General features: G+C 47.8%; 2 protein-coding genes and 1 long non-coding RNA gene across 6 annotated transcripts; 1 reads left to right on the forward strand and 2 right to left on the reverse strand.

Moving 5' to 3' along the window:
* Positions 1–3951: 3951 nt before the first annotated feature.
* On the reverse strand, positions 3952–16740 carry LOC119698331 (solute carrier family 22 member 13-like). Its single transcript, XM_038130097.1, has 9 exons — positions 16351–16740; positions 14920–15023; positions 14329–14483; positions 14057–14225; positions 13503–13623; positions 12856–12950; positions 12166–12380; positions 4325–4433; positions 3952–4219 (listed from the first exon to the last, which is right to left on the reverse strand). Exons 1-9 carry the CDS (start codon positions 16720–16722, stop codon positions 3952–3954), a joined length of 1608 nt encoding a protein of 535 aa, XP_037986025.1. The 5' UTR covers positions 16723–16740.
* Positions 16741–29616: 12876 nt separating this feature from the next.
* On the reverse strand, positions 29617–64395 carry XIRP1 (xin actin binding repeat containing 1). 4 transcript variants are annotated; one of them, XM_038127469.1, is made up of 8 exons: positions 64258–64395; positions 62661–62800; positions 61359–61413; positions 59637–60050; positions 58800–58881; positions 41623–41777; positions 39884–39937; positions 29617–38299 (listed from the first exon to the last, which is right to left on the reverse strand). In XM_038127469.1, exons 2-8 carry the CDS (start codon positions 62786–62788, stop codon positions 30614–30616), a joined length of 8574 nt encoding a protein of 2857 aa, XP_037983397.1. In that variant the 5' UTR covers positions 62789–62800; positions 64258–64395; the 3' UTR covers positions 29617–30613. The 4 variants fall into 4 exon arrangements, with proteins under 4 accessions (XP_037983397.1, XP_037983398.1, XP_037983399.1 ...); XM_038127470.1 differs by lacking the exons at positions 58800–58881; positions 59637–60050; positions 61359–61413; positions 62661–62800; positions 64258–64395 and adding an exon at positions 52257–58764; XM_038127471.1 differs by lacking the exons at positions 58800–58881; positions 59637–60050; positions 61359–61413; positions 62661–62800; positions 64258–64395 and adding an exon at positions 46432–52248.
* A 6227-nt stretch (positions 64396–70622) lies between these two features.
* Positions 70623–95490, forward strand: LOC119697167. The gene is made up of 3 exons (XR_005255781.1): positions 70623–70892; positions 92620–92748; positions 95366–95490. It is a non-coding gene; the product is annotated as an uncharacterized LOC119697167 (long non-coding RNA).
* The last annotated feature ends 46623 nt before the right edge of the window (positions 95491–142113 follow it).

Consider the following 142113-nt stretch of genomic DNA (forward strand, 5'->3'; position numbering starts at 1 on the left):
TGGAGATCTGTCAGGGAGAAAGGCTGGGGCAGCCCTGCAAGCTGCTGTTTGCTGCAGCCCCTCTTGTAGGGCTCCTGGGCTTATTCCTGTCTGTCCAGCAGCTCTGCCCAGGTGGGTCAGTAAGGCCTGCAAAGGCTCCTGAAAATGGAGAAGCCTCTATCAGGGGGCATCAGAACCCAGAAGGTGTCAGGGAAGGCCTGGGTTGGGCAGCTGGAAACCTGTACATGCATGTCAAGGACAAGGCAGGGGGAGCATCCTGGAGAGAAGTTCAGGAGGGGAAAGCAGTGCCTGGGAATTTGGCCTAGTGCAGGAAATAGAGCATTGGTGCATGAATTCATGGACCTGGCTTTTCTCTGTTCAACAGGAGTGGCCGTGGCTGGAGACGCCTTTGGGCACCTCAGGGCTGGGCTGAATTGTGGGGAAATGGATTCATCCCCACCAACTGTGGTGCTCCTGCCTTTCCCTTCCTCCTCCTCTCAGAGCTGGCAGGGAGAGATCAGGTTTATGGGTGTCATCTGGTAGTGACAACTCATCTGGGTCATCATTCTGAGCTCCCTCTGCACAGGTGACAGGGCCACCTTCTTCGCACTGCTCCAGCGAGAGGTGTCAGATCTCCGTGAGCCTCCTCTCCACCTCCAAGCACAGCCTGGCCCGGTTTCAGGCACAGCTCTGAGCCAGCAGCTCCTTCACCCTGAGCCCCTTGACCCACCTCAAGGTGAGAATGACTTCAGCATTTGATGACTCTTATAAGTTTCAAGGATATCCCTTTTTTCCCTGATTTCTGTTGATAGAGCAGTTTCCCTGCACAGAGCACTGCTACTGCTTTGCAGTAGCTGCAGTCATTAGACAGCTTTATTCCTCCAGCAGGTCTGACAGAGTCAGGGTTATTGTCAGGGCACTGGTGAGGCAGGGAGATTGTCGGGGTATTTTATTTTATTTTATTTTATTTTATTTTATTTTATTTTATTTTATTTTATTTTATTTTATTTTATTTTATTTCATTTCATTTCATTTCATTCCATTTTGTTCTATTTCAAAAATCGATCATTTTAACACCTTTATCTTGTTTTTTACAGACAGCTGATTAAAACATGTGAATTGATATGCTCTATGCCCCTTTTCAGAGTTCACGTGTTCATGCTTTGACCCTCTGGGGTTTCTCTTGAGCTTGTTTATCATGGGTATAATTGTTAACTCCTATAGCATTTATGTTATGTAATATTTATGCAAAGGGCACTCAGGGAGGAGCAGAGTGCAGGGGCACAGGGAGAGCAGATTTAGCAATGTCCCCACACACCCCAAGACTTCAAGACAGCAGGGTTAATTTCCCTCCTCTCTCCTTCTGACCTTGGCAACCTCATTTCCCTTTTCTTTGCTTATCATTGTACAGCTGATTTCAAGAATCCCTTTTGGTCCTGTATCAGGAAATTTGTGCTGATTTTAAAAGGTTAAAGAAACCACATAGCCCTCCCTGTTTTCTTTTTTTTTTTTTGTTTTGTTTTCATTTTTGTTGTTGTTGTTGTTGTTTTTGTTTTGGTTTTTGGTTTTTTGGGAGGAGTTTTTTTTTGGTTTTTTTTTTTACCTATATAAAGAACTCCTTCTCTGAAAGGTCATAATTTAACATCTCCACGTCCTCAGAAGACAGACTGTCATCATCTTCTTTGTCTCCTGACGTTCTTCCGCTCCCGTTCATTTTTTCAGAAGCATCCTGGTCTGTTTTGGTTGAATCAACATGAAAATGATCAAGGACACCCTGATTAGGGGTTTCAGAAGCACAGCTGCTGAACATGTATGTTAAGGGACAATTGTTATCCTGTGCAGGGAGATGCTTTTTTGTGGAGCCTTCAGCAGTGAGACCCATTCCAAACATTTCTTCTGCTGCCTTTGGAGCCTGGCGTTGTGGATCCACCTGCAGCAGGAGTTCACAGCTCTGAATCCCTTCCAGGTCTCTCATATTAATCTCATCCTGCGCATCAAGAAGTGAGAGGCTGGAGGAGTCCCAGAGCTCTAGTGAGGTGTTTGTTTCTAGTGAGGTTTGTTTATTTTGTAGTGTTTCTGGTGTGCTCAGTGACCCACAGGTCTTGTTTTGTGTCACTGGGACCTCTGTGGCAGCGAGAGTGCAGCCCCCTGTGCCCCCCAGCTCCATCCTGGGGATGGGTTTAGTGCTTTGGTCTGTGGGGTGGGGAGCAAGTGAGGCACGAGGCCGGGGTTTCACAGGCTCCAGGACGGGAGGGAGGGAGGCACAGGCAGGTCCTGTGTTCTGCTGGGCTTGGCCCTGCTGGATTTTTGCCACTCTCTGGGACACCTTCCCACCCCACTTCCCTTCAGGCACATGCCCATCCCCAGCCTCCTCAGGGCTTCTCTGCTTTCTGTTCTTGGGCCAGGAACACGCCTGCTCTCTTTCCTTGGTGTAGGTGATTCCAGGTAGGAATCTTCCCTTCTCCGCTGCTCCCTCCTGAGCCCTGAGCACCATCCTGCCTGCACCCTTGTGGGTTTGCAGGCTCAGTGCAGGCTTTTTCCAGGAACTGTCTTGTCCTGGTTTAGGGCAAATTTGTGAGAAAGCCTCCAAATGGGGCCTGTCCAGGAAGCAAACCCGTACAGCCCCTCTCCACAACCAGTTCCAGAAGGATTCCTCAGAGAGAAGTGGAAAGAACCTGTTTGTTTCACTGCACTTCCCAGCACACAAAATGAACAGTACCGGATGACAAAACTCTTTCACTGCTCTGAAAAAGATGACAAATTCATAAAGTCTCTCCTGGGAGTGGTCGCTCCATTGTTGGTCCCTCCAGCGCTGGGAATGGCTCCTGCAGCCACAAGGTGCAAACTCTCTGTGTTTCCCAGGTCCCAGTCCGGAGAAGGCTTGAGTGGTTCCAAAAACGGGAAAGGAAAAACAGTTCATGGAAAAAATTTGGATTGCTTAGCAAACTAACTAATGAGCAGAAGCAAAAGCAAGAGCAAGCAGGAGCAAAGCAGAAGCAAGAGCAAAGCAAAAAGCCAAGCAAAAAGCAAAAGCTGCACTATGTACTGCTCGTTTCTGTGTCTCGCCGGCCGTGGGGGAGCAGGCTGATAACAAAACCAAAACAAAACTCCGCTTTCAGAGCCAGTCTTGAAGGCACAGAACATAATATCCAGCATAAACAGAACACACGACTGGGGATACAAGCATCACAACGTCACCCTAGGACAACACTCCAGAGCCAAGAGCAGTTACAAAGGCCAACTGTGAAACAGTAGGAAAAAAAAGAGTCAACACCATTTATTATTCACATATTGCATTACAAGTGTCTCTTATCAAACTCAGAGCATAATTTATATTATTCATGTAGAAACTCAACTTCAACACCACATGGAAAGAAAAGCTAAATACATGTGTGTGTGTGACAGGGGTGCAGTAACATCCTGATCAAACGTCGAGGCTTGGGCTGACGCGCAGCCCGACGACCCAAGGGATTGAGTGCAGGAGGGACAAACCCAGCGCCCGCTTTTGCCCAGTACAGCCACTCTACTGGTGATTCTTTATTGCTGTAAAACACGACAGGGATGGTTCCACGGGTACCAGCTTGCAAAGGACTGGGGAACACAGTTGGGAGGCCAGCCAGGCATGACCAAACTGGGTTTCAGGGACACTTGGAAGTGCATCTGTTCCAAGGGTAGAGTGACATAGATCTCCTCTCCCTGTGACCATGGATATTGTGTTCATCATCTGAAAGACCAGTTTCCAGGCAGCAATGCCTCCCTGGTCTGCTTCAAGAATGATGGACTCAGACTGTTAGTAGATGCCTGTGCAATCATTGCTTCCTCTCTGAGCATCTGCAGACATCCTTCTCCAAGTCTCTGTCATCATCTCTGGTGTCTCAGAGAGACACTTCAGTTTTCTGCTCCTGAAGGTAAGAAGGAAAGAAGAGGAGATGAGACTGTATTCATCCCTGATTCTGGCTTTTAGTCTTTGCCTTAAATGTGCAGTTTTGGATATTTTTTCCTCTTAAATTCAGAGTTCCCTGTACCCACCCCAGCTGGAAGTTGTTCATTCTCTGTGTCATCTGCCAGGTCAATGCCACGGGTCTCAGGCAGCAGGATGCAGAAGAGGGCCACCAGCACAGGGATGCTCCCAAAGATGGCTTTGGGGATGGCCCGGTGGTACTGGTCCAGGGGAATGATCAGCGGGGCCAGGATCCCGGCCACCCTCGCCATGGTCGAGCACAGCCCCACACCTGTCTGCCTGTGGGAGAGAGGGGCAGGGGGTCAACACTCCTGCACTGAATGTGGCCCCATGGCCACCTCCAGCCATGGCAGAAGGGAGCTCTGATGTGGGGGCACATCTCACCTGAGGATGGTGGGGAAGAGCTCAGCGGCATAGACGTAGGAGGTGGAGAAAGCGGCCGTGGCTGTGAACTTGCCAATGATGGCCAGGACGGTGATTACCACGGGCTGGTCTGAGGGGAGGAGCAGAGACAACCACTGTAACCTCCAGGGGAATGGTTCACTTGGGACCAGAACTCTCTGCAGAGGGATTTCTTGGGAGAGCCCTTTCTAACAGACTTGCTAAGCAAACATACCACCTGACCCATTGGAAATGATCCCCAGCATCCCCTTACCTGGCAAATATCTTCAGGCAAAGAGAACCCAGATTTCTCCTGAGGCCTTGGGCATATTCTAGATGTGCAACTGAAGTGAGCTGCTGAGCCAGCACAGGTGTTTGGGGAGTGCTTGGTTGCAAATTCCACATCCTTGACTTGGAAAGTGTAAGGAAACCATGTGGAGGTTGGTGGGCTAATAGGGAAAAAGTCCACAACACTCCCTTGGAGGGAAAACCCTTCAAGCTATAACCGCCCTTGTTAGAGTGAGGAAAAAGGCTTCTCCCAGCATGCCTTGCTGTGACATGCTGATTCAGTATCCCATTCACCCTTGCCCCTCGCTCCACCCCTCCTCATCCCATTAGGCCAGGTGTTCTGCCCCACCCCTCAAAATCCATATGTAAATCCCTACTTTCGCTGCCTGAGAGGCTCTTCATCCCTGGATTCTTTCAAGGAAGAAGCTCAATAATGACTCTCTTTGGAACCTCACACAATGACCCTGTCCCTCCTTCTGCATTTCCTGGATCACAAAAGATCTGAAATCACTCAGCATGAGCACAGATGTGCCTGTGCCCCCGAGGTGTCTTTTTCAAGACACTTTTTGGGGAAGGTTGTGGCACTCTGAAGGACGCCTGCTGCGAGAGGTGGCACCCAATGTGGGGCCTTTGCAAAGAGGCCCCTGAAGATACATCTCCTGCAGCCTCCCACTGCAGGACAAAAGTCGCTGTTGGTGCAGCCACTTCCCTAAGGAGAAACCCTTGCATTTTTTTTTTTGTCCAGGGCCATGAGACGGGTGATTGGGACCCGCTGAAGACCTGAAAGAAGATGCTGGAGGCCGGTTGATGGGCTCACCACCCATCCAGCTCCTTTTTGTTGGCTCAGCAGTCATTGCTAGCCCAAAGAAAAAGTTGTGAGTTTATGTTGGGGTCTTTTGCCTTTTTTTCTCTCTTTTGCAGCTGGGTGTGGGATAGAAGTTTGAGGATGGTCAGAAATCTTAGTTGCCCTAAGCTGAGCCCTCCTGAAAGAGACGTCTGTTTCTAAGTTGTGAGTGCCCTTGTAGCAGGGAAAATTAAGTTTTCTATGGGAAATCTTAAGAGATTTATAACCTTAACCGTGACTTTGTTCTTTCAAATTAGTTTTGGGAAGTTTTACCCTTTGTTTTGCTATATTGTTAAGTCAATGAAGAAAATGGAGAATGATTCGGGAAAAGTTTTGGGTCCCCAGTTCAAAACCACTTTGCCTTCATCTTCTCCCCAAGCCCCTAAACCCTCTTCCCCGCCTGAGGGGCAATTGGCAGGTGGATGCTGCTATTCAGCAGAGGGTTGCTGCCATCTCCCTGATGCCTCCCCATCTCCTCTCTCCCCTTGCAAGGACGGCAAGGCCATGCTGCTCTGGACTTTCCTCTCAACTTTCTTCCTATACCCGCATACCCTGTTTTGTCTCCTCCAGCTGTCATTACCCTGCAAAATATTGCCGGCAATGTGGCCAGCCGTGCCATTTTATCCTCTCCTTGTCCAAGTTTTCCCGCCCTCACACCCCAAAACGGCCACCTTCTCGCCTCTCCCCCGCCTTTTCCTGTGCCCTCCAACATGCTTGGCTCTTCCCTTCCCCCTGCGTCAATGGGGGTAACAGCGCTGAGACCCTCCCCTTCTCTTGGGAATTCCCTCCCCATCCCAGACCCCATCCTTTCCTGTACCCCTTCCATTCTTGGCTCCTCCCCCTATGGTCACTCCCCTTCCAGTTCCCACAACACTGGAGCCAGAAGTGGCAATGATGGTGACCAGAAGGAGTCCATATTGGCCTCCACTGCCGCTCACCAACTGGAACATTCTGGTTGCCCAAGAAGGCCCTGCGCAGTCATAAAGCGCCCTCTATCCTCCTTAGGATGAGTAGCGATTCCTCAGACTCTGATTCCAGTCCTGGGTCTGAGGATTGCTGGGCCAAAACACAGAGAGAAGCCACATAGGAGGGGTGTTCAGAACTGGCCAAAAAATCTTGGTCTTCCTAGTTGTGTATAAACAGGGGAGAAGGACAACATCACCCAACTCCTGGGAGGCATTTTCCTATGGGGAACTTAAAGAGCTTTGCAAGACGGCCAAAGAATATGGCCAGGGATAATGTTTTTTTAAGAACCTACTTGAAGCTACTTTTTTTAGTACCCCTTGATATTAAAAACATCATAAACTACCCCCTCTCCCCAGCTGAGTACTTGCTGTGAGAAAGGTAGTGAAAAAAAGATCTAAAATCATTGGCAGATACATATTCCAAAGATGCAAACAAACCAAATTTAACAACTGAGCAAATGGCAGGAGCAGGTAACTTCCAAAAACCCATGGACCAAGCAAAAGACTTACCAGAAGCTGCACTTAATGAATTGCCACAGCTGCCAAATCATCATTGCTCCTCACTCCCGACAGCACCATTCCAACACAGAGCTTCAGGAACATTAAACAAGGGGTGAATGAGGTTTTCATAAAGTTTGTTGATAGACTTAAGGTTGCACTCGAAAGACAAATAGAAAGTCCAGAAGCCTGAAAGGAGGTTTTGAATAAAATGGTCATGGCCAATGCAAATACAGAGTGCAAAGCAATCTTAAGAGCCTTTCCCCTTGACATTGAACCATCCATTGAGCAAATGGTGGAAGCCTGCACCAAACACACTTCTATGGAAAACACTGTTGCCCAAGCCGCTGCAAAGGGCATTGCAGAAGGCGTATCAGGAGCCTTTGCAGTAATAGCTTCAAAAGAAAATGGTAGATGTTTCAACTGCAGCAATTTCAGACAACTGCAGCAATTTCAGACATTTTCTAAAGGACTGTCTTAAGTGACTACTCATCAAGGACAACCAGAAAAACCATCAGTGGCTCCAGAATCAGCCGTGTTACCAACAGAGTCTGGGAAACTCTAAGCAGAGTGCGGGATGGCCCCGCGCTATGACATCAAATCAGAGGCTGTCCCATCCTGCTCTCTCTACCACTTGCGAAGAACAAGAGAAGCATGCACCTGAGTGCATACTCATGAGTGCATACTCAGAACATCTCTGAGTGTTGCACCCTGGATGCAGGAGATTCAATGCAAAGAAAGATACAGGTGGGCACCCGGCACCAGTTGGTAACCGCGCTGTCAAGCGACTTTACCAATGAAGGTATTTATAAGATCCCTACAGGAAAAACTGGGCCACCAGATGGTCCTTGGGACATCTAATCATAGGAGATACTTTGAATGGACCAGATGAAATTCATGTCATACCAGAAGTACAGACAATAGAATCAGGAGATGAAATGTTTGTCTCGATCTGTTGCACCAAACCACCTTTCCCCCTTTCCGCTGGAATGCCAATTGCACAGGCTTTTCTATTACCCAGAGACTGCCTGGAACAGGTTCCCCTCAACCCCACCATCATGTGGGTGCAGGGTGTGGGCTCAAACAAACCCATCATTGAGTGTGGCCACTTCTGCAAGGGGGAGAAGATCTGCCGGCTGGGCATGCCGGACACCAGGGCTGATGTCACCATCATCACGTGCTCTGATGAGCAGCAAATTGGGAACTGCAGCCCGTGGTGGGGATGACCTTGGGGATTGGAGGCTCTGCTGTTTCCTTGAGAAATAAAAAACATATTGTTGAAGAAGGTCCCGTGGGCAAGACGGAGACCATCAGGTCATTTGTAGTGAGGGCACCAATCAACCTTTGGGGCAGGGACCTCATGTCCCAATGGGCAGCCTCTCTAAAAATCCAGTAGAGATTTTTAGTTGGGCCACTTACAAGCACACCAGTCCTACCATCCCTCAACTCACCTGGAAACAAAATCACCCAGTGTGGCCCATCTCTAATGAAAAGTTGCGCACACTAGAAGCCCTCGTGGAGGAGCAGCTTGCCAAGGGCCACATCACTGAGACCAACAGCCCTTGGAACTCCCTTATCTTCTATCTTTGTTTTGAAAAAACCTGGCAAATATAGGTGGAGGCTCCTCTATGAACTCAGGAAAATAAATGACGTCATCGAAGACATGGGTCCCCTGCAGCCCGGTTTGCCCTCACCTTCCATGCTGCCCTAGGACTAGAAACTTGCCATCACTGATATTAAAGACTGTTTCTTCAATATCCCCCTCTGTCCTTGAGATGCCCCCACATTTGCAGTTTTGGTCCCATCCCCAAAGAGGAAGGCCCCTCTAAAATTTTACCACTGGCTGGCCCTTCCTCGTGGAATGAAAAACTCCCTGACCATGTGCCAGTGGTACGTAGCCCACATTTTGTTGCCTGTGAGGGGCCTGTTCCCCGATGCAGTTATCTGTCACTACATGGATGACATCCTCGTCTGCGCACCTGAAGAAAATTACCTTAAAGTAATGTTAAAAAGAACTGTCAGAGCCATTGAGGAGGCTGGGTTTGAGATCTGTGAAGACAAAATCCAGCACGCCTGCCTCTGGAATAACCTGGGACTCTGAATCCATGAGTGGACCTTCTTGCCCCAGCAACTGGCCATCCGGCCACCTGAAGACCCTGTGCGACCTACACCAACTCTGCGGGTCTATCAACTGGATACATCCCCTGGTGGGGATAATGATGGAGGTCTTGCACCGCACTTCAACCTGCTCCGCAGCAGTGAGGACCTGGATTTGCCATGCACCCTCATGCTGGAGGCCTGGGAATCCATCATCAAGGTCCAGGAGGCTCTGTCTTTGCATCAAGCCCACCGTAACGAGCCCAGCCTGCCTTTCCAACTAATTCTCTTAGGTAAGGCCCCGATGTTCCATGCCCTAATTTTTCAATGGGATGCAAGTTTGAAGGACCCCCTTTTAATTACTGAGTAGGTCTCTCCCCATAATTAACCTACTACGACCAGTACCACTCCTCAAGAAATTATGGCAAACCTAATCAAAGAGGCTCTGCACTCTTGCAGGGTGTGAGTTCACATGCACTTACCTCCCATTGATGATTGGGGATCTGGAGCATTTTCTCCAGACCAATGAGAGCCTCCAGTTCACCCTAGATAGCTACAAGGGCCAGATTTCTATTCATCTTCCAAAACACAAACTGTTCAATTTGGCTGTCAATTTGTTCCCTAAACTAATGCAAAGTAGAACACCTTTCAGAGCTCTAATGGTTTTTACTGACAACTCAGGAGGATCCCACAAGTCAGTAGTGACTTGGAGGGATCCCAGGACACAGAAGTGGGAGTCTGATGTCCGAGTGGTGGAAGGATCCCTACAAATTGCAGAATTAGCTGCTGTTGTCAGAGCTTTTGAGAAATTCCAAGAACCTTTTAATTTGGTAACAGATTTGGCCTACGTAGCCAGAGTAGCTATGAGGGCAGCACATTCTTTTTTAAAAGAGGTCTCCAACCCAAATTTGTACTGCATGCTTTCTAAATTAATATATCTCATCTCCCACAGAAAGAAACCATACTGTATAACGCATGTGAGGTCACACAACAACCTCCCAGGTGCCATCACGGAGGGAAAGAAAAAGGCAGACACACTAGCCATGTCTGCTAAGACTGCCAACATTCCTGACATCTTCGCCCAGGTGAAGTTGTCACATGCTTTCTATCATCAAAATATCCCAGCTCTCACGAGGATGTTTCACCCGTCTCAAGAGCAAACAAGAGCTGTGGTAGCCACTTGCTCAAATTGTCAAGTCTATCAAATTCCATCCTTTGGCTCCAGGGTCAACCCCAGAGACCTCGACAGTTGCCAATTGTGGCAGATCGATGTGACCCACTTCCCATCTTTTGGGAGGTTAAAATACATTCATGTATTTGTAGATACCTTTTCTGGTATCTGCGGTGTTTGCCTCAGCACATGCAGGAGAGAACTCTAAACATAGTGTTCAACATCAGGCACTCCCTCCAGGTGTTCACAACCCTAGGCGTCCCAGAAAGCATCAAGACAGGTGAAAGCATCAACCCTGCTTACATCTCCAACAAGCTAAAAGAGTTCTTTTAAAAGAGTTCAGGCAACCCACATTTTCCCACAGGGCAATCAATGGTAGAAAGGACTCATGGCACCCTTAAGTGGGTCCTCAATCAGCAGTGGGGAGGAACAGAGATTATACCTCCCATTGAGAGGCTCTGTAAGGCTCTTTGTGTTAATTATTTTCTAAATTGTTCCTTCTCAGAGCCAAACCCCTCCTACCCAGGCTTTTCTCAAATTCAGCCAGAGCTAAGCTTGAAGAGAAACCGCCAGTGCTGATCAAGAATCCTGAAACCCAGCAACTATCCAGACCTTTCCAATTGATTACCTGAGGGAGAGGCTATGCCTGTGTCTCAAAACCATCAAGCCCAAGATGGCTCCCAAAAAAACTCCAAAACCTTACTTAGGCACAGCAAACACCGCCTCCACAGACAATAACAAAAGTTCTACTGAGATAAATACAGGTCTACCAGAAGACGAGAGGAACAGCACCTGGAGATGAAGATGGCGTTGTCAACTACAACGTTAAGTCAACCTTCCTGTCACCAGATCACAGACGACACAAAGTACCAGACAAGACGCAGTTTAAACAAGTTGTTTCCCCAGAATCAAACTAACCTTCCTACTTACCTTTGTACCATGTCCCCTCCTCTGTCTGCCTCTTTCCCAGTCTTTTCCCCTTTTTTCTAAAACCTGCTCCCTGTACCCTTTACTGACCTCCTCCCGCAAGCCTTTTTATTAAATAAAGAAGGGAGAGTTGTGGAGGCCGGTGGGCCAACAGGGAAGAAGCCCACAATCCTCCCCCGGAGGGGAAACCTCTCAAATGATAACCACCTTTGTTAGGGTGAGGAAAAAGGCTTCTCCCAGCATGCCTTGCTGTGGCATGCAGATTCAGTGTATCCCATTCGCCCTTGCCCCTCGCTCTACCCCTGTGCCCTCATCCCATTGGGCCTGGTGTTCTGCCCCGCCCCTCAAAATCCATATATAAATCCCTGCTTTCACTGCCTGAGAGGCTCTTCATCCCTGGATTCTTTTGAGGAAGAAGCTCAAGACACTTGTTGGAACCCTACACAAAGACCCTGTCCCTCCTTCTGCATTTCCTCAATCACAAAAGATGTGAAATCACTCAGTGTGAGCACAGATGTGCCTGTGCCCCCGAGGTGTCTTTTTCAAGGCACTTCGTTGGGAAGGTTGTGACTCTCTAAACAACGCCCGCCCCAACAAAGCCCCACTGTTACTTGCAGTCTCACTCACAGCACTGCACAGCAGCCAGGGTGGGGTATGGACTGGAGCACAAACAAATGCAAACAGATGAGGGGGAGTGGGCATTTGCTTTTTCTCTTCATCTAAGAAAGAGAGACATGGTGGCTTTTAAAGCACTTCTTCTGCCGTAGGTTTCTGCCAGGAGGTGGTGGTGTCTAGTGGTTGGTGGTGTCTAATGGACACTTCCTGCCAAGGGCCAGGAGCTGTGGGAAAACCAGGCACAGCCCTGAGGGAGAAGGAATCCAAGGGAAGGGGAAGCCAGAAGGCTGGGAATGAAGCAGCCTGGGCTGTGACACTGGGGGCAGCTGAGCCCGTGGGAGTGAGCGTGGGTCTGCCAGGATGCAAGGATGGCTTTGAACAAGGGTAGGGATGTGCAGGGCCCTGCCCAGCTCAGCTCACACAGGCTGGGAAGGTTCACCTTCAGGGATGCCAGTGAGGATGAGACATATCAGGCCAGCCAGCAGCAGGAGAATGCCCTGCACTTTCTTCCTCCCAAACCACTCCAGCAGGAAAATGCAGGAAATTCGAGCTGGGAGCTCCACTGCCCCAAAGGCCAGCTGTGTCAGGTAGATGTCCAGACCAAAATCTGTCACGCTGAGGCTCAGCCCGTAGTAGACAATGCTGTCTGCAAACCTGAAATTCAAGTAAAACATGTCACCAGATGGTTCTCTGGGGGTTTATAACCAAAAATTAGAAAGGTTAGAACACATGCAACTTATTTAATTCCTAATAATCTCTGTTTTGCTTCTAGTCAGCACCTTTGCCAATTGTGTGGGATGTCGTTGCAGGAGATAAAGCAGAATGGATCTCCATATTCTGCAAATTCTAGACTGAACCCAAAGCTTCTAGAAGGCACACAACTCCTCCAGGGCCCAGGGATTGCCAAAGCTGGAATTACTCAAGCCTTTCTAACAAAAGCCACAGTGTCATGGATAATCATCTTCTTGCCATGCCCAGCCATGGCAAATCTGGTCCAGTATGTGGAGGTAGAATGATGGCAGATAAAGACATACACATGTATATTAACAGAAAAATCACTTTAATCTACTGTCCTTGTCAACCATCAACTTCTTCTCTTCCACCTAGAGGGGACCAGGGAATGTCTTACCAGACACATGACATGATTAAAGTCACCTTCCGCAGGTGATTCTTCCGAAAGAGATCCAGGAAGCTTCCAGACTTGACCTCTTTCTCAGGCTTCAACTTCAAAACACAGAAAGTCAAAGAGTCAAAGCAGCAAAAGGAAACCCTTGGCCAGCTCCTTTTCCACCTGCACTCCATGGAAAGCCTCAGTGGGACAGGCCTGTGACCCCAGTGGTCTGGGAGGGAGGGCAGCCCCACTGCCCTCTGGGTGTCCTGAGAGGTTCCTCAGGCGGAACATGTCCCCAGTGCAGGAACTTTGGGGTGGGCAAGGAGGAAACTCCCCTTCAGGCATTTCTGCATGGGAACCCAGAGACTCAAGAGACACTCTGTGCTCATCAGTCACACTCCTGGAATCCTCAGAGGAGAAAAGCCAGGGAAGCATTTCAGTCTTTCTCACATCCCCAGGGGGACCCCAGAAAGCTCCAGGCTGAGCCTCATCAGAAGCTGGGCCTCTTCCCTGACCTCATCCCTGTGGAACTCAGCTGGAGCTGGAGTCGCCCACAGCCCATGGCCATCCCCAGTGGGAATGCAGAGATGTTTCTGGGATGAGCTGAGCTGCAGGCGCTGCTGCAAGGCCCAGGGCAGTGTCTGAGGACAGGAACCCCCCAGTACCTGCTGCAGGAGCTCTGGTGGGAGGCTGCGCTTGTTGGTGGCTGCCGCCTTCTGCAGCACCTTCTTGGCTTCCTCGATTCTGCCCTTGGTCACCAGCCAGCGAGCTGACTCTGGGAGCACCCTGCCACGAGAGGAGGCCAGCACATGCTGCTGTGTCCTGCTGAGCTCCCCCACAGCCCCTTTCTCTGGAACCACGTGCAGCAGGCCTTGGAATCACCACAGGATCAGATCCCAGAAGCACAGAATCTTCAGCCTTGGAAGGGACCCACAAGGATCATCAAGCCCAACTCAAAAGTGAAAGGCCCTTGCAATCAATGGGGTCTAAACACCCAAAATTTAGGCTCCAAAGGCCACATTTGCAGACATGAAGCAAAGCAGCTGCTGCTTTCAGCAGTGCAGTGCCCAGGGAGATGTGCTGAGCTGTGCAGCAGCTCCTGCAGCAGCTGCACTCCAATGGGAAAGACCCAGCTTGGTTCTGAGCTGCTGACTCCTCCTCACTCACACCCTCACATCAGTGTTGTGTCTTCCAGAAACTCTGCCCTGCTCCTGCTTACCAGATGTAGAAGAAAAGGGCAAACATAGGAGCAGATCCTGCAATCTCCAGTAGCCTCCAGTTGCGAATTCCATAAGTCAAACCAGACACCAACATGACCCCGAGAGCGCCAATCGTGTGAGTGACCATCAGTGCCTTTGTCCGGTGGGAGACACCAACCCATTCCATAGCTAAGAGGAAAAACAAAGGTTCAGGCTTTGTTTTGGGCTCGCTTTTCTTATTGTATCATGTGAGGTCACATCTGCTGCCTCAGGGCAAGGGCCTCCCACTCACCCAGGGATGCGACTGTGATCATAATTCCTGACACCGCAGTTCCCACGACACACCTGAAGGCCATGAACACATAGAAATGGGGCACAAAGGCAATTCCCAGGCCAAATACACACTGGAGGAAGATGCAGATAAGAAGGACTGGCCGCCTGCCTATCCTGTGGAAGGAGAGGGAAGACCCAGTCAGTACCTGGAGAGACCTCAAGGGGAGAGGGAAGAGCCCAGGAGGGATGCAAAGTGATTTGAGAACCAGGGGAGATTTGACATCCATGTGAACAAAGCTCCTCTATACACCCCAAGAAACAATGTGCAGAAAAATCAGTCTCTCCAGTGTTGACCCATCATGGTTGTGGCAAAGCCTGAGACACCGGCAGGGGCTAAACTTGTGATTCCTGAAGAACCCCCCACCAGGCTGTATCTGCCTCTCTTTTCAACCCTCAGCCATTTCCAGACTTCTCAGGTGGGCTCAGATGCCCAATCTCAGGCAAGGGGTTTGCATCCTGTGGAGGTTCAGTGCATGGACAGTCTGCCTGCTGATTTGGGCTGTCCCTGGGTGCTGGGCAGTGTCTCTGGGCAGGAACTGTGTTTCCTCACCTGTCACTTAGCATCCCAAAGATCATGGCTCCAATGAGAAGCCCAGCCATGTAGATGGACTGGGAGACATCATTCAGGAACGCCCTGTCACACACCAGGTCAAACTGGAGGAAGGAAAACACAGAAGCTGTTGCTTTTGACAGACTCCAGCTGCTTTCTGCAGTTGGGCAGCCTTTCTGGTTGATGGTGGATCCAGGATTTGGGTGCCTGAGTTCTTACTCCATCCCCTGGGAGCAGAGAAGCCCTGAGAAGGGCTTGAGCCCTTCATGGTGAGCACTTAGGACACAAATCAATGGTGGGAGGGGCACACGAGGCGCTCAGCATGCCCCGGCACACTGGTGCCCATCTGCTGGGTGCTGGCATCTGCAGGATTCCCCTCCAGCCCAAAGGTCCCTGAGGGAACGTCCTGGTTGTCAAGTTTTGTTTCAGTGTGGCCTTGGGGTGAGAGCTGTATCAGATTGCTTCTCTGGCTGAAAAGGCAGGGCAAGGGGAAAGAGGAGGAGAGCAGTGTTTTGTACTGATAAAGGAGGAATGGGAATGGATGCAGCTGCTGAAATCTCTAGAGCAGCCTTGTGTGAAATGGACTTGGTGCTTCAGGGACACCAAGGAGGCTTTGCAAATGCCGGAGGCTGGACTTTCTCCTCTGTCCCAGCTCCATGGAAGGTACTTGTGAGAAAGTGCTGGAGCTGGCAGGTAGGGAAGGAGGGAGGAGGCATGAGGGAAAATGAGGAAGGAGCAAAGGTCCACAGAGGGAGAATGACAGAATCAAGGAATCATTTTGTTGGAAAAGATCTCCATGAACATCAAGTACAACCTTTGACAGACTGCTATCATGTAAACTAGAAGGTGGGAGATGAGGCAGAATGGAGAAATTGAGGATGCTGATAAACAAGGCTTTTGCTCAGCTGCATGGCCCTGGCATGTCTTGTCACAGCCCTGAAGGTTTCAGGAGGCCCAAGAAATATCAATGGCCAGCACTTGGAAGGTGAATGTCTTTCAGAGAGGAGCTGATGTGAGTAGAAGCAGGCAGAAGAACAGGGCATACTGTGACAGGGATGGCCAAAAGGTTCCTCCAGGCAGATACGTCATGAAGTCAAGGGTGTGGGTAGTGGAAATGGGACAGATGGCGGGCAGAACATGTGCTGGACTCACACCCCCACGGTCCCTGCCTGTTCCCTCCCCAGGCATCTTCACCATGGCCTTGCTGTGACAAGCTCCCAGGGATCCCAGCCGCCATCTGTGTGATGGAGGCAAAATCCTGCAGTGAATCTTGGCCTGACTGCACCACAGCTGGTACTGGCTGACCAAAGCACAGGCCAGGATATTCCAGCCCCTCCTACCACTGCTGGCCCTGGCTGACCAGGGCAGAGCCGAGGATATTCCCATGCCCTCCTTTCCACGCCCCTGTCTCATCACGCAGCGCGTACAGACCTCGGTCAGCAGGGACGGTGGCTGTTCCGAGGGGTACACCCAGCCACTGCTGCACTTCTGCGTGTGGTTCAGTCCATAGGCCAGGATGGAATCCAGGTCCCAGTCCACCGGGGAGAACATGGAGCACTGCTCAAACTGCCCGTCCGCGCCGCGGGGCAGGGTGAGGTTCAGCTGCTCTTCCTCCGTCAGGTTGGGGCCGACGGCGCGGATCCAGCTGGTGTCACAGTGGTGAGGCACTTCCACAACCATGAACACTTGGCCAAACATTTGGAAAGGATTGAGAAGCAGTGGGAGAGAGAGGAGCAGGATCAGCAGTTTCTGGTAGAGCCCAAACTCCCCCAGAGCCCTCAGAAGATCCCCAAACTCAGCCATGGCGAGCACCTCTGGGGCCAGGCTGCACTGGTGCCTATGGCTTAAATAGGCAAATATTAATGTTTAAACTGTGTGAGCACTAAAGCCCTAATCCAGTGTGATAAAATGAGCACCTGCACTGGCACACCAGTCCATTATGATGATACAGTGCGGTGCTCCTGGCTGCACTTTGTCACCAGCCTTTCCCTCCCTGCTCTTGGGAACAGAACAAAGGTGCCAGAGCACTGCCACTCTTGGGCATGGTATAGTGACATCTTGTCCTTCTCCAGCCTGAGAAGTGTCACAAGGCCTTCTGAAGGCAGCTGTGCTGCAGCTCCAAGTTTGTGTCTGAGGCATGAAGTTGGGATTCCACAGATGAGGGTTCATTTTGCAGGGGGTGGGGATGCAAACAGAGTAAATTTGCTGCTCCCATTAATGGTTCAATGACTATGTAGCGCATCCTGGAGACAGAGATATGTTAGAGAATATGGAAGAGGAGCAGAAGAACACTTCTCCTGTGGAGCAGGGAATATGTCTGGTAGTCCAATAGACTTGCTCTTGACAGCTGTGTCCCAAGCTCTCTGTTTTCATTTGTAGAAACACTGGTTAGTCATAAAACTAGATCTAAACTACAGTTTCTTGGGGATAATGCTAAAATAGACCTGGCTCAGGGAGTATCCTCAGGGAAAACAGCAGGTTGCACACACAGACATTCAGAGCACACAGGATTTGGGAAATGACACCAGCTTGGCTTTGCCTGAGGTTCTGATGTCACTTGAAAAGCAGATTGACCTGGTTGCTGCTGCACATCTGAGCTGCTTCCTGGGTCGACTCCCTGAGTGGCTTGCATCTTTATTCCGGGCAAACTGGCTAGCTGCATTGCCCTCAGTGTGTGAAATTTTGTGTGTCATTTGGCAGAAGTTGGTTTTGCCAGAGCTCCTGGCTGCTTTTTCCAGAGCCATGAACATATCAGTAACCTGCTCATTTCAAAGATTATTTGGAGTATTGTGAATTCACAGCGGTGCTGTGCATTTATCACCTGCACACACCACACAGCCAAACATCACCCAGCTCTGCATCCACATCCTTGGGATGAGTGGACTTGCTGTTATTCAGAGCCATGCCCTGAGCAGAATGCTGAGCCACATGACTTCCAGAGATTTGTTTACCCTAAATGCATCTCTGGCCTTTTGGTGGGATGTGTTGGCCAAGGAGATCTGCTCAGGCAGAGACATTTGTTCCTGTCCTGCCTTCTCTGTCAGTGTGCACCAGGCTCCAGACTTCAGGCTCACCCTGTTGTGTGTGGCTCATGGTGTCCCCTGCCATTCCTCAGCCTCCAGCTGAGGAATTTTCTTGGCAGAGGTGCAGTTTATGACTATAAAACCTCCTTGGGGGTGACCCAGATCTGAGTGACTTTCCTGTGCTAATGCAGATGTGACTCCTTCCTCAGAGCTGTTTTTCCAGCCAGGACCAGCCAGGCTCTTTGGAAGCCCTGGGAAAGCTTCAGTCCTTTGTCACCCTCAGATGACATTTCTCATGGAAAGATGTCTTCATAACTGTCTCCATCATGGAGGGCTGAGTGGGTCAATCCCACATGGTGGAGATCCATCAGGGAGAAAGGCTGGGGCAGCCCTGCAAGCTGCTGTTTGCTGCAGCCCCTCTTGTAGGGCTCCTGGGCTTATTCCTGTCTGTCCAGCAGCTCTGCCCAGGTGGGTCAGTAAGGCCTGCAAAGGCTCCTGAAAATGGAGAAGCCTCTATCAGGGGGCATCAGAACCCAGAAGGTGTCAGGGAAGGCCTGGGTTGGGCAGCTGGAAACCTGTACATGCATGTCAAGGACAAGGGAGGAGGAGCATCCTGGAGAGAAGTTCAGGAGGGGAAAGCAGTGCCTGGGAATGAGGCCTAGTGCAGGAAATGGAGCATTGGTGCATGAATTCATGGACCTGGCTTTTCTCTGTTCAACAGGAGTGGCAGTGGCTGGAGACGCCTTTGAGCACCTCAGGGCTGGGCTGAATTGTGGGGAAATGGATTCATCCCCACCAACTGTGGTGCTCCTGCCTTTCCCTTCCTCCTCCTCTCAGAGCTGGCAGGGAGAGATCAGGTTTATGGGTGTCATCTGGTAGTGACAACTCATCTGGGTCATCATTCTGAGCTCCCTCTGCACAGGTGACAGGGCCACCCTCTTCACACTGCTCCAGCGAGAGGTGTCAGATCTCTGTGAGCCTCCTGTCCACCTCCAAGCACAGCCTGGCCCGGTTTCAGGCACAGCTCTGAGCCAGCAGCTCCTTCACCATGAGTCCCTTGACCCACCTCAAGGTGAGAATGACTTCAGCATTTGATGACTCTTATAAGTTTCAAGGATATCCCTTTTTTCCCTGATTTCTGTTGATAGAGCAGTTTCCCTGCACAGAGCACTGCTACTGCTTTGCAGTAGCTGCAGTCATTAGACAGCTTTATTCCTCCAGCAGGTCTGACAGAGTCAGGGTTATTGTCAGGGCACTGGTGAGGCAGGGAGATTGTCGGGGTATTTTATTTTATTTCATTTCATTTCATTCCATTTAATTCCATTTCATTCCATTTTGTTCTATTTCAAAAATCAATCATTTAAACACCTTTATCTTGTTTTTTACAGACAGCTGATTAAAACATGTGAATTGATATGCTCTATGCCCCTTTTCAGAGTTCATGTGTTCATGCTTTGACCCTCTGGGATTTCTCTTGAGCTTGTTTATCATGGGTATAATTGTTAACTCCTATAGCATTTATGTTATGTAATATTTATGCAAAGGGCACTCAGGGAGGAGCAGAGTGCAGGGGCACAGGGAGAGCAGATTTAGCAATGTCCCCACACACCCCAAGACTTCAAGACAGCAGGGTTAATTTCCCTCCTCTGCCCTTCTGACCTTGGCAACCTCATTTCCCTTTTCTTTGCTTATCATTGTACAGCTGATTTCAAGAATCACTTTTGGTCATGTATCAGGAAATTTGTTCTGAAAGGAGGGTTGTGTGGTTTTTAAACCATTTTGTCCACCTATATAAAGAACTCCTTCTCTGAAAGGTCATAATTTAACATCTCCACGTCCTCAGAAGACAGACTGTCATCATCTTCTTTGTCTCCTGATGTTCTTCTGCTCCCGTTCATTTTTTCAGAAGCATCCTGGTCTGTTTTGGTTGAATCAACATGAAAATGATCAAGGACACCCTGATTAGGGGTTTCAGAAGCACAGCTGCTGAACATGTATGTTAAGGGACAATTGTTATCCTGTGCAGGGAGATGCTTTTTTGTGGAGCCTTCAGCAGTGAGACCCATTCCAAACATTTCTTCTGCTGCCTTTGGAGCCTGGCGTTGTGGATCCACCTGCAGCAGGAGTTCACAGCTCTGAATCCCTTCCAGGTCTCTCATATTAATCTCATCCTGCCCGTCAAGAAGTGAGAGGCTGGAGGAGTCCCAGAGCTCTAGTGAGGTGTTTGTTTCTGATGAGATTTCCTGGGATAAATCAAAAGGATTTGGATCAAAGAAAGGTGGAGTTTCTGCCTCTGAGTTTTGCAAACCTGAATTTGGAGTTTCATCTGCTACACTGGGCAAATCTTGTTGTCCAGAAAACAACAAGTTACTGCCCCCCAGAAAATCCATGTATCCGAACTGAAGCTCAGCATCCTTGGGTAACTCTTCTGAATTGCCTGGTGAAAAAAATATCCCATCCTGTGCCCCTGTGTCCTTGACATCCAAGCTCAACAGGTTCTGGGTTTCTGGCAGATGAATATCATGGTGATTGCCTTCTCTGGTGAGATTTTTGCTGTTGTCAGCTGCAGGCACAAGCTCTGGAGGAAGCTGTAGAGGGTTTGTTCCATAATTTGAGCTTCCTGCAGATTCTTTCTGACTTTTCTGTCCTGGCATGAGAGGGGGCCAACAGCTGTAGTGTTGCTGCCAAACCTGACTATTTAAAGAGTCTTGGTCATGAATGTCAAGTCCAGTTCTCTCACGTTTATCATCATGTGACATGGCTGTGCTGGGAGCTGACAACAGGACATCAGCCTCCTGGCCCTCAGCAGAGCCTGAGAATCCTCCAGAGCTCTCCTGGATGTGTTTCGGGAACACCTCCACCTTTCCAGGCTGTGGCAGCTGATCCTTCTTGGAGGCATTTTGCTTTGCTTGGGTGGAGGAGCTGAGGAGGCCCTGGGCCTTTTCTGTCCTGCCATCAATATTTGCATGTTCTGATGATCCTGCAGGTTTTTCTGGTGGACTCTGCTTCTTCTCTGAGGAGTGACCAAACAAAGTGGCAAGGGCTGACTGGGGTTTTGTGGGTTTCCTCTGGGTTGTTGCCTCTTTCTTGGGAGTTCTGCCTTTGTCTTCAGAGCCAAAAAGGGTAATGAAGGGGTTTTTCCCAAGCCTGAAACCTTTACCTGATGTTTCTCTACAGGCTTGGCTGCTTTTGGCCTCCTTACTCTGGGCCCCAGTCTGTGACACAGGCACAGTGATTTCCCCTGGAAGTTTCAGATCCACTTTTTCTTCACCTACTGGATGGCCTCTGCATTTGTCCAAGGATGTATTTGGTTTGGAATATTCTGATGTCTTGTCTGGTTGCTCAGAAATGTGCAAGGTGTTTTCACTAAGAACTTCCCTGGATTCCTTTGACTTGGGCTTGTTGACTTCATCATGTGAGGGGCAAGGGGCACAAGTTCCTTTCTGAGGCGTGTCTGTTGATACTAGAAAATCCTTGTCAGATGATTTGGTGTCATGTCTCCAAATACCCTCATGAGTGTCACTTTTCAGTGGGCCACAAGTGTCCTTGGGTTCTGTTTCCTGTGAAGAGAACACATTGTGATCATCTGTCCTGTCTGGACAACCAGCTGAAGTGACTCTGCTGTTTTCATCTTCATTTTCCTGAGATGTATGCTCAGGACTGGGCTCCTCTAGAGAAGCTGACATAGTTACTGGTTTATCTTCTTTTGTCTTAAATTCTACCCGTTTGCTCTCAATTTCAGGCAAATCACTTCTGCTGGATGGCTGCATAGCTTCCCCCGATGTTAATGGCATCTGTTTGCCAGGGAATTCTCTGGTGTTTGCCTTTGAGTTCTCATTCAACATTTCAGTGATCTCAGGTGACACACCTGGCCCTCCTGGCTGCAGAGAACCAGAAGATACAGAAGAGGTCCTCAACCCTCCAGAGGGGGAATGGGCTTCTTCAGCTTCATCTTCAGGGGGATCAACATCCTCAGCTGTATGTTTTAGCTCTATATTTGTGGTGTTTCTGGTTTTGGGCTCTCCTGGCACATGAATGGCCTGTGTGCTGTTCATTCCCTCTCCAAGGTGATGCTTGGCCCCTGCAGTATCTGGGGTGGCTGTAATCAGCTCAGGCTTGTCATCTGCGATTGTGCCTCCTTCACTGGGTGTGCTCAGTGACCCACAGGTCTTGTTTTGTGTCACTGGGACCTCTGTGGCAGCGAGAGTGCAGCCCCCTGTGCCCCCCAGCTCCATCCTGGGGATGGGTTTAGTGCTTTGGTCTGTGGGGTGGGGAGCAAGTGAGGCACGAGGCCGGGGTTTCACAGGCTCCAGGACGGGAGGGAGGGAGGCACAGGCAGGTCCTGTGTTCTGCTGGGCTTGGCCCTGCTGGATTGCTGCCACTCTCTGGGACACCTTCCCACCCCACTTCCCTTCAGGCACATGCCCATCCCCAGTCTCCTCAGGGCTTCTCTGCTCTCTGTTCTTGGGCCAGGAACACGCCTGCTCTCTTTCCTTGGTGTAGGTGATTCCAGGTAGGAATCTTCCCTTCTCCGCTGCTCCCTCCTGAGCCCTGAGCACCATCCTGCCTGCACCCTTGTGGGTTTGCAGGCTCAGTGCAGGCTTTTTCCAGGAACACACTCCATTTTCAGCTTTCCCATCCACAGCCAAGGCTGGTTGTGAGGGTGGCCAGACTGTTCTGAGCTTGTTCCCTGTGAGGACAGCCCTGCTGTTCCTGTGCTCAGCCAGCTGCAGGTCACACTGTGCATTGAAGAATGTGGGTTTCTGTCTTGTTTCAATCTTTTTGGCCCTGTTACACCAGTCTTGGGTCTGCGGTCCATGCTGAAGCTGGTGGTGCTCCAGCCTTTCCATCTCACTTCTGCTTCCAGCTCCAGCCATCAGCTTGTAGTGGCTTTGGCAGTAAAACACCCCGTGGAGGGCAGCATAGTTTTGCAAGCTGGAAAACACACATCGGCACAGCTGTCAGGGGCTGTGTGGGAAGAGAGCTGTAGCACTGATGGACAGGTTTCAGCAAAATCATTTCTCAGTGGGGAAGGGAGGGAGGGGCTTGAAGAATGAAACCTTTCAAAAGTGGTGTTGGCTTTCTCAGAATATGTTTGATTTTTCTTTCAAACACCAAAACAACGTGAAAAATTAAACATTTCCTTGCAATACCTCTGGGGGCTGTAGCCCAGGTTATGTGCAATGCCTTTCTCATTGCCAGGCCAGGCTACATACCAGCACTTCATCTCTGCCCCTCTATGCACAGAGTGAACCTTATGGGTAAAAGTGCCCAGGGCTCCCATGATATGACAACTGCAGGATGGAAGGAAGGGTCTGCAGAGCTGGGGGCAACAGGATTTCAAGCAGCCTCACAGGGGATGGCTGTGTCAGCTGCTGAGAAGCTAAACAAGTCAGCTTTGTGCCCTCGGGATAGGGAAGCCAACTACATCCTGAGCTGCATGGCAAAGAAAAGTGAATGTTCCTCTATATTTGACTTTTGTAGGATTTTATGTGGAATACTTCATCCAGTTTTGGGCTCCTCACAGCAAAAAATGACATTGCTATACTGGAAGGAATCCAGCAAAAAGCCACTAAAGTGGTGAGGGACCTGTGTGACCTGAGGAGAGGCTGAGAGCTGGGTTAGCCAGGAGAAGGTTAGGAGGGAGAAACTCACAGCTGTGTGTGTGTCTATTTTATGGGAGGTTATGGAGAAGACAGGGCTGGAGTGCTCTTGGAGAGGGGCAGTGACAGGATGAGAGACAATGGGAACAAGTTGTGACACAGGGAATTGTGATGAGATGCAAGAAAAGCCATTTTCACTGGTGGTCAGCTGTTCAAAGGGAGCCCCAACTGAGATTGTGTGACCTCCAGCCTTGAAGCCATTCACACCTCTCCTGGGCATGTTCCTGACCTCCTGCCCTCCTTGGGCCTGAGAAGGCTGGGTGGAAGCTTCCAGAGGTGCTTTTCAACCTACCTAGCTTGATGTGAAGCTTGGGAACATGATTTGGTGCTGGACAGTGCTGGGTAAATGGACTCAATGATCTTAGAGGCCTTTTCCAACCTTAATGATTCTATGATTCTATGAACATAAGAAGCACCCAAATGACTCCTCCAACTACATCTCCTATTACTATTCCCAAACTATGAATATTTATTGTAGTTCCAGCTCACCCTTGCACCACCATCCATGCAGATTCCTGATCCAGAGGTGTCTGCAGGCTTGAGGTGGGCGGGCTTCATCCTCCAGTGATGGAGAGGCAGAAGGAATCAGGAAAACTGCCTGGCTCTTTTTCTCATTTCCTGAGTCCCATTCTGTCAGAATTACCCTTGGACAAATTTGATGGAAACTACTTGGGCATCCCTTAAAAATAAATGCTTCTGAGTCCAACCACTCACCTCAGCTTCTTCCCGCAGACCCGACAGCAGAAACACGAGTGGTGCACACAGACCTTGTCAGTGCCCACACGCTCCATGGGGCAGACAGGCTTCAGGCAGGAGGCACACATTTCCTTCAACATGGGCTGAGGAAGGAGAGACTGAGGTTAAATAACTGAATCATGACCAGCTGGAAGTGCATCTGCAAGGTAATTGACTGAATCTGCTGCTTGCGTTGTGTTTTCTTGTTGTTCTCTTGGAGATCTATTGGGGGAGTTCATGTTCCTGTCTAACTCAAACTGCCTGTCATCTTGGATGGGTCAGTGTTAATTTTCAGTCAGAACAGAAAGACAGAACACCCTTGCATCTCTGATGAGAAATAATATGTTCATTTGATTGAGAGTAAATGATTCATTCAGATGAATTATTTAAAAACCTTGAGTGAGGTGAGAAATGTCACTCTGACTCAAAAACTCTGTGCAACTCCTGGAATCACTGGTATCTCATGGCTGCTCACACAGGCATGGCCCAAGCCCTGGAAAGGCAGGTCCTTTCAGTGTAAAGCTTCCACAGCTCCATGGATCTGGTGGTTTACTCCACTGTGTTTACTCTCTGGATTGTGTTATGTGCCACAACCTGATTCCCCAAACATCTCTTTATGTGAAAAGCACAGAGAATCTCTCTGGAACTCATTGCCAGCACCAGCCACAACAGTGGAGAGAGAGAGAGGAAAAAGAATCTTGGCCATCAGCCCAGCTGTAGAAATAGCTCCAGGTATTCTGCATGGTCAAGTGACCCAGAGCATACAGCTGCCAGTGGGGATGTCTCTGTGCACCCCTCACTGTGCTGCAAAGCAGAGGCTCAGCTAGTGGGTTAATCTGAAATGCAGGTCCTTCCAAAGCTCCAGAAGGAGCACAGCTGGGCCCAGCCTAACTCTGACGGATCAATGCTCTAAGTACTGACACTCCCTCACATCAGGGCAACTCTGCCGCTTTGTAGGGAGCTTATTTGCCACAGTTTTGCTGGGGCTTTCTGATCCCTCTGTTTTTTTCCCCATATGTTCCTACCCTGGTTTGCAGCATTTTCAGCTCAAAGAAAAGACAAGTTTACCTTCTGCTCTCATGTGCAGTGGCTGATGGCCAGATTTTAGCTGTGACCAGAATAAACAAGTTGGCATCCAGAGAAGCTGTGGGTGCCCCTTCCCTGGAAATGTTCAAGACCAGATTGGATGGACCCTGAGCAACCTGATCTAGTGGAAAATGTCCCCGCCCATGGCAGGGCTTTGAAATGAGATGATCTTTAAGGTCCCTTCCAACCCAAAACATTCTTTGGCTCTGCGTTTCTATGAAACAGGAAAGATGTTTCTGTATCTCAAGAGATGAGTGGACATGAACAAGAACAAGACAGGGAACAAAACCTGTCTTTTACTTGCAACAGACACCTGGGGAACCAATTTTTAACTTCTTAACTTTTTAACTTTTAACTTCCATTTGTCTGAACATACTGTTAAGGCCAAGTCATCTTTGTTTTCCTGTGACAACACTTTCAAGAAAATGAGTTTAACATCTTGAGATTTCTTTCTTCCTTCTAGAGGGAAGCATGGAAACAAAATCCATGTCCTTCCTTCAGTCTGAAATTATCCCAGCACCCCTCTGCTTTTCCAGTCCTTTGCAGAGAGCAAACCATAGGTCTGTAAGTGACTACAGAAGTAATGGGTGTCTAAACTCCCAGTATTCTCAGTGGTGGTCCAGTTAAGGGAATCTAAAGATTCTAATCTAAAACATCTACCCTGAAACAGGCCCATGTAATTGTACAAAACTGATCTGCTTGCAAGGTGGATTTCACCCATGTGACTGCCCAACTTCCTCTGATGGTAATGAGCTCTCACCCAGCACAAGGGTCTGTGCCCTGGCAGAGGAGATAGTAACTTAACATCGGTATTATATAAGAAAAAATATGCTTTCCTTTAATCATGAGCAAAGAAGGAAGCAGAGCTGTTTAGCAAACAAGCAGGGTCTCTCTCCTCTGAACTCAGAATGAATGTCTGAACTCCTGGAGTGTCTTTCCAAAGTGGGGTAACCTTTTATAGGGGATACTGGTCTCTTTCACAAGGGGATTTATTTTCAATGATCCTTGTCTGGCACGTGGCAAACACCCCTGCTCTTCAGAGCTGTACTTGTTAATGGTCTGGAAGATAGAGAGGTGATTGGAAGCAATTGAATGGCACTGTGGGCAAGGAAATGATCCTAAGGCTTCTGAGGAAAGCAGTTACAGGGTGTTCCTGGAAGGCACTTTCAGCACACTGCTGATTACTGCAGTGCTGAAAGTTACAGCTGGATTATGGCTTATCAGTCGTTGCCATTTTTTTCCTTGTGTGAATTAAAGCCTTTATATAGCAGCGGAGGTCAGCCTGAAAATGCCTGTGTTATTGATAAGCAGAGAAGCTGGGGAAGGGTCAGGAACACAGGGCTTGTGAGGAGCAGCTGGGGGAGCTGGGGAGGCTCAGCCTGTAGAAAAGGAGGCTCAAGGGGCACCTTCTCACTCTCTTCAGCTCCCTGACAGGAGGGTGCAGCCTGGTGGGAGTTGTCTCTTCTCCCAAGCAGAAAGTGATAGGACCAAAGGAAATGGCCACAAGTTGTACCAGGGGAAGTTCAGATTGGGTGTTAGAAAAGATTTCCTCACAGAAAGGTTTGTCAGGCATCAGAACAGGCTGTCCAGAGCAGTGGTGGAGTCACCATGCCTGGAGGGATTTAAAAGATGTGCAGATGTGGCACCTGGGGACAGGGTTTAGGGGCATGTTGGCAGTGCTGGGTTAATGGCTGGGCTCGATGGTCTTAGAGAGCTTTTCCAGCCTCAGTGATTCTGTGATTCCGTGGTGAGCACGGATCCTTCAGGCTGAAGGCTGAGTGTCCTCAGGGAGGCCAGTGACTGACAGAGCTGGGAGGAGCAGTACTTTTTGTGGGCACTTCAAATGAGGCCTGTTTCCTGTCCACTGTTGCAAAGGAGCCAAACCTGTAGCTGAACTTGTCCTTTGACCCCTCAGGGAGGTACAGTTCTGACAATACCAACTGTCCTCTGCCTCCTCGTCTAGACAACTCTCCTATCCTGCTTACTTTTGAAAATATCTGCTGTGTGAGAATGCAGACACCCACCAGGGCAAAGAACAGTGGACAATGTCATGTCTTGTACCCCAAAATCACAGAAAATCTCTGATCACTCATTTGGGATCTGAAAGTTTGTATGGGCTCTGCTGGTTTATTATTGCAAAGTCTGAAATGCAGGGAATGTGATCTGATCCTTCAGCTTGTGTTTGAGTTTCAAATCTTTGCATTTGTTTTTTCTCTCCAGCTCTTTCAGTGTCTCAAGGAGCCATGTATGGTGCTGAAATAATGCAGCATCTGTCTCCTCATCATATTTCAGTTCCTAGCTGATGGAAATACCATGAAAGAAACACATCTTAAATGATCTTAGCTTCATAAATGGCTCTTTGAGACATTTAGAAATCCTGTAAAACCAGAAACACAAACAATAGAATTGGCACTTTTAAGCAGTGTCAGTGCAGGATATTTGGGTTTATTTGAGTTTATGTGGAGCAATTTTCATTGCCCAAATAACCTGTATGCAGCTTACTAAAATTTCTCCACAGCTGTCCTTCAATAGAAATGAAACAAACGTGTGATGGAAGCTGAGATGGAAACAAACAGGGAGAAGAAAGGAGTGTTGAAAAAATTTTGAAGATGATCTCCAGATAACTAAGTCTTCCTTGTTTTTGCAACTGGTCCTACTAAAGGAATGGGGAAGGTCTAAGTTTTTTTTCTGATTGCCTGAAAACAGATCTGCTCAGTTTATTATGATCTGTTCTTCCAGCTCAGCCTTCAGTGTGGAACTGAAAATGATGTCCCTATTCTTCTTTTGGCATGTCTTTCAAATTCTCAGGGTTCTAGATGCAAGTCAGTGCATTCTGGCAATGTACCTCTTTTCTGGGGAGGAAGCAGAACTCCAATGTGGTCTGGAATGCCTCAAACAAGGTGTTCATAATGCAAGATGACAGCTGCTATTAAAACCTAACAATGGGCTTAGAGATATGAAGTGGTAGACTCTGGACTGTCCCTTCCTTCCAGTGTCCTGCTCCTAATTCATTAGTGTGGGCTCTTTTTCCTCAGAGGAAAAAAGGCAAACATTAACTGTAACAACTTATTTTTTAAAATGAGATTACTGTCTGATTCTCAGATTAACTGATGGACTGAGCGATGAGGTGTCTGCCTGTAGATCAATCAAAGAGCTCCAGTCAGACGCAGAGATTGGCAGTCTAAGTCTGAGCCAGGCTGTAGGACACAGCTCCACAGCCTCACTTCGAGTCCTGTGGGCAGTTTTGGTCTCCACAATACAAGAAGGACATGAAACTATTAGAGAGTGTCCAAGGGAGGGCAGCAAAGAAGGTGAAGGGCCTTGAGGAGAAGCTGTGTGAGAAGCAGCTGAGGACACTTGGTCTGATCAGCCTGGAGAAGAGGGGAGTGAAGGGAGACTTCATTGCAGTTACAACTTCCTCGTGAAGAGGAAGGGCAGACACTGATATCCCCTATGTGTCACCAGTGAGAGGAACTGAGGGAATGGCCTGAAATTGTGTCAGGGGAGATTTATGCTGGAGGTCAGGAAAATGTTCTTTCCCCAGAGGGTGGTTGGGCACTGGAACAGGCACCCAGGGAAGTGATCACAGCATCAGTCTGAGCTCAGGAAGCATTTGGACAATGCTCTCAACCACATGGTGGGATTTTAGGGGATTTCTTGTGCAGGGTCTGGAGCTGGACTCGATGGTCCTTGAGGATCCCCTCCAACTCAGGATATGCTGTGATTCTGTGAGAAACAATCGGCCCCTCCATGGGCTCCTCACATTCCCCCACACCTGGAGTGAACTCCTTGCCACCCTCCCACCCCTGAGCTCAGTGTGAGGTGAGTTGAGGCACAGCACTGAGGAAGGGCTGGTCATCAGCTGCTCCTCCTCCTAAGGCTGGTGGGGGGCCAACACCTCACCTGCCTTCTCCATGGGGGAAAGGGATACACACAAGTGTCCAGACCTTTCCTGGTGTACCCATCCTACCCAGAGCCCTGGACTGGGGGCTCTGTATCACCCTAGACTCATTTTTCAGATCAGAGTATGAACTCTTAGCTGCAGGGCTGATGATCCACCCACACCATAAAGCAGGTGTAAACCAAATCCCTCCAGTGACTCAGAGTGCTCTCAATGTGTGATTCAACTGGTCCCTTGAGAGATGATTTCTAGGTATTTTCAGAAGAAAGAAGCGCTGAACAAAAGAAACTCAACCAGACCAAAGTATTTTTAGAAGTAAAGTTTACCGTCAGAACGCAGCAATAGAAGTTAAATAAAAAAACCCAACAAAACCACAAAAGATCTAAAATCTTGAGCTGAGAATGTACAAAACAAAGTCATAATAAGAAAAATTGCTTTACAAAGTCTCAAAATGAATTTAAACAGTAAACATGTAAGAAAGCATGGAAAATCTAAACTAAGGGATTTGTGTATACTGAATAATAAATTACAATTCTAGAAATAAAGAAAAGAAAGCAGTAACCATTCTGACTCAAGGACCTTTCATAGCATCTTTCTTTGGGGGAATGGCATTGATAGTAGCTGTAGGTCTTAGCTTTACAATTTCCAGTATCATCGAACACTTTCCAGGAACTGAAAAACAAACTGATAAATAACTCCCCCAAGTCCAAGAGTGACAACAACTCAAGATTTTCTTTTTCTCCTTTTCTTTTCTTACTGGCTAAGAGAAAACCTATCCAACCCACCCTTCAATATGAGCTTGTGTATATATATATATATATGTGTGTGTGTGTGTGTGTGTGTAGGATGCCATTCTTAGAAAAAGAAGGTGCCATGAAGGTGTTTGTTTGCCAGTGACCAGATTGACTGGTTCTTTAATTGATCCTTCCTTCTGCAGTAGTTCAGAGAAGCCTGATCCAACACCTCCAACCACTCCCACCAAACATTGTAGGGGGAAGTACCCTAAGGTGCCCATGGATGGATTTTTCCCTTGTGCTTCTAACAGTGCCAGGACTTTGGGTTGTGGTGCAGCACCAAGTCTGTTGGGTTGGCCAGGTGAGGGCTGTTCTCCAGTGTCAAGGCAGGCTGCACTTGTCCTGTCTGTGTGCAAACACCAAGACGATGACCCTGAGAAGTCCTTAGGGTGTAGGTAAATCCCTGTATGTAATGTGGATCAAACAGGAGAAATGTTTATCGTGGCCTTTCTCTTTTGTTTTATACAGTCCTCTCTTGCTCTGCAGAATCTCCTATTTCTTTGGCTTGGAGTTGCCAAAGGTGACAAAGACCACTCCTGGCTCCTGAAAACTCCCATTGGTGTGGAAGCCTTCACTTGGGCTCTTCAAGTACCTCTGAAACACAGGTGAGGCAGATACCTCATACTGGGGATGAGAACCCACGTCGCGTGTGGAAGACGTTTGTGTCTCAGATTGCTTGGTGACTGTGGTGGATGAAGTGATGATTTTGTTTCCAAACTGGTCCATTTCCTCATACTGCTCCATGACAGTCCGGGTGGCTCCGTAGAGCTTGGACCCGTCAGGCCCTGTCTGCAGCTCCAAGATGCTTTTCTGCCTCCGTGGATTTTGTGGGCTGGGGACGTTCAGGGAGCGGTATTCCGAAAAGCTGCCTTTCATCCCACAATGGCAGCTGTCTTTGGAGGTGTCCAGAGAACACTTCTCTTTGTCACTGGTTGGATGGTTGGCATTGCCAAGCGTGTGCTGTTTCATGGAGCTCAGCCCAGCTTTTGTTTGGACAGGGTCTGATCTCTTCTCTGAGGGTTTCGTGTCGTGCCCAGCAGACCCTGCTGAGGGGTGGTTATAGGAGCTAAAGCTGTTCTGAGCAAAAGCCTCCCTCTTTCCTGGAGAGTCAAGACAGTCTGGTGAAGGGCCATCCTGGGGGGAATGTGCTGTCCTGGGTGATTCTGCTGGTTTCCTGGCAGCAGACTCAATGGAGATGTAGGAAGGTGAGGAGGGAGAGCTGACACGGGACTGAACAAGGCGGGGGACCTCTAGCTCTGCCTTGGCTGCCTCCGTCTTTTCTGCCACCTTTGCACTTTCCACAGATGCTGCTTCCCCTGTCTCCAGCATGACTTCCTCTTGCCTGGCTTTGCTTGAAACAATGCTGATCTTACGGATATTGCTACTGCTCACAGAGCTTTGGGTGCTCCCCAGAGACTCCTTGAACAGCCCTGAGAGCCCAGCAATGTCTGACTCAGACTTGAGATTAGAAACGGAATAAATAGCTTTCTTGATGGCCTCCTCGATGTCCTGGATGCGGGCAAGTGTCTGCTCCTTCAGGTGCAGAATCTCAGCACTTGCTCGCTCCAGGTCCTCAAAAACCAGATCCACTGAGGAGACACTGTCAGCATCCTCCTTTGCCTCAGCTTTGTCCTGTTGCTTGGCCTTCTGGTGCACAACCCACTCGGGGACCTTCTCAAAGAAGCTCTTGAGAGCTTTCACATCCACTTTGCTTGTCTCCTCCTCAAACTCCCTCACTCGGGTCAAGATCTCTTGCAGCTGCTCCTGTCTCCTGAGGTTCTCAAAGATCTCCATTGCCTCCTTGACATTGCCTTTCATGATCTCCTCCTTATGTACTGACAGCCTCTTCCGACGCTCATCTTCCGTTTCTCTCTTTTTTTTTTCTCTCATAACAACCACTGGCTTCTCCTGGGCAGGTGGCTCTGCCTCCCTATCAGGACATTTCAGTTGCCTGCTGTTTCCCTCCTGGTGCTCCTCGAAGGAGTTCGTTGACTGCTGATGGAAGGACATTGAATGAGATGTTTGCCTCCTCTCATGCACCTGCTGCACAACTCTCTGACTATCCCACAATCCATAAGAATTAGATACACTTTCCCTTTCCACCTTGGATGAGGCATTTTGTGCAGTGCCATCTCCTCTTTTTGGAGGGCTGTTGTGACCCACAGGGGAGGTGCTTGGCTCAGTTTGTCCTGGCACATCCTGTGCCTGTGCTCTGCCAGGACAGGCTGGAGGTGACAGTGAAGAGCACCCCTTCTCCTCTCGGCACAGCTCTACCTGCCTTTGAGCCACCTCGCCTGGGCATCTCCTTGGAGCAGCTGCTTTATCACTCATCATTCCCTGCTTAGCTTCAAAACCAACCACTCCATTTTTCATTGGCTTTGAGGTCTGAGCACTGTCTGGTTCTACCTTTCCTTGTTCTCCTTTGCTGGCCTTGTACCTTTCTTCTGCTATTTGGAGAGGGGTTTTGGCAGCGTATTTTGGCAGCTTTCTCTCAGGGTTTATACCCTGAACTGTGACAGACTTCTTCACAGATGTCTCTGAATTGCAGCATTTTGCTTGAACCTCCTCATAGCCTGACTGTTCATGAACTTCCGTGCAGCTTAATCCCAGCTCTGTGGGGGAAGGCCTTGGCTTGTTGATCTCCCTCAAGCCTGAAGGTTTTGGAGGCAGGGGTGGAGGGATTGGTTTTGTTGATTTGCTTGTGCTGTAATTTGCAGAGGCAGAATATGCCTCATGTAAGAGGTGCTCAGGCTTGGGAGGGGGAACAGGTTTTTTCCTGGGTGAGGCAGTAGTTTCTGGTTTTGGAGGAATCCTGGGCTTCTCTGCAGGACTCTGGTCACTGGGTTTACAGGACAGAGAAGGGAGAGCAGGAGTAGGGGTCTTGAGTAGTGCAGAACATCCTGGGGCTTCATCTTTGCTGGTTGGTAATGGAAGGGCACCTTCTCTTGCTGCTTTAGTTGAGGGTGGGCAATGCTCTGCTTTCATCACAGCAACTGAGGGAGGAGGAGGAAAGTCATTATCAGCCTGTGACCCTGAAGCCACTACAGCAGTCTCCTTACTAGCGAGTTGAGTCTCATTTTTCTTTTTACACACAGAATAGGACTGCCCTGCGTTTCTGTATATCATAGCAGCTTTAAAATCCCCTCTGGAGACATTAACATTAGACTTTTCCAGCGACTGAAGTGTGGCTTTTAAATTACCTCGGACAACGTCCTCCTTTTCTACCAGGCGCTGTTCTGTGGCGGCACTTTGCAGTGCTCTGATAGCTGTCTGCACATCCCCTCTGAAACCAACATCTCTTTCTTCTTGCTCTGATTGCTCTTTGTAATCAGACTCAACACAAGGGTTTACATAGGTTTTCACGGGTGTGGCAGAATAAAGGCCATCCTTAATGCTAAAATCTCTACTGGGCACAACTTGGATTTCCTGGCTCAATAGTTGTCGTCCCTGTACTTCCTCAGAAGCACTGACCTTTTTGTGTGATGCTATGCTCTTCTGAGACACACTTGTGTGGGTCTTGGATGCCTCCTGGACTCTAGTGGTGGTGGTCCTGGTGGCAGTGCTGCTGCTCTCCTGCTTGGTGGATGAGGAGTCCTGTTGGTGTACTGTCGATTGAAGGGTCATGGTCCCCTGTGAGCTGACTGTCTGCTGCCTGCAGGCTGTGTGGACCTCCTCCCTGTTCCTCTGGAACTTGCTCTGAACGTGGTGCTGAATGTTTTTTGCTTCTGCTGTTGCCCGCCTCAAGCTTTGCATTGCAGCCTGGAGATCAGTCCCCAGAGCCTTTTCTTCTGTCTGAGTCTGGCTGGTTTCGCCAGGCACCACACTCGGCTGTTTCCCATCCACTTCTGCCCTCTGAGCTGTCATTTGTGTTGGAAATGTGCCTTGTATCATAGATTTTGGTTCCTTCAAATGGGCAGTGGTGGCTTCTTCTTTCTCTGCCTTCTTGCTGGCATCTGCAACCCTTTGGATTGACTTTGTAGTCACCTTAAGCCCTCCGGATAGAACTTCTTCCTTTCCCATCACTGTGGGCAGGGGCTTCCCAAGACATTGCACAGTGGTGCCTGTCACACCTGTTGCATGCACAGCCCCTCTCTCTAACACACCCTCTCTGCCCACGCTTTCACATGCAAATCCCTTTTTTGCTCCCTCCACAGCCCCTGGCTCACCTCCTGCAATTACTTTCTCCATTTGTTCTTTATTTGTCAAGACATGTATGTTAGCCCCCTGCACAGCCCGGGGGCCACTCTCATCTGCCCCCTCCTCCTCTGCCTGGGAAGAGATGAGGGATTGTATCTCTGACTCCTGCTGGAGATTCTTCAGATAGCTGAGGTCTCCTTTCTCAATGCAGCTCGCAAAAAGTTGGACATTTCCCTTCTCGTTGTCCTCCCGCTTGATGGTGGCTGCTGCTTTCTGCTCCTGAGAAGAAGCCAACAAGTTCCCAATCGTTGACTTCACATCCCCCTTGACGACTTTCTGCTGGGCAGAATGGAACAGGAGGGAGTAGAGAGTCATCTTCAGTGATCCCGACTTCGTCTCTTGTAGGACCATCCCCTTTTTGATGGAAGCATCTTGACTGAGGAGACCCTGTAAGGCCTTGGCTACATCTCCACTCAAGTCCTCTTTGCCTTTAACAGCTTCGCTCTGGTCCAGCAGCTGCAATGGGCTTACTTTGATCTTGCCCTCTCTGTCTTCCTCCACCAGCACGCTCTGTGCTTCCACATTGGTCCTGTGCAGGAGCTGCAGCATAATCCTTTGCAAATGGCCTCCCACAATCTCCTCTTTCAGGATCTCTGGAGCTCCTGGGCTGCTGAGCTGGTACTTCACCATCTTCACACTCTCCATATCATTAGCTTCAATGAGGATCCCATCATGCTGGATAGCCTGGCAAGTGCAGAGAGTCTCTAAAGTCTCCTTCATGGTTCTTTCTTTCAGTTCTATTTCTATGCTACCTTCAGAAGCACCAAATTTATCTAGGGGCGTGCTCTCAAAGAGCCACGTTGTGCTTTTCACATCTGCACGAGGGATCTCTTCTTGGGCCCCAGCGCTGGCTGTCACCTCTGTGTCCTTAAGGGTGTCCATGGGCTGGGTTTCAAACAACCAGGTGCAGCGTTTTACATCCCCTTTCTGGCTGTCCTCTCTCTGCACTGTGCTCATGGATGAGCTTCTCTCTGCGTCCCCATACAGGGAGTCCACAGGATGGTTCTCAAAGAGCCAGGTGGATGTCCTCACGTCACCACGCTGCACGTCACTGACACTGACCATCCTCACGTACTTCTTCTGGCCCACTTGCTGGGACTCAAAGAGCTGCTTGTTGGATTGAACATCTCCTTTCTGCACATCATCCACTGTTCTGGGCACAGACAACTTTCCCCCTGAGAAGGAGTCAAGAGGCTCTGTCTCAAACTTCCACCGCGCAGTCTGGACATCTCCTTTCTTGATGTCCTCTTGGGTGACAGCCCTAATCACAAACACCTCTTCTTCCTTCTTGATCTGATCCAGGGGCTTAGTTTCAAACAACCACCGGGCACCTTTCATATCACCTTTCATGATTTCTTCTTTCTGCACTGAAGTGACCTCATGGTATCCCCCCTCTTTGTCCTGGATAGCATATAAAGGTTGGCTTTCAAAGAGCATTGTGCAGGACTTGACGTTAGCTTTGCTCATGGTGTCTTTCTGGATCTTCTGGAGTTCTGTCTCATCCACTTTATCATGGATTTGGTCAAGGGAATAGGTCTCAAATACGAACCTTTTTCCTCCAACATCTCCCCCCTTGGCATCCTTTTCAGGAGGTATTTCCTGGATGCCCTCAGAGTTGTCCTTCAGGGTGTCCATGGGGTAGTTCTCAAAGAGCCACGTGAACTTGTGCACAGACCCAGCTTCAATTGTTCCAGCATCCTTCTGGGATTTTGGCTTGGTGGCTGTGTCCAAGGGCTTGGCTTCAAAGAACTCTTTCACTCTGGACACTTCCCCAGACTGGAACTCCACACGGCTGGAGTACCGCATGGTTTTTTTCCTGTCAGCTTCACTGACAGTGCTGCTGCCCAAGGGTTCAGTCTCAAACAGGTGCCGGACAGTTTTGACGTCCACTCCCTGCAATTCCTCCTGACTGTAGGCCTTACTGACTTGCAAATACTGCTCCTCCTGGCCTTTCAGGGAGTCCAGGGGCTGAGTCTCAAACATCCATGTGTAGGACTTCACATCGGCTTGGGGCATGCTGCCATCCTCCTCCTGCTTCTTCTCAGCCTTCTCGTACAGGGTGTGCATGGGCTGGGTCTCAAACAGCCACCGGCAGGTCTTCACATCCCCCTTCTGGGAGATCTCCCGCTTCACCGAGGGATGCTTCTCCCCTTCTGTGGCTTGGAGATGAATGACATCCATGGGCTGAGTTTCAAAGAGCCACTTGGCTGTCCTGACATCACCAGCCACCACCTCTTGCTTTGTGATCCCCCGTATTATATCCACTTTCTTGATGCTTTCATCAAACTGGTCCAGGGGCCTGGTTTCAAACATCCACTTGTAGTTCTTGACGTCGCCGCTGATGATCTGCTCTCTGCTCACAGAGGTGACTTCATGGAAATTGCCAAAGCTATCCTTGATGGCATACAGGGGTGTTGTCTCAAACAGGATTTGGTTGGCTTTGACGTTGCCAGCTGGAATCTTCTCCTCCTCTTCTTTGGCGGCGGGCTCTGCATCAGCCTGCTTAATGCTGTCTAAGGGGAGAGTCTCGAACAGGGTCTTGAAAGATTTCACATCCCCTTTCACTACCTCCTCCATGCTGGTGGCTGGAATTTCTTCCTCAAATGCCTTGGAGATACTGCCAAGGGGACAGGTCTCAAAGACATGTTTTCTTTGCTTCACATCTCCCTTCTCCTCTGCTGAAAGCTCTACTTTCTTCAAACGTCCCACCTCAAAATTGTCTTTCAGGGTTTCCATTGGCTGCGTTTCGAAGAGCCAGAGTGTAGATTTCACATCACCTCCAATGACTTGTTCTTTGGCTACAGCACTTCCTGAAGCTTCTCCTTTCAGGGAGTCAAGAGTCTGGGTCTCAAAGAGCAATCGTTGTTTAGTGACATCTGCCCCTGTGACAAAATCTGTTGAAGCCTGGAAGTCCTGTTCTTCAACTGTGATTTCTCTGATGGCATCCAGAGGCTGAGTTTCAAATATCCACCTTGCGCCACTGACATCTGGCCTTCCAATTTCTTCCAGTGAAATCCCACGGATTATCTGCACTTTGGAAGTGTCCCTGTTGATGGTATCCAGGGGCTGGGTCTCAAAGAGCCAGCGGGCCGTCCTGACCGCATTGGTCTGAATTTCTTCTCGGCAGACAGACTTGATTTCATGGATAGTCCCACTTTTGTCTCTGATGGCACAGAGAGGCTCTGTTTGGAAGAGCCTGACAGTCTTCTTAACATCGCCTTTAAGCTCCTGGATTTCTGACTTGAGTTGTAGGATGCTCTTCTCCTCCACTGAGGAGCAGCGTCCTATGGCATCCAAGGACTGTGCTTCAAAGAGCTGTTTGGCCCCTTTCACATCACCTCCCTGCACAGGCTCCTTGAGAACTGCCTCCTGCACCTCAGTTTCATCCGAATACAGTTTATTTAATGTGTCCAGTGGTTGGGTTTCAAAGAGCCACCGGGCAGTGCGAACATCCCCTTTGGCAAGGTCTGTTTCTGACACCTTGGCTGATGTTGACAGGTTGTATCCATTTATGGACTGGCTTTCAAACCTCAGGGAAGTGCTTTTCACATCCCCACTGGGAATGATCTCTTCTTCTGTCAGCTTCTTCGTGGCTTGATGGTCCCCAATGGAGTCAAGCGCCCAGTTCTCAAAAATCCAGCGCATGGACTGAACCTCTCCCGGGAGAACTTTATCCAGGTTCACAGAGGCCTGTGCATTGGGATCCTCAGTGTTGAGCATTTCTGCCAGGTCCTCAGTCACAGCTTCTTCCAGGTTCTTCCTGAGCTCGGGGTGCATGTGCCTGTAGAGTCTCTTCAGCTCGTTCACCTGGCGCTGCTGGTAGAACTTGGAGAAGGCTTGCTTTGGAGGAGGCACAGGGAGTGCATTGAGATCCTGGCCCCCTGGAGGGACGACCTGGACTGAGCCAACAGCTGGAGGGGGAGGCAAGTCATCTTCCATTTTCTGGATGGCAACTTTAGATGATTTCTGAGCCTCTGACATCTTTGGGGAAACAGTTTTAAATGTCAGCATCACTTCTCACCCCCCATCCCTGTGGCTGTTAATGGAGTGAATGGCAAAGGGAAAAGCCAACAGGGGAAATCCATGCACCCAGTTAGCTCCATACCTTTGGTTCAGCAGCACACAGCACTCCAAAACATCACATCACTGCACACGCTCCAGCCTTGGTGTTAGCCCTGGTTCCACAGCAAAGCGAGGTCTCTAATCCCGGTGAGGTGGTTAGTCTACAATTCCCAGGATTCATTCCAGCTAGAGCACAACACAGGTGCCCAGTGTGGGCTGTGTGACCAAGAGAGAGTGACCACAAGAAGGATAAGGCTGACTTAGAAAAGTCAGTGAAAAGTTAACTTCTGCCTCCTGCTGACCAGTGTCCACAACTGTTGTGTCCCTGGCTGAAGACCTGCAGGGAACAAAAGATCTGGGCGCAGGAGAAAGCCAAGGAGCTATTTGTGAAGAGGTCCCAGGAAGAAAATGGGGAGAAGGAACCAAAGTGTCAAACTGAGCTGATGAGGTTGGCTGGTGAGGTAACATGATGAGCTTTTGGTAGCACTGTGGGGTACCCACTCACTGCTCAGGAGGGAGGGCTTGGGGAAGGATGTTCATCTGATTAATGATTTCTTCAGTTGCACTCAGAAGTGTGCCCCATTTGCACAAGAGTAGATGCACATTTACACAGTTGGAGACTCAAGTAGAGATCTTCTGACTTGCAGACCTTTACAGGCACAAGGCTAACTAAGGTTTGCTGGAATCAGCAGGCTTCGTGATCTGTGCTGCCTGAGGAGGAAAAGCGAGGCTGAGGGACCAGAGGTTGGGGTAACACCTATAGCTGGGGGCCAGGAAAGTTAGACTTGTTAATACTCAGTCAGACTGAGCTCATCTCAAATTCACAGCAGTGTTGGTACAGAAGTGAACAGAGTGGGCTGTGCTTGTCCAGTCTCCCTCTGAGCCTCCATTTCTGCAATTTTTCTCCTCAGTTTGTGCATCCTGGGCACTGAACACTGAACTGAATACCTGCAACCTGCACTGCCTGGGCGTTTATCCACAGGGAGGGTAGCTGAAGCCTTTAATCATTGTCTAAAAGAGACAGCAATCCTGGTGGCTTTCCTTTCAGTAAGCAGATCTGCTGACCCCTGGCATGCCTGTGCAGTTACGTCTGCAGAGTTATGCCTGGAATATTATTAGTTGTTGCTCAAAGCAATGGTGCACGGTGTTATTTCACTCTGTTACACACAGATTGTTCTGGCTAAAAATAAGTTTTGAACATTAGTAAAAGAAACCCACACTCAGAGCACCCAAATCAGCATATTTTGCAGCGAGTGAAAAATGCAGATCTTTTGCACGAGCCAACATATTTGGAATGCACTTTTTAAAATAAGGGGTTTGTTTGGTTTTATTTATTTTTTTTAATCTGTGAAGAACTTCTGAATGTGGGGACGGGCAGCTGAGCAGCTGATAGCTATATTCAGTATGTAAGTGCTCCTGGCTGCCTTGTGTGGGTATTTAGATCACACTCACAGGCCACAAATATTTGGTTAGATAACGGTGCTTATCTTAAACATTTCCTACCTTGCTTTTTTTCTGTCTGTAGGGAGAGTGAATGGAGTTGTCCTTCACAGTACTCTGGAAAAGATATGAAGAGAAATGCCATTAAACTACACAGCAAGACATGTTATCTGCATATATATTTTTATATAGTTATGTGTACTAATGTGCATATCAATTACAGAGGACTGAAAACCATGCAGGTGTGATTTTTCTCCTTTGGTTCATTGGCAGTTCTATACAGCTGAGAAAGCAGTTTTATTCCAGGTTGATCAGATATATGTTTCCTAATGTCTCAGTCAACAAACAAAACCCTAAACATATTTTTTTAAAGTTAGGGGAAAACAAAACTAGCCCTAATTTCTTCAAAGTTTGATTTAGCCTTTATTTTTCCTTATACTGAAATATTTTAAAAAATGAAAAAGATCTACATTTGTAATTGCATTATGAATTGTGTAATTTATTGCTTTGAATGTTTAAAAAATTTTCTTGGTTCCCTAACATGCTGTAACTTTCCAAATGCAGTCTCCACTTACTTATTTTCAACTGATTCTGCTTCATCTGGACCTCTCCCTGATCACACTTGAGAGACTGCTTCTCTGAACAGGGGCCCCATAAAAGGTTCAGAGTGTGGGGAAACCTGAATATGCCAGCAGAAAGGGTCCAGATAAGAAATCCCATCCCAAGTCACTTCTGGATCACCAGTGGAACTGGGAAAATGGGAAAAATATGCCTCATAACCCTTATAACCTGTATTATCCTGTGGCCTGATGATCAGCCTGGAGTGGGGGATTAAATCCCTGGATCCCAGACTAAGGGATATAAACAGAGAAGCACAGGTTGCACTGCAAGGTTATGCTTGAATGTGGCATATATGGACATATATATATACATAGTGTGTGTGTGTGCGTGTGTGTGTGCACGTGTGTGTGTGTTGCATTCACATTCTCTGATAAAATCCCTTCGCTCAGGATTTTTCTCCTGGGAAGCTGAGAAGCCTCAGAGAAAAAGAAAACAATTCTTATCTCATTTGCTTCTCCTCTCTTTTTCTCATGTGGGATGTGTTTGGAGATTGTTTACCCACAGGTGATTGTTTTATTAAATTCTGCTGTGAGTTGTTTTCACTCTTTGGCCAATCAGGGCCAAGCTCTGTCTGGACTCTGGAAAGAGTCACGAGTTTTCATTATTATCTTTTTAGCATTTAATAAGTATCCTTTCTTTATTCTTTTGTAGAATATAGTTTAGTATTCTATAATATAATGTAATATCATAAAGTAATAAATTAGCCTTCTGAAAACATAAAATCAAACTCATCATTCCTGCCTTCGTCAGGACATTCCCAGCAAATGCAATATATGTGTGCGTGGAAATGGGGATAGCATGGAGACATATGTGCTGCTCTGTACTGATTATTTCCTCCATGGATGTATATGAATATAAATGCGCAAATAAAGAGGAAATCTTATTATGAGTAAACTGTACAGGCCAGTGGATGTAGGGCTGTGTGTGTGTGTGTGTGTGTGCTTGGTGTGTGCGTGCCTGTGTGAATTTAATAAATATGCCATATATGCATGCATTTGTACACATTCATCTTACATTTGCAAGCAGCAAGGGGAAAATGGCCACTTTTGGGAAACCAAACGCGGTGTTTCTTCAGATTTACAAAAGCAGACACGTTCTCTGTCACCCTCTCACAGCCACTTGCAGGACGGGCATTGCTGGGATGCCGCTGGTGGCTGGGCGGGGGAGGACCCGGTCCTTACCGGCTGTGCGGGGCTGGCGGCGGCAGCAGCAGCTGTCTGCGAGAGATACAGAGCCGACAGCTCCTTCACGGAGGGCGCAGAGCACCTCCCTCGTCCTGGTTGAAGTGTGTGGCTGGTGTTGCCTGATGGGTCTAAAAATGACCGTCCCCGATCATCTGAAACAGGGACAGAGGTGTGCAGTGAGCTGTGGGAATCCTTAAAACCAGAGGGTTTTGGGAAAGCTGCAACAGGCAGGCCTCAGAAACAGCAGAACTGTGATTAGAGCTAAGCAGTAGCCGTGAGATTGGTCAGCAGAAAAATTATGTAAGAAGTAGAAAAGTAAGGACAAATAGAACAATGGTCTGTGTATTAACGCTTGTCTAGAATAACTCCCTCAGCTGCAGAAAAGTCTATCTAGCGAGATATTAGGAAGTTCTAAGCTTAATAATGGAGCTCTGTGCATTGTATCTTAAGGCTTACAAGCAGGTATTGTATTTGAAATAAGTGAGTGTTGTTTTAACCAAAGGTACATGTGCTTATACTGATTGGATAGAACTGCTGACAAGGTGCTTTTGCTTTGTATGATTGGTCAGAAAACTTAATGTTACAACTTACTTTATAAGTTTTTTGTCTACTGCCTGGGATGTGACCTGATGGCATCTTCCTATTGTCATAACCATGTAATGAGACTGATGCTGGAAAATCAAACAGCTCAAAGCACGTTCCTAGCAGTCCCGTCCTGTTGGTGATTTGTACATAGCCCCCAGCCAGCGACAGTGAGCCACAGGCAGGAAAGCACGGCCAGCAGCGCTTCCCATGGGCTCTGCTGGGCTTCTGGCACTGCACACCGAGGCCCCCCACAGCCCCCACCCTGGTCCCCAAAACTTAACATCACACCCTTCTGGTTCGGGGAAAAAACATGGACACTCCCATCTCTTTCCTGGCTGAGGTGGATTGTTGTGCCTGGATGAGAGTGACACTTTGGCAGTGACCTGGTGGCCCCATTCCTGCTTCCCTGGGCAAGGCCATTACCAAACACGAGCTAGTCAGAGGACATGGACGAGCTACACATCCAGCTTGAGCCAATTCCTACTTTTTTTGCTCCATGACCACACCACTCTCCTAAGGGTGTGCCTCACAAGCAGTTACATCCAGTTGCCTCTCCCCTGGGAGCTCATTTCAGAAGAGATGAAAAGAGTGAGAAGTTGCCACAGGATGTAGCAGGAAGCCCTTGATTGAGCCTTCAAACCCTGCTCTGAATTTAGAGATCTGATATTTTAACCTGCACCAGCTTCCATGGGTCCCCCCTTTGAAAACTGGATTCTTTCAGTTTTCAAAGAAGGAAGCGACTCCAAAATGTAGCCAAGAACTTTCTTACTGTGTTAATCTGCCAGGTGTGAGGATGGTTATCTCCACCTCTCATCACAGACACACACAATATGTAGAGCTTTATACCTCTAGGGTGCATCTCAGCCCTCCAGGTTGGTCAGGGCTGTAATTTCTCTGTTCTCACTGTAAAAACACGAGAAGGTTCTCCTGGTCTCTGCAGGGCTTGTGCTGCTGCATTCAGATTTAGCGAGGTATTTGCAATGCTTTTGGTTTGAACAATGGGCTCTCTCTCCACAAATCCAGCTATTGCACAGCCAGGAAAGGGCTGATGTACTTTTTAATATGTGCACACTAGAAGCACTGCAGCCATTCCAGCATTCTTTGCCCTGAAACCTCAGCTACTAGACATGAGAATTAGAAAACAACAAACCTAATGACTCTTCTTCTTTGTGTTCTGAATTTTGAGTTCAGATTTTGAAGTTTTTCTCTAAAATACTGAAATAAACTTAGTCCGGTTTTATTCTAAGTTGATAGGAAGCAACTCCATGCACTAAAAATTTGCTTCAAATGAAATACCAGTTCCTATAGGCACAAACATGCACCAAAAAGCCATGATGATAAGAGCAGAGGGACCTCAGACCCTGCCAGTTGTGCTGCTGGAAGGTGCCAAACCTCAAGACTTCTGTTGTCCTTTATTCCAGCTGCTCCTGCAGGTGTGCAGGTATTTTGATGCAGGGCCAAGGCTGGATACATGGGGAAACAGTGGATGCAATACAGATTTAGCTGCCCAGTTCTGCTGCAGGTCACCAGGACACCAGAGGAGGAAACAGAAGGTATTTCCTTAATGCTTTCTTTTTTCTTCCCTGAATCCCCATCTAAATATGGCACCTTTCTCCCTGACTTCTGCTGTCCACAACTTAAACACTGAGTCAAAGGGAATTATCTGTCTACAGCCACTGCAGACTGTGCAAGGCTGGGACAGACCTGGTGCATCCTGAGATAGGCTGTGAGTTTGCAACCACCCTCAGGTTGCATCATTTCCCCCCAGTCTGCTCCAGACACCCCAAACTTTGACTAGATCCTTGGTTTTGGAGATGAACAGCATCCAGGAAATCATAGAATGGTTTGTGTTGGAAGGAACTTTGGAGAACACCTCGTTCCAACCCCCCTGCCAAGGGCAGGGATGCCGCTCACTAAATCAGGTTGCTCTGAGCCCTGTCCAAGTGGCCTTGAACACTTCCAGGAATGGGACATCCATAACTTCTTTGGGCAACCCATTCCCACTACTCTCACAGTAAAGAATTTGTTCCAGATATTTAATCTCAATCTCTTCTCTTAGTTTAAAACTGTTCCCCTTTGTTCTAGGGACATCAGGAGGGTCCTTGCAGCACGTACTGAACTAACTTCAGAAACCTTTCAGCAATTTGAAAAAAATTCCTTTTTGAGGAATGTGAAAAATCTTGTCTGGGAATGTCTTTCTTTCATCCTACATTGCTGAATTACCCACTGGAAAGGCAAAAAGGAGTCCAACCAGTCTGGCAAACAGCAAGTTTCTTCTTTGCATGGTAATGAGGTTTGGCTGAGCCCTGCAGTAAGAGCAATGGGGAGAACTGGGCACAGTGAGCCTTCAAGATAGAAAAGAAACCAAGCACACATTTTCAACCTTTCTGGCTGGGAAAATGAACACAAGCCCTTGGCTGTCTTGAAAACCACATCTAGGAGATGGGAGCACCTCATGGCAAGGCAGGGACCCTGCCTAGGCTGACACAAATGTTCCTGTGCTTGACCACTTTGGTGACAAGTGCTTAGCAAAAGCCTCCCTGTGCCCATGAGCTGGGCTGGTGGTGTTTGATGGTTCCTCCCACCCCAGGCTATGGGCATTACTGCTGAGATTATATAATTTGTACTGACCTAAAGACCTGCAGGTTCACATACTGCACAAAGAAAAGCAACGTGCCCCTCCAGCCATGAATAAACAGTACAGCTGAAGGAAGATTTCCAGTTCAGGCAGAGGGAAATAGCACAGTGTCAGTGTTGCCCGTTCCTTCACCCCTTAGCTTGGATGGATAAAAGGCCACAGGGCTTGTTTTAATGACAGATATAATTAGATGCAAGGCTTTTTGTGAAGACATCCCCTTATCGCTGCCTTTGTTTTCTTTTGCTTTTTACTTTTTATTTCCCTTCTCATTTTTGATTTTTTTTTGGTTTTTTTTTCAGTGCACAGGCTGTGCACAGCCCTGTGTTTGCTTATCACTTCTCTCAAAGCCTCCTGCCTTGGAGAAGGGCTGCTCCAACCCTCTGTGCTGTCTCCGTGCTTGCACAAAATCTGATCTGTGCTTGACGAAACAGGCTGCTGCCTCCCTCTAAATCGCTAATTATAGAGAAGAGCCGAAGAACAACAGTTCGTTCTGCTAATGAGAGGGCTGATCTGTCACAGCGACATCCGAGTGGCACCGAGGACACGCCAGGAGCTGGGAGCAAGGTGCGGCTTCACAGCATCCCCGGGAGCGAGCGGGGAGCTCCCCAGCCGGAGATGCTGAAGCGCAGCTAAAGGTCGCTATGCACGCCAGGCTTAGGGTGATATTTACTGTGTATGAGGTGGAAGCCGAGCCCGAAACCAGGGCCGGGCTCCGCATTTCTGCCCCGCTGAGCGAAAGGGCTCGGCTGGCGCGCTCGGCATCCGCCCCGGCGCTGAGCGATGCATCCCGCGCCGCGCTGACTGACTGCGCGACTGCGGCCCCGGGGGAGTTGAACACGATACTTCAGGCATTAAAGCATCCCCTGCGAGCTAAAGCAGGAGGAAAAGATCTCCTGAAGCCCCCCTCCTCCCGTCCCACACAGCGGCTGGCACCGCGGCCGACGGCGCTGCTGTCCAAATGAGGGATTCGGGGAATGCTCCTCCCTGCTGGCGTTTGTCGTCAGAATGTCCTTCGTGTCACTGTCTGGCGCCGGATGAATCTGCACATTTTGTGTGAGGGGCTGTGATGTTTGGACTGCTCATAAGGAGCAGCTGTCGGGCTTCTTGAGCTCTTCCCGTTCCCCGTGTATGTGCAGGTCGGGCTTGGTTTACAGCCTCTCTGCCCTGTAAGTCACACCGCAGGCAGGCAGGGAGGAAACTCGCAACAGGGGAAAATAATTCCTTGTATTCTTTTGTACTCACTGATATTTCTAAACACAGGGGGAGTAGGCAAGGCAATGGGGGGGGGGGGGGTAAAAGATTTATAAATATTCATCTTAAAGTTCACTCACTTCCTCTCCAATTATTGCCCATAATCACTCAACTGCTTTGTCTCCTGCTGGAGATAATATTGCAGGCCTCTTGAACCAGAATCATCTTACACCTGGCAGCCAACTGCTAACAAGTGGAAAACAAATCACCAACAAGACCTCTGCCCCCTCCCTCCCCTGAGAAAACCCCATCTCAGCAGTAACAGGGCAGCTCTGCCTCACTCTACTTTCTATTTAAACCACCTTATCCAATGAACAAACAATGCTACCCACCTGTTGGTGTCCACCACCTCTGCTGCTGGCACTCCTTCACAGCCCGGCTCCCACCACCAACCCCAGTGAGCTACCCAGTGCCTGAGTCACCTATTAAAAAAGGAAGCTGCAAGCTCAGCACCAGTCTCCCGGGTCGCCTGGCCAACCACATGTCATCAGCTGTGCTCCCAAAATCAGCCAGCCTGAGCAAACACAGCTGCTAAGCAAAGCCCTTTGTGCCGCCGCGCGGCTCCCGGAGCTGGGGGTTGTGTAACGGGGCCTGGGAGCAGATGGGGGCTTGCACAGGGCTTGCAGAAATCACAGGGAAAGGGGTGGCCCTGTGGGGCAAGTTCTGCTGGGGTTCTGTCCCTTTCCAGTGCTCACTGATGGGAGCAGTGCTGTAGAGAGCATCTCCTCCCGAATCCGGCATCCTCCATCCCCAGCTCAATGTCTGCTGACTTTGCTGCTCTGCAGGTCAATTTTGGGTTTCCCATGTTGGCAGCTGGGCCTGGCCTTGCCATGGAGCACAGATGTGTTGTGGTCTCATGCCTTGGCTTTGCCATGCCTTCAGTACCACGAGACGTTTGGTACCTCCCATGGAGCAGGACCCAACCCCAATTCTCAGAGGCCAGAAGAGCAAAGGGACTCCTGTCCTGGAGCTCCTTAGCACTGGGGGAGTCAGGGCAGGAATACAAGGGATTTTCTCAGATTGTGAAAGCAACTTTCTATTCCAAGAGGATGGAGGTGAACTGACAAGGAAATGCTGCTTTGTGGCTCTCTAGGCTGGTTGTTTCCTGGGAATTTGGGGCTGGTATTCCCCTCTGCCTGGGATCAGCCGTGGGTCACCCCCATCAGATGGTCACTAACAACTCAGCCTCCTGACCCAGGAGTGTGTGACACCCCTGTGTGACTGGACATGTCCCCAGTAGTACCTGCTTGTCCCTGCTGTTCATCCCAGTGAAACATAGCACCTCACTGACCTGTCCCAAAGAGGGAAGCACATCCCTGCATGGGATGGGAACCCCCTTTCTGAGTGCCTCTGCCCATGGCTGTGGCAGCTGCATGTGCAGAATCACATCTGTCCCATCCTCCTTCCAGTTTTTCTCCCCAGAGAATCAATTTCCTGACCAAAGTGACTCCTAAATACCAGCACAGCTCCATGGCTGGGCTGGGGGAATTTGCACAGATGGGTGAGCACCCATAAAAGCTGGCTGGGAAACCAGTGCTGCTGCTTAATCCAGGAGCCAGGCAGCCCATTGGGGGTGCTCAGCCAGCAGGGAAAGGTTTAAATCTCTGCCCTAACCCCTCTACCAGCAGCCCTGGTCCACAGGGAAGCTCTGCCAGAGGGGACACATTCTGAGGGAGGTGTGGGAAGCAGGGCAGGCTTCCTGCTGCCCCAGTTTGGAGGCTGCTGAAAAGGTGAGTGGTTCTGGGATGCTTCAGTGATGGGTGGGCAAGGAAGGGTAGTTCTGGGACAGAAAGGATTTTGGCAGGAGAGAATCTCTATCTGTTCCTCATTGCCCTCATGACCTACTCATGAGCTTTGGAGAATGTTAAAATACCATCTGTTTTTTCCTGAAGGAAGGGGGAAAAAAGGTGGGACAAAGGTGCAACAGGGAGCATGGACGGGATTTTAGAATCTAGCAAAGACTGAGGACAAGTCATGCTCTAAAACACTCTGCTCACCCTCACGGGTGCTCCCTCCTGTGATCACACTTTGTTCTCTTTTTAAACCACAGTACATTCTCTCATTTTCAGTCCTACAAAGGACTGTGAGTGTTTGAAATTCAAGCTTTTTCTTTCTGCCGTGGATCGGCCCATTATGTGCCAGAGTGGCAATTGTAAACAAGTTCTTTTTACATAGAATTCATGTGCTTTTTTTACTGCTTTAGTCCAAGAGTACCTGTTATAACTATCCATTCTAGGAATTGACCTTCAAAGGTAAGTACTGAGATTTCCTCATGCTCACCTACCAACTAGGATATAAGAACAGCACTGATTACAGCTGGATGATTAATAAAAATCACACAACGTAACAAGGGTTTTTTTTCTGATTCCAAACTTTCATGAGCACACCTTGTCCTTTCAAATAAATTTGTCCAGCATCACGTACAATAGATTTGGAGGTGGGGAGCCCTGCTGGTATAGAACATCAATGTAATGACTAACACATATCAAATAAATAGAAGTTATTCCCTTTTGAAAGGGTTTAAGAGAAATTTTGCCCTGTTTGCAAGACATATCTTGCAATTATTAGAGGAGCTCTGGTACATAGAGTTAATAGGTGATTTCTAGGGTGGGAAATGGGCTGAAAAGAAAAGCACCAGAAACAGAGGAAGGTGCTAGACAAATAAAATAATGTAACTAAAGACCAGCTGTGTTGAAGAGGAAATAAGATTTAAATTATCATTTCATGCTTTTAGGAATCGTCCACTAATTATAGTAAAATAATTAATGGTTTGCACACATGTAAAGTTGCATTTGCAAATCTGAGAGGATGGAAGGGGGTGAAAGAAAAAAAAAAGGTTTATTGAGGAACACCTTGATTCCTGCCCTTGATTTTCAAAATCAGATCTCTTTGCCATTTCCAGAACCTCCAAACTGAAGGTTCATGATCTTTGCTCACTTCTGCAAATGTTTTTGGCTGTTTGGTATAAGCTGGAATGTCCTTTACAGGAGCAGCATCATGACCCCCCCAGGTAATTTAGAGAGCTTCTGAGAAGAGCTGGGAAAATAGCCTCAGGCAGAGCTGAGTGTCTGCCCCAAGGCAGCTCGGGGCTATTTCTGGGCTTTGCAAAAATCCAGGAATGTGGAGGACTCTATTCTGGGCACCAAAAAAATGCCAAGAAGCTCTGCTGAGAGACAGCTGCGAGTGGCATTGCTGTTTGGGGACATGGCCTTCCCGCGTGGGCCAACTGCTGCAGGCTTGTCTTTCCTTGGGGAGGGCTCCAGCATCACCCCAAGGTTTGGGTACCAAGGTGGGTGCAACTGTGCCCTGGGCATTACCTCATTCTGTGTCCCTCTGCTAAGTCAATAAAGGGTTAATCAAGGCCGAGTGGATGTTTAGTGACTGTCCCTGGCTGTGTGTCACTGCGGGTGTCCAGCACTGCCCCCTCTCATTCTCGTAGCCTCCAGTGACTCTTTATCTGCCATTCACAGAGGGGTTTTTCACTGGGATGGTGATAAACACCCCTACTTGACATCCATTCCCCAGTTCCTCTGTCTCCTCCAGCCCACCATCAGCACTAGTATGGAGGGGCTTGACAGATGGCCTGCCAGCAAAGCTGAGTTAATAGAAGAAATAATAATTGGTGATTTTCGAGTGTATATATAGCAAAGAAGACAAGGCTCTTAGCATTATAACAGATTAGAAAAGATACATGAAAATTTTTGTAAGCTAGACTATGTGCATAAGTAGATGTGTATATGTGCTTTATTAAATTTCTGTAAAACTTTTACTAATTATAGTGATGCTAATTGCTTTGCACCAATGAATATAATAAGTTATTGTGATGTAGTTAATAACTTCAGATCATGCTCTTTGTTAAGAGTATATAAGCTGGAAAACAGGCAAAATAAAACATTTTTCTTCTTAGACCCTGATCATGTGTGTGTATATCACATCCAACCTAACAGTAACACACTATTTTTATCCCTAACCCCTCTCCCAGGATCTTTTCCCTCCTGCACTGCAGCATCTCAGCCGCTACAGCCTGGAGTTCAGGATGACCATCCATGACAGCAGCTTCCCTCCCTCTAAAACCCCCTTCCCCAGGAAAAGCACCTCCCAGCTCCCCACTGGAATAGCCTCAGCCTGGGGAGAGGGCTTCTTGGCATGCCACAAATACCAGACCTTTTAAGGGAAGCCCTCTCTCACCCCTCTGCAAAGACACCTTGGGAATGTGTGTGCAGGCACGAGCCCCGTGAGCATCCCCGGCCTCACATCCTGCCTGGGATGCAGGGCCCAGCTGGGATCAGGGCCCTGCACCTCTCAGCATTTCTCTGCCATGCCATGGTGTTTACGTGGGGGCATTGCAGGGATGCCACGTGCCCTGAGGAGCTGCAAGGCCCTGCCTTGCCTTTCTATTCCTGTCCTGGTGTTTCCATGCTGCTGTCGGCTCCGCGTCGCCAGCAGCCAAGAAAACTTAAAGCTGTTTTGGATGAAAGAGTCACACCCCAAACCAACTTGGCAGTATCCTTTAAAGAGAAAACCCCAAAACCTTGTAGCTACTGAGATTCCCAGGAATTTCCATTTGTTTCTGAGTAAGGCAAATTGCCAGCAAGAATATAGAACAGGAGAGAAATGGTTGGCTTGAAAGTGTAAGATACCAGTAAGGCACAGCACTTCAAGGAAAGATTCCTATTACTCTGTTCAGACCCAGTCCTGGGACTTTGACCAGTGCTAAAGAAGGATTTTTCTCCCTCTTAGTAACAGGTTTAGGGCATCCTTGCCTGGTTTCCCTCCAAAAGGAAGCTTTTGTATCCTGTAAAATACTGAGTCTATTCAAGGGCTGAAAACAACTTCTGCAAGATGTTCCTATAAATTTCCATCCATGCTGAATCTCTTAATTGCCACTAGTGAATAATTTAGCACTTTGCCTGAACAAGAGTATGGATTTTTTTATATTTTGCCTCTTTTCACAAAGTGACATCTGTACCTGAGGCATGGGGAAAGGAAGATAACTCCACCTTCCTTTCCCTAAATCCCTTCTTCCTAACAAAAATCTAAAGGTATTTCTCATTTTGTTTTTTTTGATACAAAGATTTGAAGACTGGAGACCTGGAGAGAAATTTTGTTATTCTCACAGCTATCAGCCGGATGTGAGTCTCAGAAGGAAATATTGGCCATTGACAAATGCAAAAATGAGCTGAAAAAAATACAGTTTTCAGCTCAGGTCAGGCCCTTTCCGTGGTGACTGAGGGGGGCATCCCCAGGGCTAGACCTGAAGTCCTGGCTCTCCTGGTGACCACAAGACAGCCCTTAGAGCCAAAAGGCAGATGGATAATCAGGTGGGAAACACACATGTGCACACACAGAGGCACATTTCTGCTCCACCTTAGAGTGACACAGATTTTTGGAGCCTTCCACACTCCACAAACGGGGAGTGGGGTATGGCCACATTAGTGCTGCTGACCCCACAGGCTTCTGAAGCCCTTTGTTTGGCTTAGGGTCACAAGCACATTTTTCAACCCTCTCTGGAGACAGGGATTGAAGAAAGAGGGAAAGAAATTCCCTCCTTAACTAATCCTCCCTGTCTCCTGTTCTCCAGGGAGGTAAGATGAAGCAAAGCTCATTTCCTTCTGAACAGTCCATGTTTTGCTGCCTACCCACTACCAGTCCTGAACAGGATTTGGGTCTGGAAGGTCTCCCCTCCACCCCCAGCATGCCTCTGGCTCAACAGGATCCCACACAGATTCTTCCCCTATTTGGGCTCAAGGTGATCATAAATAACATTTTTTTTTTTTTTTGTGTGGGGGGAGAGAGTAGACACTAACATCTGTCCCCATGAGTTTAACCTTCAAAGCTGGGATTTTCAGTATTTTAGGACATAAGAAAAGCACACAGTTCCAGTGCTCTGTTTCTGTCTCGGACACACCCAGGTGCCCTAAGCCATGGTCTTGAACCAAACCAAAGCCACCCTACATGAAACACACCTGCAGCACAGAGCAGGATTTACCAAGATCTGGGCCAGCAGAATAAAATCCATGGCTTTCCATGAGCTCCAACACCACTTTCATAGCATGAAGCACTAAGCATCCTCCTTTGCCCTGCATTTTAGGATCATTCTGTGGTTCATATTCATGCAACACTTCACCCCTCTCTAATCTACCCCAAAATTACTTACAGGGAGGTCTCTGTAGTCCCAACAGCTGAGTCGAGTCTCAGACAGCCCCAGTGGAAAATCTGTGTGAAACCCAGGGCCAGGCAGCCCTCTGTGTATCCCAAAAGGAGTCCTGCTCCACACCCTCAGTCCTGTTCACTGCCTCCCAGTGGTCTCTGGCAGCTGGTTTTATCTCAGGGTGCTGGGCTATGTTGAGAGGATGAACTACTTGGTCTATTTTTAGGGAACAGTGAAATTGCTCTTCCACCAGGCTGAGTCAATCATGAGTCCCAGCAATTCTGAGCAGGGGTTGGGAAAGGCTGGGGCCCTGGCTTATTTTCAGAATTTATTCATTCAAAATACCCCTGGTGTAACCTGGTACAGGATGGGGATGCAGCCAGGCAGTGGTGCAATGGGGAAGAGGCATTTCCCTGACTCACTGTCATGTCCTCAGGCTGTGATCCTCACAGCCAGGCCCCCCTGTCACCTCTGGCCACGGCCAAAAATTTAAGAGAAATGCTGGGAAGGTGAGAGGTATTACCTACATTTTCTGGTTCCCTATTTCCTCATCAGTTCCAGTATTTTAGAGGCAAGAATGAAGAAAATTTCTTTGGGAAAGTGACTGAAGAAGGACAGCCCCTCTACCTGCTTTATGGTAAGCTGGGAATTGCTCCTATCATTGCAGCAATGTGGGGTCACAGGTGGCTGCTCTGGGAAGTGTTTGGAGAGGGATAATAATAAAGCACTCAGACCTGGAGGACTCTTGATGCCCTCAAAGTTCATCTGGGCAAAGGGTACTATTCTGGCATGCTAATGGTGAGTAAAACTGTGTGCCAGGGCTGGTGATCCTGCCTGGCCAAGCTGATTCACAAATACAAACATAACCAAAGGCTCTGGGGGTGGTTTTCAGAGTCCAGCTTCAGCAGGCTGGGATACAATTTGACTGATGTACCCAGTAATATTGAACCAGGCCCAGCTGTTGTCTCTTTGGTTTGCTTTTCTGACACCTTTAGAGAGTGTATGTTTGAGAACACCACCCCGTGCCAATGGAAGATACGGGTTGGCTGTGCCAGTACCACAAGTCCCCATCACCTGAGATAAAACACTCCATGCTCTTTGTGGCAAAGGGCCAAGCAACTGATGCTGGTTTTGCAGTTTCACAGAATCCCAGAGTGGTTTGGGTTGGAAGGGACATTAAAAAATCATCCAGTTCCCAACCCCCTGCCATGGACAGAGACACCTTCCACTAGACCACGTTGCTCAAGGCCCCATCCAATGTGGCCATGAGTATTTTCAGGGATGGGGCATCTACAACTTCTCTGGTCCACCTATTTCAATGCCTCACTGCCCTCTGAGTAAAGGCTTTTTTCACTAACATCTAATCTAAACCTCTTCTCTTTTAGTTTTAAATAATTCCCCCTTGTCCTCTCACTATGTCCCTCTGTAAAAGGTTCCTTTCCCTCATTTTATCAGCCTACTTTAAGCACTGAGAGGTTTAAGTTTTTTCATGCACTTCTCCTGTGTAGTTCTGGTGGACTTTTCCAGGGGAGTTTGGAGGGGCTGCTGCCCCTCTCTTTTCTCTGTGGGTCTGCAGGTATCAGGAGAGGACACCACACAGCCCCCAGGCTGCAGCTCAACATGAGGTGTGGTTTCCTTGCCAACATCACGTGGCATCACCTCCCGTCACAACTTGTCCAGCTGCAGATGAACATCTGTTTTCACTGGAAAGGGCCCAGCTCCTCTCTACCATGGCCCAGTTTCTTTAACCATCCTGCAGGGCCATGAGCTGCTATTGCCCTGCTGTCTGTGCTCAGCCCAGTGCCTCTGGAGAGCATCACCCCTCCTTCTGATGTGGCTTCTGGGTTCTTTGTTGCTTCCTTCCATGAATGAGGGTCAGAAAAAGAGCTGCCAGGAGGGTGATAGCAGGTCCTTGATGGGCAGCCAGGTGCTGGGGCAGAGGGCTGGGGGTGGCAGGAGCTGTCAGGAAGCACACACCTGCTCAGGTAGCACCAAGTGGGTGGCAGTGGTGTCTGCAAACACAGCAGCACACTGGGAGCTGGGATATCTTATTTATTCCATGTGCATGGAGGGACATAAATGCAGGAGGCAAAGGGCAGAGCAAATCAGCTCAGTCAGCAGCTGGCAGCGGGTGTTTGTGTGCCATGGCCTGCCTGTGCCTGGCAGGAGCACACAGGGTGTGTGTGTGTATTTGTGTGCAGTTCTGTTCTCATCTGCAGCATCTGTGTGCTCTGCCTGCACACATGGCTGGCGGCACATGTTCACACTCCTGCTGTCCCTCTCCATCCCTGGGTGAAGGACCTGCTCTGCTCGGGCTGTGACTTCCATGTGTGTCCCCATGAGTGCCCCTGCACTGCTCCTGCAGCCCTGAGAGATCCAAACTACCTGGCAGCTCTGCACAGCTCCTGGGGAAAGGGTTCTGTCCTCCTGTCTGAAAGACAGCAGCTAATTAGAAGGCAGGAAATGAGAAAAAACAAATCACAGAGGCACTGGGCTGTCCTGAGAGGCACTGAGTGTGTGAGGGGAGAGATCAGCAGCCCCAGGGTCTGGAGCAGAGGTCAGCCCTGAGCCCTTGGCTGAGATGGGGTGGCTCTTGCTGGAAGCCCAGTGAAGAAGGCAGGAGGGTCTCAGCAAGGGAAAGGCTCTTCAGGTTAGATTGAGTGAGAGCAGAGACTGGGGCTTGCAGGAAAAGCCAATTAGGAGGCACAAGCCTGTCTGCTTTGATTGCTGGCAGATCTCAGCCGGGCTGATCAGCAGAGGCTGATCCCTCCCCTGCCCTCCAAGAATCCCTGGGAACCACTGTGTGCTCCCATGGCAGCCTCCCCAAAAAATGCCTGTGACCCCAGCTCCCCGAATCGGTCACAGGGGCTGGGAGAGGTGACAGGGGATGGGTGGTATGGAGGGGCTTGACAGCTGGCCTGCAAGCAAGGCTGAGTTAATAGAAGAAATAACAATTGATGATTTTCAAGGGTATCCATAGCAAGGAAGAAGACAATGCTGTTAGCATAGAAACAGATTAGAAAAGATACATGAAAATGTTTGTAAGCTAGACTACATGCATAAGTAGATGTGTATATGTGCCTTATTAAATTTCTGTAAAACTTTTGCCAATTATATTGATGCTAATTTCTTTGCATCAATGAGTATAATAAGTTATTGTGATGTAGTTAATAACTTAAGATCATGCTTTGTGAAGAGTATATAAGCTGGAGAACATGCAGAATAAAAAACTTTTTCTTCTTAGACCCTGGTCATGTGTGTGTATCAACGGTGACAGGGTGGCACGTCCTGCTGCCCCTTCCTTCTGTGATGTGAGGTGTTTGAGTCGGGGCACAAGATGGATCTCGTGCTTAAACACCCCAAGTTTCCATCCTGCCTGAGCTGCAGAGGCACAAAGCAGTGAGGGCTGGACAGATTGGCCACTTACAGGAGTCCTGACAACCAGCTCCTGCTTCTCATGCCCATGAAAAGCGACTGCTGGAAGGGAAATGAGCTTTTAAGGATTATTTTGATTGTACGAGCCTCTATCGAGGCAAGTGCCGCGGCTTCCTTGAACTCGGAGCCGTCTCTGGCATGAGCACAGCCTTTTATCTTAAATCAGCATTTTCCCCCTTGCCTTTCAGACCTTTCCAGTTCACTGGCGGTGTTCTCCGGAGCCCATCTGCTGAGCAGCATGGTGCAGAGGGCGGAATGATGGCTGCAAAGCCCCGGGTCACGGCGGTGGCACTCCCCCACCGCTGGGGCTGGGGCGCGGTGTCCGGAGCATCCTTGCGGAGCCCGGGATTGGGATGGAAGTGAGGAGGTCCCGCTGTCGCTAGATGGCACCGCACCCCCTCGCAGCAGAACGTGCGGTGCCGCAGCCAGCAGGGGATGGAGCCTCCCCTGGCAAGAAAACCCTTGAACCCAACCCGAGTCTCCCTGCGTGCAGGATGGAGGATCCCACTGTTTCCTGCCCTTTCCTTCACCTCCTCTCCTTGCTTTGAAAATTCCCCTCGTGTAGAGGTCGAAATAACCATGAATAGAATAGATTATAATAGAATAAAATAGGCTAGAATAAAATAGGCTAGAATAAAATAGGATAGGATAGGATAGGATAGAATAGAATAGAATAGAATAGAATAGAATAGAATAGAATAGAATAGAATAGGGGAGGAGGGGTTTGCAGGTGGGTTTGAGGCTGCCTGGCTGCTCTGTAATTTGCAGTCACCTCAGGCTCCTGTTTCATCTTTGCTCTGCACTGAGGTAACACCCCCATGTGCCCTTCAGCTGGAAGCCCTGGATAATGGAACAGTGTTAATACACACACACACACACACACAAAAACCTGTGTGCATGTCCCTCTCCTCTCTTTCTTGGCCACAATTCCCTCTTTCTGATTGCCAAAATCCATCTAGAAGTTGTTGATTTTTAAATCCAGAGTACTCAGAAGACTCCACCTGCAATAAATTAGCTGGTGCCTTCTCGTTTTGAATATTAAAGGAGACGAGCTTTCAACTATTTCCCTTTGGGAAAAATGATTCCTTGATTTGTCTTCCTTCCTAGGAAGAATTTTGTTCTGCTGTGTAAGTCTGCCCGCGCTCGGTTTAATCTCATTACTGCAGACAACAGCCACTTGGACCTCTTTAATCAGTGACTTGGTGACGTCCTTGGTGGCAGCTTCCTTCAGATCAACTGATATTGCCAGCGTGACCAGGGGCACACAGCCCAGCTGGTTTGGCTGCCTGGGAATGTGGTTTTCTAAGGGGTGTAAAAGCCATCCCCTAGAGCACTGCTCAGCCCTGTAGCAGTGTCTTAGGTGTGACTGTGCTGTGCCTGGAAAGAGATGCAGCCACTGGTGCTTTGACTTTTTGGGCAGTTATCCAGCTCCAGACTGACATGTGTTTGCGGATAAACCCAACTCCAGTCAGCAGAGCTCTCTGGACACTGCCAAGCTCTTGCCCTCCACATCAGACATCCCAGCCCCTGAGAAGTGTGGTCTGTGCTTAGCTTGTGTTGTTGTGTGGCTTCAAACCCCTTGACACAGCTTTCCCCATCCCAAGTCGGGGGTGTCCCCTGTGGGATGGTGAGGAGGCTCCCATGGAAGATCTGCCCTGCTCACTGCTGGGGCTCGTGGGGCACCAACACCTCTCTAGCTCCGAGGGAATGACAGAAGACAGCGCAGGTACAGCCTTGGATGTGTCTGGTCCCTGAGAGATCTGGGACAGCTGGCTCCTGGACTTATTTAGGAAGCATTACAGCTCCTGTCTCTGAGCAAATCCAGCACCCACCTCAGTGGTAGCTGTGGTATTCCCAGCTCCCTGGATGGAATTGGCTCCCCAGAAGGACCTCACGCAAAGCCCTTCCAGTGAAGCCATGGCTATTACAAGGCCTTTGAGTCAGGGGCTGGGGAGTGGTGTGAGGCTCTAAGATAGGCCATGATTCACCCCTGGCCAGCCAGGGGAAAAGACATTCCTAGTGCTGGAAAAGGCACACAAAACTGTGACAGCGTTGAGCTAGATAGTCTGGTGACATCATGTGCTCTGATTAAAAAAAAAAAATAAAATCCCAGCAATGCTGTGGAAACCCAGCAATGCTGTGGAAAACTCCATCATTTGTGTGCTCCTGTAAGAGACTTCTTTTCCCATGCAGTTGGGAAATTAAATACAGGGTCTCAAATCCAGGCAGTGTGTGATCCTTTTCCCCCATCTTGTGTGAAAGACAAGAAAGAAATGGAAAGAAAAAAAGAACAAATCCTAAATACTTGGTTTAAGGGGACCCCAGATTCCTGATCCAGGGCCAAAAATCCTGGGATGGTCCAGTGGTCTCTAGTCCCATCATTATGGAATTTTTTAGAGACCTGTTTTTTTCAGCACCAAGTCAAACAGCAAAGTCTGGTAAAATTCTACTCTTTCCCATGCAAAGCTTGGATTTTTCATTCTTGACAAATGTCTCTTGCCTTGAAATATCCCTGACCTGCTTTAGTCCCGATGATATCATAACATGAGGGATCACTTACATGCCCTATCTTAAGCCAAGGATGACTCTCTCTGATGCACCACTGCTGCCAAATTCAAAAAGGAGCCCAGCCAAGGCTCCTTAGTTAGGTACAAAGGAACCTCTCCCTCTTCCTCTCCTCAAGGCTGAGGTGCAGGGAGATATTACTCATCCCAAACTAAACATGGATGTATTTCTTCCTTGGTATTTAATAGCAGCTATTTTTAAACTGCTGGGAGAACAGCACAGGCAGAGCCAGCATGGCTCTGTGGACTCATCACTGGCCCAGATCCCGGCTGTGCTGAGATTTGCCAGCTCTGTGTGGTGGGACTGATCAGGGCTGCAGTCAAGGGCTTGTCTGCTCCCTGTGTTCCCTACCCTTGGCCACATTCCTGAGTGTCCAGTCCTGGCAGGACCCCCATGTCCCCAGGCAGCATCGCCTGGTCAGCGTCTGCTGTGGGGTTCTGTGGGAAGCACAGCTCCGTGTAAGGACCCAGCAGAGCCTTCTCAGCTGCATCTATAGAGGTGGAAACAGGGTAGCAATGATGCCTGGAAACCAAAATAAATCCAACTCACAGCTTCTGCCCGCGGCTGAGTCATCAGCTGTATCCGGCACCGAGGAGATGATCCCCTGCCTGTCCCGGGACTGCTTCCCTTCCTGTGTGGGAACAACAGCAGGGAAACAGGTAAATTCCCATAAATAGAGGAGAAGAACTGCACAAAGACCCAGTGAGGGGAAAGTCACAGCACCAGAGACTTTCCAGAGCCAAGGTGGCTTTTTTTCCCTGCAGGACCCAGCCTTGGCTTTGCTCTGTTCTCTCCAAGGGCTGTGCTTCACAGGTTTTTGATGCTCCCCCTCATTTCCAGAGCTAAACGGTATTTTCCCTACCCATCTTTGATTCCAGAGACAGGATTATCCATCCATGTCCTTTACCAACTCCCATAATGATTTTTGCATCTCAAACCCAGTAGTGATGGGTGTTGCCCTTTGCTGCTCTCCCAGTGAAGGACCAGTCCCTCGTGTGGGCTGATATCGTACAGCAAAGAGATGAAGAAGATAAATTCTGATAGGATCTCATCCATAATTAATAGTCCAGATGATTTCAACATAGTTGATAGACTTTCCCATGTTTTCTGGATGTAGGTCTCTCTCCAGGCTGCCCATTCCTACCAACTCCTTCCCTCCAGGAAGAGGATCATCACAAGGAACAGTTTGTTGAACATTTGACCCCTGCCCCTGGTGGCATTAAATCACCCAGGGCTGGATGGCACTAGATGTGAACATCCAGAGGGAAACCTGTCCACTGTGCCTAGGGATTCACATCAGGGGGTGATGAAACACCACCAGGAAGTCCAGGAATTATAAGGATAAAATGTATTTCCAGGGCCTTTTGAAGAAGAGCACCTACTGACCTTTCCAGCAGAATCCTTCCCTGTGGTGGTGGCAGGACTCCAGCGTGCCTTCCTCTGGGTGCTCTGGAGAGGGGAAAGGAAGGCTGGGTCTCTGTGGGCTTTGCTCTCCAGGCTCAGGGGCTGGATTGTGGTCAGGATGCTGGTGTGATCAGCCTCCCTCTTCCTCCAAGGGCCTTTGGGAGATGGTGCCTCCAGTGGAGCACAGGGTGAGCTCTTAGAGTGTGGGGTGGTTTTAGGGGTGTCACAGCTGGTCAGGAGCCCTCTGAAATTCCTTGCTGGAGCACCAATCTTAGGGATGGGAACACCCTCCATGGGCTTGCTTGGGCACTTATCACAGGGATGATTTCGAGGTAAAGCACAGTTTTTCCCCACTGGAATGACATTGTTCTGTGATGGATATCTTGCTTCCATGAGCTAAAAACCAAAAACAACAAGCCCAAAACATTACAATAGCTTATGATATAATTTCAATAATAAACCTTGTGAAATTTTTCCTTCCTGCTCTTCTACTTCAAGCATCACATCTGTTGATTTTCTAACTTTGTGGAATGAAAGAGCATCTCACCACTTTCTATGGTTTCTGAAATAAATGTTAAGGACACAATAGCTTGTTTTTTCACTTTTTTTTCAGGTCAGCCCTCCTGACTTGTCTGTGAACATGCGAGAAAGCCTTGGTGTAAAAAATATATGGTTGTCTCCTCTCTTGGATCATTGCTTTATTCCCATCTCTATCCTCCTACTCTATGAAAATGTGTTTCCAAACAGGAGAAAATCCCCCTCTCTATCACTTAATAAGAGTCCTCCAGTTTCTTCTTAGAAACATGGACTGAAAATAAAAATTTTCAGACTCTTCCTTTTGTTTAATTAGGTGGCATTCATCTTTCTGTGGCTAGTGGGAATCAACCCCATTTTTAGCAGAAAAGCTGGATAAAGTCCAGAATATCTGCCTTCTGGTGTGTTATCTTTTTATTTATTCCAGATTGTAAGGGGCCCCTTATCACAAAGCAGGGTCAAATGAGCAAACACAGAGCTGAGAACTGCACATTGTGCCACTGAGTTTGCAATGAGGAACACTGGCAAGTGGGAGATGTCCCTTTGCCATGATGTGAGAACAGTAGTCACAGCTTCTGGCTGCGAGAAATTCCATGTAAAATCCTGAATTGCAGACCCCTAAATGCAAAATCTACCCACAAACTTGATGTCAAAGTCCCATTACAGTAAAAACCACAAAGAAAGTGCTAGAATGGTGAAGTAGAATGGCAGAAGTGACACAAGCACCTAATTTGAGATGCAGAGGGCAACATCAAAAAACCTCCAGCTGGTGGTGGAGGAGGGCAGAGGCGCCCCAGAGTCATCCCTGCCAGCCCAGTGTGGCTCTCTGGGTGCCTTCATGACTTTCAAGCCAGCACTAAATCCTCTGCCAGCTCCTTCACTTCTTGATTGTCTTCTCTACCTCCACAATTTTTTTCACTCCACCCCAACCTGAATATTACACATAAAATGTACACATACACATGAAATTTCCATCCTGGAGCATCTTATGTATGCCAGTCCCTCTGTAAATACTGAGAGGCAACTGGGTCTGACCTGTCCTGGGCTTTTTCAGATCAGCACTGGTTATTACAGAAAATGTTGGGGTTTTTTGGTCTCTCATTGCCAAGAACTGCAGTTTTATGTTGTGAGAACAACCCACACCAACATACCTGAGCCTTTTGCTCTCACCTTGGGATGTTCCTGCTTGGTCCTGTTTTTTTCACCATTCAGGATGCGCTGGTACCTGCAGGGAAGACAGGAGATGGGACTTGAGTCTCCTTTGAGCCTGAACATATTTTTGCATATTGTGGACAGGCTTGTTCTGCCTTCCCCTACCCTCTGGAAAATATCAAAGCCAACAGACTCCAAAGGGAAGCTTGAAGAGTGACAGAGAGGTGAGAAATCTCCCAAAGAGGACTGGTTTTAGCTCAGGGCTGTGCTGCCAGAGCCATTGTGAGCCCTCTCCTCCCAAGCTCCATGCAGAAGGGTCCCTGGAGCGTCCATGTCCCCACTGGTGGGGGATGTGTTGGGGGTTTACATTGCCTGAACAAGGTGTATTATTGCACTTTGCTGATTTGTTGCTTGGAGCTGAAGTCAGGCTTTCCAGAAGGTTGATTTATTCAGCTTTAACCTCATGTAAAGGGATTTATCAAGTCAGTACCTGACCTAATATAACACTAGTGGTGAGTGAGACCTTTGCAGAATAAACCACCTTCCTTCTCTTCCGTGCTCTGGGGAGTGCACTCTCAGCTTTCTCCAAAGACCCTGTCAGAGAGATGGCTATTTGCAGTGGAAATGAACCAGTTCTGGGATATTTGGAACCAAACTGTCCCATGGGGAAGTTCAAGAGACAGACTTGACAGCTGCTCTGTCACTCTTACATGGAGGGAGATGTACTTCGGGTCTGTTCCTAATCTTGCCTCACGCTTGGCAGAGTTTTGGTCTGATCTCAGTTATGGGTTGTAACAAGAACAGAAATCAGCCCTTAAGAGGCTTGGGCTGAAATGTGATTCTCCCTGGAGCCTTTTGGTAAGAGACAGTTGAGGGAAACCAGGAGGGGATGCAGTGCCCACATCCCTCTTTCCTCCCCATCAGCTCATCTCTCCAGCATTTGCTCCTCTCCCTTGTGGCACCTTACAAACTACCAAGATTAAAAACTTTCATTGTCCACCTGGGAATGCTCCAGTCCTCGGGGTCAAGGGCAAATTCCTCTGTGTCATTTTATTTAGAGAGGACTGTTGAGTGTGTCTGGATTTTAAATCAGGATTTGTCTTCTAAGACACAATAATGCACTGGAAATACAGAACAGAGAGGAGCACTCAGGACACAAAACACTCACCTCTCACTTGAGACCTGACAATTTGGGAGGCTGTGCTTGGGAAAGATCTTCTCTGAGCGAGGTTTGTTTGTTACAGAGGTGGAGAGGGAGAGTCCTCCCTGGAACCCCTCAGATCTGAGGTCAAATTCAACCACAGATTAAACACCACCCACCTGGCAACCAGTTCTGAGACAGACACAGCTTTCCTCAGGAGAACTGCCCTGAGCTCTGGATTGCTCCTTGGAGAACGGCACAGGGAAGGGAAGGACTGAGCTGGCCTCAGCCTCTCAGCTTTTTCCATGTTTTCTGTCTGCTGGCATTGAAGCAAGAGAGCAAAGGTTATGGTGCTGCATGTGAAGACTCAGGGAAAAGAGGCCAAAAATCGGTGTGTCCATCTCCACTCAGGGCATCAGCAAAGGGCAGTGGAACAAATGATGTATTCATGGATACATCTGCAAACCTCGTCACTGAAATGCACTTTTGAAAAACAAAATGGTGTTAAAGCAGACACAAGTTAAATTAAATCACACTTAATGCAGGGAATTGGTCTTTTCTACTCTGTCTACCCCTTGTCTCATTCTCTTAGATCCCCGAGTTCACCTCTATGACAGTGAGAGGTGTGAAGGAAGAAAAGACGTGAAGAAAATTAGCTCTCAATAATTTAAAAGCTATTTAATGTAATTCACATATGCATCTTCAGTTAAAATTTCCTGATGTTTCCAGTGTCACATAGACCTGAACCAGCTCTGGATTCAGACAGTTACTGGAGATTTAAGTACCCCTTGGCCTCTTGTGCCAAGAATGTTCTTGTTTTCCAGACTTCAAAAATGTGCAGCAGAAGTCTCAGGCATTGTATTTGCAGTGACTGATCTGACACTTGGAAGTACATTAGGTCATCTGGGGTTCATTTTCTGAATGTAGACAGAGCTCTGGGGACCTACAAGTTATATGTAATTGCTTTTTAATTACTGACACAGACATTTGAACTACAGGATTATTAAGTACTTGTATTTACATTTTGAAAGTATTTGTTCTAAAAGCCACGTTGCTTGTAAAAAAAAAAGTTTCATCAGCAATTTCCATGGCTCTGGCCTGAATATTATTTATTCAGTGTCCAGTCATTGTCCAGCCATGTTTCAGTGTTCACTTCCAGATGCACTCAAAAAGGACAGATTTTCAGGGGGATAAGAATATCATTCAGCAACTTGTGAATATCTGCTTCCCTTCGCATGCCTGTTAAGACATCTGAAATAAAGACCAGAGGGAGGGAAATACTTCTCTCACCAGTTGCTTTAATTCTTTAATTTTTGTTTGTTTGTTTTTTTGGTTTTTTTTTTTTTTTTTGGGGGGGGGGTGTTTTGTGGTGGGTTTTTTTTCTGTTTTTTTTTTTTTTTTTTTTTTCTTTTTCCAGGTAATTTCCCATGGTGTTAGAGAAGAGCCAGACCTGTCAGATCACAGGCTCCCACCTCCCACAGTTAAGGGGTTGTTTCCCATTTTTGTGGTGGTGTCTAACATTAAACAATTCCAGGTTAAGGGCCCGCCAGGGATTTACTTTGTGGCAAAATGAGCCTGTTAGGAGAGCAGTATTCCCTATCCCTCCTTTCCCTTAAATACAGGCAGCAGATGAAAATACCCTTCTCAGCCCACCCTGAACAGTTCCCACAGCCAGCACTGCATCCCCCCAGTTGCTAAGGGTTTACAGGATTTTTCTGATATTAATTCATTCCATCTCCTGTGATCTGGGAGGGGCTTTTGTGTAAAATCACTTACATGCTAGAGCTCTTCCCTCTGCCTGAGATCTGCCATTTGATATTCTCCTTGGGGCTCTCCAGCACCACGCTGCTGCCTCCTTCCTCTCCCCCTCCTGTGCACGAGAGGAGGCAAAGTCCCTTGGCAGAGCTGCAATTAAATATTAAAAGCTGATGTGCAAATGGGGATGGTGTTGAATTGGAGAGCTGACACTGAAGAGCGGAGGAGATGAAGCCTCCTCCCTCCTCCTGTCAGCTTTTTGCCAATTATTGAGATCTCATTCCTCCCCATAAAATCACCAGGTAAGTTCAGACCCTGGATGGACACCCACAGCCCAAAGCTGGAGTCTGATTTAGGTGGGAGGCTGCTGGAATCTGTGTCCCCACCTTGTCTCAGAACGAGCTCCACTGTAATAAGGGGATTTTTTAAATGGATGCTTCTGGCACAGGTCACACACCCATGCTCCAAACCAGAGAATGTTTTCAGTTCAATTTGCGGTCCCCTGGGCTTGTGGCTTTGCTGGGGAGGTTCTGCAGGAGCTGCGGGAGAGGGCTTCTCTCTGGGGTGTTAACAGCTCCAGGGAACACACCGCTCCTCCTGGCAAAAAGGAAAGGCAGGCCAGGGTCCAGATGAAATGAATTGAAATAATTCACCATTAGGGGAAACAGAGGGCAGGACTGTCTGAGGAGATTTGATTTAGCCAAAATCAGAGTTTGATTAAAGTCAGAGTCTGGCAAAAGTAGACTTCTCAAACTCTCGAGAAGCACTGTGGCCCAAAAAGAGCTGCCTTTCACCTAACAATAACTGGGTTATTGCAAAGTTCTCCCTGGGATTTATTCTGCTCACGCTGGAAAGTTGACCAAGCAGCAAAGCCAGTGCACAAACAAGAGCAGATCACTGTGGTGGTTGATAATGAACAAGAAAAGCTACATTTGACATCAAAAGTGGGAAAATAATTTACCCAGAAATGACTAAGCTAAGCGAGAAACCTTTGAGATGGGAAGCCAGTGAGTCAGGACAAGGCAGAGATCTGGATAAACAAATGGAGTGTCCGTGTCACTGCTGTAGGAAATAATAGCTTGCACTTCTCCATCTGTTCTGAGTCAGCTCTTACTGGAACAAACTTCCTTACTGAGCTTTTATTTCAGCATCTAAAATGACTGAGAAGCACTAATGGTTTTAATTCTCTGTCCTGCGGACAGATACAAGTTTGGTTCCACATGGTGGACTCTGGTCATGGTGTCAGTTGTGTTCCTTTCAGTAGTGCCTGAAACCAGCCTGGAGCTGAGCCCTGGCCTTGTACAAGCTCAGGTTTGTGCCAGGCATTCTCCCAGGATTTCCCTGAACTGATGGACAATTTTTCTTGGAGGATTGTGCAGGACGCCCTGCATGGTAATGGGAAAATTCCAGTGACTGTAGCAGCTGCTGGATTATCAAGACACAAACATGATGGAGGAGGGAAGGATTTTAATTTTGTGGGCAACCCAAAGCTCTGAAGCTGGGATGCATCCTTGATAGTTATTTATTTTAGTGGAGGAGGATTTGGCTGCCAGAATGAAACAATGAGCACTTCAGCCCTTCCAATAGTGAGTAATAGAGGCTGCTAAAAGCCTCATGAATTATTTTGGGGACTACTGCTCTCCAGCTCCTCTCTCCATAAAAGGGCTGCATGAAACAATTCCCTGCACAGCTCTGAGGTACCCTCACTAGATAAAGTGTGTTTTGAAACTGTTTTTGCCAGGATTACAGAGCCTCAGGCCGATTCCTCAGCTACTGTCTCTGCTGGGGGCCCTGCTCATCCCACAGAGATTTCAGCCTTCGCCATCAGCCGTGCTCTGGGCTTGTTCTGCTGGCAAGGATCTGTGGGAAGATGGGAAGGAATTCTTGACACTGACATGTTGCTAGGAAGAGGGGCCTGAATCACATTGCTTTGCCTCCAGGTAGCAAATCAAGGCAGTGAGGGACTAGTTAGAGGATGGAGGGACTGGATGTCCCAGTCCCCAAAATAACTTTTCTTCCAACAACCAAGGAAGGGAAAGAATCACTCTTGAAGACTTCTGGGGTTTGTGTCTTGCTTTGTGAGAAGTTGAAGAGATGCATTGAAGAAACTGGAAGCTTTGCTGGGCTGTGATTTTTGAGCTTCAGCAGTTCCCCCAGGTGGAGGACAAGGGGTAAGGAGGTGCTGTGAGGATCATTCAGCACCTCTGTGGTCCCCAAATTCTCTTTCCAGCAACCCTTGACATATTTGGGACACAGATTGTGTTCTGGCTGCTCTGCTCCTGTTCTCCAAGGGAAGCAAACAGTTCAGCACTGACTGTACCTCTGGAAGGGCCTTTCCAGATGTCCTTAACTCTAGTTAAAAATGGGTGGCTGTGATAGAAACAGCAGCCAACCTCAAATACCTCCTCTGTTTCCTGTAGAAAGGTGGGAACAACCATGTTACCTCTGTGTGTCTCTGTCCTGATGACACCTGGACAGAAAAGGCAGCTGAGAGGTTTTAAGGATCCAAGCTTCCTTTTCTCTCCTCTAGTGACAAACAGCCAAATCCCACCCTTTTCCCTCAAACATTGGGGCTTTCCCTGCAGAACAGAAGGATGGTAGAAAGTCCTCCAGATGCTTCCACAGGCGGCAGATGAGGCCACTTCCATGCTCCTCCTTTGGATCCCACATTTACCTGTTAGAACCACCCACCCTTTCCTGTCCTGTCATTGCATCCCAGGACTTTTCCAGGGTAGGGGCTGGAGTTTTATTCCAGGCACTCTGAGGCCTCACTGCCTGCCCAGGACATCTCCTGACCACTACACTAAGAACAATCAACTCTGCTTTTTGGTTTTGTTCTAACAACAAACTCTGTTTTTTGGTTGTGTTTGCTGAAGTCAGATACTCTGTGGGGAGCATCCAGGCTGGAAGGGGAGGTTTGGTGCCTCATTCCTGCTGAAGGGCTGAACTCTCCAACACAGACATGGACAGGGCTGGGCAGTGCTGTCTGCATCTTACCTGAGGCAGACACAGGGAATGCTGGCAGGGAACAGAGGCAGCTCACAGGGAACTTTGAACTGGGAGCTGCTAATGGTTAACACAGGCAACTATTTCTAGCTGTGTCAAACAGACTGACCTAAGCCCACACGAGATTTGTGCTGACCAGACAGGGACAGCAGTTTACATAATCACCTCTACTTTTTCTTTTCTTTTTTTTTTTTTTTTTAATTTTTATTTTTTACTTTTTTCTCCCTTAATTGTATAATGTTGTTCTGATAGCTGTATTCCCACTAAAAACCTGTGTGCTCCTCTTTCTTTCCTCCCCGTGTGCCCAGCTTTGCTGCACACAGATTTGTACTCTGCTTGTCAGAGGAGTGTGAGTGGGGATGGTGGGGAGTGAGCAAGCATCAGAGAATAAATCAGTTTGGGTGTGAATAGAGATCTGCTATTTGTTATAAACAGATTGATGCATAAATGGCTTTCTGAAAAATACTGATTGTGATGTTTGTTTCTTCCAGACTTGATCCCTAACCAAGGAATTCACAGCGAACTAGTTACAAGCAGTTGAGAGAAGAACCAGATTTTGCACTCCTTCCAGCACATTCTCCACATTTTTTGGGGGTGAGGAGAGCCATTTGCCTGTGTGGCCTCAGGGCTGGGTATGTGACTGCACAGCCAGATTTTAATCCTGCAGCTGAAGGCCCCGTGCAGCTCCAGGGAGATGAAGCTCCCAGAGCCAATTCCTTTCCTCTGCTCTGCTGAGTGGGGCTCTGCACAAGCAGTTTGCTAAGGATGGGTGCATTAAGGGAGGAAAAATCCCCGCAAAGTCTCTGGTGTTGTTCACTCTCCCTGCCTCAGCCTTCTTCTTCTGGAGACTATCTGGATCCTCACACTCATTTCCATAATTATTGGTTTCACGTTACGTAACCCGAAAAAAAATTATCTATCAAATGCACATGTGGAACTAATGGGGCTTATTTGAACAGACATGCCTTTGCATTTGCAGCTGGCACATTTCTTGGGCCATTTGAATGAGCTTCCACCGCCCTGGCACGTGCTGGGGAGGGACCCCACGTGTGCTCACCCTGTGCCCCCTGGGACTGTGGGGCTCCAGTTTCACCCCAAAATGTAGGAACACAAATGCCCTGTCTGTAGGAAGCACAGGAAAACTGCTGCAAGAGCCTTCATGAATGCACATTCCCTTTGAATAATCCCTGATTGCCAGGTTTTTCTTCTGATTTTCTTTCATGCAGGGTGGAAAGCTTGGATTTTTTGGGGGGAACTTTGTAGCTGCTGGGTTTTGTGGTGGCAATTTCCATTTAAAGAGGCCCCTGGCTTGCCCAAGGAAATGAAAAGATACAAATTTTGAATTTTTTTGGACTCCATGCTCTCAAGCTCAGGTGGTGGTTGAGTTGCAGAGGTGGCCAAGGATGTAGGGGTGTGGGGTATGGGGACATCCCAGGCCAACTCCAGCTCCTGTTTTGCCTCAATAAGTGAAATGCAGCAAATCTTGGACCTCAGTGGAGCCAAGATGTGGCTTTCAGGACATCAGTGATAGATCCACTCACCCCCACAGGGTGTGTGAAATAAAGTTCATTCTGGACAATAAGAAATGAAACACTGATCCCAATACACTGAAAAGGAGAGAAGGCTTCTGGTGCCCTTAGTTTAGACTTTTAGGGTCTGGTTGTGAGAGGAGCACTGGCACAGCCTGTAGGACCTCACAGGGTTTGTGAGTAGATAACACCCTGAAATGCTGCCCAGATTTGGCTGTCTCAAGGTGCACAGGACCAAGCTGTGGGACAGCAGCAGGTCTGTTTGGTGTTTGATGGTTTTGGTGTTTGATGGTTTTGATGCTGTGGGTTTGCACTGACACAGCCTCCACCTGCCTGAGGAGCAGAGCTGGCCTCGAGCAATACCTGATGATGTCTCTCCTTGCCACAACAGAGCACCCCCCACGAATGAAAGAGAATTAGAGAATCATTTAGGTTGGAAAAGACCTCGAGAGCATCAAGTCCAGTCACCAACCCAGAACTGCCAAGTCCATCCCTAAAATGTGTCCCCAAGTGTCACAAGTACAGGCCTTTTAAATCCCTCCAAGGATGGTGACCCCACCACTTCCCAGGGCAGCCTGGGATAATCCTGATTATCCTTTTGGTGAAGAAATTGTTCCAACCACAACCTCCCCTAGTGCAACTTGAGGCCATTTCCTCTCATCCTACCCGTTACCTGACAGAAGAGACCAATCCCCACCTTTAGTGCTCCTTCCAGGCAGTTGCAGGTCAGTCATCTCCACCAAGGCCGGATGCTGCACCTTGATGGGCTCCTCTCAGTGCTCACCACCTCTTGTGGGGCAACTTAATCCCAGGGGTGTGAGCTCTCCTTCTTAGAACATGAACTTAGAACATGGCTCATCTCCCCAAAATGCTGCTGCCTAAACCCTGCTTTGCCCTGCTCCCGGGTGGATTCTGTGCCCACCCCCATGCCTGTCTCCATCTGGGGGTGTCCTGAGCTGAATCCACCCCTCCTGGACCTACTGATTGACCTTGGATCTCCCATGCTGATGTTGGAACATCAGCTTGCCCCCACACAGCAGGATACGCTGCTGCATCCATGTCTGTGGATCAACTCCCCACACTTTCCTGAGCAGCTCTCAAACTCAAATGGCTGTCCCCCAAATCGCCTCAATTTCTCCCATACCTTTCCATTGGTACAGGTCACATCCCCTAAGTCTACACTCACTTATCACAGCAGGGAAACTGCCTCTTTGTGTGGAAATAAGGAAGAAAAGAAGAAAAGAAAGGAAGAACTAGAGCTACCTTTAATTTTGAATACAATAAGCCCACACAGCTAAAAGCTGGGTGTCTCTCCTATGCTGAGTGCTCTGCTCATCCCAGGCACTGCTTTTTCTCAAGGGAAAACCTAATTTTTTCAATCTTTAGTGTATAAACCATTCTACTCTGACTGTATGCAGCTGCAGTGTCCCTTCAGGCTGATCATGTTTTTATTTCACAGGTTTTTCCCCATGAAAAGGGGGGATTGCTTATGATGGTTTTATGAAAGTGGTTGGAGGTGGATGTTCCTTCCACCCTCTTTCCACCCAGCAAAAATGCAAACTGCAGATTGTTCAGGCTTCAGCTTCTCATTGAAAAGTATCTTTTTTTATTTCCCCCCTGGGAAGCTCTGAAAATTAAAACCAGCAAAAATACATTTCTTGTGAGGAGGAAATATTTCCTGGCTGCCTCTGAGACACCATGGGGGCTCTGTGTGTGTGTGTCTCTGCAAACTGCACAGTGTGCATACCCTGTGCTTTTGTACTCTTCGGGCAAATATGGGGCAAAAGCCACACAATATGGAGCTTATCCCTGTTTTGTTTAAGGGTCTGGAGCATACACATTGCCCTGACTGATGCTAAAGGAAGGGGAAAGGCAACAGCAGCCTCTCAGCATCCCTGGTAAACACGCCCTTGTGCACAGTTTGCAGTGTATTTTTGGGTTGTTTGAAAAGAGTGCAAAGGTTTGGTGTATTTTTTTTTCCCTGTGCATGCACTAGAAACCCTTGGCAGTCCAAACTCTTGTACCTGAAAATGCAGACTCAGAGGAAAGGGAGCAGCTCTGGGAGATCTGGCTGAACGGCTGCTGCCTGCCAGCCCTGACCACGAGCCTTGCAGGAAAGAGGTGAGAAATCTGTGAAGATCTGCCTGGGGAATGTGAGTGAGGAAGTATCTGGGTGAGAGGGAGCTGCTCCCCACTCCAGGCTCAGCAGAATGGGCGGGGAGCCAAGGAGCAGCTCAAGTCCTGCATCACTGCACTGCTGCTGAGACCCCGGCAGCAAATGGGGCTTCCCTGCTCTCAGGAGGAGGGAAATTGTGCTGCTCCACCGCTCTCAGCTGGGCTCTGGCCCTGAGTGCATCTGGAGCACAGTGGCTGTGTCAGCACCCAGGGATGCTGGGGCACTTCCCCAGGGCCCGGCTCACAGCCCTGCTCCATCCTCAGCCTCCCTCCAGCTGCCCAGGGCACGTGGCAGCTGCCACTGCCTCCCTCCCCTTGGTCCTCAGGCTCAGTTCCCTCCTGCAGGGAAAGGGGTTTGGGCCGGGGGATGGGGAATGGGGCAGAATTGCATCAGTCTTCCATGTGGCACACTCCAAACTGCTCATGTTAGCCTAAAAATCAGCTTTTTTTTTTTTTTCTTCCATCAAGCCTAGTTTGACCTTCAAGATCGGACATCAGATGGAACTGTAAGGTTGAAAGGTGCAGATGTTTGGGGTTTTTTTGCAGTGGGCTGCAGGGGCTTGCAGACTACAGATGAACTGGGTGGGTATCAGTTTTATTTCACTTTAATGCCTGAAAGTCCTCACTGAGGAGCTGTATTCCTGAATCCTGTGTAATTGTCTTGAAGGTCTTCACATGCCAACCTTATGCAACTGTTAAGGAATAGTTCTGGTTTCATATCTGCATGCATCTTTGGAAAGATGCAAATAAGGAGGGAGCATTTGCCTACCAAAGTAGGCTTCAAGTGAGATGTATTCAGCATAATTATTATTATTATTATTGTTATTATTAACAGTGGCATGCTTCTGCGAGTCTCTGGAAGGCAGAAAAGGTAAAAATCAGAGATTGCTTCCAGCTCTTCTTTTTTTTTCTGTAAATAGATTTGTGAAACCTGAGACCACCCAGCCCATGGTGCCACCATTAACTCAAAATACAGAAAGTGCTCTCTGGCTGCAGGAAATGGTGCACGGAGGGATTTGGGGGCTGCCTGTGTGCATCCCACAGCTGCCAAACACGGAGCCAGGGCATGTCCCCTCCAGGAGAGGCTGTCTGTCCGCAGCCACGTGGGGATACATGGAGGAGTGTGTTGGCAGGCACCTGCAGCCTCTGCCCTCGGGAGCTTGTTGTGCCTCTGACAAGACAAAACCCTCTGGGCCATGTGGGCTGTTGATGGAGAGGGGTCAGAGAGCTCAGAGCACTCACAGCAGGGGGGAGGTTGGGTTTTCTTTCTGCTCAGCCACATATTTGTGCTGTCAGCATGGAAAACTCAGAGTTACCTGTGGACAGATGCTGTGGATAAACCCCCAACTGCAGAGGCTCAAAGCCCTGATTCATTCTCCCTTCTCCTTGCTCGTGACCTCTTTGCATTTCTGAGCTTTGTTTCTCTGTTTACAGCTCTGTTCTCTGTCTTGTCTTCATGCCTGCAGAGGCAAATAGTCTAAACAGGGTGTTTGTCACGAGATTGGCACACGTTTTCCATAATCAATATTGGGTTGCTACAGTTTTTTCACCTTGAGCGACTGCTGTTCACTGCTCCCCTGACTTCAGAGAGTCCACTGTAAAATAGCCAAGGGTGCCCCAAAGTGAATTTGGGAAGTTTGTCCATTCAAAGAAGGCAGACAATTGAAAACAGCAGGTTTTTGGGGGCTATCAAAGTGGTTTTTCCTGGTAAGTCTTTTCCAAATAGATTTTTTACCGTGGGGGTTGTCCTGAACCACCTGCCCAGGGTTTGCTTCTGCCTTTGCATGGAGACCTGCACCCACCTGCTCCCCCAATGCATCTCAGCTGAGTGAGCACAGGGGACAGTGCCCAAGACACGGCTCCTCCACTGATGCTCAAGTGTCTTGCTTGCAAAGGTGTCCAGGGACAAGGCAGAGCCTTGCTCAGAGCCTTTTCCTCTGACCTTCTGTGTTCCACATCTCCCTGTTCTCCCTGGACTTGAAGGAGCATTATGCCAAGCAGAGAGTGGGGAGAGGGAGGTACTAGAGCAGCATAGCTGGTTCAGGGCACAAAATCTTCCTTGGCAGATGCCCTGAGCCAGCCTCCCAAACACATCCCGCTCTGGGAAGGATTTAGAAGGCAAAAATACTCCGAAAACATAATTGTAGTTTATTTTCACATTCTGTGCAGTTTGTTTTCACAAATCCCCTCAGTGCTGTCCCCCATCTGGCATTTTCCTGCCCACGTTCCCTGCCTGAGTGTGGTGGGTTCCTTGCTGGCTGTCTAGATGTTGTGATAGAAACCATTTCCATTCTACCTCTGCAAGGTCTTTCCCACTGCACTTACAGTAAGAGATGGAGCTTCGCTTCCATCACACGGTGTCACACTGGGAGCACTCCTTGCTCTCCACCTTCTATCCTTGAGGTAGCCAAGGTGTTTCCTACTTCTGCAAAACGATCTGAAGAGAACGTGCGCCCACCTATTTTTGGATAACGATCCCACGCAGCCTCCTCCAAGAGCACAAGAGGGCGCTTCCACCTCATTTTTGGGGAGAATTTCTTCAGCAGGATTTTCTCTTGCCTTCACCCCATCAGCTGTGGAAGGTTGGGTGAAGGTCCTTGGAGCAGGGGAGCTCCATCCTTGCAGCATCCCCAGAGCCTCACACAGAGCAAATTAAATCATATTTATGTGTATGAAACAGGGATTGTTCCACTTCTGGATCCGGTGGATTTACAGAGGATGTCACAGAGGATCTCAGCACTGAGATGTGTCATTGGTTTTGATTATTCACTGTGAGAAACACAGACATGTCAAGGCATCATTGCTGGCATCCTCTCTGACTGTAACAGAACTGACAGATCCAGAGGAAATTTGGTTTAAAAACAAGAACTGGGAGCCTTTGAAGGGAGAGGGAATGGATTTTGTGCTCACAGCTCCACTGGGTGTGGCAGCAGAGGGTGTGCAATGAGCACATCACACATCTGACATCCCCCCCACCAAGGAGGAGGCAGAACAGGTAAGAAAACTGCCAGAGATTGGGGAACCTGCCTGAATCCATTTAATCCAGGCCATTTCCTCCCTAGTTCTCTTTTCCTCAGAAGGTTGTTCCCTGCGGGTGGCTGTACCCAGCCATGCTCTGGAGATGGAGAGCTCAGGACCCCTGAGCCCCAGACTGACCTGCAGGGCACACACACATCATGGCACTGGCAGTGATAGGAACTTTTGATTTGCTGCTGTGCCCCAGAGTTCCATACCTGGAGTCTGAACAACAGCCTGAAAGCCCAGGCTGTAGAACAGGGGTTGTGCACAGGCAGTCTCAGAATTCCCTTCCTGTGCTAGCTCACCCCTGGGGCTTGGAGTCTGCTTTCCCTCCTCCATCATCCTTCAAGGCTGTTCCTAGAGAATCACAGAGTTAAAGGACATCCATGAAATAAGAGCATGTCCCTAATTGCAGCTTTGACTACTGCAGCTGCACCTAATTACTGGCTCATAAACAAAGCCTAATTAGCCAGCACCCAACTTTTCTTCTGCACCCTTGTCCTATCACCTCTGTCCCAACACTGGGAAAGCAGTTTCCCCTGCAGGTGTTTGGACTGGGATGTTTTTGCTACAGAGCTGGCAGAAAGGGACAAAGTGACCTGGGGAAGGCACAGAGTGTGCTGCCAGACACATCTCCTCATTCAACCTGCAGGAGAAAATCAGAGTGCTGGGGTATTTTCATCACAACAGTAGAGCTTTAGGATTTCCTGAGGCTGCATAACCTCCAGGATGTGGAGGTGGTGGGCTTTTGTGCTGGGTGACATTGGATGGGTTACTGCCTAGTATTAGTTTTTTTTAAAGTGTTGAATCCAGATACTTTTTAGATCCTTGTCTTTCCAAAACTGCTCTATGGGAGGAAAGGTCTTTCCTGCAAATCAGACCATTTTCTGATGTGTAGAGCTGTGTTCTGGAACAGGATGTTCCCCAAACACTAGTTACATGTTAAAGGGTTTTTTTCAAGTGTTCTACTTTTAAAAAATCAACAAAGGCCATTAAGAGAAAAAGGAACTGAAAGTGCTTGGCACTTTTGAAAATCAGAGTGCCTCTGTTTAGTTTTTCAAATACGGAGCTTGACATAGGCTCTGATTTCCAGAGCATCTGTAGATCCTTGGGGGCAGTGGTGGTGAGGGGGCTTCTGAGCAGCATTGCTGGGTTCTGAAACTGTGTGTGTCTCCTCCAGCCAGCTGCAAGTGACCTGAACAGGACATTCCTCTCTGTCCTCTCTGTGGACTCTAAGACTTGTGGACTGCACTTAAAACCATGCTTAGGTGTCTTTAATGTGCCTACAAGGGTCCTGCAAAACCTAAACCCTTCTACTGAAGGGCTGATCCTTTCTGAAAGAAGGCTGGACATCCGGGTGTGAGAAATCAATGTGGTGAAGAGCTGTTTCAATAATTAGGCAAAAACTGCCTGGGCAACCCTTCAGATGTGTCTTGTGCATGAGGTATTGGTGTTTAAAACTCCAAAATTCTCCATCAGCAGAGAAATGTGGCAACATCTCCCTCTTTATATCCCTAATGCAATCTGTTGGAAGGATCTCCCCAAAGGTCTTGTCCACTTTTCCCTGGAGAAGTTGTCTGAACCCTCCTTCTTCCTCCTCAGCCTCCACAATTTCAAACCTTGACCTTCATATCAGACAAGAGGATGTTGAAGGATTTCGTTAGGGGAACCTGCACCTATTTGTTTAGTAAGGACTGGTTTCCTTCTGGGTTCTTTGAAGATCTACGTGCCCCATTTTAATGACTTCTCCAGAAGTTGGCCCTTCAATGTTTTCTTACTGTTTTTTTCACATTTGCAAGTTGCATTTTCCCACTGGGCTCCAGACTTGCCCAGGAAAACATCCCAGATCAGAGACCACAGACCCATGGAGCAGTGTTGCTTAATGTGACCCATTCTGCAGAGTTTCCACCCTGAGTATCTGCTCACCCCCCTTTTCACGGCAGGGTGGAGGCATTTTGCTCCGCAGCTCTTGGCGGTTCCAACCTCTGCATTCCCAAGAATGTGCTGCCAGGCTCAGCTGAGCACAGATGTGAGAATGTACTGCAGATATTCCCCAATTCTTCTTCACCATATAAGGGAACGTTGTCCCTCCTAATGCTGGGTAACAGGGGTAGTATGAATAACTTTCAGAATTAAGGATGAAATCTGGAGTCTTTCCCCTCTTCTGCTCACGGGCTTGTGGGCTGGAAAGGATTGTTACCATCTGAAGGGCTGGTGAAATGGGCTCCTCACTGTTCAGCTCTCCAGACTTGTTCCTGCAGTCTGTTGGCTGGGCTGGATGGATCTGGAGATCCAGCCTGGATGGAGTGCTCCAAACCAGGGCTGGAGAATACTGAGACAGCCTGCACTCAAAAACTCACTGCATCCCCACTAAATAGGGCACTCAAGTCTTCAGGGCTGGAGTCCATCTGGCCCTTCACAGTCACTTAAGCAGAGCTTTCAGACACAGCTGCCAGGACACCCCTCTTCTGTGCTTTGTGCGCCAAGAAAGTCCAGACCTGCAAGAGACACGAGTTCAGTGCCTATAAACCATCCTCAGCAGCTGGCCTCAGCCAGGGAAACCTCGTGGATGTAGGGAAAGTGTGGGGAAGGTGGTCCTGTAGTCCTCTCTCTGCCCTGGGAATTTGTGCAAGGGGAATAAGCTGGGAGATGATTTTAACAGCATCTTGGAAGTGAGTGAGGTTCTGCCAGAGCATGCAGAGCTGCTGCATCGATGAGAGAGGAACCAGAGGTCTTGGGCACTGTGTTAGTATGGTACTTGGAGAGGTTCTCCAAGGTGTTCCAGAGGGAGCAAAACTCTTTGGCATTGTGTTGGGATGACTGAGACAACCTTTGAGGTGTTCCAAAGGGATCAAAGCTCTTAGGAACTGTTGGAATGTCTGAAACAACCTTTGAGGTGCTCCAAAGGGAGCAGAGCTCTTAGGTACTGTTGGAATGACTGAAACAACCTCTGAGGTGTTCCAAAGGGATCAGAGCTCTTAGGAACTGTGTTGGGATGACTGAAACAGCCTCTGAGGTGTTCCATAGGGTGTAGAGCTCTTAGGAACTGTGTGGGGGTGACTGAAACAGCCCCTGACGTGGCCCATGACAAGTGAGAGGCTCAGCTGTGACTCAAGGGCGCTCCTGGTGCCAGGCTTTCAGTGAGGTGAAGGCACAGCCCGGGGCACCTGAATTCAAACCACTGTGACCCAGATTTACCGCTGAGGTTGGCCACGTGCCTGCTGTGTCCATGCTGCCTGGTGTGGGCAATATTGCCAGCTCCTGGCTGAAGCTGGGCCACCCTCCTCTGGTTGTATTTTATGTCAGATTACTCTCCAGCCTTCTCTCCTTTGTCCTGTCAGTTCACCCCCGCTGGGAGCTGAACCTCTTTCCAAATGCCTGGCTGGTCTCCCAGAAGCAGCACAACACCATTGTAATGTGTAATTAGGTTGGAATTCTCCTCCAACCCCTTTTTTAATTTAAATTACACCAATCCCTGAGTATGCAAGAAGTTATAAACACAAGGAGAAGAGGCTCCTCACATATTTTGGTATTTTAAAAGTTGTAACCTTTTAGTATTTTACCTGAACACAGGAGAAATATCATCAGTAATAAAGCCTAACACTGAAAGAGGACAAATTTTGGAAAGATGGAGTAGGGCAGTGCTCCTCTTGAGAATGAGATGCTGCAAAAGAAGTGTTGAGTGAGTTTACCAAGGCCACCTGGCACAGGAAGAGTAAGAGGGATAAAAAAGTAGCACTTCCAAGGCCAGTCCTAATTCTTTGTCCCCTGGCCAACACCTAAATGACTCCAACATATGATCAGGGCTGCATCTTTCATGGACACTTATTCAAAGCAGACTGTAGCCAGACATCAAAACAATGCAAAATGCAGTGCAGCAGTGCCAACCTGGACCTCGCCTGTCGTGGCCAAAGTCCAAGGAAAGCACTGATGGATTTTCAGATGTTGCTTCAGACAAATCCCCAGACTCTTAAAGCTGACCATCTCTGACAAGCTCTTCCACCAGCTGGGAAGTGGCAGCTGTGTCTGTAAGGCTGGTTACTGCAGTCACCCCTTCTGAAAATGGCAACTGCTCAAATTCATGAGGTGTTTTGACCTAATGTAGGATAGATAGATCCCATCAGAGAGCCCAGGACACTTTTAATGCCCCACAGGAATAATTACTCTCCCTCTTTGGTATCCAGTCCACACAACTCAAATGTTCCACGCCAATCTCTGCCATCACAAAGACTCCAAGCTACATGTGCAATGGAATCACAGAATCATGGAATGGTTTGGGTGGGAAGGGACTTCAAAGATCATCTAATTCCAATGTCAGGCTATGGGCAGGGCACCTTCCACTAGCCCAGGGTGCTCCAAGCCCCATCCAACCTGGCCTTGGACATTTCCAGGCATGTGGCAGCCACAGCTTCTCTGGGCAACCTGCCCCAAAGCCTCCCCACCCTCATTGTAGAGTTTCTCAGTGTAGCTCCATGTACTCCAGTTGATGATGTGACCCTGGAGACAGAGGGTACCTTAAAAGGGAAGAGGTATTTCTATGAATTTCACACTTTGGCTGCAGATTTTAAGGGCCTATAAATGCATGGAGAAAATACAGATATAGGCAAAGATGCCTGGAAGCTGTCAGGTCCCACTTTTTCCCATTGCCTTGGGTTGGCCCTGTCCTCCACACTAAACCAAAAACCAACATCCCCCCCAAAATGTGCTGGTTGGTTTAAACATCCTCAGAGCTGCTCTCCAGCTGCCTGGCATGCTTAGACTCCATCATGTTCCTTGTCAGTGTTAATCTAATCTATATTAGCAGCAAGGCAAGTTACTGTGAAGATAAAGCCAAAGTGCTAAAGGGTAAGAGCCACACGAGAGTTCTTTCCTGTGTAGCAGTTTCTGTAGCAGTGACAGGTTTTGGATTACAGGTCCAACCCAATGTCTGTCAGGAGGAGGTAATTCTTGAGCATCATCTGCTAGGAAGCACAGCTGAGATCCTCCTGAGTGCCTGAGCTGACCCCTGTTTGAGATGTTCATACATCCCAGCCCCCTCAGCAGACCCTGGGGCTCACCAAGGAGGTGGTGGTCACATCAGTGGGGACTATTTAGAGACCTGGGGACTAACAATTTCACCTTGATGTCCCCTCTGCCAAAGATGTGAGTCTCTTGTGCTCCCTGTTCTAGGGTCATGCACAAGAAAGCCCAGATCTTCATCCTGAGGAAGTTTGTCATCTTTATCAAACCCCAGAAAGTCTCAGTGCTTAGGAAATGCCACCCTTCCCCTCACTTAAATGATGTGCTGTCACTGCAGTATGGTACCAAACCCAGGGAAGGGCACAGTGAGAGTGGAAGGATAAGGGAGGGAAGTACAAGGTCTGTTCAGTCCTGCAAAAAGTTTCTCATCTTCCAGGAAAGGAAGAAAGAAGAGAGTTTAGGAAGCTTGGTAATTTTTTGTAGCTCCCAGCTGCTGCTTAGCAGCTCATGGCACTCAGTGACTTTCAGAAGTCCCTCACCTGGGACATCTGGACATCCCACAAGACAGCCTGGATCTCTGCTCCAGCCAATGGAACCTAAAACAGGACCTGATCCAAGTTCACCTTGGTCTGTGGATATGCATCTCTGGATTTTAATTTTTTGCTGTCTTTGAGAAGACTCTCACTGAAATTAGAAGTTGTCTTGCAGTGGTGTTTATAACAGACTTTTGCTGAGTGCAGGTTGTATCTGGGGTATCACTGTAGCATGTTGGAGTGTGTTGACCCTGACTGGGTGCCAGACACTCATCAAAGCTGCTCTATCATTCTCCTTCTCAGCTGAACAAGCCTCTGTGGCTGGGCCTGGCAGAAAGGAAATATGGCTGGAAAGTCCTCAGCTGTAATGCACATTTTTGTCCCTTGGTGCAAACCAGACTGGTTTTTCAGTGTGCTTGAGTTGTGCATCACCCACAGCCAGTCACAAAATGACAGTGGACCTTTCCCAAGAATAAAATCCTTTTTTTTTTTTTAGTGAGAAGCAAGTGTTTTTGCCTAAATTCCTGCTCCATCAAGCACATCTGCTGAGCACTGAAGTCTTGAGCTGAAAAATGGGACTCACCTCTCAGAAATCTTCTTCCCCAATGTATGAAGCAATTCTTTGCTGGGTGTGATAAGAGCAACGTGGGCATATTGGTGTCATGAATGGATCAGGGCCATGATATTGTTCTTTAGGTGAGACCTGGCTCTTAGTGGGACCTCTCTGTGCAGGCAGTGCCAGGGACATGTCCCCAGAGGGAAGATAAAAAGTCAGGACATTGAGACACATAAAGCTGGCAGAGAAAAAAATGTGAAGGTAGAAGACAAACAGACAAAGTAAACCCCACCCAATATATGCTCCAGCTGGGTGCATTTAGGCACCTGTATTTTATTTTTGAGCTACTGTAAGTGGTTTTGAAGTTGAAATGTGATTCTTTAGTTCTGAGAAGATGCCTATGGCAACCTCACTTCTTCACAGCCTAAATAATTCTTAGGGCTCTTGCTCAGCAGGCAGAGTATCTCAGAGATGTACCACATCTATTGAAATTCCTGGTATCTCCAGGAAAGCAAAAAGAAATGGAAACCCCTGCTCTGATTATTTTTTTCCAAGCCATATCTGGGACTATTTTCTCTGTTGCAGTTCCTGCTATGACATTTATAATCATGTCATAAACAGGGATGAGGATTTATTGCAGGGTGGCTGTACATCCTGATTTGGCTGGAGCTTGTTCCATGAGACCAAGGACATTCCCACCATCCTGAAAATAACCCTTGGGGTTCTTGGTTTTAATCAGGACATGAACTTTCTCCTGTATCTCTTGGACGCACCCCTGGGAGCCTTCCCATCACAGCAGAGCTCAGCTGTGGTGTTGGGTCCAGTTCTAGGCACATAATCTGATAAAGTGTGAGCCCCATGCCCTGGTACCTGCTGTGGGTGTCATGGTCCATGTATCTCCACTTTTAAACACTTTTTCAATCTGTTATAAACCAATCTAAAGAGACCAAACTATTCTGAGGTGCCCATTTTGATTGTCACTTCTTATTGGCTCCGCTCTGGAGAAACCACCCTTGATAGATGAGGCAATTACCTATTTCTTTTTTATCTACATGGACCATGAAGTGGAGCAGAGAAAAGTACTCCAGATATGAGCAGAACTAATGAGTCTGTGTTTGATGGCTCAATGACAAAGTCAGCTCTCCCTAGCTGGGGGTGGCTGGGAGAGAAAATCTGGCTGTGCTGCTCCTGCTGAGGGGTGCAGGGGGACATCCCAGGGGTGTGTGGCTGGGTACATCCTCACATGTGCCTGCTGGAGTGACAGATGTCCCAAAGCCCTGCCAGCCTCACCAGAGCTCAGTCTGCTCACAGCCACGGAGAATCCATCACCTTGTACTGGGAATTCTGCTGCCATTCATCAAGTGATATCTCAGCTGTGACTACTTGTCAGAGAAATTTTACTGAGGATGCTTTATCCCCTTACAACCTCCACTGGACACCTTGATTTACAGCTTCCAGCTCTCAGCCCAGATAGAGGAGGGGATGCAGCCTGAGCAAGCTGGGGAAATGCTGCTGTCACCCACTGGTGGGAAGGCAGCAAGAACCACCTGCTTTCCTTTGTGCCTGGGACCATGGTGGCTCAGAAGTGCTGGGCTGTACAGGAGGAGAGGGGATTAAAGCTGGGGACCAGCTCACTGCCTGAGCCTCATCCAGCAGTCACCTCCTTCCTGCTCTTACATCCTGTGCATGGTGTTACAGAAATTTTCCCTGTGGGCTCTGGAAAAAGGCCCTGCTCCCTTTGCTGAGCCCTGTTCCCTGTTCACTGTCCTGTTCTTGCTTTGCCCTTTGGCAGAGGGTGAGTGACTCTGGCTCTGACTCCTCCTCCTGCCTGCGAGGCTGCCAGCACAGGGCAGAGATGTTCCATCCCTGCTTTCCCCTGGGGAGGCAGAGGCTCTGGATGGATGTGGGCTCTGGCATCCCCACACATCCATGTGCAGAGCAATGGGCTGGGCAGAGCAGCCCCACCACAGCCACCAAGAGCCTCTCTGTGGCTTTGCATATCTGCAAACCTCATCCATCTTTGTCCCCTCTGGCTCTGGCACAGTTGATCCCACACATGCCTGTCACATTTCCTGGTGTGTGCTGGTTTATGCAGGGGCTGGAGCAGGCTGTGGGGATGTGGCTGGCCAGGGCAGGGAGGGAGGAGAACACCACCTGTATTCACAGTCCTCTGGGGCAGGTAGGAAGGAGATGATTTTCAGCCAAAGTGTAGTAAATGTTAATTTCTCATCTGCCAGTATGACTAGCACAGTGTTTTTGCAATCCTCTAAAACCACGAGGCAGATTTCCTGCTCCCACTGGAGGCACAGGTCAAGCCCTTGTCAGCACCTCTGGGCACAGCCTGGCTCTGTGAGTACTCCTGTAAGGCTTGTGGTGAGCCCAAAGCCCCACAGAGAGGCAGGACAGGTTAATTCATCCCCAGGACAGGTATTGCCACTGTGCTGGCTGTCCTTGCACAGACCTGTGCATGGGCTGTGCTGGCTGAGAGCTGTTTATGAGACACTGTGACCCTCTGCCTGCAGATTCTGGACTCTGCTGGACTTGGATCACCCCTGAAGGACTCCTGAGAGAGGGAGTCAGGGGACAGCTGGAGAGGACCTAACAGGAGTGACCCGATTGTATTGGTAGTCAGTACAAACCACATCGGGTATGCAGGATATGGAGAGCAGGGCATTGATCATTATTAAAAATCCCCATTCCTTTGTTTCCTTACCCAGGTGCAGGGTGTGAGGAAGAATTTCTTGGCTTGTGTTGGTCCATCTCATTATTCAGGAATGACAGAGTGAGGCAAAGGGAGTGAGTTATGTTGGCCTTTGCAGACAAGTGGCAATAAAATAAGTTTATGGTACCGCCTCCTGTACCATCACATATTTATGTCCCACATTTATCTTGCTTTTTTAACTGTTTATGCTTGCTTGTCTTGCAAGGCCATCCCACCTCCACTCCCTGAGACCAGCAAAGGGATGAATTCTGATATTGCAGCTTGTGCTGGGCAACACTGGAGCTCCCTGGAGACATCCAGGCAAAAATTCTTCTGGCATCAGTAAGGGACAACTGAGTTTTATGCTGGCTTCCTCTAGGTTCAAGCCAAGTGGCTCTGCAGGACCTTGCTGGGGCTGAGCCCAGCCTCTCTCAGCAGTTTGGGACAGGACCTGCTCAGCAGCCTGGTGAGATCTTGAGCCATAATTAGTGCAGCCCATGGGTCCCTGCTCTGGAAGAAAGGGATTGGTTGAATGCTTGTGCATCATTGTGTCCTCATGACCAAGGACAATTTGGTTCCTTGAGATCTGGCAGTACCAGAGTTTCTGCATCCATGTGGAAGGTCCAACACCCGTGTGTCAAATCTGGTCAGAGGGAAAAACACAGAGGGGAGAGGGCATGATTCTGTCATCTTTAACGCCAACAATGAGATTTTGGCCATGTCCCCAGCCAGAGGGGTCAAATGCATGGTTTTCATTATAGATCCCAGCTCTGTTCCCCACCCCCTCCCATTTCTCTGTTCCCTGGCTGGCCCACCATGTGCAGCAGCAACACAAAGACATGAAAGCTCAGCCCTTTGTGCCATCTGACAGCAGCACACAGCCCCCATCTGTCCCCCGGGGTCCCTCTGCAGCGTGACCCTCCCATTGTGCTCCAGCCCTGTCTGCAGGGCAGTGGTTTGGCTTTGCACAGATGAATTACCTGTGGAAGGACAGACGTCTGTAAGATGCAAAGCAAAGGACACTAAATTCTGATAAACAGGGCTTTCAATTTCACTTCATGTGGGTGTAGCAATGACTCTTCTCCAAGTTGTCTCTGCTTCCCTTTTCTGAGTTATTGACAAATATTCCCTTTTGCTGCCAGCTTTGATGGCTGCTGCTAACTCAGCCAGCACTCATCTCTCAACCCTGAATAATCAACTGACTGGGACAGCTAACAGAAGGACAGTCTCCCTCTAGGACACGATGGTCCTGATGTTCAAATGTGCTCACACACAATGAGCTTGAAAAGGAGAGGACCAGGTGGGCAAAATGTGATTTTAAACACATGATAACAAAATTTCTGCTGCAATATTAATCCCTGTGCCTGCCTGTTTCAGCCTTGCATGCTTGGTGGGGTTCTGCTCTGTGCAACTCATCTGCATCCCCTCCCCAGCCCTCTGCACACAGGAGAGGCTGCAGGAGAGCCAGATTTGTCCTTTCCGTGCCCTACACAGTGGTTCTAGACAAACAAAATAGTGCAGTCCCAGTTCCTCAGAGTTCAGTCAAGAGGGAAATCCCATCCCACCTGCAAGGATAAGACCCTGGAGAGCAGGGATTTAGCGGCATTTTAGTAGTGACTGCCTCACCCTATCACACCAACCCATCCTAAGCCCTAGGTCCTGCTAATTTTTACCAAACTGCTGAGTGATATATCCAGATAATTTGAAACACTGTGGTATTTCCTTGGTGTTGTTACTGTGGAAGACTCAAGGAGTGTCACCAGATGCTTATTACAATACAACCTTGCTCCTCCCTTGATGCTGTCTCTCATACTTGGCACTCCTGCCAGCCAGCTCCAGAAATTCTGCCCGAAAGACATCATGGATGTGCCCAGCAGGACTTGCCTACACACAGCAAGTGTTTATTTGCCTGCAGGAGCCAAAATATTCCCTTTCCCACCGAGCACCCAGAGCACGGAGCGAGGCGGCCGCATCTACCTGGAGCTCTGGAAATTTTTATCATAGAAATGATTTGATTGATTTGGGGAGGGAGAAAGAAACACAAAAGGCCTTAAGATTTCACTGATTTCTCCTGGGACTCTTTTCTGTACACAAAGTGTTTCCTGCTCTGTTCTTGGAAGCATTACCCTTGGCTGGGCTTGGCCTTTAAAACATTACCAGCTGTATGCAAAATAGAGTGCAAAGTGCCAAAAAGCCCCGCGGGCTATTTACATTTGGCTGGAGCTTGCTGTGTTGGCCAAGCTACAGAGATACTTTGTTCATCACCCTAGCAAGGAAAGCAGCTACTTCAAGCTGTTTGGTCCTGTTTATACACAGAGTTACCATGGAAGTCCCCAGGCCCCACAGCTTTGCATACTCACATATCCAGGGTGTATTTTTCCAGGACCTGATTTGTGTCCCCTCTCACCTGGACAGGGTTTGGTAGGAAGTTCTGGGATGGGATATGGGATGCAAACTGATTTATGTCTGTGGTGAAGGATTTCCTGGGTGCTGTGTGAATCCTCTCTTGATGCAAGCAAGAGCAGGTGGAGCAATGGGATTACCTGATGTGTTAGCAAGAACATTTTTCTAGGGTGGATTTGGGGAAAAGCAGCACTATAAAAAAATTTCATCACAAACCCTTGCAGCTGTGTGAAAAGAATAATTTACAATTGTATGGGGGTTTATGTTTACAATAAATAGACACACATTACCTACAGTGTAATAATCAGCTGAGGACAACCTGAATCAAAAAAATAAGATCAACGGAGATCTACATGAATTTTTTCAAGATAAATTGTTGTGCCCATATATCAGTGCATCTTAAATATTACACTGTAGGCTCTCTCTCAGAGTATTCATTATATTCTAAAAGCTCAATCTAGATGAAACCTCTATCTCATCTAAGTCCAAAGTATGAAGCAAGTGGCAAATCCCACAACAATGGGCATAGGAATAGCTAGGGTTTTTTTAGGCAACTTCAGGGAAAAGGTAACAATCTTTGCAATATTTCTGGTTAAGATTGTTCAGTTTTTCTTGAATCCTTGGGCTACCACCTCAGCTAATAAGGATGTGGCTTTCTTGACTTTTCTTTCTGCTATTATTTGTTACTTTAGCTGTTTTATTAAAAAGACTTCTCACAGCTGAACACTTGTCATTAATCACCTCTTGCCAACCTGCCACAGGCACGCTGACTAATGGCATAGCTGGATATGAGGGTATGGCTGGAGATCCTCTCCTGGCTGGCTCTAGGTATCAAGGTTAGGGAATTTTACATCTCTGGCCTGGCAAGCAGTGCTGTGGAAGACTAAAACATTGCTTCCTTGGCCTCATACCAAGGCCCAGGATCATCTTGTATGTTTGATGGAGTAGTTTGAATTTGTTCTTCTGTACTGCAAGGAACTGAGCTCTCTGTGAGCATTCAGAGGGGAGTGGGGACACATCACCCTCACAAGCTGATGGTAAAAATCCACTCCTCCCTGTGCCTGAGATCTGAGCTCAGAGCCTGAGTGAAGTCAGTGGGGACTTTTCCCACTCATTTTTGCAGGGTAAGGGTGTTACAAACGTGTGCAAGGGAAGCAGGGCTGAGCCAAAGTTTCCAGGCTGGCCGAAGTTTCCAAACCCCGCTGGCTGCAGTAGAGCCTGGACAACCCAGCTACACCTGTGAAATGAAGGTTCTCCTTCTGCTTTGGCTTTCAGACATCCTCACTCAGGAGCAGAAATGCTTGGGAAGCAAACCAGCAATCTGCAATGTGTCTGCTGTCTGTGCAGTTGCTCTAGCAAACAGGGAGTCAGCCAAGCCTGGAGTTCATTCTGCCTTGGCCCTGCAACAGCTTCTTTTCTTTTTTCTTTTTTCTTTATTTTTTTTTTTTTTTTTTTTTTTTTTTTTTTTTTTTTTGCAAATTAAGGGTGCATGAATGGCCAGGATAAAATTAGAACTCTCTTCCTGAAAGGCTGAGCTGAGTTTACAAAGTTATAACTCCGCTGATATCCCATTGCAGCTGGGGAATCCCAGCTGCCCTCTGGAGGGTGAATAGCTGATAACAAAGTGCAAAGGACTGCCCTGGGTCAGAGGGTCCCCCCTGTCGAGCTGGCTTCACATCACAGCAGCTTTGAGGAGGTGGATGGGGTGATTCCTGATTTCACCTTCCTGTACTGCCAGGAGAGGCAGTTGCAGGGATGTACCCTGTGAGGTATTAAGAGATGGGGGCTAATGGGGTTGGATGTGCATTGGGTGGTCCAGATCACAGGGGAGGAAAGGAATTCAGGTTCAAGCAGGAATTTGAGTTCCTTTGAACAAAATGCCCAGGCACCTGCCGGATAGGGAACTTTCTACGTGTGGATAGCCAGGCAGAAATTTGACAGGCTGTCCCTCATCCCATCTACTAACTACTGTGACTCCTCCCAGGGCCTGCTGCATGATTTTGATCCACTCTGGCCATTTATCCTTGAGGCTGCATGATGAAGTGGTGCCCATGTTTTGAGTGACCCTGACCCTGTTTTTTTCATAACTGTGAGACCCAGACCTCCCAAGAGTCTCACCCATGGGAGAGGTGAACAGGAAGAATTTCTTTGTGGCAAACCCCACCTTTATTCCTATGTCCTCATTGGGTGAGGGGTGTAAGGTCACAGCTGGATATGACTGAGCTGCTGTGACAGACCAGATGTCCCCTTCAGCTGGGTGCTCCCACATCATTCCCACCAGTGAGGCTGAAGATGTGAGCTCAAACCAGCCTGACTCAAGATGGACAACAGTTGGCAGCAGCTGCTTAAACCATTGTAATTCCCATTTGATGGTGCCACCACAGCTCTGGTGAACGTGGGCTCTGAGCCATTGACTACATGCTTTATTTGGATTTTGCTGGTGTCTAAAATTAACCAATGAGGTCAGTAGAGATGATGTGCACCAGCTCAGTGTCAAACCCAGCACTTTCTGCACAGTATTAACATTTAGATCCTCTCTGGAAAGGATGGAGAAAGCACAGGTTGCCTTCATAATGAGGTATTAATAAAAAATTTCCCAAACAAAACAATATGCGTTTGATACCTCTGTTGGTTTCAGAAGTCATTCTGAACCCTTATATAACAGTGCAGTTAGCTAATTCTATAAACTTGTTATGTACCTGCTGGAACACAACAGCTCCTTTGAAGCAATTCAGATCTATCTTGTAATTATAGAATTAGGCCACATGCCATACTTGGAAGATTGTGCAAAGGGAAAACTCTCAATTTCAAAGTGACTGAGAGCTTTGGTGGCTACGGGCATTTTTTTTTTTGGCTGACTGGCAATTAAAAAAATGTAGAACTCTTCAATATATCACTCTTTGGCTGAGTTAAGCATGCCAGGAATCTCCAAGGGGGTCTGCAATGCACTGACAATAAAGAAATTTCCTGGGACCGTGCAGAATCGGCTCTGCACACTGTCAAATGTGATGGGATCCGGCACCTCCAGCTGCAATGGCAGGAAAGCAGAAAAAAACTGGTTGAGTATGTCTTAAATAATCCAATTACATTGGTTTCAGGGCTTTTTTGCAGGCATTCCAGAATTACCACAGCTGGATTTTCCCCTTTCCTCACAGTTTTATGTGTCTTCCTCTTTGGAGGGATGGAATGGTCCTGCCTAGGATGTGACACCAGGCTAGTCATGACATCTCAGCATTTGGAGTGGCAGCTCAGCCCTGTTCGATGTGCAGGACCCTGAAGAGGAAAAGCAAGTTTGGTGGGCCCCAGCTGTGGTGAAACACAAGAAGAGAATGAGCTGGTTCTTGGTTTTGGTGGGGCATTTAGACAGACCTCCAAAATGGGCCAAGGACCTCTAGAGCTCAGAGCCTGAAGTGGGATGTGCAGGTCACCTCTGGGGTAGGTACAAGATCTGCATTGGATTTGGGGCCCTCAACCCTTTTTTATGTGAAACTCCATCCCAGAGTGTGACTGTTCTCATCTAAAATGGGCACCAAAGCAGAAGAAAGTGGGAGGATCTTAGCAGGGATCTGTTTTTCCCCATTGTCTCCAGTGGGAGCCCTGTGTGAGGTGTTCAGAAAGACAACATCAGCCCAGATGTCTTTCACTGGGTGACATCTGTCCCACCCTGGTTCCCAACTCATCAGCTGTAGGAGCCCTGCCACTGCAGGGAAACACCAACACAACAGTGCCCCAACTTTTTCCCTTGTGAAGCATAAACTTGTCTCCATCTCCCAAGCAATCTGGATTTGGGGAATGGTTGTGTTTCCTAGCTGGGATCTATACCAAACCACTGCCCTTCTAGATACCTCACGCCTGGTGTGAGGGACACACAGATTTTGAGCAAGATACCCTGACCCCCAGGGTCCACCTTCAAGAGTATTGGTTTGGGTGCAAAGGGACAGTGGTGCGTGGTTTGGAATTTGGAGTTAAAAGGATGTGTTTGTGGAAGAGTTTTGAGAATGTGCTGCATCAGAGCCTGGGATTCCCAGGAAACCAAGCTCTCGCCCTCAGTCCCTGCATTTGAAGCTTGGCCCAAACTCTAAATGGAAGGGATTGTTTCTCTTGACATCAGTGCTCTGGTGGGATGAATCCTCAGCCTGGATGAAAGCTGAGCTGCCAGCCCAATTGTCATTCATCACACGGTGCAGAAATGTCATTTTTTAATGATCAGGCTTCCCTCCGGAGGCTGTGCTGCAGTGATTCCTTGACTGAATGTCTCAGAAGATGTGCTCCAAGGGGGGAGTGTCTCTGGTGGCATAAATCCTCATTTCCTCATTATCTGGGCATTAGTGGAAGCAGGTCACTTTCTGCACAGTACTTTTGAGAATGTATTTGCATGTAGATGCAGGGGGTCAGATTCTGGTGCTGGTTTAAATCTTGAATAAGTTCATTAACAATCATGCATTAAACCACACCATTTGTGAAGTCTGAACCTTCTGAACACAAAAGGACCATAGCCAGGGTCTTGCAAAACAGCAAACAAATGCAAAAATACATCTGGGACCTTTTATAGATTATTTCAGCAAATTGTCCCCATTCAAGATTAATTTTTGCCTGTCTAAAGCCATATTGTTGGGGTTTTTTTTTAAGCTTGTGCATGGACACAATATTTTCTGTTAAGCAAAGCTGTGCAAATTACTCATTTGAACTAATGTGACCTGCCTAGCAGCCTTGAATATGACATATATATATATATATATATATATATATATATATATATATGTATATGCACACCTACATATATGCACACACAGACTACACAAAAAAAGTGTTAGCTAGGAGATGATACAGCATTCCCCAGCCTCCCCAAATCTACTTTTTCCCTGCCAGATTTACTGAAAGATTTTCCTTGTCATCTCCTGCTGAACTGAGGACCTGGAAGATGAAGTCAAGCATGAGGTTTAACTGTACTGATTTTGGCAGCCCTAGAGGGGCCTTGAGTGCTTTTCTTCAAGTTGCTCCAAGATTTTCTTCTGTGTCTCCAAGGAAAGTCCTGCAAAGGAGTAAGGGAGTGTGCCAGCCTGGTAACTTGGGGTACACAGAGGAAATGAAAAGCACAAATTTCCCAGTGTACCTGACTCCCTGGTACAGAAAATCTGCCCCACCCTTGAGTCCCTGAAACATGCAGAGCATCTCCAAGAGTCCTGAGGTCTGTGCTGTAGAACCCCTATGAAGAGAAGCTACCAGAGGTATCAAAGTGCTGAAATGTGACTGACCCCGCACAGGAAGGAGAAGTAAATGTGAAAAAGGATTTGAAACAGTGAACAGTGACAGTAGCAAAACAAAAAAGTTTCAGTTTTTCTCCCTTATAATTTTAAATCCCAAAATGATGGCATGGCCATGCGTTTCATGGGGCTGTTGCTGTCCTTGAGAGCTCTTTCTGCTCATGTGGGCAAAGGGGACATGAGGGCTCTGGAAAAAGGATTATTTATGTGGATATCACTACAAGCATCCCATTTCCTTGGGAAGCTCTCTAAAAGGGCAGGGGTTTTTGTTTTTTCCTTTTTTTTCTTTTTTCTTTTTTCTTTTTTCTTTTTTCTTTTTTCTTTTTTCTTTTTTCTTCTTTTTTTCTTTTTTTCTTTTTTCTTTTTTTTTCTTTTCCATCCAATGAGGAGGATCCTCAGTTTCCCACTGGTTTTTTTCTGTTCCATTGCTTTGATCAGCTGAGCTGTTTTTGAGACAAGGCTTGACCCCACATCAGGGATGTCTTGGCAGGGCCTGGCTGGGACCCAGCTGGAGGATCTGAGAGCAACCCTGGGCTCCCTCAGCACCCACCACAGGGAGATGCCAAGCAAATCTTAGCTCAGCAGAGAAAATGGCCCACAGTATGGGCTTTGCAGAGCTCGTGCCAGCTGAAACCCATCCATGAAGCTGCTGGCTTCTTGTTTGCCCAACCACCCCCACAAAGCTGGAAAATTGCTGGAAAATTGCAATATTTCATCTTCTATCCACTTCTGCTGTCAGTCTCTTGCTTGAAGACTGAGCATTCAAGGAGAGGCACAAGGGATTGGTTTCTGCAGGGCCAGGCAGTGGACACAGGTTTATTTGTGCCCAAACAGCACGGAGATCATGGGATGGAGGTTTGTCTCTGGGCTGCTGAGCACTGTGATTCTGGTGGGGCTGCATCCAGCTCAGTGCTGTGCAGAGCTGGGGGCTGGTGGGTTGCAGAAGCACATGGACAACATGCTGCTGCTCCCTCTGAGCACAGACCAAGCCTGGGGTCCCAGCACCACATTCCCATGATGCAGGAAGATGCAGATGCTTGGATGTGATAATCATAAGAAATAATAATTATAGTTATAAATCATTGTAGCTGACATATACTATTACTATTTATATATCAATTATTATCCTAATAATACTATTCTACTAATATTTATTTGATCACTTCTGGAGCCACTAAACAACACAGGCAGCCCTTCCCCAATAAATAATTGCTCTGTACTCTGACTGGAAGTCAAGAAGTGGTAAAACACGGGTTTGTAGCAGCTTCAAAGATAACTATGGGGTAGGCTTCCATGCAGAGATGGGAAGCTCTTCTCCATCCACTCTAGTGCCCTCAAGGGACTTTCCCTGCAGGGCTGTGTCTTAAATCTGTATTGAGACAGCAGAGAATTGCATCTATTTCATATTTCTATGCCAGGGCTGGTTTTCTCCAGCCATATCTTTGTGCTGAATAAGCCCTTGGCTGCTGTGATCTCCTCTTGGGTGACAGTGGCTGGGTTTGGCAGTCTGTGTTTCACCAGGATCACTCAGCGGGCTCTGCGCCAGCCACGATCTCTCCATCTGTTTGGATCTGCTCTTTCCTGGTAAGAGTTTAATTTTCCTTGCCTTAAAAGGAGACAGCCTTCACCACTGATATATCTTCTCCCCTTGCTCCTCACTGTAGTTTTCATCAGCTGATGGCACATCTGTATTCCTGGGAAACTGAGCTGTCCTCAACATGCGATTCCTCTCTGTCTCCTGCTCTGCAGGCAGTGATGTATCTCTGCCAATCTACCGAGGAATTAGCTGGGGATAAGGATCTGTGTACACTTTATACTTTGCTTTCCAACACCCACCATTAATAATGAGCATGTCCTTTATGACCTGAGCCTTGTTTTAAGTGAATGCAAAGTATTGGCCCTTTCCTTGGTGATCCATAGCCCCTGCAGCCACTCACTGTTATCTGGAAGGATTCCAAGTGTTTTGGAGCAATGCACTGGAATACATCACAAATGAACCAGTTTTGCTTGTCTAAGTTTTGTCTCTGGGGATTTGGGAGGGATGGCAGGGGAGGAAAGGGATGAATATTTATTAGCTTTTAATCAAAGAAAGTGCTCTCTGTAACCAGACAGGCTACTGTCTGTATCTGATCCAAGAGAGACATCAAGATCCCTGTTCTTTGCTGTGCTGCAGCTCGTGCCCCTCTGAGCTGAGCAAATGGGTTGTAAAGCACTCCAAGAGGTGCCTGTCTCTGTTTAGGTTTTGCTGCATCTGGATTTTCCTGGCCACGTTCCCCCGGGATTCTGCTGGAAAAAAACAGTGGCTGAATGAGTGGAATGAACAGCAAAATGCACGTGCCATGACCCTGAGAGAGGAGGTGCATTTTGGGTAAGTTTGCACACATTTGAGCAGCCTGGCCTAGTCGAAGGTGTCCCTGCCCATGGCAGGGGCTGAGAACGAGATAATCTTTAAGATCCCTTTTTAAACCCAAACCATTCTGTGATTCTGTGAGTCAGGCAATTTGTACACTGACTGTACATCCTGGGTATCTTGAATAACACCTCCAGACCCCATCCTGGATACCCTGAGCAGGGAAAAATAACACTTCTCAAGTAGAAAGGAGAGAAGATTCACAGCAGCAGAGAACTGGAGCTGTGGAGCAGAGCTGAGCCGGGAGGCTGGGTTTTATGGAAGTGTTTGCCAGACTCAGTCCAGCTCCTGGACTATGTGTGACAACCTCTGGTCCTCTAATCTTAACCTGCTGGGAGTGGAATGCAAAGCCAGTGGGGATACACCGTCCCTTTGCATTGCATGGCGTCAGGGTGAAACGTTTGCATCCTGCTGCTCCATGAATTCTATGCGGACCACAAAGGGAGTTTAAAGCTGGGACCCCAAAGCTTGGTTCATGCTTGGGTGTGCCCACCTGAAGACCTCTGTGTCACAAGAGGACAGGCACCAATGGGAGCCCCAAATCTCTGAGGCAACATTCGTAATTCTGCACTAAGCCAGGCACCGGGCCTGCACAATGGGCCATACTGTTAAATTGTCATCAAGCTCCTTGGCACAGCGTGCTCCTCTCCCAGAGAGGGCCTGGGAACTCTTCAAGGGCTTGCATGGGGCAGGGACCAGCCCCAGCTGTCAGCATGGCTGAGGCCACCCTGGCTAGGGTTTGGAGGGGAGAAGAGGGTTTGGTTTGTAGGCCTGTGTTGTGCCATCTGGCTGCACAACTGCTCTTAGCCTCTTTTATTTGCTGGTATAGGCATGGTCTCCTTCTTCAGCAAAATCCTGACAGTGAAACTGAGGGACCACATATCCCACCCTCCTGGAAATGCAGCTTCCCAACTAAAAACATCTGGTAGGAGCCCTGTGTTTGTGAGAGGCCAAACAGAAAAATGCCATCAAACCATGCTGCAGGGATCAGACGAGATCAAGCCAAGACTAAATCACCCCTGAGCAGTTAGGGGCTGAATTTTAACACAGAGACCATTGCAGGACCAAAGTCTTGGGCATGGTCTGTCTCCTTCTGCCAGGCTGCTCAGGCTGCCTCTGTGGCTGCTGCCTCAGCATCTCACACAGCTCTCCAGGCAGAAAGGCATGGGCACACCAAAACTTCTGTTACAGACCAGGAGCTGAGGGGTTAAATGACAAGGAATCTTTGGCACATCAGAGAAAAAAAATCTCCCAAATCCCAGGGCAGGTGTTAGCCTGTCTCACTTCTCAGCTGGAATATCTACCCCACCAATGTTCCAGCAGAGGACCTGGCGCAGGAGCACAGCTGCAGCTTTTTAGGCTGCCTCAGATGTGGACTGAGGGCTCTCTCTGCAGCAGGAGGTCCTGGGGGTGGGAAAGGGCTGTGTGTGCTCTGAATACAAAAGAGGCAAATATTTTTTTTATTTCCCAAAGCACACTTCTGTCAGCACTCGCTCTCCCACCTAGGAAGTGTCCATGCAGGAGGTCTTCTCCTGGCCAGAACAGACTGGGGACACTGACAGGGCGAAGCCTCTGAACATCTGGTGTAAACAAAGTCAAGCCTTTGCTTCAGAAACAGCCACACAAAAGAGGCCAGGCACTTCAGTGACAATTCATGGAGCACAATTACACTGCCACTGATCACGGACTCCTTTGGGCTTGCATCAGGGCAGCTGCAGATGTCCTGCAAAGACCAGCAGTGTGACAAGAGCATCATTGCAGAGCTGAGAAAGGCAGGGTCAGATGTCTTGAGAGTGATCTCAGGGAAGCAATAAAGCAACCTGCAGATTTGCATCAGAGCAGTGGCAGAATCGTACCCAAATCCAGGGCAGGGGGAATCACATCCTTGACACCAGGAGTGCAGAGAATGTAAAAGTAAATTAATAATTGATGTTGCACTCTAAAAAATAAAGCAGAACTTTCAGCATCTTTGTCTTGTGGGTTTGCCTTGAGATGCTGGAGTTTGGGACAAAGGTTTGGCAGCAGGCAGTGTGGTGGGGTCCTGCTGGGACGTGCTGGAGGACACATCTCCCTTCTCTTCAAACAGCCCAGATGGATGACTGGGGACCACAACCAAGGGCCCATCAGCACCTTGCAGGAGACAGGATCGAGATCCTGAGGCCCCAAGGGCAGGTCCCATGACCCCCCCAGAGCCAAGCTGCCAGTTGAGCCTGAAGATATCCCAGGGCTCTGCTGTCCCTGGCTGTTTGAGGAGCCCCATGCATTTGGCTCTTGTACACAGCAGGGTCAGACAGTCCCTTCCCTGGCATTTCAGTCCTGCCTCAGCCTTCCCCTGCTGCCTTTTCCCTGCTCCTCAGGGCAGCCTGGCTCCACAGCACCTTCTGCAGAGCCACACCACAGCTCATCCATCTCCTGCCAGCACTGCTGCCTGACAGCTCTGGCTAAACAGCAGCTTCCAGCCTCCTAACAAGGGCATAGGGAATCAGAGTTTTCTGGATCAGAAAAAAATGTCAGACCCTCCTGCCCTACCACCAGCCCTTTTCTTACTCCCATTTCTCTCCTTTTGCTTTTCCAGGGGGCTCTTTGCTATGTTGCCAAGATACTGCTGTAGCAGAGAAATGGAAAAAAAATCCGGGTGTTACATGAACTGATGCCACTTTTGGAAGTTTCAGAAACAAAACTTCCCAGGGAATGAAGAGCTTCAAAGTTTTGGGATGGCTGTCTGTGGGGGAGGTGTGAGGCTGAGGCTGCCAGCTGGGAGTGTTCACCATGGATGGAGCATGGGTCACTCCTGTGATCAGCACAGCTCGTGTTCAGCCCAGGTGCACATTCCCAAATGGATTTGTTTCCTGTCTTTGTGCTGGGATTTCTGGAGCTCATGCTTAGGGAGCCAGCAGCGTGTGCACAGTCCTGTTGGTGACACCAGACACGACACCTGCAAGATGCCCATCAGGGGAGAGATGGCTCTTGAGGGAGCTTGTCCCCTGAGAGGCTGGGGAAGGTCTGGATCAAAGCCTGGGGACGTGTGATAATCAGCCTTTTAGGAGCTGTAATCCCACTGAAAGGCTTTTTCCTCCCGTGCGGCTGGAGGGCTCAGGTGTGAAATGTCAGACATGGGTGCTAAGCAATTGAAGAGGGTGTTGTAAAACACGATGGGGTTTTGCTGCTGCATTTCCTTTATGCCTCCCGTGTGGCTTGGTGTGGCTCAGGAGCTCTTTGTGACCTCACAGGCTATGACATTTCCTAAACACATTCTCTGTGCCTTCTTAGTAAAGTTCTTTTGCCTTCCAAATGTATCGGCCAAAAAGTTTTTATGCATAAATGTAAGCTTTCCTTGGCACTCCCTTGAGAAATAGAAAAGAAAAAAAAAAGAAAAGAAGAACTAAATTTTGATGCAGTGTTTTACCTACTGCTTTATTCCTAAGAGGATAATTTTATAGAATCACAGAATACCATGTTGAAAGGGACTTAAAGGATGAGCTGGTTCAACCTTTCTTGGTAAAAGATGGCCCAGCTGAATCTTAAATGTGTCCAGCACTGGGGAATCCAACTCTTCCCTGGGGAGATTATTCCAATGGCTGATTGTTCTCATTGGAATGGGATGAATTGGTGATACAAACCCCGAGAATAAACCAAATCAAATGCTGTAAAACTCTTCATTCCTCAGAGAACAACACTCCCTCCAAGTGACCCAGAGGCAGCAGCACATCCTCTGTCTGTGGAGGGCAGAAGGACATTAGAAATGCAGGGCATGTACAGGCAGCAGGGCATTAATTGTCCCCAGGGGATTTACAGACAATCCCCACGGTGACGAAGAGGCATCAGATCAACCAGGGAAGGGTTGAGGCAGGACACAACCAGAGCTGGAGCAGAGTGACCCCTCCTTCTCCCATCAGAGACTCTGTGGACTGGCTGGTATTAATCCCACTCAAGCACGCACAGGACAGCATTGGGCAGTCCCAAAAAAGCTTTTCTCTGGCCTGACCAGCAACATTTCATCACTTGTCATCTACCCCTCTGCGAGTTCTCACGCTGTGTCACTGGCACAGTGGCTGCGGCAGGAGCCTCAGTGGGGAAATGTTAATGAAAATCATCTATCACAGGCAGGGCAGGGCTCAGGAGGAGGCACTGAGGGTGAGACTGTGCTTCCAAGTGTGGGAGCTGCTGGGGGAAGCCTTTGAAAGAAGCCTTGTTTTCACTGCAAGGCTCTTGTACTCCTAGCCCACACCTGGATGGAGGGGACAGGGCCTCCAAGCTGTAGGGTTTGGTGGTGGTGATGGGTTTAGGGTTGGACACTCACCTGTGCCCCAGCTGAAGGTGTAGGGAAAGACTGTGTCCTCTTCTTCAAGGGCATGGAGATGGCAGAGAAAGAGCCAGGCACTGCAGCCCATGGGTTTTCTTGGTATGGGATGGATTGGCACCCAGCAGTGAACAGACCCAAGTCTGAGGTGCCTGATCCCTTCTGCAGCATTGAACTCTCCCTGAAGGGGTCTCAAAACCTTGTGTGAATCATACAGTGCTGTTCACACATCCTTTATTAGGGGAAATAAAGGTGTTTTTCATCCCTGTGGGGCCATACCTGCTTTCCTCCCATCAGATTACCCCTGGGCATTTCTTGGTGTCTTTCAGCAGGAGTGAGGTCCTGCAGCCTCTGCATCCCCTGTGAGCTTCTGGATGGACCCTGCTGGCTCTGCAACCTCCCAGACTGAGGTTCAAGCAGTCATGAGGACCCTGACTCTGCCCCAAATCCTGTGCTTAATTTAACAAAATGTGGTTGAAACCATGAAGATTAAGCCTTGCCAGCCCCCGTACAGAAGTCTCACCATGATGGTAAAGTTTCAGCAGATCTTCTCCATAGGGAAAAGCTCCTCACCTCCCAGGCTGCACAATCGCATTCTAAGGCTCCTCACCCAGTAGTGTCTGAGTTTTCAGTACCACCTTGCAATAGCTTTAGGGAGGAAAGTTAAAAACCAGCCTTTCTTATCTTCTTCTTCTTCTTCTTCTTCTTTTTGTTCTGACAAGCAGTTGTGCTTTCCTGAATTCAAAGAGGGGTTTTCAGGTAAAATGAAAATTTTCTTAGAAAATGTCAGCATCAGTAGAAATGTTTTAATACTTTTGAAAACAACAAGCTTAAAATCATAGGGTTTTTCCCTTCTCTCTCCTCCTCACTTTCTCCCAGAAACAGGTGGGCATGGAGGGGGAGAAAGATAGAACTTTTTCTGCTTTCTTTATCTCAAAAAAAAAAAAAAAGAAAGAAAGAAAAAGAAATTAACACATTGCCAAGATTTTTTTGGTCATTTTGTTCAGAGTGTTGTTGTTTTGTTTTTTTTTCCCATGGAAAAAGACCATCTTTTTAAAACCAGCTTCAGTTGCTGCTTTTCTATAATTATACCCCAAAGTCTGGGAACTAGGGCAGAGGAGGCAGTGAACAGAGAAGAGCACTACAGTGTAGAGAAGCCGTGTAGCAAGCACGTTGTGGGATTTTGCAAATGTCCTGTCTCAGCCATATGGCACACGGGGCTTGTTCCAGGGTAGCACTGCTTCTTTTCCTTTTAAACACCCATCCGGTTTTATGCCATTTTGCTGAAAGTTGTAAAGAAGGAAGGAAAAAGATCATGCAGCTGCCATTAGGATGAACTATCTAATTAGTGTGCAAAAGCACTTGCCTCCTGGAGGGAGAATGAATTAAATGACCTGAGGCGGAGGGTGATTCATTTCTGCTCTGCTCTTGCATTTCCCCTCTCGTGACATGAATCACTTGTCCACCAGCCTGTGCAGGGAGGAGGGCAGAGCTCCTGCATCAGCCTGATGCTCCTGCATCAGCCTCAAGGACTCAGACCCAAACCATCACGAGCAGCCAGTCAGGTTCCCTCTTCCTCAGTGAGGAAGATGTTTATTCAGGTCTCGTGTAGTCTTCCCACGGCTTTTTGTCTTGTGGAGAGAGTATCCCACCTCTCATGGGGTACCAGCTCTGCCTGGAACATCCCCAGAGCATTTGTCTCTCACCCAGGAGCCTTCTCTGCTCTTTGCTGGTGCCTCTGGGCTTGTGTTGCTTCTTGTGCCTCCCTCCTCTCCTTGCCCACCTGCATTCACGAGCCGGTGGCAACCTTATGTCTTTGTGGTCTGGTGGTCAAATGGCCAAAATTGCTCCAAGGTTTTGGAAGTTTTTGGAAAAGCCATGTCTGAGATGGGCACAGATAGGTACTAGAGTCACAGAAGCCTCATTCCCCTAGGGAACTGGACCAAAACTCTTCCTAAATTGTAATGAAGCCTCTAGAAAGGTCTTGGAGGTGGTTTTATTGCAGTGCTACCCTGACATGACTTCCCAAAGCAAAAATTACAAGACAGATTGTCATCAGTGCCTTCTTCCACCCCATAAGGTTGGTGACAGGAGAGGAATTCCCTGACTCTATGCAGCATTCAGCCCTTTTCCCTGGAGGCTGATGTCCATGTCATTCCCAAACAGTCTCTGGACCATAAGTTTGACTCAGAAAAACCCCAACCTTCCTCCTCCACAGGACTGGTGTGAGCAGTGACCACCTTCCTCCACAACCCCTATGGGAAAGGGTGCTCAGACACTGCCTGAACCACACCAGGATATTTTAACCTCCTTCTGAGTGAGAAATGAACTCTTCACTGGAGTAGTGTGGGGTTTAACAGGGAAAGTCAAGGTCCTTTGCTGTTTGGTGGGGCTGGGTCTTGCTTGTACTCTGTCCATGTGGTGGACTTGGGCAGAAAATCTTGGAAAAACCTTTTAGGAAACAACAGAGCTCACTATCTCACAAATCTCCATCTGTCCCCTCCTTCCTGCTCTGGACATACAAACCCACAATCACTGGCTTGACAGCAGGTCACACCTGGAGTCCTGATCAAACTTGCCTCAGCTCCTCTCTTTTTACTGAAAATATTTATCTGTTTGCAAATATTGCTGTTTCTCAGAAGATCCTGTTCTGCTGATGTGCAGTGCCTGTAGATTTGGCCATCCTGGTAAAACTGGGCTGGTCTTCTACCCTAATCTCCTGCTTTTGTATCATGGGTGACAAAAAAAAATGGCACTTAGAAAGGACATGGGAATGCAATTAGTAGCTAAAACACACTCTGTCAGGGGAAAAATTTGAAATATGTCACCACCAGAATTGGACAAAAAATTGCTGTTGTGTCTTTTGTTAATTTTCCTTTGTTCTTGTCAAAAAAATATTTATGGTAGACAAAAATGACATACTTCTGAAACATCCAGATGGCTGTTTCTACAGCTACTAATTCAAACTTCTGAATGGACTTGGTCTTCATGCTCCAAGGAAGCAAAATTCCCTGTTGTTTAAAGGAATTTTTCATCCACCCTCTCATCTCCAGAAGCTGCTCCAGTTGTGTAAGAGCCTCAACTCTAGAATAATGGAATAATATCATAGAATCCTACAGTGGCTTGGTTTGGAAGGGACCTTAAAGACCATCTAGTTCCAACCTCCCCAGCATGGGCAAGGATGACACCCATCAGATCAATTTCCCCAGGGCCACAACAAACTCAGCCTTAAACACTTCCAGGGATGAGCCATGAGTGTGGGAGCATGGACACTGACCTGGACGTCTGCATGGAGGGTGCTTAACCACAGGGATGGGTGATGCTGTTTCATTTCACTGGACAGAATCATATTTTGGGACTGCAGAAAGATGAGTACTTCCCTCACCATGTCAATGACCCCAGCTGTCACCATCATATTTTCTGAAAAATCCTCTTTGCCTAGGATTCTTCTCCTGGGAAGCTGAGAAGCCTCAGAGAAAAAGGAAAACAATATTATCTCATTTGCTTCTCCTGTGTTTTCCTGCTTTGGAATGTGGTTGGAGGTTGTTTATCAACATGTGAATTTGACTTAATGACCAATCACGGTCAGGCTGTGTTGGACTCCGAAGGAAAAGTCAAAAGTTTTTTATTATTATCTTTTAGCCTTCTGTCTGTATCCTCTCTCTATTCTTTAGTATAGTTTTAGTATAGCATTCTTTTATATAATATAGATCATAAAATAATAAATTTGCCTTCTAAGAACATGGACTCAGATTCATCATTCCTTCCTGCCATGGAGGACCCCAGAAAATACCACACCCAGTGAGAAGCTGAAACTGTGGAGTCATTAACTTGAATTCCCAGGTCTTTCTTGATGAGATTTCTTATTTGCTAACAACTTCCCTGGTTAAATACTGACATTTTCATTTCTGCCTATAAAGCAGGTGTGAGTTCAGCCCCGGGGTACAAGGAAGGAGAGATGACTCCAGGCTTTGACCTGCAGGCAGTGGTGAGTGAAGGGGACAGTGACTCAGGGAGGCAGCCAGCGTTCAGTGTGGAACCACCCCCCAAAACTGCCCAACTCCAACCTGCCTGGCTGTGACCAGACAGCTCCTAAGTGCTCCAGATGGGGCCCTGCCAGCACAACAGGCTCAGCTTGGCCCGCCTTGGCCTGCCCCTTTCTTCTGACTCGGCCGACCTTGCCAAGCAGCCATCGCTTCCCTCGAACATCAAAGGTCTTCATTAAATCCTGTCAGTCGCGGGGCCGTGTTCCCCTGGAGGGCATCCATGTGTGACAAGGAGCACCGGGGGATCCCCAGCCTGCTGTGGGAGGTCAGCCTGGTTTGGAGGAGGAGACCATTCATGTCATGCCACTTCCAATTTAGGATGTGCTCTTGGATGAGCTCGTACCAAGCCTGTGAGGAAGGTACAGATCTCTGCGCTGTCAAGAGGGAGCTGCTGGACGGAACAGCCCCCATGTGGGAAAAGGCAGCCTTTCCCCCCTAGCCTGGTGGCATGTCCCCAGATGGGGAAGTGGTCTTCAGCCTCTGTCAGCTCCACTCACATCAGTCATGTCTCATTGGGTTCTCTGACAGATGGGAACGGGCAGGACCCATCGCAACCACTCCCCGTCAGCCTGGGGCTGCGCCCGCAGAGGTTTCACTTCAGGAGGTCACATGCTGTGCTCCCTCCTGCACTGAGACACAGGAGGTTTGTCTTCCTTTCAGGAAGGCTCCCTGGATAATGTAGGATGTTCTCAGACAGCTGATTGCTGCATCAGCTGGCACAAGGCATGAAGGCATGAAGGAATGGTTGCAGTGACCATCCCTCCCTCTCTTTGTGTTTCAGGACTGTGAGGTCCAGCCTAGGGGCTTTGCAGCACTGGTGGGCAGCAAAAGCTGTGTCTACTGTAAGCTCCAAAGCAGTTTTTGTCTCTCAGCGTGTGGCACAGAGGACCCCTCTATGTCCCATTCACAAAACTGATTCCTGTAGAAGTTGCTATTTCCAGAGCCAAGGAAGGGCTGTGAGCACACCAGTTTTGAGCAGGTTAAGGACAATCTCTCTACAAGGACATATCACCCACGTGGCAGTGGCCTGTGGTGTCATGGGGAAAGCTGAGCATGGGATCTGAATGCCTGGGTTGTTCTCTGAGATGAAACTGAAAATGGGTTTCCTCACTTGTGTGTTTAATTAAGAAAGATTCACTCTTGCCATTTATGCCACTCTTGACATAAATGTCCTTTCCATTCAAACACACTCCTTGCAACAGGTCTGTGGTGCCAGATGCTGATTTAATACATGTGCAGGAGAATCCTGAACTTAATGCAGGTCTCTTTTTTCTCCCTTGCTGGAGGAAACCCTTGCAAGTAATGTACCATGTTACAGCCACAATAATGTTTAATGGTTGTGTCCTGTGACTGAGGTTAATGACTAGTTAGGGAAGCTTTTACACTGAGGAATAAAAAATTGTATTAAATAAAGCTGGCAAGGAGCAGGAAAGGGGGTAATGACAGATTCTGGCACTTGCCTATCCCAACCTTCAGTCCCAAGGAGGTGGATGTTGTAAAAGCCAACCCAGCAAGCCCTTCTCAGGGTATTGACTTGTCTAAATCTTTGGGAGGGTGAACAAGACATGTAGCTCTGAGCAAGGAGCCTGCTGCAGATGGGTGAGAATCTTCTGCTGCAAACAGACCTGGTTATGTTTCTCTGGTACCCCAGGGACTCACACAGGTTCCCACAGCCCTACCTTAAGCCTGGCGCAGCAAGCCAAGACACTCCAAATGCCTCACAGTGACGCTGGCCCAGCCATCCTCAGAGGGTCACTCTGTCTCCTCCCTGAGTGCCTTCTGCAGGTCTTGATGAGCTCAGGTCTCCTTTGAAGGGTCACACAAACTTAATTCAAAGGCTCACCTCTGCCTGTGATTGCTGATGCTGGGCCCCAGGAGGACACTGGGTCTCTTGGCTGGCTCTAGACCAGCCCTGCACCAGGGGGTTTTTGTTAAGCCTCACCCTCCTTATGGTCCCCTTTCCCAGCTGAGCTTGCAGCCTTCTGTAACCAGACTCCATTTATCTGTCTGTGGTTGCATGCTTGCCTCCCCCCTGCTCCCTTTTTTTTTTTTTTCCCTCCCTCCTTTCTTCTTAATGATTTGCTGCATAAAATAAAAGGGCCCTGCTGTGCCTGTACTGGTGATAAATGAGAGCCAAGGGAGAAGCCAGGGCTGGTGGGTGACCCAGGTCTCTCCTTTCCCAAGCTCTGAGCTGTGCCCAGTGTGCCAGCTGTGGGGCACTGCCCTCCCAGCTGCTGCCAGATGTGGCAACTCCTCCATCACTGCCTGCTCCCCTCTGGCAGGCACAGGGTTGGTCTCCAGAGTGGGAAGAAAGGGCTGAGAAAGGGAGAAGCCATCTCTGCTCTGTTGTGGGCTTGCTGCTTGGGGACAGCTGGCCTGCAAACTGGCTCCAGAGGCAGGTCCAAATCAAGGTGGTGCTAAGATTGAATTCCAGCTGGCAACTAAGTACCACACAGCTGCTTGCTCACATTCCCCACTACTGGTGGGGGGAGAATAAATGGAGCAAAAAAAAAGGTGAAATCCATGGGTTGGTATAATACTGTTTAATAATTGAAATAAAATAAAACGTAGTAACAATAAAATATAATAATTATAGTCACAGTGAAAAGGCAGACAGCAAAAAGAGAGAGAGAGAAATAAAACCCAAGAAAGACAAGTGGCGCACAACACCATTTCCCACTACCCAGTGCCTGGTGCCAGCCTGACCCTGGGTGCAATCAGGGTTCCCCAGCCAGCTGCCCCCAGTTTATGCACTGAGCAGGGTGTTCTGTGGTATGGAATGTGCCTCTGGTCCATTCAGGAACTCAGGTCAGTGTCCTGGCCATGCTGCCTCCTGCTTCTTGTGCACCTCTTCACTGGCAGAGCACAACACACTGGGAAGTTTGTGACTTAGGGTGAGCACACCTTAGCAACAACCAAAACATCAGCGTGTTATCAAAATTACTCTCATCCTAAATCAAAAACACAGCCCTATACCAGCTACTAGGAAGCAAATTAAGAATCTGGACACAGCACTTTGCAATGCTCCACAGAGCCCTGCTGAAGGCCAGCGGTCTGCCTGACCTTGGCATGGCATTAAAACCTTGTGGGGACTGAGACAGCAGGGCAGACTCTGAGGATGGGAAGTCCTGGCCAGTTGATCAGTGCTCTGTACCTTTCCCTGAGGGTCTGAATCCAGTGTCCATTCCTGCCACAGGTGTCCAGGTGACTGTGTGTGACTCACCAGGAAAGTGCACTCTGTCCTGCTCAGCACTGCCTGTGATGCCCCGCAAGGGCAGCCACCCCAGGGTCAGCAGAATAAACATCATCAACCCTAAGGGTGCTATAAACACACTTCCTGCCTTTGCCTTGGAGCATCTGAGCCTCAGAGCCTCTCCTGAAAGTCGCCTGAAAGGTAAAACCTCTTTCTTCATCTTGAGCGTCTCATCCATGTGTGCCACTGGACAGAGCTAAAATAGCCCTCGTGCATCCAGCCTGTGATCAAGATGCTTTGATATTTCCAGTGCACCACTTACTTTAAGCTAAAATACAAAACCTGAGGGTGGAAAAAACCCCAAACACACAAAGTGTGACATACAACCTCATCTCCTTCCTGTGAGGCTTTTGTGTGATTAGCCTCAAAGGGAGAAAGGAGGGTCTAGATAAGGCTGCCTCGCTGGCATTCAGAGAGCAGAGTGGTTTCATCGCTGTTCACTGCTCACAGCGGCATCTTGACTGTCTTTGGGATATTTTTATTGCTGCTGGTTGTAACTTGGACACACATTGTGTGTAGTCTGCAGGATAAAAATAGCTGCAGTGCCTATTTCTGTCAGAGCAGAGCGCACCAAACCTTTGTTTACCAGTTGCCTTTGATTTAAATTTAGCAGGAAGTCGAGCACTCGAAAGCAGAGGGAAGCTGTGTGACATGAAATCCACCCAGCTAATTTTAGCTCTCTCTCTCTGCACAACGCTGCAGTGGAGAGGTGGGTGGAGGTGGGTGATCCCACACAGGTGCAAGGGGAAGGAAGAAAGGGATTGACCCAGTGTGGGCTGTCAGTAAACCTGTCACCCTTGGGAAGATCTGCCTGGATAAAGTGAGTGTCCCAGAGCTGCCAGCTGGGTTTAGGGAGAGCACTGAGCCCCCAGCACCATCCCCATCCCTGAGATGGTGTGGTGGGAGTGTGTGCTGCAGGGCTGCTTGTTTTGGTAGATGTGAGGTTGCATTGTGAGCTTTCAGAGAGTGGTAGGAAAGGAGTGTTCCTCTCTTTTTTCAATCCCTGCCTCCTGGAGCCTTGAGATTTTCGAGGACTATCTGTTTCCTTGCTTTGTGCAATATATATTTTAAGAAAACTCACAGCTTTGCTCGCTGTGGGAGAAGCCTGAAAATACAACTCTGAAGGTTTCAAAATCAGTCACAAATGAAGGAATCAAATACAAATCTCAGCATGTTTTTATCCTATGTTCCCATGAAATCAAACCCCATGTGATCATGACCCCTTGGCCGCTCCCTCAAGGTCTGGCAGGGATGACATGGTAAGAAATAACTTTTCCTGGCAGAGGAAGAGAGTCACTGGGAATTGGGAGGAATATTTTCTGGTAGATGAATCTGCAAGATATCCCTGCCTCAGTTTCCCAAACTTCAGAGTGGACAGTCTCCTTCCCCAAAGGGTCCTATAATTACCCTGACATGAGGGAGTTGTTTCCAGCTCTGGAATTCATATTCTTATCTCTGCCATTTCTTACTCTACAGAGGAGGTGCTAGGGTTGCTGTAGCCCCTTGGTGAGGGGCTGTGGGAATACAGAGTGAAAGCAGAGACTCAGAAGCAATTAAATCAGCTTTGCTAGGAAGGTGATTTATATCATGGCATTCCCAATGTCTCTCACATCCATTTGCTTTTATAAACCCTCCAGGGCTCCCACCCAAGCCCCAGCATGCCAAAACACTCCAGCTGATGCCAGGAGCTGTGTCTGACTGTGCCTGTCCCAGGTAGGAGCAATGAGCTCTGCAGCGCTGTTTGGCTTCTTCCCATCTGCTCAGGTCAATGACACCCCCTTGGTAAAGACAGGCAGCTATTTTCAGTGTCTGCCACTCTCATATAAAAAATATATTGAAATTAAAGCCAGGTGCTCAGCTAAGGTGAATCAGCACAGGCTGGTTTGCTTCAGTGGACAGACACTTATTTACACCCCTGGAAGATCTAGCCCATTTCCTCTAAAATATTTTATTTTAGGGGAGCTTTGATGCACTTGTTGTGTTTTTTTATTTTTTTATTTATTGATAGCAGGACTATATTTACTTGAATCCATGACACTCTCACGTCAGAAATAACTCTGCGTGTCCTCAGAGTTGTTTCAGAGAAGCAAATAAACTTTTAAAGCTGTTTCAATGAATCTTTTCAATTTGACATGATATTGGCATCACATCCAGTTCCCGTGTGAAACTGTGAATTTTAAAAGCATTCCTGTTTAGAAGACTCATAGAAGGATGATGCTCACCCATGGTATAGCACACTTGGGTGAGACCAAGGAGGCCTTTATAGATTTCATTTTCTATCATTTTCATGGCTGCATCTTCCAGTTTGTGTGTCTGTATGGGTTTAGTTGCTTGGTTTGCTTTTATTTTCTGGTCTTCAGCTACCCAGCTGAAGCTCAAAAATCAGAGGTACAAGCATCTTGTAACAACAATATTTAAATTTGGCGGTTATTTTCCTGGTTAAGCAGTGTTTTTGTGTGCTGAGAGGCAAAACACCCTGGTAGCAGCAGCACATCCACTCAGGAGAAGCTACTGCTTGTTTTCTGGCACAAAGAGATCCAGCTGCATCCCTCTCTGCTCTCCGGAGCACGGGAAACACAAGGCGATTCAAGGAACTTCATCTCAGCAAAGGAATCCAAGATGTCCCTTGCATTCCAAACCTGGCAGGATGGGGGGAAAAAAACCTGCTGGGCTTTTGGCTAAATATTGTTTTTTCAGGGCAGCTGCAGGCAGCTGGCTGTGGTTCATCCCTGAGTGCTGCCATCCATCACCTCTGCTGGGTGCATTAATGAGGATGCAGCGTGCAGCGGCAGCACCGACAGACTGGAAGGGGCTGCCCTGTCCCTGGCACGAGGCTGTGGAGAGGCCATCTGTATTCCAGCTGCCATCCCCTCCTCTTCCAGGGCCCCCTGCCCCGCTGCCTCCTGGCACATCTGCTCCGCCGCTCCGCCGGCACCGCGCTCCCATTGCTGGGATTTCAGCAGTGCCTCCAACTTTGGACTGATTGTTACAGGACCCGGAGGTTCTCAAGGGGTGGAGGGGCTCTTCTGGTGGGTTGGATGAGTCCTGGGCAGCAATAAAGACAGAGGGTGTCTAGGAAATGGATGCATGAAGTTTAGGAGAGGCATGAAGGTGTGAAGTCACCTGCTTGGTGAGGCTGAAGGACTTTGAGAACAAACTCAGGGCAGATTAAATCCTGCAGCAGCATTGCACAAGCCCTTGTGAGCCACTGAACACCAGGCAGAGCAGATCTGAACCTCACCTGTAAGAGCTGTAATGAGGGATGCAGGACTCCAGGGGCTCTTCCATATGCAGTTTTTTACATCCAAGATGTTACAGAAGTTCAGGGGGACAAAGCCTGTGCCTACAGCTGTTGGCTCCAGCTGCAGACAAGCCTGGAGACCCTTTAGTTTTGGTTCCATTGCATTATAGACTTTTCTTTGCTGAGCATCTTAATACAGGAGAGCCAATCTATACCTTAACTTTTACCTATAGCCTATCATAATTACTATGATGACCACATTCATGTTACTATTCTCCAATCACTAAAAGTAAGTACATTACAGTTTAAGCTATAAGCTGTTTTTCAGTTTTCTTGCAGTGGAAAATTCTTTTTTTCTACTTGCAACATTGGCAGATTTGTTTGCCTGTGCTATCTTTCTGCATGGTAAAAACATCTTGTTTGAGGTGGGTTCATCCTTTGCTCTAAGCCATAAAAACCCCTTCTAACTAACACACCCTTTGCCTTCTCAGTTATCCAGTAAAACTGGCTCAGCAATTGTCAATTTAAAAATCTATTATTCTTCTATATCAAAACTTGCTTCCATCTCTATTCCTTCTTCAGATTCTACATTCAAAAATCTTTCTGCCAAGCATACATATCTGTGAGACTTTCTTGTCAAACTTTCACCCTTCCTAACACTCACCATGCATCGTCTCTGGAAAACAGCTTCTCCTCAGCTTTTACGAAAGTGGTGGCAGAGGGGATTTGGTTGGGGTAACACCTGCAGGTGAAATGTGAGACTTTTATCTTTGCAGGGGTTGGGGGAGAAAGATTTTCTGTACCTTTAGAGTATTTGCAGGAGAAGCATCCTGACTTTCTTCATCAGTGCCAGGGGCAGGCACCCAAAAGGGTACTTTGGGGTGTTGCTGGTCTCTGCTTTCATCCAGAAAAGAAGACAGGCTCAAAGAAGCATTATTAAAGACCTGCGTGGACAAAGAGTGGTGCTGGGCTACCACTGACAGAGCTGCATCTTCTGAGATTGTTCCCCAGACAAAGCTGGCAGGTGAGACTGCTGAAGAGCAGGGCAAAGACCTGGAATATCCCCTGTCCTTCTTGAGGGAAGGAAGCCCAGTGGCACTGGGCCAAGTGAGGAATTAAAGGAGCTCTTCCCTCCCAAGACATATTTAATGTAACGAAAATAGAGATTTAAGAGAAATATTGCAGGCGGAACCCAAAGTAAATGACTTCAGAAAGGGTCTAATGAGACTGGCACTCTCTTCCTGGCCACTTCAATAAGATAAGAAGATTTCACCTCATGATAGGCCAAGGGTCAACTCAGGAGTTAATGCAGAATTTGAAACAGAAGCCAGGAGTCCTGCAAATTGAAATCCATCCACTCTAGTCCCACATTGTAGCAGAGCAATTTACTGGTGGATGTATCTCCAGCAAAACCTACTTGTTAATGCTTGGTTCACAGACATAATATCAATGAAGAAGGGGAAATGAAAAGCTTTTCTGTCCCCAACGCAGACACCATAAAATTAAAACTCTTCGATTGCACGCCTTAATGGGAATGCAGTAAGTAAAGTAGATGGACCATCCATATCCCTCCCCACCCTATTCACTGTCATTCTGAAAAATGCACTGAGAAAAAGCTCCTGACGTGGTGAGAAATATTTTTTCCATTGTCCTGATCTCTTGAGTCTTCCCCATCACCACCAGACACCTGGAGGGGTGTCTCGGTTTAGAAAGACAGGTGTCTGTTAAGGAAGGCAGGAGCCCCCCCTGAAACGGAAAATGTAAACCCCCTCCCTCTGAATTGTTATAAATTTGAAATTAAGGGGGGCTCTCAGGCAAAGATATGGGAGCAGGAATAACAGTTCTTAATTAGGGAAGAAAATAAAAGGATAAAATAAACAATGCAGTAAATCAAAACAACACTGACAGAGTCAGAATACAACCTGACACCCTGTGGGTCAGGGTGTTGGGAGCAGTCCAGTTGGAATTGTGGCTGCAGTCCTCCTGGAGTGTCAGGTGTGGTTCTGTTGGAGCAGGGATCCTGGACAAGGGTGGAGTTTTCCTCTGAAGATCCAGTGGAAGAGGCAGCTGCTTCTCTGGGAATCCAGTGGAAAGGCTGCTCTGCTGTCCCAAAAATCTCAGATTATATCCAGGTAGGAATGCTTGGTTCCTCCCCTGGGCCAGGCATCTCCCCATGGGATGATGGAATTTGATCAGCCATGCAGGGACACGCACTGGCCATGGACAGCAGAGATCTCCTGGAGGGAGGATTGGTTTATGGAAGAGATAAAGAAAACTGCCCCATGAACAGCAGAGAACTGCCCCAGCTCTGACAGCTGGCAATAGAATACACATTGCCTTGCAATCTAGGACAGGGGGTCTGTCCTTGGGGACACGAGGACAGATAATTGTGTATCTGCTTCCAGTTAAGGCATCCTGCTGGATTACTCCATGACATGTGAACTTACAGACAAATGCATTTGTGAAACAGCTAAGGACCAGACACAGCTCTGGGTGATGCTGAGGGCTGGCAGGTATCTGACCCCTGTATCTGTACCCTTGACCCTGGTGCAGGCCAGCCAGAGAGGAAATGTGGTTGCAATCTGTAGGAGCTGTTGAATTGAATTTGGGGAACCAATGGACGAGTGCCAATTTCCACTCTGAGGCAAAACCAGACGTTTAATCTGAACTAGTGATCATACTCATAGTTTGGCAGAACAGCCATATCTGTAAATGCCCAGCATCTGTAAATCTATGCTTTTGATGTCAAAGGGTTTTCATGTGTTTTGCAAAGTAAAATATTGACTAAATTATGACCTACTGGAACCCTCTCTGATGACTGCTGTGTGCTGGCAAGCGATAAAAAGGGTGGCTGAGCTTTTTTTGCTCAAGTTTGGTTCCAGCAGATATAAAAGAAGCAATTGAATTAATTTGCTATAGAATGAGGTTCAGAGGTTGTTTAGAGGGAGCTGTGAGATGAGTTGCTGCATTAAGGCTCTATTTTTAATGCACCCAGTACAGATAAACCTACAATTTTTCCACAAGTGTTTCAACAACACTGGGCTGACATAAACATTGCAGAGGTTCTGGCCTTTAACCTCATGCACATGAGCCAAAGATTTCTTACAACTCAGCTCATTCAACCAGCCTTTTCTTGGTTTTCCAGCTCTTTCTCTTCCTTCACAGCTGTTCAGTGTCATGTCTGAAAGGCTCTTAGAAGAAAGACCTTCCCCAACCACAATAAATGCAGCTTTTTCTGCACTGTCCACAATACATTGACCTGTCCCTGCTGCAAAGTGTGAGTGCAAGGTTGTCCCCAGCACAAGTGGCAGCACTTTAGTAGGGTGCAAATGGTTTTGCGATGGAAAGGCACCGGGGAATGCTGAATTAGAGTGACTGGCTTAGGAAGAAGAGCTCTGAAGGCTGAACTCTCCTCCTGGGTGGATGGAGAAGTTTTCTTTGAAGGACAGGCCTGACCCTTGGGTTGGCTGTGCTGGTGTTGCCAGGCCCAGTTCAGATGCCAGTACTGCTGGGTAGGGGTTTTCTGACCAGCCCTCTTTTCATTAGGAAATGATCATCTTCAAAGCCAAATCTTTTTCTCCCAAGTCCAACTGGCTATGGGAACTGCGTAGGAATCAAGGATGGAGGAAAAGTCATCCCTTTTCCTTCTTGTGGTGTGATAACTGGGTCAGTGCTGAAAGCTGTCTCCTCTCCAGTCACAGATGCTGGGATCAAACTTCCTCTCTGTCTTGCTCAGAGCAGTGATTTGAAAATCAGCCTTCACTCACCTCAGCAGAGCTCCCTTAGTGTGTAACTGTCTGGGTCATTCTGGGTTTTGCCAGAAAATGTAAAAATCCATGGGTCTCTTGAAGTGCTGGGTGGGAAAATCTTTCACATCTCTTTACCCTTCTCAGAAGAGGAAAAAACATCTTAAACATCTGGGATGGGATTTTTTTTATTGTTATTATTTCAAGCCAAGATAAGGCATGACATTGTATTTAATGCTGATTGACCGGAGAAGAAAATCAGTTGCTTAGAGTGTAATGCAAAAAAAATTCTAACAATGCATGAGAAATCCTGTAATAACAGACCTACTTGAGAATTTGAGGGGCATGAAATGTGAAGTATACTGTTACTTTAATTGTATTTTTATGCAGACATACTCAATTCCTATTAGTGGCAGAGCTGTGTTTGCATTTGGCCAGAGGCAAAGAATTACTAGTGGACAGTTTAATCAGGATGAAAGAAGGAAAATAAAATTAATGTAGCATGTGCTGGGCTCAGACATTTGTGTTGGAAGAATTTTCACATCTGTATTGTGTGAAGTTTGGTCCTGTTTATTTTAAAAACCTGAAAATGAGGGTTGAATGACTTCACACTGGAGTTATGATTGCCAGTCATTTAGTTCAAGGGTTGAGGTTAGTAAATGAATAATTCCAGTTTGCCAGAAGTCTTTGTTGGTAGTCAGTGGTTAAAAATCAAGGGCTGAAGATGTTGCTGCTTTACTCCTGTGTAAATCCACCTGTCCATTATTTATACAATTACTGCTTTGAAGCCAAACGTAGAGGGGGATCCTGCTGGGCTGGAGAGTCCATAAATGCCTGCAACTATTCAACAAATGCCCTGAAATATTTCATAACTCCATAGGACAGAGCAGAAAGTGAAATCAAGTTGCCCATGTCCTGCCAGTGGGTGGCCAGTGCCTGGTCTGGGAGGGGAGCCCTAAAATAGGGGTGACAGGACTAGAAATTTGTAGCTGTGAGGTTGCAGCCGAGATCATTGCGATAAGGCAGAAGGTGGTTCCTCCTGTCTTCAGACAGACCCCTGAGGTGGAAGTGTCAGATGAGGTGCCCCACAGGGGTGCTGCTTCTCTGTAAGCAGAGATGATGAAGACTATGAAGACAGGAAGAAAATTCTGAGTTTCTGAAGACAGTCTGAAAATTCTACTTTCCAGGTTTTTGAAGCAGGTAAAGGTGATTCCCACCGTGCCTCCTGACAGCCCAGCCAAAAAAAAAAAAAAATCCCAGCATTTTTAGATTGGCTCTGCCTGTGCTACTCAGCCACCCAGACCTCCAGCTGACATCATCTGCAGTGACATTGACAACACTGTCAGTGCAGTGTTTTCTGAAAAACAAAATTGCCTGAAAAAGAATCTATTAAAGGAAAAACTGGAGAAAGTTTTTCTGCCAAGTGGTAGAATTTGTGTTTATATTTCTATCAGCTCTGGCTTCCCTAAAAGAATCTTGCCCTGACGTGATCAATCAGAGAAGAGGAATTTTCTTTGCTTGGCCTTCATTTATTTTACCATTTAATGCTGAGCCTGTTTAGTCAGGAAGGACTTGCTTCCAGACTGCACAGTCAATGAACGATTCATCTTGTCCAGGAGCAAATTAAGCAGAGTGAATAATTAAATGGAAGCACTCAACCAATATTTCTCAGAGCTCTCCTAAACAATTCCCCACAGTCTCCTTGCACCCTCACCTCCAGACAGCTTCAACCCCTCTATTCAGCAGCACCATGTCCAACACCCAGCCCAGCCCATGCCAACACTGGCCAAAGGTTATTCCCATCTGGGTGGTCACTGGGCAAGGCTTGGTGGTCTCGCTCCTGTTCCTACGGGAAAATCTTCTGGACCACAAACCTCCCTCTCCATCCTGCCAGGATTAATGAGGCCTCCTTGCTGGGAATGGGGTTGGGATTGATTGGGCAGAGTGAATGAGGTTGCCAGAGGAGATGGCTCTTGTGGGAGAGAGGGTTCCTCGTGTCAGCGCTGCCCTTCAGGGACACACAGGGCTGTCAGCCTGGCAGGCTGCCCGTGGGAGCAGGGAGGGGAATGCAAAATGAGGGTTTCCAGCCAAGTGACTGCATCAGAAGCCTTCAGACAAGGATGCTCAGGCCTTTCCAGGTGAGTGTGGGGAGGGATGGGTTGTGCTGTGCAGGCTGGGAGGTGCAGAGGGTGTTGGTGAGGGCAGGCTGAGCAACAATGGGAGTCTGAGGTCTCCCAGTGGAATTTCTTTATGGGATTGGCAGGCTAAACAAGCAGCAGAGGTTTCTGCAGGCATGAAGGGCCACCTCCTTCCTCACCATTTCCTTCAAACCACCTATCTTGGCAGGGCAGAGCACAAAGGGTTTAATTAAAAAGTCCTCAGTCAGAGAATTCCCAACTCCAGTTACCATGGAGGCAGCAAAAGCCAGAGAGCCAGCTGAGGTCTGAGATGAAAAGAGCTGAGGCCACCTGGCTTGTGACATCACCTGAGACCACCACCATGGTGGCCTGGGGCAGAATATGATGACATAGTTGCTTGGTGACCTCGAAGGTATTTTGAGAGGTGAAGGGGACCCTGACAGTGATTGTTGATTTAGTTTTTAGGAAGATTTTGGAAAATAAAGACAGCAGGTAAAAGATGAAGGGGAGGAGGACTTTGCTAATCACTCAATACATCCTGTGCTTCTGTGCTATACTGTTGGTAGAGGGGGTTGGGAATTTTTCAGACAAAACTATTTTCTGCAGAAAATTATGATAGTCATAAACCACTTTTCATGAGATTTAGAAACATTTATCCATAGAATCATTTAGGTTGGAAAAGACTTCTATGAACATTGAATCCGACTACAAACTTATGCAGTCTTGGAAATTATGTTAGGACAGGCAGGACCTTGCTCAGACCTGCATACCACTGACCAGGTTAGATTTTTTCCAAAACTTCAGTGCCAAGGGATGTGGAAATCCCAGCATCAACTCATGGTTTCAAAAGGACATTTGAATACCAAATGAAGCACCTCCAGCAGGCAGTTTAAGAGGCAGAGCCACTTCAGTACAACCAAAAGCCACCCTGGTCCCTTCACCATTTGGCCTGGACATATCAGCAGCAGGGATTTGAGCCCCAGCATCCCAGAGTGGGGCAAAAGCAACCTGTCACCATGCTGGGTCCTGGCCAGGAAGATAATTTCATTTCCATCTTAAAAAGTGGAAGTTCTGTGCTTTGTCTCACTGAAGAATGGGTAACCTTTGGAAATAATAAAATGTTTTAATGGGACCCAGAAACCTTTTCCTGCCAAACCCTAATTTCCACCACATTATAACAAGCATCTCTGAGGATAGAAAAAAGGGGGAAATCTTGGTTTTCTCATAATGCTGTTGCTGTCAGGCCAGCAATTTTTCACCACTGTGGATGCCACTACCACACAATTCCTCAGCTGAAAGGGGCCCAACAGAGTGAACAATATCCCAATTGGGAAGATAAGCTGCAAGACATTATCCAGAGAGATATAAATTGTAGTAATCTATTTCTTCTCTTGCCCATGGGGTCCTCGTAGTAAACAGGGAGTGCTGGGAAGCGGGTGAGTTCTGACACATCATTTCTCATTGTTCCCAAGGGATGCTGAGCAATCCCAGTGCTGGCAAGCCAGACAGGCAGTAAATGTTTCCTAGAATACAAACAGAGAGGGAGCCAGTACATAAAGGCTGCAGAATCACTGTCAAAATGTAATCAGATGAAAAAAAGAAAGCAAAAGCAGAGATCAGGACACGGATGGGATGTGACACCCCGAGAGGGTGAGGGAGGAATGTAATGAGAACCCGTGAAGGTGAAACACTCCCTAAAGTATTTGAGAAACTTCTTCAATGGGAACACACAGGGACAGGCAGGAGAGCTTTCCAGGGGTCTGTGTGTGATGCAAATCAGAGGTGAATCTCTGCTAATGACTCAGTTCATTAAGTCTGAAGATACTCTGGACCTTTGTGCCCTTTTGTTACAATCTCCTGCTTCCAGGTGAAGGTTAATCATCCCAAAGTACCAGTAAGAGCCACGGAGGTTAGGACTGGAATGGAGCCATATTCCAGCCTTGCTTCCAAGTTGGTGGACTTGCACATTTCCAAGTGCTGACAGGTTTCATGGAGAGGCACTGGAAGCTGGCAGCCCTGGAGCTGACCCCGTGGTCACACCATGGTCCTGGGTCCCAGTCCCTGCCTGAGAAAAGCACTGACATCTCACCTCAGTGCCTGGCAGCATCTCGAGCCACCTCCTAAATGTGCAGAGGGAGACTTTGGACAACTTATGGAGACAGCAGGATGCCATCAAGGGCATTGACAGCCTGGACAGCACCCTTCAAATGGGCTAAAAAATCAGTATATTCCTACTAAGAGAGAGGACAGAAGCCACCAGTGGGGTTCAAGGTGACAGATGAACCCAGAGAAGTGAAAGTGAGAGGAAAGGAGGCACCTGGAGCTGTCAGCTTGCCCCCTCTCAGCCAGGCCTGTGCTGCTCAGCTGTTTTACTGCCCTGCCTCCCTTCTGCCCATCCACCCCCTGCAGTTCTGCTTCCCTGCCCCAGCACAACTCCAAACAGGCATCTGCCAGGGGCAGTTTGCATCTTGATTGACTTTTGCTCAAGCCTGAGGTGGGGAAACTTGTTCTCCAGCCCTCTGCTTGACTTTCTGCTTCCCTGGGGCAGCCAGCAGCACCACGTTGTGCTGTGACCTTCTGAGGGACAAGGCAGGAAATGTTTTCCTGGCTTAAATAAGGAATCTAAAAATCAATTTGTGGAGAGGTTGGAAAGCAATGAGCATACAAATTAAGCAGTGTATGAGTAATACATTTGCATCTTGTGGATCCAGTTAACTTCAGAGCAGGCAAAATTTATGACCTACTGAACTCCAAGTATGAGGCTTAAAGAAATTACTGGGAGGAGAATTATTGGGTTGGATACTAGACATCATTCCAGCCTTCATTAATGTTTTCATGTGCTCTTGAAGGTTTCTCCCTAGCAGTACCCATTACTGAGTTTGGGGAAAAAAAATCAGCCACTGAGATCACTTGGAAAACACTTTGCCTCCTCCCTCTCATTTCCCCAGGTCGCATTTTTATTCTGCACAGAAACCCAATGGTCAGACAAATTACTTTACAAGTGAGATTCTGATAACAGAAATCATGCCATAAGCCAAATGCTGATGATGTGCAGATATAATGTCAGGGGGAAAAAAATCTTTTGTGGGGGTGTGTGCATGCATTTATCTAGATGGTTCTATTTTATGGGCGCATTTATGGCACTTTAAGACACTTGCTCTACAGTTGTGCTTACACAGAGCCCAGGCAGAGCTCTGAGTTGGTTCAGCCTGACCATTGAGCTAATCCTAGTGGTTCTGTGAAGGGAGGGAAATTGCATAAAGCCACCAGGTCTCCAAGGTTTGGGCTTGTTTGGGATTTCACAGACGGCTGGCAAATATCTGTGAATAGTTTTTATGACCCTTGAGAATGGACACTTGTGGACACCAGCTCCAAGGGTCAAAGAGCCTTCTTGGTGTCTAGGCCACAGGGGAATGGCCAGGTCACACCAAGTGTCAGATATCTGGACTCCCCACCTCTTTTTCTCCTGGGCATGCTCTCATTCAGTGAGGGAGCAGCTCCTTTTCTCAGCACCTCTGCAGACAGTCCCAGTCCCTGAGGATCCCCAGGGAGGAGGAGAAGGGAGAGGACACTTCTCTGTTGGCTTTCATCTGTGACAAATAAGCTGCTCTCCCTATGACAGATGTTCCTGTGCCAGGAGGTGCAAAATGGGGGAGGAAGCAGCTTGAGGCAGGTGTGCATCTCCTGCTGGCTGCCCACACCCCTGCACCCCAGCCTGGAGGGTCCTGCACAGCCCCAGGGGATGCTGAACCAGGGGTAACTGCAGGTGGGATGGCTTTAGGACACAGGGCTGGCCTAACTCCTGTGAAGTGCTGTCACAACATCCTCACACTGAGGCTTTTCCTCTCTGGAGAGCTCTGGAGATGAAGCTGTTTACCCAGGTCGGGCCTGAGGGTTTTCTCTGTGTCTTGCATATTTTGAAAATGAGCTCAGAGCTGTGCTACCCTGCCAGGGTAAAGGATACTTTTCTCCTGCAAGTGCCATAATTTCCCTCCTGCTTTCCCATATGAAGTGGTGGCACCCAGAGTGCAGGTTAAGTGCAATTGTGGTCCCCTGATCATCCAGACGTGAGGACACATTGCACCTCACCACTGTGGCATGGGGAAGAGGACATGCCACTCCCTGCACACAGCTGGGATGTGATGGGGTGCAGAGCTGGACCAAGGCACTGGAGAGCAATTCCAGGCCACAAAGTGCTGTCTCTGATGGTTTTTGATCTGTCCTCAACAGCAGGGAAAATCATCAAAGGGAGAAAATAAAGGGTTTTTAAAAACAAAGCCAAACAAAAATAGGTCCCAAGTTGTAAAATTTGTATCTGAACTTCCTGGAAGCTTTGAGACTTTGGGTGTGGTTTTATTATGTTGCTGTAGAGAAAATGCCATATGTAAATCTCCTACAACATGAAAGATCACGTTCTCTCGTGATCCAAATAGACAGAGACATATTCCTGGTGATGGTCCAAGCAGCTGCACCAGGGCAAGGATGCTTATGGAAGAGAGGATTGCTGGATATACATAACCTTGCCTGAATAACAGATTCCAGTCTTTTCAGTGAAGGGATTTTAGAATGAAAATTTGGAAGAAATACAAGGGAAAGAACCACAAGTTCCAGCATAGGCCAAGAAAAGGGCTGCACACTGGCTACAATATGTGATAACACAGGAACATGATCAGTTCTTTGGAAATCCCCTTTCCATAGACTTTTAAAGGAACTGAAAGCAAGAGGGTGAAAACCCCAGAGGTTTTTCCACCTGTGGAAGATGTTGGAGCTGTGGACTCAGAGCAGGGTCTTGGTGTGGGGTGCCCAGGCTCTGAAAATGCCCAGCACTGCCTGAGAAGCCTTTCTGGGTTTGCTCTGGTGAAGACTGTTTCCCACCATGGCCATATTTCACACAGCCCTCTGCCCCTCCCTGCCAGCTGCCTGTGTTCAACACAGTTGTGGCCTTGGGAAGCTGAAGCCTTTGCTCACCGAGCAAATATATGGTACATATGTGAACTCAGAGATGTGAAATGCCTTTCTGGAAGGAACAATGATGTCCCACCCTGGAAAAGCCACAAAATCATGAGGGAGGACCTTGGGGACAAGCTGCAAAGTCTTCTTGCAAATGCACTTCAGCCCCAGCCCCTCTGGTCTGACAGTGAGGGATGGCAGGAGCACATCTGCTCAGGTACAGCTCCTGCCCGGGCAGCAGGCACAGATTTCCCAGCTCAGAAATCCACCTGAGCTTTGTTTCTGGTGTGTTGCAAAGGAGAGGATGTGACATCCATCATTTTCATAAGCAGCACTGCCACATGGAGTGCATTTGTGTGGCCAGATCCTGTGCACAGGATTACAGCTCAGCCAAGGAATTTCTTCCCTGTTGTGTCTCCGGGCATTTAGACTGGGAGGTCTTTTCAGAATAAATGATCTTGCCATTTGTTTTCCATCCGTGCTGTGCCCAGCACTGTGGCACCAGGGCTGGAGGCAGCAGCCCTGCATGATTCCTGCTGCTGGGAAGAGTGAGGAGAGGCTCTGCAGCTGGTACCTGACTTGCCCCAGGCAGAGCTGTCCCTGCCCAGCCGGCTCTGCCAAGGTGACACTGGCAGCTAGCTCCCTTACAGTGCTTCGTGTTTCAGCACCTGTTTCTTTTAAAAGTCTCTGAATATGGCAATTTCCCACTATTCTTTATTTTCCTACCCTTTGATTCCATCAATCTCCTGCTTCAAACAGTGGCCTGCAGTGTTATAATAATGCAGGGGGGGACTCCCAAGGACTGATTTAGCTTTGGCTTCCTGGTCAATAAAAGGAATGGCTGCATATGCTAGTGAAAATGTCCCAGTATAAAAGGCTGGGGAGAGCTGTCTTCTCCCAAATCATGGTGTTCCTGCCCTTCTGTTTGCTCACCCACCCCTGGTTCCAGCTGTGAAAACTCCCTCTCACCTGTGTCAGGGAAAGTGAAAAGCACTTTTGCCTGAGGTGTGAGCCCCTGAGGTTGATCTGTGGGTATCCATGTGCTGGCAGAGCTGTGGAGAGCAGGGATCACAGGATCACAGTCCACGTGGTAACACCTGCAACCCAGCCCATTTTTTATCAATTTTCTCTGTGCACTTTCTGCCTTCCTATTGAAGAGTTGTGAACATTGTCCTGTAAATTAAATAAGAAGGGGTTTTTTTTTGTTTTAATTAATGGGAAGTTTAAAGTAGAACAAGTGCTCATCTTCCCAAATGAGGCAAGGAAAAGGATTCTTTTGAACCAACTCTATGGAGCAGCTCCATTAACTCTTCCATCATGTGACCCAGAGCACTCCTCAGTTGCCCTTGAGGGGAGCTGCAGCTCCAGCAAAACTCACAGCCTGGAACAACCTCATTTATGATGCAACCTCTGGAGGAAAGCAAAACCCCTGGATGCATCAGGGTTGCATATATCATGTGCTGGTCTAGATTCCACACTATGGGTAGCTCAGCATTTTCAACCTGCTCATCTCTGACCACTGCTACCTCCAGCATCATCCCTAACCTTGGCAAAATTAGCACTTTGTGGGAGCTTTAAGCAAAGGCTGCAGAGCTCCTGGGACACTCTCAGGTTTGCAGTATCCACAGGGAGTGCAAAGGACCATCCCCTGGAGGATTCAGCTCTCAGGCTATGACACAAGGATGTGGGGATGCAGTTAAGGAAAGCTCAGCAGTGGTTTGTGCTGTTCCTGGTAAAGAACACAACAGGGACAAAGGTGATAGATAAGTTTTTCTCACACTGTCTGATACTGTTGGGAAATACAGGTTTGTGGGCACAAGTCTTCAGTGAAGTCTTTTTCTGCCAAATAGTTGAATGAAATTAAATAATGCACTCACGATTTGTGTTTTGTGCTTTACAGTTCCAGTGAGCAATGCTTTAAAGGACCCTTTCTCCACCTGTTCCCCGAGGACTCATTGTTTATAGATTTTGGGAACACTTGAGATCTATTAAATTTAATAGGCCTTTTCTTGAGAAGGTTGTACAGAGCAGACTCTTCTACACTCACATTTTCAATTAGAGCACACAACAGCCCCTGGGTGCTGGAGATGAGGGATGGGAGCAGTTGCTCCATCACTCTCTTGTTAGATGGCACTTCTGGCACTCAGTCTGCCAGCATTGTTGCCTATGAATTATGGTTTCTTTAGCATCTTAAATCCTTAGGCTTTTTGGAAGCTTTCTGGAGGTGTATTTCCTTTCTACTAATAAAATACTGCACTGGGGCTCCTGTCTGCACTGCTAGAGGGAGACAGGGATGCCAGGAGTCCTGGATGGTAGCAGGGCCAGTGGATCCAACCATGTGAGATGCCTCCTTAGTCCTGGCCTGCAAGTCACCACAAAACATGGAATAATCTCTCAGGAGGTCCCAAAGAGAGGGGATTTTAAAGGTGTTATTGCAGCAGTACTTTCTTGCCCAGCCCTAATTCAGTGCAACTGCTCTGTTCCTTAGGGAAATGCCATCCAAACTGGTGAAAAACTTCCCTACAGACCTGTCCCCAGCAGGAGGAGGTGACATACAGCAGCCAGAGTGGTGGATGCCTGGAGAAGCTTGTAAACACCTTCAAACCTATTTGTGCTTCACTCTGTAGTTTATGGGCCTGCTGTAAACGTGATAACAAGACAGTAACTTGAAAATAATTATTCACCCATATTTTTGCAGAAGAAGCAGCTGAACTCAGTGCTGGTGAGTTTTACACAGCTACAGCTGTCAGTAACCCTTGCAACACTCCCAGCTTGAGCAGGTAAGGTGGACACAACGTAGGGAAATGGGCAGGAAAAGTTGGGAGAGGTAGTCTTGAGGTGAGGATGGGTCGTGCTCTGTTCTTCTACAGTTCTTCTAAGCCTTCTGATGTTTACATTTTTGTGATGGAGTTTCTCACACACTTTTCATGTAAATAATGATTGTTTTGCATTCCTTTTTTAGAAGAAGAGAGTATTGATGGACTGTTAGTTTGACCAGCGTGGTTAGAAAAGTAGCAATTTCATCCTCCAATCCATAGTAATTTTTAAAATTCTATAAATATCAAATATCAAAATCCAAAAATAAACACACCTTTTTTACTTTAAACATCTCAACATGTGAGTGTCCTTCATTTTGTGTCATATCGCGACAGATGGGAACTGCTGCTCAGCCTGATTAAGGGCTATGTAGCAAGGACTGGAAGAATGGGCACTTTTAAATGATGAGTTGTGAGAGCTGTTGCCAGCAGGTGTGGGGAAAGTGGTTTTGGATCCATTGTTCAGGCTGTGACCCTTTCCAACAAGAAGTCCTGATGCTGCATGTTGTGAGCAGGTGAGAGAGGGACAGAACTCCAGAGCAGAGAGAACAAGGGGAAAAAGCCACAGAGCTTTTGTGAGTGGAGCTCTCCAGGGGCAGTTACTGGGAAAGAGAGCTGAATGAATGCAAATGTCAAGTGAAGTCTGCTCTCATTCCTGCTGGACTGGTGCAGTTTGTGTCTGGGCTGTGCCTTCTGCCACATCCCACACTTGGCCAGCTTGCTCTCCAGAAGAGCTCTCTGGGCTTGCTGCAGGGCAGACTCACCTGTAGCTGTGCACGCCAAGGGCTTTGGCAGCTGCTGAGTTTAACTTGGCCACAAGAACCTCAAGGCCACCTCTTTGCTCATGAGAGCTCACTTTATGTGACACAGCTTTGCAAGCCAGCTGTGGGGGCTGCTCACCACAGGGCCCTGGGGGGGAGAGCTGAGGTCTTAAGTCATGGTTGTTGTAACCACAATATACTTTTTCATGGTTTGAAAAACACCCTACTATGTTCCCTAGTGGGGAATTTTCTGATGGATGCCAAAATATGAGAAAATGGGCACAGGGGAGCCATTCTGAGTGCTGTGTTTGATGCTGGTTGCCCCAGGCATGTTGGACAGCCAGCCACAAGAGAAACCCCTCAACCCTGAGTTTCGTGGGGTCACCAGTCTGTACACTCCACACCCAGCCAATATTAGCATAAGCCCTCAATTTCCCAGTTCAGTGTCCTCCTGCCCTCCACTTTCTGCCCCACCTCACACCATGTGGGTCAAAACTTCCAAGGAGTGCTCATTCTTGTTACCCACCCATTCTTGTTACCTGTTCTGCAGTGAGAAAGCAAAGTAATTGCTGGCACATCCCCAATTCCGCTTCCCTACTCCTCCACAGGGTCCCTGGGGACTGCCCAGCTTGTCCATGAGAACAAAGGGTAGCACCAGGCAGGTCTTTGCAGCTCTGAAAGGCCAGAACATCTTCCCTGTGCCCCCTGGCCAGAGACACCCCACAGACGGAGCTGTGCTCTGAAGAACTTCCAGGGGGCATCTCCCAGAGGTGCAGCTCAGAAACAAGCTGTGCCAGCCATGGAGCACACAACTTTCATTTAATTCTTGCAGGAGTGGGATGGGTTAGAGGTAAAAGCTGCCTCTGCTGTCTCCTTCCTCACTGATGATTGCTTTGAGGCTGTTCAGGTGCCAGGGTAGGCGGTGTTTGGGGAGCTGCAGAGCCTCTTCTGCTGTCAGTGTCATCTGAAGGTGCTGAGTCCCAGCCCAGCTGGGCTCCTTGGGAAATTCCTGGGGAAGCTCCAGGCCTTAGAGTCTCCAAGAAGCTGACACATTTGGAAGCCCCGGGGAAGGAAAGCTCGGTGTCCCCTGGAAGGCCCTGGCTGGGAATCCTGCTGGTGACTCAGCGCTGTGGCACGAGGAGTGCTGCTCCTGTCTCCAGAGACTCCCTCCAGCAAAATCCTGGTGATGACAGGCTCAGAGAGAGCTGCTGCACCAAGGATGAGTAGAGTGGCAGGAGATCCAAGAGCAGACCCTCCTGCCCAGGATCAGGCATTTTCTCTCATTTCCCTCCACCAAGGCCACCATCACCAAGGCTTCCTGCAGCTATCTCAGGGAGCAGGCTGGACAATTTGACATTTTTGTGGCTCCAGAGAGGGAACACAGCTCCTTGATAAGCTGCAGACCAGGACACTTTGTAGCCTGTCCTGACAGTGGGGGCTAAGAAGAAGGGAAGAGCCATCCATTACAAAGGTAATGGTCAGTGGAGAGTAATTCTTTACCACCAAAAAAAAAAAGACCTAAAAAAAAATAATTTCTTTTGCTCAGTTCTGTTGTGTTAAATTTTGCTGCTTTGATTGCCAGCTGCTGCAGACCCAGGTCTTGTGGTGGCTTTAAAGATGGGTGTCAGCTCTGAAGAGTGTTTGGGGCCCATCCAGAGGTGCTGAGCTTTGCAGCAGGATTTCACCAGGCATGTGCACAGGGTTGGAAGGTTTGGAGGAAAACTGTTCCCAGTCTCTCGTGCAGGTCCCTTAAGTAGCAGCACAACAGCTTGAAGGCATTGCCACATGGTTTTACTTGGCTGGTATTAAAATACACAAGGGAAGGGTGTTTTTGCCTGAGAGCATGCATGGGGTTTATGCAGATGGGGTGGTGACAGAAGAGTCCCAAACACTGAAGGGGATGAGGGGGTTTGTGCTGTCTTTTAGCCCAGCTCTACAGCTATGCAGCTTCCTACAGCTGACTTACAGCTGTGGGAAGGTGCTGAAGGGCCTTTGCCCCTCAGACACCAAGCCCAGCGAGTGCAGAAGGTGGTAACATTTTGGGAGAGTTTGATGAGGGTCCTGTCTCAAGGACTGCCTAAAGAAACCTGCAAGAAAATCAAATGTTTGACCTTAGCATGCAGGACTTGAATGAGAAAAGCGATCCCAGCCTGCATCCTCAAGGAGGCCGGGATGGCAGCTTGATATTTTTCCCTGGTCCATCAGTCAGCAGCTGACCTGGACCAGACCCAGGTCAGAAGAGCCCAGGTCGCTCTCTCGGTGCTCTGGGAGCTGGCAGAGCCCACACGGTGGCACTGCGAGCCAGCGTCCTGGAGTGCCACCATTGTTCTCTGCGGGGACAGGGGGTGACCACAGCCCCGGGGTGCCGGGAAGTACAAACCCGGCAGCAGGGCTGGTGTGGGACAGCTTCACCCTGTCTGTGTGAGCCTTCAGTCGTGCTGGACAGCATGCCTAGGAGCAGGAATCTTTGTTCCACCAAGGCACCGGCCTTCTCCAGAGCTTGGCTTTGTCTTCAGCAGTGCTGCCAGCAAGAGCCACATCTTCCTCATGCTGCAGGTGACACAAGGGACATGCTGGATTCAGCAGCTGACCACGACGTGCCCACTGCTCCTTTTGCTGCTGCTAAGAGATTTCAGTTTAAGGAGGGTGAAGACTCTGTCTCCTCCACATAACCAAAAGGCCAAGCAGCTTTTGGATAGAGGTGAGGGTCTGTGTGTGACCTTGGCTTCTTCACCCAGAGCAGCTGCCACCAAACAGCCCCATCCTCCACCCACGTGTTTCACTCGGGGTCTGTGGCCAAACTCTTCCATCCAGTGCAGGAGCAATGAGACCAAACTCCATGATCCCATCAGCCACTGTGTCAAAGCTGTGTCTGGCCCAGGGCTCAGCCTCAGCCAGATGTCCTCACACAGGATGAACGTGCTGCCAGCTGGTTTTTCAGATAGAGACAGCAGCGTTTCTGAAAAACCATTCACCCTGGAAGGATCCAGCTGGGCTTAGGCATCCCTAGACTGCAGCCCCTTCCCTGGAGAGGAGCCTGGTGGGGCTCACCACTCTGATGTAGCAACCAAACAGCTCTCTCTCTATGCTCTCTGTCCTGGGGAGGAGGTGACCAGTGCATCACCTGCAGCCAGAGCTGGGCACCTTTTGTGACTTCTGCCGGCAGACAGGACCACAGATCATTCGGGATGAATGGAGCCCTAAGTAGTTACAATTCACATGAATTAATCAAGCTGTTCTCCATCAGGTACATCATTTAAATCACCACAGCTCTCCTACTGGCATCACTATTGGCATGGCAGGGAGTCTGTTCATAGCAGAGCAGAGTTCTCCCCTCCATGGTCCCACCCTGGCCTGGAATGGGGAGAGGGGTGATCAGTCAAGGTGCTGTCCCAGTGCCTGCTCCTGCTGCCCCACTGTGCCTGCCGTGCAGAGCTGGGAATGAGCTCCTCGTGGAAGGATTCCGTTAGCACTGTGTGCAGCAAAGCACAGGGGATGCAGATAAACGGGGATAGAGCTGCCTTCAAGGAAAAAGCCCTACAAAAACATTCCCCCTCCTTCCCATCAAGCTGTCATAGGAAATGCTGGGCAATGGGAGGTGGAAGGCATAAATAGTGGAGTGGGGGGTGTGCTTTACTTCTATCTATGCCTTGGGAGGAAGCAGACTGCAGGGAAGATTTTTCCTTTGCCAGCAACTTCCTCTGGAATGAAGAGACCACAGGGATGCTTGTACACAGAGAGGGGAAAACACAAGGATGATCAGGACCTATTCTTGCCCAAAACCGTTTTCATCCCCTTTCTCTTTCCCAGGTTAAGTCAGCTCTGCTCCTAGAGGGATGCAGGCTCTGCCAAGCATAGAATCCACCCCTGGATCTTCCCCCAGAGCCCACCTTGACAGGCTCTTAAAGCCCAGGTGAGCTGAAAGTCTGCCTGAGGCCAAGTTTGCAGGCTCAAGCTCTGGTTATAGTCCCAGAAAAGCAGAGTTGTTCCATTGTCCTCTCTTCCTGGGCAGGGTCAGCCCAGCTGCATTTCTTCCCATTTGCCTTGGGCTGACCTAGGTAAAGGCTGTTCAGGCAGGATGGTCCAGGCGATGTTAAAGATGCACACAGGTCTCAGGAGTGGGGAGCAGTGCCCTTCAGCAGAGGGTGTAAACTGCTGAAGAAGTGACAGCACATTAATGCCTCCTAACCAAATGTGCCCAAAAATGTCTGTCTATGCCTTGCTGCTGATCTCTAAGTCCTTGGGAAGAGCACTGCATTAACATGGGAATTGTTTCGTGTCCCCAAGATATTTCTTGTGCTTTTGCTTTGCTCTGCACAGTGCAGAATAAAACACCTTTATATGACAGTGTGGGAGACACTTCCTAATCCCCTGAGAAAGATCTTGTCCTACAGCATAATGGTAAGACCAGAATTCCCAAAAATTCCCACTACCAGGAACCAAATGGTTGATCCTGCAGTAGAAGTTGCACAGGATGCATCTATATGCAAGAGCCAAGATGTCCTTCAGGGTGACATGTGCTTTGCCACAAAAAGGCTTTAAATCTTTAATGGGAAAGTGCACTTTGTTCCTTTCTACGAACACAGTAAAAGGCTTTAAATAATAGCTGTTCATGTGGCCCTGGAAAAGGTTGCTGTGTGGCTGAACTCTATAAATCTGGACATTTGCTGAGTTGATTTTGCCAAGAAACATACTAGAGCTGAAAAATGAGCTGGAGGGATAAGACTGGCTGCTTGCAGATGCCATGCTGCTGCTGCTGCTGCTGCTCTGCAGAGCTTTGCTTGTCATTTAAAAAACATATTAAAGCCCTCTGTAGTAGTGGGAAGTTTACTGCTAGCTTGGGGAATTGCTGGGTGAAGCTAAAACGTTTTCACTGTGTAGGAGCAGGGTGAGCTTCAACCCAGTCACTGGGAGAGAAGAGCAGAAGAGTTGAATTAGATGCAAATCCAGGTTGAGTGCCATGATTCATTCCACTCTGGTTAGGAGAGCAGAGAACAGCTGCTGTCTCTTGCTTCCACAGCTGATGAGCATGGTGTGAGGTTTTTTGTTGTTGTGGGTTTTTTTCTTTTTTTCTTTTTTCTTTTTTTTTTGTGTTGTTTAGTTTTTCTGATATGCTGGTTCAATTAGAAGGCTCTTATTTTGCCAGTAGCGCTCCCTTATGCAATACTGGTTATACCAGTACAGATTTATTCCAGGAATAAACAAACAATTTTTTTTTTTTAATAAATGAGGATATTTATGCACAAAAGGAATCAAGCTGGCAACTGGAAGAGTTTAAATTCCTGTGTCCTTTAGAGACACAACTGCACAAACAGATGAGTGCTAAGAGCCTTCCAGTGCGTTGGCTCTGCTTGGGATCCAACACTGAGCAGCTTCTCCATCCACCTCTGGAATCAACGTGGTGTTTGTGCCCCTGGACATCTACACATTGTATGTGAGCAATTCCAGTGAGCCCACAGCTGCCCATATTTGATGAGCTAAACAGCTCCCAGGCCTTGCTGACACTGTTTACTAGACCTTGGGGGAAGATATTCTGTCCTGCTCTATTTTTTCCTAAGCCTAAAATGATGCTGAGGGTACAACCCATACCCATCTTCTGGAGGGAATTCCCTCAGTGTGAGAGGCTCCAGAATCACCTGGGTCTTGTGCTTTCTTCACACCTGGCAGAAGGGGATGGATTTGGGCAAGAAACCAAAAGATCTTAGCAGCTTGCCTGTACTATTGAGTCAAACCCAGACAGCAAAGTTTACCAGCCTGGAACATCCCAATTTTATTTTAGTAATCTCAGTTAGCATTCGAAGAAAAGGGAGTTCACAGCTGACTGTTGGAAATGGGTCTTTCCAGGAATTGTTTGGGACAGTGCTTGTTTGCATGAGCATAAACCAGCCAGGGACTGTGCTGAGGATCTAAAAGTATGGCTCACCAAGTTCCACTGGCAGGAAACATTTCTTGGCACTGACTAATTTACTGCCACAGATCAAGCCAGAAATAGCAAGAACCCCATATTTTGCTCCTCTCCTGCTTACTTGTTAAGACAGGCGTGTTCTCCACTTAATATCTTTGGAGGAGTTAGTTGCATTCTTCTGTTCACTTCGGTCTCTCACATGGCATGGCAGAATATTCGTCTTTTATTATCTTATATCCTTGTTTCTCCGTGGAACTCCTGAATGCAAAATCTTTGTGCAGTCAGACAAAGCGAAACTGTCCTGAAAGAAGACTCTGAGAAACCACCTTAGAAGAACCTGCCAGCCAAGGTGTGAAATCAGTGCAGAAAAGATGCAAGGTCACAGCCAGGCATCTTAATAGTTCTCTCTTCCCTGTTCAGGGCTATTCGAACCCCTTGACATGAGGAAAAGAGATATATTATGCCCCATCCCTGGAAGTGTTCCAGGCCAGGTTGGATGGGGCTCTGAGCCACCTGGTCTAGTGGAAGGTGTCCCTGCCCATGGCAGAGGGTTTGGAACAGGGTGATGTTTAAGGTCCCTTGACCCAAATAATTCCATGGTTCTATGATTCCATGGTATTCAAGTTTTCAGCCAGCTATCAGGTCTGCTAGTCTTCTCTGAAACCTGCGTGGAAAATCATACCTTGGAAAGCAAGTGATGGACCAGGAAATGGAGAGCAAGGGTGGTGCAGGACTGACTGTTCCTCTTGAGTGAGGTTTCCCCACTAATAGGGAAAAAAGCTTCCATCCACAGTTCAGTGTTTCAGGCTGTGGAGGTTGTTTCTAAGTCACTGTACCCAGTGATAGACTCACAGCCTGTGATCACTTTTAAAAGGCTTTGTGGATGATTTTAGCAGCCAAAATGTGCCGTTGTTCCAGTAAAATAACCTTCTTAATTTCCAGCCAGAGCCTTTTATTTCTCTATAAATATTGACAGGAAGGGTGACTCAAAAGATAACTGCATCCAGGACTGTTCACCACAGCATTGCTGCTCTGGATCCAACTGCGGTCACTCCTCACCATCATGTTGTTGTTATGTTTGCAAGAAAAATGTGGTGAGCCAAGCACGATTCTTACATACACTCACATTATCTGTAAGCCAGGAGTTGATGCTACACTAAAGAGCCCTCTGAGTTTGCTTTATCTGAATATATTAGGGTTTTGACCTCAGAAAAATACAAATAAACTTGGGAGGAGAGGTTTGTTGTTGAAGCTGGAGTGAGTGTCAGCTCCTCTTTTCTCCCTGCACAGCATGTGGCAGATCCCTGTCCCATCTCCAGTGGGCTTTGAGCCACCAGCAAAGTGGAGCAGTTCCAAGAGGAGAGGCTGAAGGGACACCTGTGGGACAAGCCATGCTGGCAGAGAGGACATGCTTATTAAGAGACTTCCTTGAAAGCCAGAGGTGCAATTAACTGGAACTTTCTAAGTAAAAAAATTAGCAGATAATCCTCATGCAGGCACAGTGTGGATGTGATTCCCACAACAGGACACCGCAGAAATGAGAAGAGCCCTTTGTGCAGAGAGCATTTCTGCACAATTCCGGCTGTTGGGATGGAGATGGCTGCCCCCTTCCCCTGTGGTTTTGGAGGAGAATTTAAATAGACCACTTTTCAAGATCAGGTTGTACTATCGTTTCCCTACCCCCTCTTCCCACTGATGTTTTTAGCTCTAAGTCTTGGGGCTGCAAGAGGTGACAGTTGCATTTTGTGGCCAAACAGCTTCCCTCTTTCAAACAAGGCAACTTTTGAAAACAAAGCACCACAGGAAAAACCTGACAAAACCAAATGCTCTTTTCATGTCAGCTTTTACAAGATCACTGCTACTTTATTTTTGCTGCACCTTTGACAAGACACAAATAATTTCAACTCTAGCAAAGACCCAAGCCATAGTTATGCAGAGTAGTCCTCTCGCTTGCTTGCTTTGCTTTCTTATTTATAAAAGGAAAAGGAGTGTGTGAGAGGCTGAAAATACTAATTTTCCAAGTGGCCTTGTGCAAGGTGTATTTGAATACCAAACATGATCTGTAGATCTTGAACTGATGAAATATTTAGTAGTTCTTTGTGACATTGATTAAAAATCTTTTTAAGACTGGAAAAGATGGTTCTTTCCAGACCTCCACAAGACACAGGGAAGAGGTTTATGGTCCAGGGCCACTTAGTGTCTGGTTTTCATCATCTGATTGAACTACAGCATTTTCTGTTAGAACATGCTCAGTCTTCATTTAAAATCCCTGGATGATGGAGAATCCATGTATCCATAGATACGTTGTTGCAATGGTTCATTACCTTTGCCATCAGAAGGTGTGTACATCATTTCTAGCCTGAATTGGTGGGATTCATCTTACCTAAATCTGGGTGTTTACAGTGTAGATGTCCACAACTGAACTGATTGCCTGAGTGTCCTTTCTGATTCAAAGGGGGAAAAAACCACTTGGTCATGGTTTCCATCTTCCCTGTTTCACCTGTTTGCTTTAGGCTGGGAGGAATCTCACTCTTGGCTGGGGATCTGTTTGCAATACCAGGGCTAACTAAACTGAGATGTGTTTGCTTACACTTGGGCAAATGCTGCCTGACACATTTCTCTAACCTCTGGCTGCTGCTAGCTCTTTTTCTGGTGCTCACCTGCAGCCCCACACAGAAACAGAAGGGACACTCGAGTAATTTTCTGCTGTCCTGGATAAATTAAAGGGATTGAGGTTTCTGAGTGTTTTTCAGTTTTCTTATCACTGGAGCTTTTCCCTGATCTCCTGGGTTCCCAGACCTGTCCTGCTCATGTGCAGCTAAGACAATGCTCACTGTTGTACACCCTGTCATATCTTTCCCCCTTTTTACACACCCAGCATTAACATTTGCCTTCTGAGCAGTGCACAGCACTGGAAATTCATTCTGCCTCCACATCATCTGGGGAAGTTGTGATCACCTACATCCCTTTACTGACTCTGCATGGAATTGTTCCCATGAGCCTCAGTGGGCCATGAGCTCTTCATTTATCTCTTTAATTACCTGCTCCTCTCTCCCTGTTTCATGTGTTTCTTTGTTGTTGTCAACACAGACTATCTGAAGTGATTTAATTTTTATTTTTTGTTGTGTTCTGGCTAAACCACCAAGAGCATGGACCCAAGGATGTGTCCCATTTCCTGGAATTAGTCCTGGGGGATGAGAATTCCCCAATTTAAATAAATTGCTGTGATGTATCATGAACTACTTCCTTAGTTGAACAGGGGTATGCTGACTGCATGGGTTTGGGTGACCTGCAGCCCAACTCTACACACATTGAAGAATTTTTTGCTGCTTCTTTTGAACAAATCTTCTGCTCCTTCCACTCTGATGTCCCCAATTCTGATATTGGAAAAAACCCATGATCGTACTTTCATTGACATTTTACTGCTTCTGGACAAGCCAGGCACAGGAGAAAGGACTTGATTGTGAAATGGATTTGATTACTCCATGCTTTCTGCCAGACTTGAGGCCTCAAAAGGAGACCAGCAATGGAAGGATTAGCACACACCCTCCCCTTCCCACCACAGCCTGTACCCCTGGTGCAGATATCTTCACTGGGGTAGGTGCCATATCTAATCACACTTCCACCAGGCCAGGTTGTTTTGACAGAAAGACTCATATGAAGCAACAAAAGCCACTCAGAGAGAAAAGAAAAAAGGCTTTTCATGGTCCCCATACTGAGTATCTCCTGTGCAACACACACGCTCCCTCCCCAACCACAGATCCTATCAGGCTGGACTGAGAGGTGCCTCACTGCTCCTCTCTATCAGCAATGCACATGCAGCAGTTTTGGAGTTTATAGGCTATTTTATTTTTGGTAAGTAATCTCCAGATCTTTGCACTTCAAAAGGTCACAAATTCCTGACTCTCAGTAAGAAACATGGCAGCAAATGTTACTGTGCAAAGGAGCAGAAAGCTCCAACAACTCTGGCGTGCTGTGCCAAATGGGGAAGATGTTCTGGAACCATGGGTGTCCTGCTGGCCATTTCTTCTCCAGGGATGGGATATGCAGAAAAATCCAGGGAAATCCAATGGCTCTAACCTGGCTGACAGCAAAGGCTCATGACTTTCTGCACACCAGAGCCATGACAAGTGATTAGCATGGTCAATGTTAAGAAATATGTACTGCAATCAGGTTTAAGCCTACTGGAGGCTTCTCCATCTGGAGGCATTGCTGCCCAGGCATCATGGGCATCTGGACTTGGCATTGCATCATCCTAAAATTAAACAAAGAAATGTGGGTCTGGCAACTGGAAAGCTTTATGTCTCAACTTTGTCCTCAAAAATATTGACCTCTGCCTCCATTTTGTGTGTCTGCTTTGTTATATTCAGGCCAAATGAGGAGGAAAACTGAGTCTATTTCTGCAGCATCCCCTTCTCTGCTTTGTATCTGGTCGGTGATTCCCTTGCAGCCAGGACAAACAAAGACTGGGGAAAGGAGAACCTCTTCAAAATTTGGCTAGATGGGTGAAGCTCAGCACGTAGGTCCTCCCTGTGCCTGTGAAGGGAGAGAGGTGAGGATTTAAACAAACCTGTACCAAGCCAGTCCCATGTGTGTCCTGTCTGGAAATACCAGCCCAACATGTGGTCTCTCAGACTGTAGCTCCTGTGGGAATCTCAAAAGCACCAGCAAAAGGAAAAGAAAGAAACATCTAAACAGCCTTTTTTTCCAAAGCCAGGCAAAATGATGGTCTCCTGTCGTGTTTGATGCTGACTTCCCAGCAACTGCTCCCTGCCCCTGCACTATGCATTCCCCGGTGGGCTGTCAGATCAGACTAGATGATGTTTAGATGTAGGAGGGGGAGAAAAGACAGACAAAGGAAGAATTTCACCGCCCAGCTGATGATATCCTCTCACCAGGGCTGGGGGCTCATGCCAGGTGCTGCACAGCTCCTTCAGGAACAAAGCTGTGGCACAAGCCCATCACCCCTGAGTCAGTGTTTGAATCAGAGCATGAGTGGGGAGCTGGCAGAGAGTGGGGAGAGCACGGGGGGGGGGGGGGGGTGTCAGATAATTTATGGGCAAGGTCTTCAAAAGAGCTCTGTTCCCACTCGGGACAATGGGAGCTACCGGGGGCTCCGCGTGCACTTACCACTCCGGTCACGTCAGCACCAAGCCCCGCTTGGGTGTGTGAAGAATACCCTTCAGTGTGACACTGACCTCTAAAACAAATAGAGTATTGCGGCGCGCTGATGCCCCATTCATCACCGGGTGACAATGGGAGCCAGGCCCGTGAGCGAGCGGCGTTTCCCTCTGGGAGATGCCGAGTGGCTCCGGAGCGCTCGGTGCCAGCCCCGTGCAGCCCCCCGGGAGCGCTCCCGCCGGGAATCCGCCCGCAGGCTCGGGATGCCGCAGCACCGAGGGGAACCACAGAATCACAGAATCACAGAATTACAGAATAATCAGGTTGGAAGAGACCGCTAAGATCAAGTCCAACCTATGCCCCAGCACCTCAACTAGACTATAGCACCAAGTGCCATGTCCTGTCTTTTTTTAAACACATCCATAGATGATGATTCTACCACCTCCCTCAGAAGTAAATTCCAGTACTTTATTATTCTTTTGGTAATTTTTTTTCCTGAAAAATCCCGTTTCACAGCACATGGAGGGTCTGGGTGCAGGGTGGGATAGCTGGAGGCACCCAGGGAGGGCACAGAATGAGAATGATGGGGAGGTCCAGGGTATTTTCTCACCCAGGAGTGTCTCACTGTGCAAGAAGTGTTGTTCTCACTCTGGGGTCAGACAAGGGGCTACCCCAGTGTGGAAACCCAGGGCACTGGGAATATTTCTCTGTCTGCTCTGGGGTGCCCTGACCCCCAGGGGAGCACTGACTTTGACCCTCATTCGTGGAGAAAGTTTTCTAGACTTCAAGATAGACCAGAATCCACAAAAGTGTGAAATAGATTATAGAGAGTAGTGCAGGTGAATCACTTGGTGAGAAATTGAGGTTTTGGGATTTTTAGTATGTTGTGGATGGAAGCAAGATGGAGGGCACAGGGTGTCCTCCTGGGTTTCTTCTTCATGCTTCTTCTTCCTCCTTCTCCATGGGTTTGGGTGGCATTTTGTAATTGGGCAGAAAAGTCCACATTGCTCTGTGGGATCAGTTATTGGGTTAAAAGGGAAAATAATCTAGGTTCTTAATTGAACAGTTCAGTCTTAAAAGACCTTGTAACAAGAGATTGTTGGCCATTTTTTGCCTTGCTGCCAAACTCATGGTTGTGAGACTGTTTTACTGATAAGAAATAATAAACACCTGAGTCTGAGCATGAAGCTACCATATCAAGTGCCTTCAATCCAGACCCAGAGAAACTGACACCCCAGGGGAGAAAAGATGCCTGAGGAGTCTGTGTAGGGTCCTCCTCTGTGCACTGATGGCGGAGACCAAGAACTGGGAGCACATTACAGCTGTGGTGAAAGGTGATAGAGAATCAGGGTAGGGAGATGGGCATGAAATCTTGTCAGCCACACTGTGTCATTGAGGGGTAGGCATCTGCACACAGACCCCAAGAGGGGCACTACAACCTCACTAGCTAACTCCTGTGGCTTCCCTTCTGCAGTCATCAGCTCCAGGATGAATTTTCTCCAGCTGCTTCTGCTGCCCACATCTCTCTGTTGTTGTTCTTATGCATAAGGACAGAGAAAATGGCTGGTGACAGGAGAAAATCACAATGTCAGGCTTCAGAGTAACGTGCAGAGGCCATATGATGGCCCTCTATGGGGCACCAAACCAGAGGAAGGCTTTCTTTCCCATCTCTGAGGCAGGCTGGGCTGGGCATTAGAGCCCGAAGGTGCACATGCTCACTTTGCTGTTTTTTTCTTCATTCACATCCTCCATCAATGGTTAATTCCTCCTGAATGAGCCTTGGACTGTCTGGTGATTGCATTTGCTGGTCACGTCTCTGGATCACAAAAGCAATCACAGTTCTACATATGTTCCTCATAAGGACCTCTGCAAATGACCAAAGTGAATATGCAGGGAGTCATTCCCACGTGCAGATCGTAGCATGAAGAGTGCAATTACAGAGATTCCTCGAAAAAAATCGCCTATGTAATGTACAGATGTGTACATTCACACTTCTAACAAGCCTGCTCTTATCTAGGCAGGCATCAGGACTGTGAGAAATGCTCCCACACATTTTCAGAGGGAGTTTCAGGGATTAATCCTGCCAAGGACTTGCCTTTCGGAGAAAGTGGCCTTGTGCTGGTGCCTGAAAGATTGTAATGTGCAACATTATCTTTCAACAGACATCTGTGTTAACAACTGAAATGAAATGATGGCACATTAAAACTTTACTGTGCTGTTGCAAAACACTTGCCAAAAAACCCTGATCTGCGGCTGTAGGTTACTCTGAATCATGCCTGAAAATAGCATATCCAGCATTACTTGGAAGCAGGCACACGGTTGCTAGCAAATCTAATTATCTCCTGGGAAATAAAGCACCAGTGCCTGTGTGAAAGGCTCAGAGGTGAGTGTAGGCATTGTCCCACCATTCAGGGGAATGATACGTGGATTTGTGACTCCTGTAGGTCATGGAATCACAGCGCCCTTGCCAAGCGTGCAGTTGTCACTTGATCAAGTGAAGATCACCCACCTAGCTCTGCCTTGGCCTGTGAGGGATCTCAAATAAAGCAAGCAAGGGTGACACGGTGAGAATTCATGTCCTGATTTCCCAGCTCACTGCTCAGAGAGGGACAGTGTTACAAGGGTGAAACGACTCATCTGGCTGAACATGGTTGTTTCAGCCCCTCTGATACTGGTGGGTGTAATTTACATCTTCCTTTTCCTCTGGAAGGTGCCTGTCTGTCCCCAGACTGGCAGAGGGAGGCTGGTGCTGTGCACAGCAGGCTGGAGGATGGGACACAGGGCTAAAGGACACATGGGGATATCTTACACAGGTGGAGCAGCATCACTGAGGCTGCTCTGGCACTGCAGCAAAGCCTGGATGGTGAGCGTTGAATTAAGGACCAAGGGCAAGGCTTCTATTCTGGAAACCTCTGTGGAAAGCTCTAGAGGAACAGCACAGGGAAAGCCACAAGGGATGGGAGATGAGAAAAAAGGCTTTACAGGAGACCTGTGATGTTTTGGAGCAGCAGCTGGAGACCAGAGAGGACGTGTAGGGCACCTGAAGGGATGATGCGTGACAACACATGAGAATTGAATCTGGCCACAGCTATCATAAAAGACTCGAGTGGAAAGCAGCTCAGAGGCTATGACATCTGCATGAAGATGTCAACAAGCATGTGGAGAACTAGGAAAGAAGATTCTGGAGAAATTTGAAATACTTGATGGCATCCCACCTGAATGTGAAGAAGTTACATGGGGTTCTTGTGGCTGAAAGCTAAACTCAATCTAAACTAAACTAATCTCAGCTCACATCAGATGACCTTAGAGATGGTTTGACCAAAGGCAGGTGTCTACTCTGGGAACCTGAACAGCACCCTGGAGTCTCAGCTGTAGTAACTGGCTAATTTTTCCACTGCAAGGAGTATTTAGATGCCAGACACTTACCTGTAAGTGCCTAAACTGAATCTGTGGTTATCTTAATCTCAGGGAATTGCTGTTGGTCCCAGATGCATGAAGGTGAGACAGACCTGCAGAGGTGGTCACAGCACCAGGGAGGACATGATCCCTGGGGAAGTGATTTGAATTGTGAGGCTGGGGAAGAGCATGTGCTGATCAGCTCACTCCCTTCACAGGCATATCCCAAAGAGTTACAAACACAAACCACAGGGAAGGTCCCTAGCTTATTTCATCCCTTCAACATCCCATGTGAGAACACATTGTCCAACACTGGCCAAAACGTTATTTCTCAGGATTATTTATTCTCAGGATTTTTTTCCCCAGGATTGTTTCTGGAGGATTTTTTTGATAGATCATGCTAAGAATAACCCTAGTGGGAAAGATGTGGTTTGACTGAGTGAAAAGGGAGCCCCCTCTCCTTCAAAGTTTTGCTATCAGTGCCTTAGAGGTTTATTATTAGCATTTAATCACTTAATATGTGTGAAGCCCCCCAAAACAATGGGCAAGGTTTGCTAATGTGGAGGAGAACAACATTGTCATTGTGGGGAACATTCAGTCTTTTGTACTTTTGTAAAATTCAAAGGACTGTCAAAAGCTCCCTGACTTGAGTCTGGAGGTTGCTGCAATCCAAACAATTGGATGTGAGATTGCAAGTGCTGTGTTTTTTTCCTCTGTGCCATGTTCCAGGCTCAGTCTCAAGGAACGTTGTGTCCGGATCATCTCCTGGTCTCTGCTCTATTTCACATCAGCAAAGCCATGCCTTCAAACTTAATCCCTTGACCAAATTTCTTGAGCTCTCCTATTTTTTTTTTTTTTTTTTTTGCCTGAGCACCAATGGCTCAATTTAACCTTTTGCAATAATGCAACACTCTCTGGGATAATGCCTGAAGTCTCTGCCTGGTTAGCAATTATTTAAATACTCTGTTATGAATAGGATCAAAGCCTTTTCTTATTGAAACACTCCATTCCCGATGCCAGAAGTTGTCACCGCATGACAAATGGATTGCCTGCTCTCTTCTCACAAGCGTGCTCCAACCAGACAGGGCTGGGCAGCCTGTGGGATGGGGGAGTTTAATTAATAACAATATTTAATTTCTACAATGGAGCACTTAGGGGAGGATGAATATTGCAGCAGCCTGCCCAAAGCGCGAGGAGCGAGAGGCTCCATCAGCAAAACGCTCGGCCGCGTGCTCCGCGTTCGCCGGCTCCCAGAGTTCCACGGAATATTTCAGCCAGGACAATTTTTCTTTTTTTTTCTTTTTCTTTTTCTTTTTTTTTTTTTCCCTTCTCTTAGTTACTGAGCAGCACAAGTGTCATCGTTCCTCCAACTGATAGTAGCTATGGAAACTGTGACATCACGGCCGACATAGCGATACATAAAAATTCAAGCGGCTGGGGACCGGTTGCTAGGAGAGCTCCGCTCGGGAAAGTCAGCGGGCAGGCAGCCAAGGGACGGGAGTCTGCTGAACATGTTGTACTTCACCCTGGTGATTTTACCCTCCTCCCACTATTTTCCCTTTCACATGCAAAGCTTTTTTTTTTTTTTTCTTTTTTCTTTTTTTTTTTTTTTCCCCCTCACTATATTCACCCTTAAATTATCTCTGAGATTTTTACAACGGGCTAATGAGCTGGTGGTGGAGTAGCTGTGCATTATAACAGTGCACACAAAGTCAGGAAATAAAGCCACCTAATGTACTTAAGATCAAGTAAAAACTATCACGAGCCACATTTGTATCACAAACATGCATTTTGGATCACTTTTGCACAAGGGTTTTTCACTAAGCTTTGTGTATACATAAATTAGAGTAAAAGCCTGACCAATAATCATCAGAATTAAAAGTTATTTGAACCAAGGATGAGAAGTGACCTCTGTAGTGGGTAAAAGCTCCTATTGCAACTGGTCTGAATTCAGGAAGTGGAGTGTTTCCAGCAGTCTGAGTCACACCTGGTTTCTGGAGAGCTGGTGCATCTCATCTGGTGGTTTTGGACTGCTGGTGGTCAAGAGAAACAAGAGATGGAACTCTTGTAGGGCAAGATGTTAATTTTTATAAGACCAAAATAGTTTTATTAGACCAAAACTGTTAGAAAAATCCACAAACTTAGGAAACCCTTCCCCAGGCTCTGAGAGGATTTATTGAGGCAGCTCATTTGCTCTTTTCAGCATTTTTGGTTGGCCTAATGAAGAATCTTGCACACAGATCTGGTCACTTGCTGGTGTGTGCATCTTTCTTGGATGTATCTGCAAAAAAGGACAACTGGTGTGTCTCTGCTGGGATGCAACAGATCCAGGGGTACAGGTTTAAATCTGTCTTTCTATGTACATATAAATAGATATAGACTTTTCTTCTCTCCCAGACTGAGATGCCACTTGCAGAAGAAATTGTGCAAGTAGATTTCTACATGACCACCCAAGTAATGACAAATTACAAGATCTTAATAAAGGCAATATTCAGACTGAATAATCCTGACCCAACAGTGAAGTGGTATTGAGGAGCTCTGTCTAGGAATTACTCATCAAAATTATTTGGTAAAAGGGTTTTGGTATTTTTTCCAGAATGCGTGTGTGCAAAATTCTTAGAATTTAATCAGAAACCGAGAAGGAAACAGGAAGGGAAAAATAGCTGTTGCTAACTTATTTTCAGACAATCCCTGATTCTGGGAAATGCATGTGCCCTCAGCACACCCAAGGCACCCACAGGAACCCAGACACAATCAGAGGATGCATGGGAATATCCAAAGAAAATAAAATTGTTTTAATTTTTATGAACCAACTTGTGACCTATTAAATTGGTAGTATGTCTCTTTCCTGATATAACTGAGATTTGACTTATTCATGTTTATTAAATGTACAGATTAATGTGTATTAAGCACTGAGGCCTTCTCAACCAAGACAGAGGTTTGGATTGAAAAGGTGTGTTCTGGTGTGGAAGGATGTTTGCTGTAAGTGCATCAGGCTGCTTCATAGGTCACAGTTTGGTTCATAGGAAGGAACAGATAAACATTCCATTTTATCTGAGGGTGTGTGCATTTCTAGGGCATCAAGCTGTTGTTTTCCTGGATGATCTTTGGGGAAGATGAAGTACTTTAGACAAGCTTCTACTTATTTCATTTTATCTGAATGAACAAGGATTATTCTTTAGCCATCTTGATAAAAAAAAAACCAAAAACCAAAAAGTTAACCAACAGTCTCTTTTAATAACTATGGCCATAGCAGGATTTGAACTTGCCTTCCCTAAAATAAGGTAGGCACTTTACTGTCCATCAGGATACAAAATCTTTGGCTACCTTCCATGGGAATTTAAAGGCATTAACTTAGCTGCAGGAGGGTTTCACTATTGTTCCCTCTGTGTAACGGAAGTGGATTTAAATTTACAAGGGGGACAAGCTAATAATTAAAAATTGAACATAAGGGCTATAAAGTACAAAATGGGCTCCCTTGGACTGGGTTACAAAATTTCATGAAAAGTGCAGCTCCTGCTGTGTTATGTTTTTCTAGAATGATTTTGAAAAAAGATTTCTTAAAGGTGTTTTTTGTTGCAAATTAATTGCTTGTGGCTTCCGTGGATCTTACAGCCTATAAAAATGTCCCCATTGTGGTTTCCATTGATTATTTCATCAAGGGTTCCCCCTCTGCTTCTTCTTGTCACCAAAATCACACACAAATTAGTTGAAGTGTTGGTGAGGAAGTTGTGAGAGCTATTAATGCCCTAGATCTGTCATGCCTTAGGATTTGGGGTACAGATCACAGAAGTCTCCAGTTCCCTCTCAGATTTCATGCATTTTCCCCTTTTCCATGCAATATCCCATGGGCCACTGGCAGCCACTGACCCCAGTAGGTGTCATGCTCCTCAAGATTGCATGAGCTCCATCATTTATTGGGAGTGAGTTGCTTATCTACCTGTATAAGAAAATAAAGACAAGTAAATAAAAAATTAAGTAAATAAATAAAAAAATAAAGTAAAGAAAATAAACACTCCTAGAGCTGGAGACAGCTGGAGAAAGGTCTGATAGCAATGCAGGATCTGACAGCAACCTGGAAGTTGACAGGGAACTACTTGGGGAACTCATTCTCACTTTCTTCCTTCACCAGGAATTCCAAGTATGCAAGTGATGTGAAATCTCAGCAATCCCAGCTGCCTGTGTAGAAATGGCACAATGTCTCAGAACTCCCTTACTGGGAGCAAGGGCCAAGAAAAAAAATCTTGGTCTTGGTGTGTTTCTCCTGCCATGGGATTTTCCTTTCTGAGTTCTAGCCTGTTCATATTATAGCTTCCTTCCCAGAAACTTTTGCCTTAGCCATCTTTTTCATCTATGCAGTTCCATTCATCTCCTCATTCCCTTTTGCCTCAAGCCATCAGTTTGTTATTATTATTTTTAATATTTAATCATTGCAAAACCACTTCTGCATTTTCTCTGACTCTTGTCACTCTTGTCAAACAAGCAGCTGAATTGTGCTGCCTTCTAGGACTGTTTCTTTCCCTGGTTCTTTTTTTTCACTGATTTTTTTTTTCCGCTCCCCTAAACATTACTCTGCTCTGACTGAATTTCCTCCTGTCTTTTCACCCCTAGTCTGTTTTCAACCAGAGCATACGAACTCCTGGTCTCTCAGGACATTTGACCTGATATGAAGAACATTACATTATTGGTGAGAGGGTCCTGCAGTGCCTATTGGGAAAAGAGAGTTATCCAGGCAGTCACTGCTGTGGTTTCAATAGCACTTCATCCACACAGGAAAATGTTGGAAGGGGATGATAATTTTAAGCCTATAGGAAAGCTGAAAATGGGACACAAAGCAGGGTGGGGTTGCCAAGGGTAATCCCCAGTGCTTACTTGCATAAAATAAGGGTGTTTATAGAAAGGTTGTGCAGTGGGGCTAATCCCTGAGGGTGCAAATGTATTTGCTGATCTGAAGGATGCTGTGAGATATCAACTTTAGTCAGGTCACTCTGGCTGGAATTGAACTAGTCTCCTACTGATCCCATACCAAAAGGGGGCTGAGCAAGGAACAGGGAGCTTTTTGCTGAGCAAATGTGAAATCTTTGTTCCACTCCTTTGGCAGAGACTCTGCTTCATCTTGTTTAGCACTCCTCTGCAAATGAGCTGCTTAAAAATATGGGTTTCCCTCCTTTTTGGAGAAGGACAACAAAAGTTGAAAGATTTTGTGTTTCAGCCTAAATTCCAAGAGGAGGAAAAGCAGGAATGGAAATCTGTTATTTACTGTTATGCTGCTGCTGTATATCAACATATATGACTAAGTGGCACAATCTGGGCTCAAACTTTCACTATCAAGAACTGATCATTTCTGAACATGGAAGAAAGTTTCACCCAGACCTCGTGGTCTCTTGCACAAGGACTCAGTGCTTGCAGAGAATAAGGATTATGAAGTTGTTGCAATTGTCAAACAGCTGCTGGCAGGGCTGGAGGTATGTTGTGCAACAAACTCTTTGCTCCTTGAAGATCAGTTTCTACTTACTCCCCCAGCACATTAATCATGAGCTGGAGGTGGATGGAGGAGAAGAGATAGAAGTTCAGGCTTTAGCAGGACTTTTATGTGTTGAAACTGTCGATCAGTGAAGAGATAACAGGAGATCACAGAATCACAGGATGT

The sequence above is a fragment of the Motacilla alba genome, chromosome 2, assembly GCF_015832195.1.
Source record: "Motacilla alba alba isolate MOTALB_02 chromosome 2, Motacilla_alba_V1.0_pri, whole genome shotgun sequence".
NCBI classification, from domain to species: Eukaryota; Metazoa; Chordata; class Aves; order Passeriformes; family Motacillidae; genus Motacilla; species Motacilla alba.

Excerpts from the sequence above, each read along its gene's own strand:
- LOC119698331 (XM_038130097.1), bottom strand. The coding sequence starts at position 16,722 with ATGGCTGAGTTTGGGGATCTTCTGAGGGCTCTGGGGGAGTTTGGGCTC. Across the intron at positions 14,484-14,919 it reads TTTGGGATGCTAAGTGACAG|GATAGGCAGGCGGCCAGTCC; the intron begins GTGAGGAAACAC and ends CTCCTTCCACAG. Across the intron at positions 14,226-14,328 it reads GATCACAGTCGCATCCCTGG|CTATGGAATGGGTTGGTGTC; the intron begins GTGAGTGGGAGG and ends TTTTCCTCTTAG.
- XIRP1 (XM_038127469.1), bottom strand. The coding sequence starts at position 62,788 with ATGGAAAAAGCTGAGAGGCTGAGGCCAGCTCAGTCCTTCCCTTCCCTG. Across the intron at positions 41,778-58,799 it reads CTCAGCCGCGGGCAGAAGCT|ATGATCGGGGACGGTCATTT; the intron begins GTGAGTTGGATT and ends TCCCTGTTTCAG. Across the intron at positions 38,300-39,883 it reads ACAGACAGAAAAAAAGCAAG|ATGTCAGAGGCTCAGAAATC; the intron begins GTAGGAAATGTT and ends GTTTCCCCAAAG.